The sequence below is a fragment of the Convolutriloba macropyga genome, chromosome 1 (genome assembly GCF_964194025.1).
Source record: "Convolutriloba macropyga chromosome 1, txConMacr16.3, whole genome shotgun sequence".
NCBI classification, from domain to species: domain Eukaryota; kingdom Metazoa; phylum Xenacoelomorpha; order Acoela; family Convolutidae; genus Convolutriloba; species Convolutriloba macropyga.
The window spans coordinates 17,794,069-17,938,247 of NC_134468.1; the positions used below are offsets into that span (position 1 = coordinate 17,794,069).

The following is a 144,179-nucleotide window of genomic DNA, read 5'->3' on the forward strand; positions in this document are numbered from 1 at the left end:
ACTCATACACAAAGACTTACCACTTTGTTCAAATAGAATTGTATTTTTCTCTAAAATTCTGTAGTATTATTTTAAAAAATTTGGTTAAGATAAATTATATTGTTGAAGAAAAAATTAATTTGTCAAATATGAAATAATAATGATAAATAAAGCAAACAAAATTGAGCTTTACGTTCATCGTCAGATTAGAACTGTTTCGCAAATTATTAAAAGATACAAAGAATATTGTTTACATTTATCTGAGATCACAATTTAAACAGTTCTAGAAACTATCTTAAAAATTTAATCAATTTTTTGCTCAATATGGAATACTAAGCCTTTTTATAACTTCGCTTTAACATCTATTATCAATTTGTTTAAAAACGTTCCTATTTCCGATGTATCGTTTTTGGCCTTGTTGTTGTGTTTCTGGGTTAATTCCGAGTTAGCCCTCAGGCAAGTAGCCCTCTTTCTTTTGGGGGTTTTGCACATTTGGTTTTGTCATGCACAAAATTTTTTGTTGCCCTATTTCTCTCCCAAGCCAAAATTATGATTTGAACTAAAGTTTCAGGTTGAGTTCTTGCCTTCTATATTCGTTGCGTGTGTTTTGTCCCGGTTTCAACTTGCTGATGTATATAGCTTCGATGGTCATGAGTTCGTCAACTGTGCAAGAGGCGTCTAGAGCCTTGTCATTCGTGAAGCCACCACAGCCAACAAGATATTGACCCAAATGTGAATCCTTTTAATGTTTTGATATCTTTGAGTTAATTTGCCGGCTTTTCTGCCCAAGATTGAGCGATCCGCATTCATTACAGTTTATCTCATTTACCACGTGGGATTTCAGGCTTCTATCGAAAAATGATTTTAGTTTGGGGAGGCACGATCTTAATTTTTGCTTTATGAATACCACTTGCAATTCACAAAGTTTCTTCACTTTGCTTGCAAAGTTTTTTGTATGGTTACCTCTGCTTTGTAGAAAAATTATTTGTTCATCATGAGATGTAGTCTGGTTTTTTTATGCTTTTTGGTGTTGTTGTCAATTGATCTTTATAGCCAATTATTATCTTTTCTAAGGTCTGGTTCACTATTTTCGGGACCATTAATATGAATCCTGATTTTTGGTACAGCATGTCTTGTTCTTTTCAAGCGTCTGATCCAAAGCCAACAATCTGCCTGAAGAGATAGACTTTTCCCAGCCTTTGGGACTCAAAAGACGTATTCTGTCATTCATGTGGGACCGTCTGATGTTGAACTTCAACGAAAGAGTAGTTGTGTACATGGACTTTTTTCTGTGATTGCTCCGATTGCAGAAAATAGTGGAATCAAGACCAAAACTTCTATGGGAGAAATCCCCTCGGCTTGATGCCGAAAAGTCACAACAACAACAATTAGATGTTGCGTTATAAACCCTGTTAACCGTCAACTGAATCAGAATTTTCTTGTGCTGAAGTGGTGCACATCTGAGAAAATTCAGTATTATTCCTGTGTCAGTTTGTTGTTGATACCAATGACAGGTAATATTATGTTTGTTGCTCACGTTTACGATGATATCAAGAAAAGCCAAGTGCAAGCGTTTAATTTTTCCAAGGTAATTTAAAGGTTTTTGTGTAATATGCTTGCATTTAGTTAGCTTCAAAGCTCTAGATGGGCAGCTATGCTAATATTATGACTCTTATAAGAACAAAAATGAGCTTTCCGGGTGTTAGTAGCGCCATAATATGCATCAGTGGCTCTTACGAATTATTGAAAAAACTTCTTCCGATATCAATGATGCCCGAATTAAAGGATATTTGATGTTGAACAAACTGCTTAATGGATGTTTTAGTTTTCCTATATCGGATGTGTTGCGCTTGAACTTGTCTGCGGGATACAGCATAAAAAGAGAAGCTTTCGATACCGATGAAATTCGCAGATCCAACCTGAAAACCACTGAGTCTAATTTTTTCATTCGTGCATCTAAATATGCAATTTTATAGATGACAATTTTAAACCAACAAAATATAGATGACAATTTTAAACCCTTTTTTTTACTTGTTAATTGATTTTTGAATAAATAGGTTTTGATCGATGCTGCTTTATTATCTAACCCTGTGAAACTGAAAAGGAAATGTTTTCGAGTTCCCAATTAAGCGTTTGAAGAGTAAAATTGGCACACTTTAATCATTTTTTGGGCTTTTTTCTATAATTTGTTTATTTTTCGATATCTAAGCAAACAGTTGTGTAACAAATCAGTGTATAAGGTAACGTATTTTTTATAGCTTGTGAATATTATGCCGTTTATGACATGAAGTTTTTTTTTCAAATATAACTGTGCACATACTAATCCGATTTTGGTTGTGGTTCTGTTTTAAAAAATTTTTGTTTTTATTGGTTTTGATTATTGAATGTTTTCATCTAATAAAGCGTTTGAAGAGTAACATTGGCACAAATTTATCATTTCTGGCTGTTTTAGTTGTTTGTTCCTCATTGTATAACGTAACGTTTTTTTGATAACTTGTGAATTTTATGCCGTTTTTGACATGAGGTTTTTTTCAAATATAACTGCACATACCAATCCGATTTTGGCTGTTTGTCTGTTTTTTGAGTTTTTTTGTTTTTATTGTTTTTGATTATTATAAAATGTGTTTATGTGCACGGTCAGAGGTTTGGATTTCGTGTTTTTAATAAGTGATTGTTTTGGTGACTGAGTATTTTCGATTCAGTGGAAACTTATAATTGAAGTTTTAACAAATTTTTGACAGCTTTTTTTCCGATTGTTTTAATGTTTCGAGTCTTCGAACTGTTTTCATTTTGTTTGTAGACAAAATATTGGTTATTTAATAGTTCTGAGAATGGAATGTTAGAGAATGAGAAGTCTGTGTTTTTTCACATCATTTTTGTCGATTTCTTTTCAACTGTCAAAATGTACGAATGTTTATATTTGTTCGTCTTTTTCACATCTGTTTTTTAATAGCCGCACAGCGATTGCTGGGGCTATTATTGGCCTTCTCTTGGTTTTTTTTTTCGTCGTCATGATTTTTGTTACGACCATATGACGTCACAGCCACTTTTTGTTCATTCGTTCATGCAATTTCAACTGAATTGCATGTGTGACGTCATTTTTCGCTCTTAGTGGAACGAGTTTTTTTGTTCATGCGCGTGATTAAATTTTTGGTCACACTTGACTTACCTCACTCTCATAAATGACTTCCTCACTTTGAAATTGACTTTTATTTACTTTAAATCAAAGAGATAAGGTCAAATGGGTGTGTGTCACTCTAAATGAAGGTTATTTGAGATCAGTTAATAGAGGCAGCAATAATTTATACAGATTTTTAATCAAAATATAACAGATCAGCCTTCAATGAAAAGACGATTTTTTTGGTCTGCATTTTTTACTGTTTTTTTAGACTGCCGATCTACGAATCTATTGCGGCTATTTTCGGGCAATCTGCCAGCTATGTTTCGTTATTCTAAAATGCTTCGTTATTTTTTTAAAAAATTGGTGTGCCTTTCTTAGATTTTTTCATGTTTTGTTTGCAACTGATTTCATTTAATGTAATGCGGCACTGACAAAATTCACTTGCAAGAATTTTGACTGACATATTTTTCTGCAAACCTTTGGGACTGGAGTACACAGTAACAGACAATTTTGGTTTTTGAATTTTGTTCTGTTCTGTCTCCTTTTTTTCGAATCTATTTACTTTTTGCCATTTTTTTTACCGCGTTCATAGGGAAGTAAAATGACGGCAAATGCTCTAAGTATTTTATGTAACTAGTTGAATATTGTTTGCATAAATGTTTTCACTGAGAAAAATTAAGGAAAATTGATGTAAATTGATAGAAAGAACTTTGCAACATTTTTTTTGCCAATTTCATACCATTTTTCATTTTTCCTGGAGAGCCTAAAATAACTTGTCTTCGGCTCTGCGAGAATTTGATGTTTTCAATTTGCTGGATTTTTTTTATTGAGAAATTATTAAATTTATGTAATAGGGATTGAATTTTTCTATTTTTTCTCTGTTCAGTTGGTTTGATGGGATATTTTTTTGACTTTTGTTCTGTTTTATACGTCGTCTTATTAGGTCCCAATTAATTTAAATGTTAATTATCTTGGCAGAGGCTACTCTGCGAGTCGTTTCCAGAATTCTTCTGGTTATGTTTTCGTCAAGATTTTTGTTACGACCATATGACGTCACAATCAGTTTAAATCGGCGTCTTGTTCATTCTTTCATACAATTTCAACTGAATTGCGTGCGTGAAGTCATATTAGTGACAAGAGTTTTTTTTCTTTCGCGTGAATAAGTTTTTGGTAACATGTGACTCACTCTCAAGATTGACTTCAGCTCTCTGAAATTGACTTTTCTCTGCTATAATTCAAAGAGATACCTTCAATTGTGTGTGTGTTCCACTCAAATTGATGCTTATTTGAGGGCAGCTAATAGAAGCAGCAATATGTTATGCAAGTTCTTAATTGAAATATTACATCACAGCATTTAATAAAAAATAAGTTATTTTTGCTCTGTTTCTTTTACTATCATTTAGAGACTGAAAATCTACCAGCTATGCGGCTATTTTCTGGTAATCTGCCAGCTATATTCTTCTTTTCGTTGATAAATTATGAAATTACAAACTGCTTTAAGCTGACGTATATCTAACCCTGTGAAACTGATAAGGAAATGTTTTTGAGTTCCCAATTAAGCGTTTGAAGAGTTAAATTTGCACACATTCATCGTTTTTTTGGGCTTGTTATTATTTGTTCATTTTTGGATATCTGAGCAAACAGTTGTTGAACAAATCAGCGTAAAAGGTAACGTATTTTTGATAACTTGTGAATTTTATGCCGTTTTCGACATGACCGTTTTTTTTCAAATATAACTTGACATACTAATCCGATTTTGGTTGTGGTTCTGTTTTTAAAAAGTTTTGTTTTTATTGGTTTTGATTATTGAATGTTTTCATCTAATAAAGCGTTTGAAGATTAAAATTGGCACAAAATTATCATTTCTGGCTGTTTTAGTTGTTTGTTCCTCATTGTATAACGTAACGTTTTTTTGATAACTTGTGAATTTTATGCCGTTTTTGACATGAGGTTTTTTTCAAATATAACTGCACATACCAATCCGATTTTGGCTGTTTGTCTGTTTTTTGAGTTTTTTTGTTTTTATTGGTTTTGATTATTATAAAATGTGTTTATGTGCACGGTCAGAGGTTTGGATTTCGTGTTTTTAATAAGTGATTGTTTTGGTGACTGAGTATTTTCGATTCAGTGGAAACTTATAATTGAAGTTTTAACAAATTTTTCACAGCTTTTTTTCCGATTGTTTTAATGTTTCGAGTCTTCGAACTGTTTTCATTTTGTTTGTAGACAAAATATTGGTTATTTAATAGTTCTGAGAATGGAATGTTAGAGAATGAGAAGTCTGTGTTTTTCCACGTCCATTTTCGATTTCTTTGCAACTGTCAAAATGTACGAGTCTTTATATTTGTTCGTCTTTTTTATGTCTGTTTTCTCGGCATTCTAAATTACTTCATTTTTTTAAAAAAAAAATGGTTTGCCTTTCTTAGATTTTTTCATTTTTTGTTTGCAACTGATTTCATTCAATATAATGCGGCACTGACAAAATTCGCTTGCAAGAGTTTTGACTGACATTTTTTTTTCTGCATTTTGGGACTGGAGTACACAGTAACAGATGATTTTGGTCTTTGAATTTTGTTCTGTTCTGTCTTTTTTTTCGAATCGATTAACTTTTTGGCAATTGTTTTTTTACCGTGTTCATAGGGGAAAAAATGACGGCAATTGCTCAAAGTATTCTATGTAACTAGTTGAATATTGTTTGCATAAATGTTTTCATTGAGAAAAATTAAGGAAAATTGATGTAAATTGATAGAAAGAATTTTGCAACAATTTTTTGCCAATTTCATGCCATTTTTCATTTTTCCTGGAGAGCCTAAAATAACTTGTCTTCGGCTCTGCGAGAATTTGATGTTTTCAATTGCTTGATTTTTTTTATTGTGAAATTATTAAATTTATGTAAAAAGGATTGACTTTTTCTATTTTTTCTCAGTTCAGTTGGTTTGGTGGGATATTTTTTGTTTTTTGTTCTGCTTTATTCGTCGTCTTATTAGGTTCCCCTTAATTTGAATGGTAATTATCTTCGGTAATTATCGTGGCAGAGACTACTCTGCGAGTCGTTTCCGGAATTCTTCTGGTTATGTTTTCGTCAAGATTTTTGTTACGACCATATGACGTCACAATCAGTTTAAATCGGCGTCTTGTTCATTCTTTCATACAATTTCAACTGAATTGCGTGCGTGAAGTCATTTTAGTGACAAGAGTTTTTTTTCTTTCGCGTGAATAAGTTTTTGGTAACATGTGACTCACTCTCAAGATTGACTTCAGCTCTCTGAAATTGACTTTTCTCTGCTATAATTCAAAGAGATACCTTCAATTGTGTGTGTGTGTTCCACTCAAATTGAAGCTTATTTGAGAGCAGCTAATAGAAGCAGCAATAAGTTATGCAAGTTCTTAGTTGAAATCTTACATCACAGCATTTAATAAAAATAAGTTTTTTTGGTCTGTTTCTTTTACTATCTTTTAGAGACTGAAAATCTACCAATCAGTTGCGGTTATTTTCTGGTAATCTGCCACCTATTATCTTCTTTTCGTTGATAAATTATGAAATTACAAACTGCTATAAGCTGACGTATAGCTGGAACAGCCAATATTCATCCAGTTTTGGGTAGAGGAGCAAGGTTTTTAATTCACTTTTTTACTTTGACGTGCAGTAAAGTAATACAGGGAATTGACTAGCGCTGCTTTACTGAATTTTACTGAGCAGTTTTGCCGCATTTACTTCTAGTTCGCCGGCATTTGTGCTAGAACAACCTATATGATTATAGCAAGAACTATGAAAATCAAATTTTTTTACCTTTTGCGAAGATAAAATTAATTATTTCAGTGGGTTAGATGTTACTCGTAGACCGTAAAGAATGGATCTTGATATAACGCTCGACAGGAAAGGAAAGGTAACATATCGGTTGGAGAATCGCGAATCGTCGGAAATGTCTAAGTCATCAGGCTGTACTAACCAGTACCTCAATTCAATACCCTCAAATGTAAATCCTACAATGCTTAATTTGTGGGGCTTGAAAGCTTCATCGTTTCAAAATAAAACTCATATGCCGAATCGTGATGCTAGTCACCCATCGAAAACAAAAACCACTTTTGCCGAAAAATCTCCAAAAGCAGCAGGTGAGAAGACAAATCACAAAAGCAAGTTGGCTCAGACTGTAGTTAAGGAGGCACGAGATACGGGCACACAATACGATCAAGTAAATGAAGAAAAATTCAATCACGGTAAGTTAGAAGCAGAAACCTCAAAAGATAATTCCAAAAAAAGCGAAATTCACAAAAATTCCGACCGTAAGCAAGTTTCATCGCCGAAGAATTTAATTAGCTTTGCGTCATCTGGACGATTAAGCAAAGAATCAACGCCTCGTTCAGATAAAAGTCGAAATATGCAAAGCTGGGCTTCCAAACGAGTGAATTCGCCCGTGACTTACAAAAATCCTGCCGAAAACGATTGGGTTGTGAGGACATCTGTGATTTCAAACGGAAGAAACGTGCATCGCGTAACTACTGACCATAGTCCAGTTGTAATGAAACGGGAACATTTTTCGGACAAAACATTAGAAATGTGTAAAAGTGATCCATACTTGGCATCGCTGTTGTTTTCAAAGCAACAGACCTCAGAAAAATCACTAAACGGTAATTCGAATGCTCCCTTCGAACCAAAAAATTTGGCTGATTTCACAAAAAATACGGATCCAACTGATGAAATGAAACCACAGATTTCCTCTGCATGTGATAATCATCGTGAGAAGAAAAGCGAAAGTGACCAAATAAGAATTAGTGAAAGGGAGTTAAAAGTCGATTGTTTGACAGAGGAACTGACTGATAGTCATCAAGCTCATATATTAGTCAAGAGTAACAAGCAGCTGCCAGATATTGCAACAGAATCGCTGCCCACCATTTCGGACGCAGTTACTAAAGAAGGTTCTACTCAAATTGTTATCACTGGTGAAAGAGACCTGTTGTTGACTTCTAGTAACTCTGGGAAATTGTTTCACCCAATTGATTTAGGGTATGGAGACAGGCGTAGTTTTAACAGTGAAATGGAAAATTTTGAAAATTGTGAGTCACGAATAAGTCCATTGACATTTCGACCCATTGGGCAACAGATTCGAAGTCCAATCTACAACAGTTGCGATGAAAATGAAGAAGCGAATGAAGTTGAAAACCAAATGCAGACTTTCAGAGGAAGTGAAAATATGGCGTCTTCGAGGAAAGCAACTGTACTTTTGGAGGACATTGAGAAACCTCAAAGCGTACCGCAAGTGTCTGCATTGCGATCAAGAACCACCCAACGCAGAACAGGAAAAACTCCGCGGACACCTTCGACGTCGAGGCGTGTAACTTTCAGGGATGAAAAATCATCAAGTGATAGCAATTTGTCTGATAGTTGTTATGGTATACCTAAGCCGATGCCAGTTTATCTGAGAAAAGGCAGCAACTTGAATCAGAAAGTAAAGAATGAGAGTGAACAGAAGCAATCAGCCAAGAAGTGTCGAAGTGTTAACGGAGAGCAGTCAAAACGTAATCACCACGGCAGTACTAGAAAGAAAGCGGGCAAAGCGGAATCAAGCGACGATGAGTTTGAAAGATTTTGGAAGGTGAGCATGGAAGAGTGGAAGTTATTGTCACCATACCAGAAGTATCTCAAATATAAGACTATGACTCAAAATAAACCAGCTGAAACAACCGATAAGTCAAAGAGAAGCAAATTTCTGGATTCGGATAGTGATACGTTTCTAGAGAAAGAGAACTTGTCGCAGCTTAGAAAGAAAAATGAAAGCAAACCCTCAGATACTGACAACTCTGATGTCAAGACAACTTCTAAAGCGAAAGAAGTTTGTGACTCGGAAACGGATTTTAAGTTTGGAGGCGGTGGCAAGATGAAGTATTATGCAGAATTGAACGATTTAGCTGAAGATTTTTTGTTTTCGAAGCCAGTGACGACTTCTCTGACTCATAGTTTGCAAAATACGGGTCAACTGACGGATACTGTTGATACTCCGGTAGCATTGAACAGCACCTCGGCTTCTTGGGATTTGAAAAGCTTCCGAGGTGAAACGTCATTCAGAACGGAATCCGGAGGGATTGTTAATAACGTTACCGATGATTATCTGGATGATACTAAGCGGGAGTTTGTGAGTGAGGAAAATGGTAAAGCTATGCACGAGTCATTGCTTTTAGAAACGTATAGAAGCAAAGAAACTGAGCGAAAGCTGGATCATAATGATTTGCATGCGGAAGACGATGATGATGCAGAGAGCATTGTTTCCGTGTCGACATTCATGCCTGAGACGCTAAGGTCAATTTCAGAGGCCTTTTCACGAATTGAGGGATCAACGTCAAAGCTATCTCTGAATGATACGCATGATAGCATTGCAGAATTTCTTTTCACTTCCAGGAGAGAACTTTCTAGAATTGACAACGATGAAAAAGTTAAAAGCGATGAAAAAGACCCTCAAATGAACGAGAAAAGTGACTGTGAGAATATTGAAGTCGAATCGGGAAGTGCTGATAGTCTGATAGATAAATTATACGATGAACCGGATCGAAAGATTTCGGCTGTGCGACCAATTGGCCAGAAAAACCAGTATATTATGAAAAGTTCTGTCGATGATTTTCTCACGTTTAAAGAATTCGTGAACCCTTATCAGGACAGTGTTCTATCGGCAGCTGAAGAGAAACGGAAAGCTAAAGGACTACCAATCGGTTTCGAAGAATTAGATCAAATTGTTGCCGACAAATTTGGTGGAGAAACTGTGCGTGATATGTGCAAAGATGGAAGCGAAACATCTCGGGGCATGGTTCTTGAAAGTGTCAATGCCGAAGAATCATGCCTTAACGAGGCAGTGCAATTAGCGTCCAGCATTCCAACCAATTTTGCAAAAATCAGGGCCTACAAGCATACACGCACCAGTTTAAAGGTAAGCAATACCATTTTTTAAAATAGTTTCTGTTCATCGCTAAACACCCGATCATGACTGCCAGGTTTTTCATCTGTTCTGTGAAGAGATTACAAAGCTCAAAGAGCTTTTTACCGAATCGTTCCGATAAAAGAAAACTTGAAGTCAATTATGTTCAGTTTAACAAAACGTTCCTCATTAGCTTACACTGTTCGTCACTAAATGCTCAGTTCAAATCGTTAAGGCAGACAGTATTTTCTGTTGACCCCCATCATGTAGACGTTCGAAAATGCATGATTTTCATAAAATCTGTCTTACACAAAAAACTAAGGCTTTACCTTTTCTTTGAGCTTAGTTAACCTACAATCGGCGAGCCTAATTTCTAAGTAGATTAGTCAACTGCATCTGATCATTCCCCGTAGGCCGTGGGCATTCCAATTAAAGCCCGGAAGGCATTAAGTCGCCGAGCAGTTATCTTAGAGTTTTACTAGTTACTAGTTGCTCGAATCACCGAAGCTGCTGATCTTACAAAGCATAGAATCATGATGTGAGGGTTAGTTGTTTGTCGGTTTAGACCCCCTCACCCCAAAACCCCAGTGCGCGCCCTTTCTTTTCCCCTTCTAGTTCAGTTAAGCTTTACTAGCAGCCTCTCTAAACACATCTAGCTATTGATGGAAGTCAACGGCTCGCCAGTCTTTTGAGAGGAATTCGCCCGACGTTTGTCTGATAGCTTTATCACGCAGTTGCTCAATCAGAAAATACAATGCATTTTTCTCTATTGCAGCCAAACGATAGTTTTTGATTACCCGCGAATGAAGTGTCGAGTGTGTCTCTTCTGAAAAACTTATCTGACTGCTTAATTGCTCTCAAACAAAGTTTGTATCAATTGTATTAGTCCTGTTGGTCTTTTTTTCTGACTTTGTCTCTTGGAGTGTTGCGTTATCTCAATTATTCTCTTAATCAGCTAAACTTTGAATTTTTAATCAAGCTTAACTAATTGACTAAAAAAAACTTTAAAAAAACTTAATAACGTCAGTTGATGTCCCGTTGTGAATTTCTCACTACTACAAGGCGAACAGACGGAGGCAACCTCCGATATAATCAGTTGAATGTGTGCGTAGTCTGTTATGTTCAACATTTTATACTTCAATTTTCACTCCTAGCATTAGTATCTCGTGTACGGTCGTGGAAGAGCTTTACTAATTTTTCATTTTTTTTGCAAAGGTTAGGCTGTTTTTTCATTCAAAACGAATACAATACAAAACCAAGTTTTCCTCTGTTAGAGTCATTTTTGAATATTACTGGCGTTGAAAATATTGCTAAGATTTTAGGGATCTTTTCCGTTTGTGCCCCCCAGTACGTTATGGTCCCCCAATTACAGAGCACGTGTCATTTCAAGATAAATCATTTTGTAAAAATATTGCACGTGCTTCTGGGGGGTGCAATTAATTTGGAGGGGGGGGGGGCTTAACAAGGGTTTAAGCCCCACGTGCTTCTGGGGGGGGGGGGTTAAACGAAAAATTTACAACTTTAGATTTTGAAAGAAAAGTGAGGCAATGATAGTGTATACTTGCAATATTTATTTGACGAGTTAAAAGTGGGTAGGCGAATATCTCATCACGGTTTTTTGTAAAAAAAAAGGTATCATTTCCTTTTGTGCCTCCAGCTTAGTGGGTGCATATTTGCACCCCCCAGACGCTCGTGCCATATTTTTACTTAATGATTTACTATGTAATGACACGTGCTCTGAAACTGGGGGCCGCATTACGTACTGAGGAGGGGGGCACAAACTGAACAGATCCAAAAATGGTGTCATTTCCGTTTGTGCCCCCTGGACGTTTTGCACCTCCAGGAAGTTATGCACCCCCACTTTTAGAGCACGTGACATTGCATGGTAAATCATTGTAAAAAATATGGCGTCTGCGGGTGTACACATAATATGCACCCAATAAGATTGGTGGAGGGGCACAAACGGAGTAAGTCCAAAAAAGCGTTTCTGATGATATTATGCTGTGCCTTTTATAAATGAAATAGATTTTTCCGTTTGTACCCCGCAGCTTAGTGGATGCATATTATTTGCACCCCCAAAAGCACGTGTCATAATGATTTACTATGTACTCTCACTTGGGGTCTTTCCCATTATAGCCTCCTCAACTTAGTGGTCACATAACCTATAGCTCCTCGGATCTTTTCCGTGTGTGCCCCAGCTTAATGGGTGCATATTATTTGTACCCCCCCCCCCCCCCCCCCCAGAGACACGTGCCATATATGATGATTTACTATGTAATGGCACGTGCTCTGTAACGGGGGAGCATAACGTACTGGGGTGCACAAACGGAAAAGACCCCCCTTCAATCATGGTAATTATACCATTATGGGGGGGGGGGCTATAATGGAAAAGACCCGTCACGTGCTCTATTACTGGGGTGCAAAACGTCCTGGGGGGCACAAACGGGAAAGATACCATTTTTATACAAAATTCCGGGATAACATATTCGCCTACCCGCGGCACAAACGGGAAAGATACCATTTTTATACAAAATTCCGGGATAACATATTCGCCCCCCCCCCCAGCTTAGTGATCATGAATTTTTTATGACCCCCAGGCGCAGGTGTTATTTTCTTGCATAGTAACGTGCTATATAATGACATATAGTTTGTAACTGGGGTCATAAAAACACGGGGGGGGGGGGGGCGAAACAGAATAGATCCAAAATATCTTTGCCTCACTTTTCTTTCAAAATCTAAAATCTTAGTAACAATGTTTTTGACGCCAGGGTCAGCATAACGTACTGGGGGAGGGAAGATAACTAACGTAAAAAATCGAATGAAATTTTTGATTGTGAAAGCTAGTAAAGATGTGTTTGCTTGGTCATTCTTGATGAGTAGAAATATCGGCTTGTGGAAAATGTTGGCGTTTGCAAACAATATTAGTATTTTGGGTTTTCTATATACCGTAAACGGTAAATATACCATCACCCTATTACCGTAAATATACCATAATGGGGGTTGCAGTGGGAGAGATGGGGGCTATGATTTCTCGGCTTATCTTGTAAGATCAAAATTATAATAAATCATATCACCAGTAAGGCTGCACTCAACCCACTTGTTATCAGATGTCACCCTTTAAAGCTACAGTAAATGGCACGTGCAAATTAAATACAATGCACGCGCGGCATTGAATGAGCGGCATTGATTGAAGTAGCCATGTAACTAAGGGGTCTAATGTGAACTTTTCTGATGCAGAGGGAAGAGGACAAAAGAAATGAGACAACCAATACAACTAATGAATTAAAAGTAGGGCAAAACCGGAATCTGCAGACAAATCAACCACAGCTAAACCCACGAGGGAGTCGGCCTGGCTCCAAGTCGCCTTTGGCTGTGCAACATCGATCAGGTTCACCTCGGAGTAGACCATCCTATCGTCGCTCTCGTTCACCAAAACAGAAAGTTTCTCGTCCAAATGTATCTCCTAGACAAGGTTCAAATGGCAACGCAGCGGATCCACAGAGGTCTCCACGGCTACAACCACCTGACTTTCAAGGACCTGGAAGCGACTCCGAAGCAATCGAAAGCAGACCTCGACAGACTTCGGCAGCTGCTCAATTGCCAGGAAATTCAGACGGGAATAAGGCACCCATTAACCAGAGAACGACTTCCAACTCTCAAGCCAATTCTCAGGGTCAATATGTCAACCCAAATCCACAGAGTAGAATACCGGCACACTCACCTCTAGGTGTTGCATCTGCACCGAGGATAGTAAATGTGAAAGAAGCACTACAAAAAGGGCATCATGGACCTCCTAAGGTACCACAAAAGGGAACTTCACAAACACGAGAAAATAAACATATTGCCGATAACCCAAATCTTTTGCAGTCTCAAAACATTAATTTGGCAGGGGTGGCGATCAAAAGCAGATCCAACTCACCTCATTTGGTGAGGCCAAGTAGCGGGAATCGAGTCCGAAATGCCCCCACCCAAACAAGAAACCCAAGCCCGGTAAGCGCCGCGCGAGTGCGCCATTCACAGCATTCACCTTCAAATTTGGCGAGTCCGCGACAAAATGCTGCGCAAAGGCAGTCAAGATCGCCTTCTCCTAGTAATCTCAATGCATCACCGAGACACCGAAATCCAAAAGAAGAGCGCTTTTCGAAATATTTGACGGAACTTCACGCTTCCTTGATTCAAAGATCAGTCTTGTCAACACCTAGTTTGAGTGATGCAGGAGTACGACAAAAATGTGGAAGCCTTTTGGCTTCACCGATGAATAGAAACAACGCTGAACCAAATATGTGGCTGGCGATTCCACCAGAAATGTGGCTCTATATATTTAGCCTTCTAGCTCCAGCTGACAGATGTACTCTAGGACTGGCATGTCGAAGTCTGTACAATTTATCATGTGATTTTACGTTGTGGGGAACAATTATCGTGAAAGGAAAAACGTTGAACCCTCATCATTTGAAATCAATTCAAGTTAGGGAGCCGAAGTCGCTGTCTCTTCTCCAATGTGACTTCAAAGGTGTGAATGACGAGCATCTTCGGACATTTTTCAGAGAAATAAGCGACAGCCTGCAGGAACTAAACATTGCAGGGTGTACGTCTAAAGACTGTAATGCCAACACAATCTTGGTTCACGCTGGTACACGGTGCTCAAATTTAGTTAGTTTGGATACCAGTTGGTCTAACTTAGGTCCTCATACGTTAGTTGCATTCGGCGAACACGTAAGGCAGCTGGAAAGTTTATCACTAAATGGATGCGCCTCGATCACAGACGATTGCGTCACTCAAGTCCTAGAGAAACACGGTCAAACAATGAAGAAGCTGACTGTATTCGGATGCTATAAATTAGATCGCTCTCTGCTAAAGCTGCCGTCCTTGGCGCCTAACATGCAAGTGCTACACTTGGGAAACATCCCTTACGTAACAGATGACACTTTACGACAAATTGCAATGGCGCTGAAAGATCTGAGAGAAATTGACATTCGCAGTAGTCGCAATATCACAGACGAAGCCATTTATTCGTTGTCCTTTTATTGTCGAAGGCTAACTTCTCTTAACATGAGTAACTGCACGCAACTATCAGACTATTCGATGGCAAATCTAGGTGGTTATTGCATGAATTTGTCAAATTTGGAAGTCGATGGATGTTCCAGAATATCGGATGAAGGTGTTCAGAAGCTGCTCATTGAGACCAGAGTTATAATGCGTAAGTTGGGACTGTCGGCTACAAATGTGACAAGCGAGGCATGTAATGTTATACGTGATCATTGTCCAGTTTTGGAGGAGCTAAAACTATCGTCATGTCAGGCCAAAATATCGATTGAGTCTTTGAAAGCGTTGATATCGAAAGTGAAGAGTTTGCGTAGTTTAGACTTGTACGGGTTTGACAAAACTAGAGTGAGCAAGAATTTAGTGGGTGTGAATAAAAATCTGCAAATACACGTGTAAATATGTATTAATGTAAATTTAAAGCGCTAATCAAAATTAAAACTCAGCAATATGACGTTTTTTCAGCAGGCAGGCTTACCAAAATTATCTTGAGAGAACGGAAAAAGCGTTTGTCGTTAATTGCTCTCAAACGATATTTGTAGCAATTATATCAGTCCTGTGGTCTTTTTTAACGCTATTCCGGTTTTACGTCTGAACCGTTTAACTTCCTGTCCTCAAAAACGGGATAAACAGGTAACGCCCAGAGAGAGTTAAATGGCAGAGCTCTTTTAGAGCCTTACTAGTCTTTAATTATGTGACTCACGGAATTTGTTCGAGGAGACTATTTAATGTTGTGAAAGGTGGCTCTTAATCTTAAATTTGCCCCCCCTCAGTCACCCCACCGCCAAATAATCCCCCGCTCAGCCCACCACCAACACTCACCTTGTCCAACCTCCTCCATCCAGTCTTTTGAGAGCAAATCTCAAAATCTTACGTTAGTCGGATGTTTAAAGGCAGTAGATCTATTGGTTACTGGAAGTTTTTCTTGCACTCGAATATTCGAGCGGACCAAATGCAAAATAGCCCAGCAGCCTCAATACTTTTTTTATTCTGTAATCAGTACGTTTTTATTTCCAAATTATCAAGATTAAAATTTGTCGGAACTTTTGAAAATTTTCAAGCTGACTTCTTTTAATGCGGTATAAATACGCGAGGGCAATTTAAAAAAAATACATAGTTCCTAAAAGTTAACTGTTTACAGAATTTGATTAGCGGGCATAATTTAAAATGAGGAGTTGAGATTTTTAATTTTTACTCTCAGAAGCTCGTACCAATTATATTAGTTCTGTTGGGTTTTAATTCAATTTTTGTACTACTGAAATTTTGTCTGCTAATTTTGTCCGACCATTCAACTTTTTCACTCGAAAAGAGGCAAACACCAATCAGCGAAGTTGAAGAACAGGACGCCTGCAATTTTGTTAGAAGGCACGTTGAGACTCCTGAAAGATGCGCTGTACAAAGCAGTTGACACCAGCACTGGTTTCCGAAAACGAAAGCTCAAATCCTAGATCTCAGCTGAACCTCTTTGTTTGATACAAACAAACGACCCGTTCGTCCAAGTGGGAGGATCCCGCAGGAAATTTGAGCACACATCAAAAAATTCAAACGGGCTCTTCACCTCAAACTGTGCAGCGAGCTGCAGAAAATTGTAATCATGTCAAAGTTTAAACGTGACATGACTTTTTTTGATAGCAAAACGGAACACAAGGGCGAGGCGTTTTTTGTTAGCGATAAGCAGCGAGAGGCTTGCAGATGAACATTCTGCAAATATGGAGAGAACAATTTCTGTGACTTCTTGACACTGAAGATTTGCAACTCTTCAGGGTTATTTGATAAAATGAAGAAGCCCCGGTCGACGGGAAAGAAGCAACCGTCTGACTTAATAGCAAAGGATACACCACCGTTTGCTATAACTATCAAGGCATGTCACTTTACTGTATAGCTTACAAAGTTCTTGAAAGCCTCTCAGAAAGGTCCCAAAGACCCTAGAAATGACATTACGCTTTTTAAGACTAGCAGGATTCAGGCCAGGAAAATCTTTCGCTGATCAATTTTTCTTCGTCCAGCTGCTTAACGAAAGGCATCAGGAATACAGACAAAGTTTAGTTTTTGGTAGTTTGTGACTTCAGTGCAGCTCCTGATAGCTTGAGTCGAAAATCCTTGTGAATAGCAACTGGCCAGCGAATACCGACACAGATCGGCAGGATCTCAGAGGCATTTTACGAACTATGATTCAAGTTAAAGGAAAATAACCGGCTCCTTTCAGAGTAAACGCAGGTGTCTCACAATAAATTTAAAGTTATAACCACAACAAAAACGTTCGGTTAAATATTTACATTTTCAAAATCGCCTCGTAAATATATGAATAGTTTGGTCTTTATACTTCAGTAGAACAAATTTCTAAAGCCTCTTACTTGTCTATCTATTGGAACACGTTCATGCAGTTTGACCATTTTGCTGCTTAGTTTTTCCTTAAATTTATTTTTAGTTTTCTCTTTTCGGATTTCAATTGGCAAATTATTCCACTTCCTAGAAAAATTTCTAATCAGTGACCTGTCTCTCCATTTGGAATGGCACTTATTCTTTGGAAAGTACTGGAGAGTTCTGGAGTTTTTGGTCAATTCGTACTTTTCAAAAATCCTGAATGAGGAGTTTTTGGTTTCTCAACTGCTCTCTTTATATTGTGAGAGGAGGTCAAAAAATTTAAGAAGACAAACGTTTTTAATGAAAAGCTCTGCTGGTAAAATTTTGTCTTTCAATAATAGATCTCTTGCACTGTCAAACTTTTTGCGCAGGTGGCAAACCTTTATTCCCCAATTTATTTGTCTATTAACTCTTTGTTGTGACATAACCGACAACGATTGAAAAAAATGGCACTGAAATTGAGATGGGACAAAACAAGTGATTTAAAAAGCCCGATTCTTGCTTTTAATGGTAGAAAATGTCTTACTAAGTAAATTGATCTAATAGCATTTGCCATTTTTGTTAACGTTTTGTTTAGCCGAATGTCAAAATTTATATTGTTATCAATCATTATACCTAAATAACGACAACTTGTTTTTGGCTCTATGAAAATTCCATTATAATGAAATTGTTCAATTTTTGATTCACCATTTTTTGAAAAAACCACAATTTCTGTTTTCTCTTGGTTTTAAGTTAGCATATTTTGCCTCATATAACTGTCAGTATTTTCAAATACACTGTTAATTTTGTATAAAAGATTTTCATCGGATTTGGAATGACAAATAATGCATGTGTAATCTGCAAACTGAAAAACGTCCTCTTTCATTTTTTCTGGGAAATCGTTGATATACATTATAAAAATTAAAGGTCCGAGAACTGTTCCCTGAGGTACTCCGTGATTGATTGTCACCCAGTTCGAATATTCAATTCCTTTCTTTACGCATTGTTTTCTGTTAGATAAAAACGATTCTAGCATTGCAATTGATTCCGTACTAAATCCATATTTTGCAATTTTTTCGAGAAATATTTTGTGAGATATTGAGTACCATGTGCTCACCTATTATTATCTGCATAGCTATGGACCAAGTACTGGCCTCTTGATGGATACGACGTATGGGAAATTGACGTCGACACTGGCAACAACAGAGCAAACATCTCATTTGTGGACGACATAGCTTTACTAAATGAAAATTGTAGAGAAAATCATCTATGGTAAACAGAACATCCCAGAAAAGAACAAGCCTATGGTTTGAATTGCGATATCGATGCGATGCTTCGCGGTAACAAAGATATAAAGCACGTTTCAGCCTTCTATTACATTGTTAGCATACAGACATCAAATTGAAGTGAAACGGATGATGTGAATAACAGGATATGCAAAGCGTTTGATGCACTGATGCTTCTCTGGAAAAGTCGAGATTGTACGAACTCGATCGAGCTCAGAGTCTACAGAGCCGGTGTGTGCTTGCGAAACGTGGTCAATTGAAATGAAAGACTACTTCTGTGAACATTGGCCGCCAACAGTTTGTAATCGTAGAAAGAGCAGCTGGTGTCTAGCTGGCAAGTAACAGTCAATTGTGATGCATTGCAGCAAAGATCGGCAGGGTCTCAGAGGCATTTTACGAACTATGATTCAAGTTAAAGGAAAATAACCGGCTCCTTTCAGAGTAAACGCAGGTGTCTCACAATTTTTTTTAATCTTCAAAAATGTAAATTTAAAGTTATAACCACAACAAAAACGTTTGGTTAAATATTTACATTTTCAAAATCGCCTCGTAAATATATGAATAGTTTGGTCTTTATACTTTAGTAGAACAAATTTCTAAAGCCTCTTACTTGTCTATCTATTAGAACACGTTCATGCAGTTTGACCATTTCGCTGCTTTGTTTTTCCTTAAATTTGTTTTTAGTTTTCTCTTTTCGGATTTCAATTGGCAAATTATTCCACTGACCTGTCACTCCATTCGGAATGGCACTTATTCTTTGGAAAGTACTGGAGTGTTCTGGAGTTTTTGGTCAATTCGTAGTTTTCAAAAATCCTGAACGAGGAGTTTTTGGTTTCTCAACTGCTCTCTTTATATTGTGAGAGGAGGTCAAAAAATTTAAGAAAACAAACGTTTTTAATGAAAAGCTCTGCTGGTAAAATTTTGTCTTTCAATGATAGATCTCTTGCACTGTCAAACTTTTTTCGCAGGTGGCAAACCTTTATTCTTCAATTTATTTGTCTATTAACTCTTTGTTGTGACATAACGGACAACGATTGAAGAAAATGGCACTGAAATTGAGATGGGACAAAACAAGTGATTTAAAAAGCCCGATTCTTGCTTTTAATGGTAGAAAATGTCTTACTAAGTAAATTGATCTAATAGCATTTGCCATTTTTGTTAACGTTTTGTTTAGCCGAATGTCAAAATTTATATTATCAATCATTATACCTAAATAACGACAACTTGTTTTTGGCTCTATGAAAATTCCATTATAATGAAATTGTTCAATTTTTGATTCACCATTTTTTGAAAAAACCACAATTTCTGTTTTCTCCTGGTTTTAAGTTAGCATATTTTGCCTCATATAACTGTCAGTATTTTCAAATACACTGTTAATTTCGTATAAAAGATTTTCATCGGATTTGGAATGACAAATAATGCATGTGTCATCTGCAAACTGTAAAACGTCCTCTCTTTTTTTCATTTTTTCTGGGAAATCGTTGATATACATTATAAAAATTAAAGGTCCGAGAACTGTTCCTTGAGGTACTCCGTGATTGATTGTCACCCAGTTCGAATATTCAATTCCTTTCTTTACGCATTGTTTTCTGTTAGATAAAAACGATTCTAGCATTGCAATTGATTCCGTACTAAATCCATATTTTGCAATTTTTTCGAGAAATATTTTGGTAGATATTGAGTACCATGTGCTCACCTATTATTATCTGCATAGCTATGGACCAAGTACTGGCCTCTTGATGGATACGACGTATGGGAAATTGACGTCGACACTGGCAACAACAGAGCAAACATCTCATTTGTGGACGACATAGCTTTACTAAATGAAAATTGTAGAGAAAATCATCTATGGTAAACAGAACATCCCAGAAAAGAACAAGCCTATGGTTTGAATTGCGATATCGATGCGATGCTTCGCGGTAACAAAGATATAAAGCACGTTTCAGCCTTCTATTACATTGTTAGCATACAGACATCAAATTGAAGTGAAACGGATGATGTGAATAACAGGATATGCAAAGCGTTTGATGCACTGATGCTTCTCTGGAAAAGTCGAGATTTACGAACTCGATCGAGCTCAGAGTCTACAGAGCCGGTATGTGCTTGCGAAACGTGGTCAATTGAAATGAAAGACTACTTCTGTGAACATTGGCCGCCAGCAGTTTGTAATCGTAGAAAGAGCAGCTGGTGTCTAGCTGGCAAGTGACAGTCAATTGTGATGCATTGCAGCAGATGAAGCAAAAGCTTAGTTTTGAGCGAAGCTTGCACAGAAACAGACAGATAAACGCGTAAATCGCAGAGGGCATTAAGTTGTTGAGCCGTTCTCCGAAAGCTTCAAATCTATTTTCAAATCACTGCAGAAGCTGAGAAGACAAAATCATGGTGTGCGTTTTTTTTTTTTCTGAATTTAGAAGTTAGGACGCCGTCGCTCCAAATTTTTCAGAGATTCTAGTACACAATTTGTGATAAATTGTATTGTTTTTGGAGTATTGTGTTAACCGTTTTTCTTCAAATGTATAATTGTTTAATAGCTGCGAAGCGATAGCGGCTATTATTGGGGACATCGTGTTTTTTACAATTCAAAGAATTTGAATTGTATTGGGGCGCTGTCTTTTTTTAAGATCTGTTCACACATTTTCATGATTTTTGAAGTCAAATTGGAGTAGTGATTTTGGTCACGCCGAAACAGGAAGTGGAGCGAAAAAGCGAGTGGTTTTGCGGCGTGAAATTTTTTCGCTCTAAATTTAAAGTAGAGTGAGAAAACGGTGTTTGAACAAAAATTCGCTTTCTCGCTAGTGGTTTTTTGTTCACATGCGGCAATTTCACTTTGATTTTTACGGTTTTTTCGATTTTTTGGATCGGATTTTTTTCTAAATGGTTTTCCCAATCCATTAATAGTCCGTTCTTGGTCTAGTTTTCTGTTTAGTCAATGAAAATTCTTTGATTTGTACGTCAGGACTTGTCCTGCTATGTTTTTTTAATTCGTCGTCTCCAGCGATGATTCTTTCGACCATTGACTTTTTCAATTTCAGCGATTTCTACTGCGTTGCAGTTAGAATTTGTGCTTGACGTCATTTGTTCTGCTTTTAAGTCAATTGCGTGACTTACCCCACTAAAAATGACTTCTGAACTCACTTAATGAACTTTAAATTTTATGAACATATACTAGTTAGAGTTCAATAGTGTGCATCTAAGTAGTGCCAAACGTATAGGCCCTATATGCCCTAATTCTTGAGTATTAGAGTCTTGAGTTTTTGATTCCGAATTTTAATTTTTGAAAAGCTCTGTTTATGTGTCTCATAAAAATAACAGCCCGAATATAACCCCAAAAGTCTAGTGGTCTATTAAAGGACTGGTGGTCAATCTGTCTATCTTATTTCTTTAGTTGTTTCAACTCCATGGAAGGTCACAGGCGTCTATCGCGGCTATGTTTTTAAATTTGACCCCTGTAGATCAAATTTTTTCTTTTGTCTCCGTTTAACTTTTATATGTCTACCTTTTATCTTTTGAAGAGCTTCTGTCGGAAAGTTCAGGACAAAATTTGCTAGCTCAAGCCAAGTTTTTGTTTTTTGTTGTTTTTTGTTTTTGTGAAAAAAATGTCTGGAAACCACGTGATGAATAAGGTTTTGAGAAAAATAGCATTGTCAAATTATTATTAGACGTCGTCAGCTTCCCGAGCGGCGATTAATTAGGTGGCTCTGCTTTTTATTTAATTGGTTTTCCTTACAATAATTGGCCAATGGGTTTTACACGAGTCACGCTTTTCTGTCTTAGATCTCTTACTGTTTCAATTGAATTTAGTTTTGAATCTATCCAAAATTATTCGAGGCAGTGCAGCGAATGCACCGTTAATGTTGAAAGAGCGAAATCAAAAAATCGAAGTATACCGATAGAACCCGGTCATTTAGTAATAATAGTGCATTTGATTTCAGAAGACCGTCATATCCAGATATTCTTATTTGGTCTTTTGCTTTTTAACCAAAAAATCCAATTAACATGATACAGTAAAATCTTGTTGAAACAAAGGTCATTGTAACGTTGCCCTAATTTGAGTCAAACTATTTCGAAAGGTAATTTTTGAAACCTACGCTAGACTTGTTATAATATTTCGTTGTGCTAAAAATTTCGGGCAGTTTTCTTTTTTCTACTCTATCAGAGCGAAAATGCTCTCTCGCGTTTGCATCTATGTTACTCACGAAATAAAGCTTTTTGTTCAGCCAATGAAACAGCAAACTTGACTGGCCAATGAAATGGCAAACTTGACTGGCAAATGTTGTCAGAAATCGTTAATTTGTAGAGGTTTTTGCACTAATTTAATCTCTATGATGATAATTAACTAGGTTGTTAGAACAATGAAATTCTCTATTCTTTAAAGCATCATGACTTTTGCCGGTTTGAATTTGATTCCTCTTCAGTTAAAAAATTCCTGACCTAATTTTACAAACGATTTGACGCAAAATGCCGTGAGTGCACTTGTTGAATAAGTGTTATCAATTTATAGAACGTTGAATGATTTGCTACAACTCGAGTTAAAATAATAAATTTGACTGTTGGGTGATGTCTGATTTGGGGAGTAGCAAAACTCTCTCAAATAGTGGCTCGAAGTCATCAGTGGCTGATATTCAGCCCACACCTGACTGGTATCTGAAACTGTCAAAGCCCATAGCGCTGTTTGAAGGGGATGGTGATGGCAAACAGCGCAATGCTTCACACATGGTCTTCTTCGATCACGTGATAAACCAGGTTGGTCACAAACGAAATCTCAGCAATTTTTAAATCTTTCGATTCCACTTGCATCGCAAGCGAGGATTTTCAAAAAAGCTGTTTGAGGGACAATTTTACTTTTAAATTGAATTTGCGAAGAGGATTTCAGAACTGCAAAACAATACATGTGCTACTAGAGCAACTTTTGTTTGCGAGGAACTTTTAAGCGTCACCTTTTGCCCCAGACTTCGGTACATTAGCCGCACGTGATTAGGATTAATGTCCGAACTTTAATCACTGAAATGTATGTAAACTTCCAGGTTTACCCCTTTTACGAAAGTTAATTTAGTAAGGTGATGGTCAGAATTTAGTGGTCTCTGGGTATTTTGCGTTTTCGACTCTGAAAGATATTCTACCGGAATAGTTTTAAATTAATAGCAGTTTTTGAGGTAGTTTAATTCGGAAAATATGACAAAGTTAACATATGAGTGCAGATCAGCTAGGAAGTTTCTGTCCCTGATTAAAAAACCATTCAATACAAAAATTTTTTGAACACGCGTTTGTAATTGTGAGTTCTCATCGCTGGTGTGCAAACTCATTTTACATAGTAAGATTGCCTAGTTGATTATGTCCAACGTTTTCTTATGATCAGATTTTAATTCTCTGAGCAATTCATTTAAGCAAATTTAAGATAAGCACAATATGGTCTAGTTTCAAGAGAAAGGAACGTACATTGTGAATGAACATGCAATTTTTAAGTTGACAGACGACAATTTTCTATCTGACAGACAATTAATTTGTGAAACTTGGAAAGAAATAATGGCGCATATAAACAATCGTTTTTTGCTCATCTATTTTTTTGTTTTTAGCTTGTTTAATTGCTCTCGAACGAAATTTGAAGGAATTATTGTAAATGTGTTTGCTTGTTTTTATGCAAAACTGTTCCGTGACTGTTTTTTTCTAGAACTTTCTTTCGATTTCACTCACGAGTGACTTCTTCACGCTTGACTTGATTTTGAATCCCTCGCTAGTCAGAAGTTCTTCAACTTTAAAGTTTTTCTAACCTCGCCAGTCGTGCGAGAGCAATTCGTCCGTTTTTTTTTGTAGAAATAGTTTTTTTCGAGCCTGCGTCAATATAAACCCTCTGGAATTGAGATTACATTGATAATGCGCTTCGCGTTTAAATTTGCATTATATGTCAAAATTTTACTTAATTGTTGGATTATGTTTTTACTGTTTTATTTCGACAGGATCTTGTCTGATCTTGTCGACAGGAATGCTAAATTATGTTCCGCACTTGATTTTCTACTTCACTGTTGTTATTTAGTTTTCAAATTTCAAAAGTTCTGAAGATGCCTTTTTGTTGCTGTTTTTTTTTCACATTGATATTTTTTACAATAATGACCAAAATTTGGTCTGATAACAATTTACAGGTTTATCCTTTTTCTTGTTTTAAGATTTTTTTTTTGTTTAACTGTTGGTTTCATTTAACATAATGCAGCTCTGAGATTTTGTAGGAAATACTATCATGATGTTTTCACTGATGTTTAAAACGAAACTGAAATGACTCTTTTCGAAATTTCTTGAGGATTGGTTTTGTGTAATATGCGATTTTTTGCCTTACATTTTTAATCGGTTTCCTTTGTTTTTTCGTCATAAATTAAAATTTTGCAATTGTTTGAACGCATTTTAACTAACATATCTCCAAAAAGAGAGGACATTTTATAGTTTAAATGCTGTTCCGTCGAAAAGTTAGACCTAAATTTCAGTTCCCATTTTTTTATAAAATGATTCATTTCAAGCTTTAAAATTGTAATCTGCCTTATGCAATGTGTTTTTGGGTCACAGAGTCAGTTCACGGGTTTTGAAGTGGGTTATGTTGCAACTATTAGCCCGGTCTGTTTTTTTCAGCTGATCAATTTTTGTTCATTTTAAAAATTTTTGCTTTCTTCGGCGTTGCTAAATATGTCTCTAATATTACAAAAGTTTTCTGTGTGATGGTATCACAGTAAATTTCCGCTGTAAAAATGTGGTATCAAGAATTAAATCTATGTGTGCTTTTTTTGGTCCTGAATGACATCGTATTTGTTTTTTGGTTGTTTACTTCAATGATGCCAATGCTGAATTTTTTCCTCGTTAAATCAAGCTATAAATTTCTATTTATTTTAAATAGTTCTTCAATGCAATGGTAGACAATAGTTGTTATCGAAAAAATAAATGTTTTGCTCTGCAAATACGGGGTGTTTTTGGAAGGTATGACGATTCGAGTTGCTTCCGGATATAATTCTACATTTTCGTCATAGTCAAGATTTTTGTTGCAACTATATGACGTGACGGTCATTTGAAATCTGCTTTTTGTTCATCCAACCACGTGGTTTTGACAGAATTGCGTGCATGTCATTTGTCACCCTTAGTAGGGCGAGTTTTTTTTACAATCCAAAGGATTTGGATTGTATTCGTGTGCTGGTTTATTTTCCAACATTTGTTCACGCTTTTTTCGGCTTTTCACGTCAGTGAGAAGTCAAATTGGAGTGGTGATTTTAGTCACGCTGAAGTACTAGAGAGCGAAAATTAGAGTATGTTTAAGGCTTGATTTTTTTCAAACTACCAAAATGGAGTGAGAAATTTGTGTTAGAACAAATTTTCTGTTTTCGAGAGGGAGTTTTTTTCACGTGCGTCAATTTTCAGTTTCTTTTCTTTGAGGGCTTTTAATATGATACATACGTGTTCTAATTGTGCCTAGCTAAAATTGCTATAATTCACCAAGGGGAAGCTGAACTTTTTTTGACCTGAACACTTTGTTAAAAACATTTGTTTTCGCCCACTTTCAAAAGTTTTTTCTGTTGGCTTATCACTTAGTATCGTCACTGAAAGGCCTCATTGGTTGATAATGAGGCACAAAAGAAGCTAATTAATGGTCCGAGTTAAGAGCTTATTAGTTGTCATGAATTTGACACAACTTCTCAAAAATTACTAGTTGTTCTAATTTTTATAATTTTTTGTAGTCATTGTTTATTCTCATTAATAGCAGGCCTCATAGATTGCTAATAGGGAATAAATTAGTCGATTAAATAGTTTCTGTTCAAAGCTGATGTCTTTTATGACTTTGACATCAATTGTCTTCGAGAACTAGAATTTTTGCGTTTTGCGAGTTTCTGTTAACTTTATTATCTTATATCTTTGTCCCAATATTGACCGTTTTCATTGGTTTCTGAAAAAAGTTTTTGGTTTTTTTTTCAAAATCCTTTCATTTCATAGCTATTGCTGTCTTTGACTCATAAGCTGCCCGTTTTTAAAAAAAAACTATTAGTGAATTTTTGAGTTTTGCAAGAATTTAATGAAATTATTGCTGTCTTATCACTTAACCTTATTAATGACAGTTTTCATTGGTTGATAATGAGAAACAAGGAAATTTAATTAGTGGCATGAGTTCTCAGAAATCGTTTTTTCATTTTGATCATGTCTTTAAAAATAGATTTGATTTTCTTAGTCTTGCTTGGCTTTTTGTTCTTGTGATAAAATTGCTTAATCTCAATGGTGTCAAACTAATTGCTCTCATTTGACATCTAACACGGCTTTTTTTCAGGTCAAAGCTAAACCAATTCTTTGGATTGTAATTCAGGACTTGTCGTGCTATGTTTGTTAATTTGCGTGATTGTGTTTCGGTCACACGTGACTTAGCTCACTCTCAAAAATGATTCTCCTCTTCATAAAAATGACTTTTCATTACTTTAATTCAATAAGAGGAGGTCACTTAGGTGAGCGTCTCTCTCTAATGGAAGATTATTTGAGATCAGATAATAGAAGCAGCAACAAGTTATACAGATTCTTAATCAAAGTATAGCATCAGCAATTATTAAAATGAAAGGAAGCTTCATTTTTTTGTTGTTTTTTTTTCTATCTTTGAGACTGTGGATCTACAAAGCTATCGCGGACTATTTTCTGGCGATCTTTCAGCTATTTTTTTCTTATGTATGAACAGTGTTACAATCTTGTCAACCTGTTTGCTTTCAGCTGTTTGTGGTGAGGTCACATGGCCTCACTGGGGTGACGGTCTTCTCGGGCACCCCCTCAACTGCTGGTGGAAATGGGCTGCACTACCCACAGAGCCACTTCAAAATATCCTCTCCTTACTTTGGAGAGATACGCTCCATCACACAATCGCCAGATGGTTAGATCAGCTTTCCTGTGTTAACAGCCGCGGCTTTGAAAGTTGAAGGAAAAAATTTATAGTGTACCAAAACTGACGGATACATTGCGAGAATCGATGTTGTAAACTAAAGAGTTACCATTCGGGTTGTGGCATAGGTGCATGAATACCACAAGAGCTATCGGAGAGAAGTAATCGGATCAGGCAATAATACCTGATTGTTTGCTCTTTTTTATGGAGACCATTGGAGTTCTTCTGGTTTAATGAGAAACAGGTTTTTTTTCAAAAAAAAAACTGGCAAAATTTATACTTATCTTTGATCTATGATATCGAAAAGTTTAAAATTGATTTTTACATGTTTTCAAAGGTACACAAGATTGGTTTTTTTTAAAGAGTGCATAAACTTTGCGTTCTCATTTTTTAATTTAAAAAATTTTGAAAACCTTGAAACGTTGGCGGTCATGTTGAATCTTGTTCATGATTCTTGTACGGTTTTTATTGGATCATATTGTGCGGCAATAATCAAGCTCTCCGCCCAGTGTTAGTTTTTCAGGTAATCAATTTTTTTTTCGGGTAATCAAAAAATCAAATATTTTGGATCTCCGAGATAAACACTTTTTAGTGCTTCGGAAAAATACGCGAACTGATGGTTTGTATACTTGTTCTGTAATAAAGAAAGCTTAGCGGTTTTACGTCACTGGAAAGCTGGCTTTTTTATCTTGAAATTTAAGTTACTCTGGGCCTACTGCTAGTATTTGTGATTTGTTTTCATTAGCTAGAAACTTAGCCTGGTTCTTCGAGAGAAATTTTAAGAAACTTATTATTTTGTCAAATGAATTATTTCGAAAAGCCGCTAAAATTTATCCCGGGAGAATTGCGATCCTGCTATTTGTATTGTGCTTTATGGATATTGAGATTTTGTTTTAACTTGAGACGACGATTGATCTTTAGTTGTTTTTAGGTACACTTATAATATATCTGAGAAATTATCAGATCTCATTGAACTGTATTTAGTTGAATATATTTGTATCTTGCTCAACAAATTTTAACTTTTATTGTTTGAAATGCTTTTAGTAGCCGCTTTCAGCCTCTCAACGGCTCTTACGTTTGACTCGTACTTACCTCACTCGCTGTTTCAACTGAAAGGATTTTAAATTCTTTCACTCATTGAATTACGCAATGTATTGAATACGGTCCATGTCAAAAGAGTAAAATCAAAATAAACAGGATAAACCTATAAAACACGGGCATCAAGTCCTTGTTCATTAGGCCAACAAATTTTAAACAAATAAAGTGGTTGCTGGCTAGCATTAGTATTAAGCTTAATAGCTTTCATTTTAGAAACTGAATTAAGTATAATTTTAGAATCTAACTGAATTCGCAAATCAAATCAGAACGTTTTCGACACTTTAGTCAATTGAGAATTTTAGTCAATTTTGTCTGTCGTTTTTTTTCTTTTTCTATTTCCGTCCCGACGTGCTTAGAGCGTGTCAATGGCGCCTATTTTCCGGTAACTTGCCAGCAATGTTCTTATGTTGAAATTTCTGTTCTTACATTTGTTTTATATTTTGTTCGCAATAATGTAAGAATTGCTGGTGATCAAATACATTTGTGGTTAGAATCCCCCCTTTTTGCGCATAGTATAATGAGTTATTGATTTAAGCCTTGCAATAATTAACTTTACTGCAAAAAATAGAGAAAGAAACCAATTTGCCTAAGTAGTTGTCTATGAGAACCGAACAAAGATGAGACAATATTATCGAACAGGAGAAAAAGGCAATTTTTTCCTTCGCTGTTGATTTTTTAATCAAAATTCTGAAATGGAGAAAATTTATATTGAAGGTTCTAGCGGTTAAAAACCGAAATAATTTTTTTCAAAAGAATTTTTCTCGAATATCAAAATAAATTAATTTTGAGTAGCAACCACTAAAGTATCAGCTGAGTAAAGATATTTTGTTGCGACATATTTATAATCAAGAAAAATGAAGTTAAAAAAATCCGTATTTTGTTTTTCTTTGTTAAATAATAAAGTTCGTAGCATCCCTAGGCAGCATTTGTTTAATTGATCTTCTGCATAATTTCTCATTTAAAAGAACTAGAGTAAATTAATTTCGCATTTTCCATTTTGACAATATATTTATTTTGGTCATTTGTGAGCTGGTGAATTACTCCTTGCTGACGTAATTTACTCATTGTTGATGGAGCTTTCCTGAACCAATTTAATGATGTCAGTGTTGAAATAAATAACCGATGTAATTGTTGTCCAAAAACAATTGTTAAAATTTTCGGGCCTGAGAGCATCGTGGAGAAAAAACTAGGGGAGTGTCTTAAGAGATTGAGTCAGAATGCGTTGAGCCAGCTGTAATGACGCAAAAGACAAATCAAAGAAGTTAATGTTCTGAGAGCTAGTATAGCGGGAAAAAGTGTCCTAAGTGTTGCACTATTTTAAATTTTAAAAGTGTTGCACTATTTTAAATTTTGCGTGATAGTTTATAAAAGATTCAAGTTTACAAAAGATTCAATTCGCTGAGGATCGAGACGGAATCAGTAAAAAACGGAATCAGTAATTATGTTACCGCACAATTAATTTATGCTGAGCACGAGTGTGTTGTTGAAAAAAACGGTTTTTTATTTTGTTCAACAACAGAATTTGATGCGTATTTGATACCTGAAAATGTCTAAACAGTGAAAAATTTTGAAAGTTTTAAATTTCATTTCCTCGAAAAATGAAAATGTATTTGGTGTTCAGTTCAATTTTTCGAGGGCTTTTCATTGATATCATTCCAATATGTTTCTGCAAATGATACAGATTGGCTAACGTTAACTTAAACGCATTAACGGAAAAAACATGGTAGGATGAAGTGGTATCCCCCAAATGAACTCAGGATTTGAAAAAATAAGTCTTTACCCATTTATCTGAGCTTTTTGCATTGATTGATTGGTTTTATTCGTTTTTTTAAAGTCAAATTAATAAGCCAACATTTTTGGAAGAAACGGATGTTTATAAGGATGTAATTTCCTCATAACTTATTCTGTATGAGAACTTGTAATAGTGTTTACATTTTTCAATTTATTCTTGCTTCTCCAATTTTTTAAAATCGCCAAAGATGCTCCAATTGATTTCAACCTCAATAAGAGGTCTATTTTAGTGGATGAAATTGAAATGAACTATTCCTTCACCCCGACAGTTGAAAACTTAAATTGGTCCGAAAAATGATTCAACATTCGGTTTAGAGCAATTTAAAATACTTGATTTTTGCTCCGCAAAACAGTTCAAACCAAAGTTTTGTTTTAAACAACCGACGCTCTTCACTTTTGAAAAAGCAGAGTAACCGTTAGATGACTAAGATAGGAAAGCGAAAGATCAAGTAAGCCTCTAGTAAATTTTGCATCGAAAGTCACGCATGTTTGGTTGTATTTGCTGTCGTTTTGTTGTATCCTGAGAGGATCTGCTTAATTTTGATCTATATACACAAACTCAATATCATGGATTGACCACAAGTTAATGCTCGTTCTCTATAATTAGTTCAAAAGTTGTTATTTTTATAGCGGTTAACTAAGCCGAGCTATATTTTGAAACTGTGAGCTGACCGGAGCTATATTGCGGTGTTCGAAGTTTTTACAATCCAAGAATTGGATTGTGTTGGTGCTGTTTTTTGTAAGATGTTTTTATCCTCAGTGGGCATTAAGTTTCATTAAAGGCCAATATCTGGCTTTAGTAGTCCTACAAGCGCTTATCGTGGTGCAGCTGGTAGGAGGGTCATAATATAAGGTTAAAAGGTTGTTTTCGGAGTTTTCGAGCCCAAAATGGTGCAATTTTTCAGATTTTTGGCCAGTTTTTGCATGATCAGTCTTAAATATTCGTTTTTCGAGGTCTTACTTAAATCGTCGTCGAGTTTTTTGTTTGATTAGTCTTAAATTTACGTTTCTGAAAATTGATAAGGGTATCTTGCATGACATAATTATTTTTTATGACCATTTTTAAGCTATATGTTTTGAAACTGATCAAATTTGGCCTTCAGGGTGAAAGCTTCAAGAGTTTTATTAATGATTGTTTTTAATTGCTCTTGAACGAAGTTCATAGCAATTATTGTAAAGGTGTTGGTCTTCTTTATGCATTTTTTTCGCTTACCATTTTGCGCTTTTCTTCTAGAACATTCTTTGACTTCTCAAGTGACTTTTTCACGATTTCGTTCTTCATTTTTGAGTGATCTCTATTGCTCTCACTCCGAAGTAAAGCTTGTTGCTGATATAAAGTCGGTTACAGCATAGCAAAAAACAGGGTCTCATGCACGAGTGGTCAGTGCATCTGGTCATGGATAGGGAGGTCAGTGGTTCGAATCCCGGAGGGGTCAAATATTTTTCTACCCGCCTGTGGTTCGAGAGCAATTCTTCCAGCATTATTCGGTTTATGTTTGTTTAGTTGGTTTGATTAATTTAGTTTCAACTTTTGAGACTGTTTGTGTTTTTGGCTGGCATTGTTCAACTGATCTGTTTGTCAGATACAGTAGTTTTAAATTTTTCATCCATTTCTTTGGATTGTCTATCAGGCCTTGTCCCTCTATATTGCGGTGCTCATGGTTTTTTACTATTCAAAGAATTTGAATTGTATTGCGGCGCTGTCTTTTTTAAAGATCTGTTCACTACAGATGCTTTTTGAAGTCAGATTAGAGTAGTGATTTTGGTCACGCCGAAACCGGAAGTGGAGAAAAAGCGAGTGGTTTTGCGGCGTGAATTTTTTTCGCTCTTATTTTAAAGTAGAGTGAGAAAACGGTGTTTGAACAAAAATTCGCTTTCTCTCTAGTGGTTGTTTGTTCACATGCGGCAATTTCACTTTGATTTTTACTGTTTTTTCGATTTTTTTTTTGGATCGGATGTTTTTCTAAATAGTTTCCCAATCCATTCATAGTTCATTCTAGGCCTAGTTTTTTTTTGTTTTAACCAAATTTCCATTTCTCGCTAGTGGTTTTTTGTTCGCATACGGTATTTTGACATTGATTTTATTTTTTAAAAAAAAATTTTTGAGCGATTTTTAGAAGTTCACTCATAGACCATTCTAGGTCTAATTTTTTGTCTAGTCAATTAAAATTCTTTGAATTTCACGTCAGGACTTGTCCTGCTATGTTTCTTGTTTTGACGTCTGGTGTAAAAAAGAGGCTATTATTCAATATGATGAGATTGAGTATGCAATTGAAATATAATGTGTTATGATACAGGTAAATGCCTTACCATTGTGCGGACTGCCCACTCAAATCAAGTGGAATTTTTACTTGAGAAGGGAGATCATTTCGAGTATGCCTTCTACCAGACGTGTAAAGCCAAGAACTCTAAAATGTGGAGTTTCTACTGGGTTGGAAACACTCAGCTCCTTATCATAACCAACATATCCATTGAATTCTACAATGTCAACATTTCTAAAAAGGTAATGTATAGTTTTACAGTTTAATGTTTAACTTTTTAATGCTCTCTGTTTGCGGAAAAAAATATTAAATGTCCAGCTGTAAGTGAACCGTTGTTTTGCCTCCATCTGTCTGATTTCGAATGGTCTAAGCTTCAATATATCCACTTGAGGTTAAATAAGCCCGCTTTTTTCTAGATAAAAGCTCGAACTTCTTGCAATGAGCGCTATTTTAGAGGGGGCGTTCTAAATTTCCAGGCCATAGTTTATTTTGATCTCGTTTATGTTAGCTTCTATTCGGCATCCCCCGCCCCGCCCACTCACCCCTTCTGCCACCAGTGCCGTTTCCTATTTTAATTCGAGCTTTGTTTTGGGGCACTTAAAATGTATGTAAGAAAATAGTGGGATCTTATAAGCGCACTTAACAGGCGACGGAAACAGAACAGATTCTACTGTTTTATTGCAGAGTTGTAAGCTGGTGAAGTCCATGGCAATGTGTGTCTCCATGGCCATATTTCACGTGTTGCCCACGTCTTCTTCAGTTCCCTGGTCATCCTCGTCTGTGAGAGGATCCAGCTCGAAGCTGTCTCAACTTGGATCCCCATCAACTTCCTCCTCTTCTGAATTCCAGGCGCTGCTAGTGATAGCCACCACTGATCAGAAATATGTGCTGAACCCATTCATATTTAAAGCAGGTACGTAATTCTTTTGTTTTTATAGAACTGTTTCCATCCTTAACTAAAAATACTGATCTCGTGGTACTGCAATAAAAAAATAATGGCAGCAGAATGCATACTGTAGAGCTGGACAAATAATAATAATAAATTGTTCTCGAGTAGGATGTACACTTGTTTGCAACACATATGGTATAAATTATGTACCATAATAACAAATCTACTCGACAGGTCATCAATAGGTCCAAGAGGTCCTAGTTTAGCGATGACCAGTACCATTTCTATGAACAATGGTGTGAATGCGTTGCGTATTATGGTAAGAGAACATAGGGGGAAACCTCAAAACCTTATTCTGAATTTTATGAGATCTATCGAGTTTTTGTTAATAAAAAAAGCAAAAAGTTCAAATTTGTCTACGAAAAAATTGTCCCTGAAACTAGATAAGAATTGCCTAAGTTCTCTTGCACTCATATGTTGCACTTCTAAAACAAAATTAAATAAATTTTAAAATGAAGCTAAGCATTTTTCGTATTCTTACTCCTAGTCTTTTAGCGCTTAGGTCGCTGATTTTGTTTGCAGTTTTAAGTTGCTTTGATTGGACTCTTTCTGCTTGAAGTGTATCAATTTCTTTTCTAGTGATTACATTTTTGAGACAATTAATTTGGCATTCTGCTCTCAACATTTCAGCTAATTTTTTCAGCAGTTCAAAAAGGTGCATGACTCTAATCGAGTAAATTTGATTTGATTCTCGTTCCAGGCAAGTGGAGGTTGATTTAGGTTTTTTAAAAATAATTTTTGTGATTTGTTTTATTTTTTACTCAAGTGGCAGAATTAGGGTTTTGCTTCTTGTTCCATAGACTAGTACGCCATAGCTCACAACAGGCTGGACTTACACTTTGTATGTTAATAACAGTTGTTTAACAGTTAAAATCGATCTGAGCCGGTTAAAAAGTCCTGAGAATTTGTTCAGTTTTGAGCAAAGTTATTTAATATGAATCTAATAGAAATTCAGATTGTCATCCAATTTTATACCTAAGTATTTCAGTGATGATTTCGGTGTTAGGTTCATTTCTTTTTTCTTTATTTGTTGCAGTGAACTTCCCCTTCTGTCTTTCATGTTCATAAAACAATTTTTTTCGTAGTTTATAGTCAGTTTTTTTATGAGGTAATCACGAACCAGGTCAAAAGATTGGCGGAAAACTTCAGTTGTTGGTTCGCCTTTTGTTTAACAACAGTATCGTCAGCGTAAAATGTCAAGCAGTTCTGACTACACTAATCATGTGTCGTTTATATACACAAGAAGAAGAAGTGGTCCAAGTACTGATCCTTGTGGTACCCCATAATCAACTTCTGCGAAATTGGCGTATACATCTCCTGAATTTACACATTGCTGCTTTTTGCTTAGATAAGATTTCAAAAAATTTTGCGTTTGACCCCTCAATCCCAAGTTGTTTAGTTTGTCCAAAAGAATACTATGTTTAACTGTATCGAACGCTTTTTTGATATGGATTAACACAGCTTTAGTTTCTGCAATACCATCCTCCCAATCCTGCCTGACGCTCTCAATAAAAGATACCAAGGCTTCAACAGTGCACTTTTTTGGCCTAAACCCAAATTGATTTTTGTTTAGTAGCTTGAATTTTTCCAGTTCTTTTCTGAACCAATTTCTCGATCAAATTTCCTATTGTTGACAGCAAACTGATTGGTCTGAAATTTTCATCAACTTTAGGATCTCCCTTTTTATACAGCGGGATAATTACGGCTTTCTTTAAGCAGTTCGGGAAAGCGCTGCTTTCAAAACATTTGTTGACCAAATAGGTAAGAGTCGGGACAATAGCAAGCTGTTTTTTCTTGAGGATAAAATTGTTGAGTCGATCATAGTCTGAGCTGTATTTTTTTTCAGGTTTTTGATTGCCACGGATAGCTCTTTTTTTCTGATTTTGTGTAGAAGCATGCTATTGACGCTTTTTTTGTGTTTTTTTCTTCTGGACCCAGTTTATAAGCTAATGTTTTTCCAATGTTGGTGGAACAAACATAATTTTTTCGTTATACTTAAAGTTATAATTTCGAGATAGATCAGTAAATGAAAATAACAGCTATGTGACATCTTATGAGAGCAATTTGTTGTACTTCAAATGCATTATATAACTTATCTCTTGGCAGCCAGCTGCTTTGTTCAATTATAGCGTTGTGTAAGTTAGGGTTTGGATTCAGGCTCTTCAAGTGGGAGCGTGACAAAGTTGCCTAAATTTGAAGTTGATATGCCAATGTCGCCCACAAACCCCGGCCAGAAGATGGAGCTGAGCCAGTCTGACATGCATCTCCTAAATCTATACGACGAGACATACATCTCAGTGATAAGGAAGCAGCCCGTGTTGCCCTATGCGAATAAAATGTCGTCAGAATTGGTGCTGTACAGAGTCTCTAGAGAGGCGCCAGCCAAAAAGACTTACGTGTTAAGGTACGGTATTCTGAGTGACCGAGTAAACATTTTTCGCAGTGATTACTAGTATTTTTCTCGCCTTCTTTCTGTGAAGACTGTTCCTTCGTATAGAGTTTTGGAACACACCGAAGTATAATGTTTAATTGCCCTCGTAGACAAGCAATTATTGTAAACGTGTGTCTTTTTTATGCAAAATGTTCGCTTGACCGTTTGGACTTTTCGAGTGACTTTTACGCCCTTGACTTTTTGCGTTTTGCGTGATCTGAAATTCCCTCTCAATCGCAATTTCAAGCAGCTGAACTCAATTGGCGGCAATTTTATACTAAAAGTCAAATGAAAAGTGCGCCGAAACTGGTGCCATTTTTCACTTTTAATCTTAATAGTGGTATATGTTAACCTGTGGTTATTTGAAGCCCACTATTGAACTTCTTAGTCCCATTTAGGCTCCCTCCACCGACTGAAGCAGGCTGCAATTGATTAGAGCTCCCACTAGTCGTTTAAGAGCAATTCTTCCGACGTTTAGTCTGTTATGTTTCATCTTTAAAATTGCATAGTAAGCAATCAATAATCTCGGGATGTTTTTCCCGCAAAAGGCTTATCGAAATAATGATGGCGTTATATTGAATTCCGTTTAATATTGTTTAGGATGCTTTTATACAAGTTTGGATTTAGTTTGTGTGAATTTTAGGTTGGCTGGCTGTGGGAAATATGTGGTGAACGTTGTGGACAACCTGATCGTTGTTCACCACCAGGAGGAGAAAGTGTCGCTCATATTTGATATTAAAATCACAGGTGGTGCTGACTCATCAGACGGATACACACACTACCTCAATCCTCTCCTCACTCCACCCGGAGCTGTGGCTAAACCCGATACTGTATTCCGCCCGCACTCGGGAGAAAGTTACGTGAGTGGTTTCTGTTGACTTGTGATTGTGTGAAAATAAAAAATAAAAAGGTTAGAGTGATTTTGATTTCCAGAGTACCTGTCACGATAAACTGTCAAGTTTTAGATTTTATTCAGATCCATGGAGATAACACAGCAGACAAGCTATCAGGCATCAACGATGGTAGCTATTAAGCATCAACTATTTGTTCCAACCTCACTTAGTTGGGGGAACAACTATAAGCTAAACTGTTTGGTTTTCTGCGGTAGATCAATATATTTATCGTAGAGTTGTATGTGTGTTGTATCATTTGAAAGACCCTCAAGCATAAAATATGTAGTTTTTTTCGATATTTGTCTTTTTGCAATTATCGTGGTTAACAATTTTGGTTATCTTTGGCTGGTTTTTAATTGCTCTCAATTAAGAAGCAATTATTGTGTCTTCAAACGTTTGTCTTTTTTATGCAGATTTTTTGCTTCAACGTTTTTGCGCTTTTCTTCTAGAATAATCTTTGACTTCACTCGTGACTTTATTGCACCTCTTGATTTTGAGTGATTTCAGTCTCAATGCGAAATAAAGTTTGTTATTCAATTAAAACCGATTATTAGAGAAACGATGACAAGTCCCTGATAGCCGAGTGGTTAATCTCTTTCGAGGTGAAGGAAGTGGACTGAGAAGGTCGGGGATCGAACTCTACCTTCGTCTGATGATTTTAAAACCATAAAGAAGAATTTACACCTCGCCCGTCATTCGAGTGCAATTTTTTCGGCATTAGTCGGTTTATGTTTTATATTTTTGTTCGTTTCATTGAAACTTTTTGCTCCATCGTAAATGCGCTCAATGAAATTAATGAGTTCGTTTTTGTACGATAAGAGGCTTGTAAAATCTTTTGCCTGGATATTTTTGCAATATTTTAGCCTTGCAAAATTTTAGGCTTGTAAAATCTTTTGCCTGGATATTTTTGCAATATTTTGCAATAGTTTTCCTTTTTTCATAGAATCCAGCGACAAATTAGTTTTTTTACTTCTTGTAATAGTACTTACGTTCTCTTTGGAGGGATAGTTTAACCTCTGCTATCTGGCAAAAACTATTTGGAACAGCAGTTTTGAGAGTGTTTTGCTAATTCAAGTCGTTTTACCGCAACTTTGTTTTCAGCGCCATTTTTAATCTATTTTAGATTGCTTTGTTAATTTTTGATGAAACAATTACGTTTTTCAGAAGTATGAATTGGTAGGAGGTTATTATTGATCTCATTGCGGCTGTCTACAATCAAAAAGATTTTTATTATCTGTTCATATTCTTCGACTGTTTGATGTCAATGAGATTCAATTTGAGATTTTAATCGCTCTAGAACAGTAAATTGAAGCGATAAATAAGTGGTTTGTAGTAAATTTTGATCTTTTATTTTTGCTCTTTTGTTTTTGTCGACTTGTAACTTAATCGCATTAATGATACAATGACCACTTCATTGAAGAATGGTTGAATTTTTCATCTAAAGTTTTGGATTTGAATACAGTTCATTAATGAAAAGTCGTATATTTAAGTGTTGTCATAATTAATTGCTACGAAGCGATAGTGGCTATTATTGGGGACATCGTGTTTTTTTTTCAATTCGTCGTCTCCATCGATGATTCTTGCGACCATTGAATTTTTGAATTTCAGTGACTTCTTTTGTTTTGCAGTTAATATTTGTGTGCGTGACGTCATTTGTTGTTCTTTTAGGTCAATTGCGTGACTTACCTCACTCAAATAAATGGCTTCTGAACTCACTTGATGAACTTTAAATTTTTTGAACATTTACTAGTTGAAGATCAATAGTATTTATCTAAGTAGTGCCTAACGTATATGCTCTAACTCTTTAGTATTAGAGTCTTTGAGTTTCTGATTAATTGCTCTCAAACAAAGTTTGTAACAATTACATTAGTCATGTCGGTCTTTTTTAATGCGATTTTTTGTTTGAGTGATTTTTCGCCTTACTATTCGACTTTTTGTCCTCAAAAAGGGGATAAACAGGTAGCTCCCAGTGGTCGTTAAGCGCTCATAGAGCGTTTCAGCTCACTAGTCTCCAAGTATGCGATTCACAGAAACTGTTTTGGAAACTTAAACTTATGGTGTGACGGGCGGTATTTACAGGTTGAATACCCACTTGCCCACCAGCTGTCGCACCCACCCTACCAGCCCTCCGGTGCACCCCCAGGTGGCTAGCTATTGACGAAGCTAACCGCTCGCCGGTCATTTGCGAGCAATTCGCCCGACGTTAGTCTGTTGTGTTTTCGGATATTAACTTTGAAAAAGCTCTCTTAGGTCTTTTTCCTTATAGAGCTTATGTGTCATAAAAATGACAGTCCGAATCGAACCCAAAAAGTCTAGTGGTCTATTAAAAGACTGGTGGTCAATCTGTCTATCTTATATCTTAGTTGTTTCAATTGCATGGAAGGCAACAAGTGTCTATAGTCGCGGCTATTTTCCGGCAATCTGCGGGCTATGTTTGTTTTGTCATATTCTGCTTTAATTAATTGCTCTTGAATGAAGTTCATAGCCATTATTGTAAGCGTGTTGGTCTCTTTTTATGCAAATTTTTTGCTTGACCATTTTGCGCTTTTCTTCAAGAACATTCTTTGACTTCTCAAAAGACTTTTTTTCACGCTTTCGTTCTTCATTTTTGAGTGATCTCCATAGCTCTCACTTCGAGTTAAAGCTTATTGCTAATATAAGTTGGTTGCAGCATATAGAAAAGAAGTGTATTATGTCACAGTTGGCAGTGCATTTGTTTAGGGATCGGGAGGTCAATGGTTCGAATTTCGGCATGGTCAATAAATTTTCTACCCGCCCGTCGTTCAAAAGCAATTCTTCCCACATTCGTCGGTTTGTTTGTTAGTTTTTTGTTGTCTGAATAAGACAGATTGAAATCTCAAAAATAACAGTCATCAGAGGACCTATGATTTGGGCTTCCAATTTCATTTGGTGTTTTGACTTTACACTGTTATTTCGCTGAGAGCGCTTTTTTAAAACTTATGTTATGATTTGTTGAATCTTGCCTTCATCTGTTGGTATTCATATGGATTTTTTCTCATTTTTGTGATGTAATTAGTGGAAAATGATTAGCTCTTTTTATAGCTGCGAAGCTGTAAGCTGAGCGTAGCTATATTGCGGTGCTCTTGGTTTTTTTTTTGTTTCGTCGTCTGACGCTCTTTTTTCGTTTTACATTTGTTCACACAGCAAAGCTGAAAAAGTCAAATTTTCTGAATGACTTCTTCCTCTCACTAGCGGCATTTGCGCACGTGACGTCATTTCTCACTCTCTTTAGCAAAAGTTTTTTTGCGTGATTAGATTTTGATCATACGTGACTTACCTCACTCAATAAAATGACTTTTGCACTTTAAAACTTAAGTTTAATTTGAATTTGTTTAAGGTGAAAGGAACTCATATGTGTAATAACGGGCCCTAATAAGAGGCTTCTGCGGACTGAATTTTAACAAACTTTATTAATTTATCGCTGAATGTTTTTTTACCTAGTTTTTTGAGCGGCGTCGATTTTTTTTCGATTTAGATCTGTATCTGTTTCTATCTCTATTATATGGCACGCAGGTCTATTCTTTCGCAGCTATTCCGGCAATCTGCCGGCTATGTTGATATATGGTTACGTGTTCTATTATATTTGAGGCCAACATTTTTGAAATATTTTTGAGGTTTGCTAATTGTCCATTTTGGTTGTTTTTGTTACTTTGTTTCGTCATATCTGGTGTGTAATTTTGTTGCAAATATTTTGAAGTTTATCAACAGGATATGATTTTTTAATTTTCAACAACGCTAGTTTTTGAGGGGGAAATTTTTCTGTTTTTACTGCTTTTTTGGGGCATGTTGGGTCAAATGGTTTGTTGACTGTCAAAAGCGGTTTTTGCCGTAAAAGTGTTGGCTGTCATGTCCTTATTTCCTTAATTTCAATATTTTGTTTTTGATTCAGGGCCTACGAAGCCATTCCTTGCTTCATTTATCGTCTTCCTCTTTTTATGGTACAATGTGATCACGACAAATTAAATTGCCATTTTTTGGTGATTTAGCACTCAGAAGCTTATTTTGCCTGCGTGAGATAAATTGCTACCGTATTCACAGGACATTCTTAGGTAAATTGTGCCTTTCTTTTAGCCTGCTTGATAGACTTTTAGTAAAAACGAATTCTGAACCCACGTTTCATATCTAATTCCACTGTGAATGTAAATTTTTGTGGACATGTTATGTAGTCTAATTATTGACAAGTCTTATCTGGTTACTCGCGAAATAATTGTCGCTGTTAAGGTAATTAATCGTTCTCTAACGAAGTTTGTAGCAATTATATTAGTCCTGTCGGTCTTCTATGTGATTTTTTGCTTGACCAGTTTTTCGTCTGACGCATTCATCCTCAAAATGGGATAAACAGGTAGCGACCAGCGGGAATTAAGTGCTCTTAGAGCCTATCATCTCACTAGTCTTCAAATATGCGATTCTTAGAATCTGTTTTGGAGACTTATACTTATGGTGCGAAGGGCGGTTCATAGAGATTGCCCCCCCCCCCCCTGTTGCCCATCAGCCCCTGGTGCACCCCCCGATGCGCTCACTTACACCCCTTCAATTAAGCTAAAGCTAGCTTCACTAAACCGTGCCCAGCTACTGACGAAGCCAATCGCCAGGTGGTCATTTGAGAGCCATTCTCCCGACGTTAGTCGGTTATGTTTTAGTTTTTATCTAAAGGTTTCTTTGACAATCATAATTCTTGTTAGTCAAAGGTAGTGAATTTTTGAGGTTTTTGTAATTGCTGGCTTTTTTTAAAAAAAATAACAGACCTGAACGGCTCTCGAGAGTAGAAGAGATTTTTGTCGATTTCAATACTTTTGTACCCATTTGTTTAATTGCTCTTGAACGAAGTTCATAACAATTATTGTAAACGTGTCTTTTTTATGCAAAATTTTTGCTTGACAATTTTGACTTTTCGAGTGATTTTTACGCCCTTGACTTTTTGAGTTTCGCGTGATCTAAAATTCTCTCTCAATCACAATTTCAAGCAGCTGAACTCAATTGGCGGCAATTTACTACTAAAAGTCAAATGAAAAGTGCGCCGAAACTGGTGCCATTTTTTTTACTTTAAATCTTAATAAAGGTATATGTTAACCTCTGATGTGGTTATTTGAAGCGCACTATTGAACTTCTTAGTCCCATTTAGGCTCAAAGAGATAAAAAGTTCTTTCATTTAGGTTTTCAAAGAGGTAAAAGTTCTTTCAGTTTTTCTAATTTTGTTTGTTTTCGCGTATGTAGAATCAATTCGTTTTTGTGGGTTGAATTGGATAGCATCGGTATTTAGAATCTCGTTTTTTAGGTGTTTACTTGATAAAATTGGGTTTTCCTGTTTAAAAATTGTGTTGCCTTGATTTCTTTTCTTTAACCAGGTGTTTGTTTTGCCTAGTTCAGTTTTTCCACGCTAGTGAATAAAAACAACCTCACTGGCATACAGCCGTCCTTATTGAAGAATCCTTACTTGGGAATTTTTTTAACTGTTCAATTGCTCTCGAACATAGTTTGGAGGCATATTAAAAACATATTTTTCATGCAAAATTTTTTCTTGACTGATTTTAGCGCTTTTGTTGTAGAACAGTATTTAACTTCTCAAGCTAATATAAACGCGGTTGCGAGCAATTAAGGGTTGGGTTTTTGCACCCATAAAAGTTTATAACTACGCCTCTCTATTAAATTGCCTCCGCCTGTCGTTCGAGAGCAATCCATCCAACGGTAGTCGGTTATATAGCTATCTCTATTTCACTTGCAGACAATTAAGCCAAGAATGTGGATGATTGGGATCAACACATTATGTGTAAATGCACATAAACGATCCTCCTTATCAAGTTCTGCTAAAAGTTGGGTTCAATTTTTTCAAAGTTTTACTCGCGGTTTTCGACATTGTCAGGTTGCTTAGATTTTGCGGATAAAAAATGAATTTGCTCGCACTTAATAAAAACTATATGACAGTGTTAAATTATAAAGTTTTTGTCTTCAGTTTGAAAGGATGCTGCAAATGATTAGCAAAACGTTCACCAATAGTTTGACTTTCTCAATAATTATATACATTATCCATTTAAACATTGATTTTTCAACCACAACACCCTTAGGAAGGCGATTTTGGTCGGGATATATCAAATTTTTGTGCCGATGACTTTTTGCCCTCAATTTCAATTGCTATTAATGGCCTCCAATATCTGCGGAGCAGGCTGTTATAGTTGCACTTTTTTACAATTCAACGAATTTGAACTTTTGTGGACGCTGTCGTTCTAATTGCTCTCGAACGAAGTGTGTACCAATTATATTAGCTCTGCGGTCTTTTTGTACAGTTATCCCTTGACTGATATTTCGTCGGACCCTTTTTGTTTCCTCAAAAACGGGATAAACAGGTAAAGCGCGAATGATATTGAATGGCCGAGCAGCTTTCTTAGAGTCCTACACCCTACTAGTCTTGAAGTTTGCGATTCACCGGAACTGTTTTCAGAAGACAATTTAGTGGAGTGAAGGGTGGTTCTTAATCTTTAAGTTAGATCACCTCAGTCATTCCACCCCCCTCAGTGCCCACCCCCCCCCCCAACCAACACTCCCCCTGACCCTACTCCACCTGTCAATTTAAACCCCTCCAGCTGTCCCAAGCCTACCCTCTCCGCCAATCGCTTGACCCACCCCCAAAATGATAGCATCCCTAAGCCCCAGTTGGTTACAATCAAAGCTAACCACTTGCCTATCGCGTGAGAGCATTTCGCCCGATATTAGTCGAACTAATATTAGTCGACATTAGACATTTTAAAGATCTGTTCACACAATTTTATGATTTCTGAAGTGAAAATAGGGTGATTTTGGTTTCACTGAAGCAGAAAGTGGAGCAAAAAAGGGGTTTTTCTTCATAAAATTTTTACTCTCTAATTTTAAAGATTGAGAAAGTGCTTCAACCAAATTTTGCTTTCTAGCTAGTCGTTTTTGTTCTTATGCGGCAATTTGACATTGATTTTTAAACTTTTTTAGCGGATTTTTTTCCAATCAATTCATAGTCCATTATAAGTTAATTGTTTTATAGTCAGTGGAAATTTTTAGAATTGTGTGTCGTTCTTTTGTCGATCAAAAAGTTCTTTCGCTTTACCTTAGTTCCCAGCCTGTTCAGCATTTGCGTGAAATATTTTTGACTTCTCTAGGCTAGTTTTTTTCTCCCATTCTGCTGAAATTTATTTTAAACAGCAGTCGCTCGCCAAAGCTATCTAGAATCAACAGTTAGTACAGATAAATGAGATCACAAAGAGAAACGGGTTAAGCACATAAAGCTCAACTTGCCCGCTACTTGAAGTTTTTTCAAGTCCTAATAACCATTTCTAATGCATATTCGTATTGATACTGGCCCCTCTATCCTCTCATTAAAGAATATCTCTAAATGCAAAATGAAATCGATAGAATCAGACTTTTTGTGCAACAATCAGTTTTCTGATTTTTCTGTTCTTTCAATTGCAACCGTGCTTATGGGAATCAATGGTGGCTAGTTTTCGAAAATCTGCCGGGTATGTTACACATGCCAGTTTAGATAAAAACAGCTTTTGTAGACGCAAAACTTTTATGTTTACTATGCTACTGTGGAGTCAGAATAGATCTGAGTGTTGATTTGTCTGATGATATAAAGTATATTTTTCTGCAAGAAAAAATCACAAGTGTGAATTGATAGGTATTTTTTAGGACGTAATGCCCTATAAGGACTGGATTGTCTTTCGACCGGACTTGATTATCAATACGCACATTGGTGCCATGTGGCGTTTGACTCTTGACCTGAACAAAATGGTTCCGAAGTTCACCTCAAATGCGGCTCTTTTGAGGTAATGTTTGATGTGTCACGCTATTATCACTCCTAGTACTAATTGGAATACACACCTGCTGGGTTGAAAAAGCCAGATCTCTGCAGTATCAAACTGTACAATGCCTGGCAAGATTTCTTTATACAGTGCCAGATTTCAAACTTCTATGTTTATTTTTAAGCAAGGTTATTTGACTCGTGCTTAAGTCACTTGGAAATTCTTTCTTGCATCTGGAACCCCTGCGCGGTTCTAAATTTTCGTAGAAACTTGATCACAGTTAGGTAACCTATAGATATTGATAGGAAGTGCTCTTGAGATGATGAACGCTGCTGTAAATTGGCATGAGGGCAAAACATTACAACTCATTACAATTTTGTTTGTCAACATCACAATGTTAACCAACATTGCCTTGTGGGAAACCACGTCGAACTATACACGCCTTCGCGGCTCAACTCTTAATTTGGTGAAAGCTAATCGGAGTGATTAAATGTGTTCAGGTTTCTGCAGCTGCGGTGGAACAGTCGACAGTTGCAGCTGGATTTGTTCAAAAAGTTTTTTCTGGAGAAGTCAGTAACACTCAAAGAGACAGCCAGTTTGTTTGACATTCTAAACGAGGCATACAGGTAAAAAAGGAAGATCGGCGTATGCTAATCAAGGTGGTTTTTCCTTCTTGTGATTTATTTAAATATTCGAGGTTTTAACAGATAATGTTTTTGGAGAAATTGCGCTCCAAGAATTGTAAAATGTAACATTCTTGCTGTTTAAACGCATACTGATAAGTGAAAATATACGAAATTCATGATTTCTGCATCAGATATCCCTTCCCCGGCAGTCTATTCCTCCACTACGTTAATAATGAGAGTATTTGAGCTCAAAATTGTTCAATTAGGATAAGAAGAAAACGAAAGGCTCTCCAGGAATGCTGTACATTAGTAAAAAACTAATAAGATTAGCTATTAGCTTTTAATAATTTACAGAGTTGTATTCTATTCATATTCAAAGGCCATTTTCTATAATACTTTTTAAAGTATTAAGAGCTAATAGTTTGAGTTTCTAATTGTTTTTATTTTGTAAAACGTATAAAATGTATACATTTTATGCTCTCAAATGTATAAAACTTAAAAATGTAAAAAAAAACTTAGAAATGTGATTAGAATACAATGATCCGATCATTTTTGTCGCCAACAAATTTATTCGCAGTGACAAATATTGCATTAAGACACTGCAGAACAATAGAAACTAATTCAGATCGAATAAAAATATCAATGTGTTATGGAAATACATAATTTTTTTCCTGTCTCATTTTATCATTCAAAAACGTTTAATTGCTCTCGAACGAAATTTGAAGCAAGTATTGTAAACGCGTTGGTCTTTTCTATGAAAAAATTTTTGTTTGAACAATTTTGCGATTTTGTTCTAGAACAATCTGTGACTTCTCAGATTTCTTTTTCACGCTTCACTTCATCATTTTGAGTTATTTCATTTGCTCACATTCTGAAATGATGTTAGCTGTTGAGCAATTACGCGGATCTTGCTTGGTAGTTTAGATGTCCGACTGCTATCCGAGAGGTCGCGAGGTGCAACCCCTCTCAGGTGCAGGTTTTTACACCCGAAAGAATTCTAAGCTACACCCTTAAATTGAATTGGCCCCCGCCTTTGATTAGAGAGCAGTTCATCCGACTTTAATCGGTTATGTTTTCATACATTTCCATATAATTTCAAAATTTGGAACTGAACAATGATGACCAGATCTTTATTGCGGTTCTCTAGACTTTTCACGGGCTCAGATAGGACTATTTCTTTATACGCTGCTTGCTATATGTATCTTGCATTGCTTTTACTTGAATGCAGAATGTGGTTTTTACTCAATTACAATAGTAGAATATCCAATAGTTATTTTAAGCAGCAATGTGTTTGATTATAGCTGCGAAGCTGTTAGACGAGCGGAGCTTAATTGCGGTGCTCTTAGTTTTTTACGACTCGAAGAGGAGTATTGGTTTTCTTAAGTTTTTTTTTACCGGAAGTACTATTCGTTCAAGCGGTGTTTTGATCTAAAAGCGAAAGAGTAAAATTGCCGTGTGAACTAATTTTTTCTGAGCTAGAGTTTTTTGATCGTGCGCTTCGATTAGTGAAGGACTTTTTGACTTTGGAAAATGGTTTTGAGAGCGGAGCATAGAGCGTTTTTCGTCCATTCGGCTGATTTTTTTACTTGTAGTTTCTTTTTTGTTTGCAGAAATAATTTTTGATCGATGCTGCATTAATACACAACGTTCTGAAATCGACACCTTAAAGTTTCGCAGAGGCTAATAGTTCTTTTCAAGTGTAAATGGGCAAATATTTCAACTTTATAGTTAATTTTATATTTTTCCTTACTTTCTTCATTTTTTGATCTGTGATAGGATTTTTTTTTTCTTAAAAATCAGTGTATATGGCAACGTGTGTTTGGCAATTCGTCCATTGAATAACTTTTGAACATGAGGTCTATTTTGTTTTGTAAAATTGTACACATACTAATCCGTTTTTTTGCGATTTTTGTCCAATTTTTCTGTTTTCTGTTTGTTTTTGGTTTTAATTCGAAGAAATATTCTCTTTTTGCTCAGTCATTGGTTTAATTTTGTGTTATTAAAAACTGATTTACTTTTTGACGTTTACTAATTGAATTTCATTGAAAATTTGCTTTTTTCAGTTACAATTTTCATACATTTAATTAATTTTAATGTTTTGACTTTTTTAAAGGTTTTTCTCAAATCTTTGTAGTCTTTTTGATTTTTTATTTGGACAGAACAATAACTGCGTGATGTTTTTAAGCCATGATCGCTAAATAAATATGTGTACTTATTTTTTGATCGACGTGGAGTGTGTCTGAAACAGGATGTAAAAGTCAATACTTCATGTGAAAGCTAAGTGTTTAGGTCAGACGGCTGAACAGATCGAAGAAGAGCAAGAAAAGAGATTGGTTTTTTTTAAATATTATTTTTTGAGAGAGAGCGAGAAAAGTAGGTGTGAAAAAATTATCGCTAAGCGAGTGAAGTTTTTGATTACGTGCGGAGTTTTGGTTTAACTTCAATTTGTTTCTTTTAAAATTTTTTCTCACAATTTTCTAAACTAGTTATTATTTGTTTTGAAGCAGTTTTGACCATCTGAAACAAACATTACACTTTAAGATTCTATTTTCAGCTATTTTTAAATTTTTGCCTTATCTTTATTTTTTCTAGCATTTTGTTTGAGCTTTCTTTTCTGATTGCAGTTGCGGATTTGGTTGATTGAAATCAGCTGTTGTAGCAGCTTTGGTGGTCTTTCGGACTAATAATTTAATTCAAATGTTTTTGTTGAAGAAAATTGGCTAAATTCGAGGAAATTTTTGACGAGTTTTGGATGTTTTCCATAGGTGGTGGTCTACTTCAGGTTTATAGGTGACACTTCACGTTTACTTCAGGTTTATAGGTGACACTTCAAGTCTAGACATGGCCTTTTTGAACAAAAATCAAGTTGCTACTTCAGGTTTATAGGTGACACTTCAAGTCTAGACATAGCCTTTTTGAGCAAAAATCAATTATGCAAATTTCATTTTTCAGGTTTTTTGGATCTTGGCAATTTCGCGTAGTTGTTTTGATACTTCTCTCCTGTGTGTTGAATGAGTGACCGATTTAGCAGAAGCTATAAAAAGTTTTTGCGGAATAATTTTAGGCAAGAATCTTGGAATGTAAGCAGGACACTTTTCACTTAAATAAATTAAACAATTTTCTTATTCAGGTTTTTGTCTTTTATTTAGTTGTCTGATGAATGAGAGAACATAATTTTTCTCAAATTAATGGTTCGGAAATTGCATTTAAAATTTCTAGAGATCTTTTAGAGAATAGTACTTGCGTTTTTGTCCGTCATCTCCTTTCCCTTTCCTAGAGTTTCTCTTTGACAACAGATTTAAAATGTTGTGTCAATTCTTAATTTTTTCTGAAGACTACCTGTTTTACAGGGTCTTACACCAATTGTTTTTTGGAGTCTCAACTAAAATCAACTTTTATCAGATGGTGTATCAGTTTCTGTCAGTTAGTTTTCTCTTGATATTTTTTATGTTGCTCGAAAATGCTTCACGTACTTATATAGAATATACATTAATACAGTGAGGATGGTGACTTTTCTACTTCGGGTCGTTTGCAGAATTCTTCCTGCTATGCATTTGTTCCGGTTTTTACATTTGTTCACACACTAAAGCTGAAAAAATCAAATTGTCCGAGTGACTTCTTCCTCTCACTAACAGCGTTTGCGCGCGTGACGTCATTTCTCACGCTCACCAGAAAAAGTTTTTATTGCATTTGCGTGATTTCATTTTGATCATACGTGATTTGCCTCACTCAATGTAATGACTTTTGCACTTTAAGACGTTAAGTTTAATTTGAATTAATTTAAGGCCAAAGGAACTCATATGTGCAGTAAAGGTCCCTAATAAAAGGACTCTGCAGAATGAATTCCAACAAGCTTTACTAATTTGTCGCTGAATGTTTTTTACCTAGCTTTTTGAGCGGCGTCGATTTTTTTTTCAATTTAGATCTGTATCTTCCTAGCTCTATTATGTGGCACACAAGTCTGTTCTTTCGCAGCTATTCCGGCAATCTGCGGGCTATGTTTCAGTTAGAAGACATTTGCTTTAAAACATCTTGATTATTTCGTGAGATTTTGCTATTTTTCTCAACTACTTTCCTTGGTTCAATTCGAAGTGTTAATGCGTATTTAAACATTTTTTTGTGGTGACGAAGTTCAAGAAAATCTAGCCATAAAAATCTGCTCTTATACAATGATAAAAGCTACGTTTTTAATTTGTTTCGTTATTTTCTTTGTTTCGGTGACCGGACAATAGATCGAAAACCATAAAATTGGGACAGTAGATTCTCTATTCTTATTGGCTAAAGTTAAGTTTTATTTGTTAGCTGACGTGAATTTACCGCATTTGGCTATGCCTCGCGAGCCATGGCCTTGCTTTTGCGGCCCCTGGGACTTGATATGAATCTATCACAACCGAACAAATATCACGACCGAACATGTTATGCGCTGGATTATAAGTGAGCGCTTAAATCTGATTGGCCAACACGCAATTTGAATAGTTTAATTTTCGATCTATTGTCGCAATTTTTGCTTTCGATCTGTTGTCTATCGGTCTATTATCCTAGCACCCTTTGTTTCGTTTCAAAGGATGTTCCACGATGCAGACCCTACAAATAGGTTCAGTTCATCTTCCTCATCTCAGAGCAGCAGTGGAAGTGGAAGTGGAGGTCTTCTTGTCAACAGTCTTGGCATAAGAGCTTTCACTTTTCACGACAACTCTGTCATCAAACAACTTGACATGCTCACCATATTTGAGGTATTATTACACGAAAACATTCAAAACGCTCTATCTATCTCTCTCAAGATGCAAGAGTTGTGCAGACCGATTGGAACTTGCCGATGCGCCTTACCAAATATTTATTTAGACGTAGAATTGCTTTCTTTTTGAGTAATACCCTACTTTTTGTTTCAATGGCTGAAATCAGTTTGCAGTTTTGAGGATCTGAAAATTGAATCAATTGCTACTACGTTAACTGTGTTTATTAATTTGTCTCCAAAGAAATTTGTAGCAATTATTTGAGTCCTGTTGGTTTGTTTTCGGTGCAATTTTTATTTGATTGTTTTTCGTCTGACTGATTTTTTTCCTTTTCCCCGATTGACCTTTTCACGCTTTGCATTTGGCGTTAAAGCGTTCTCTTATTGATGTTTTTATGCAGGTTAACTAATTGAAGTGCCTGTAGTTTACTGCTAAAAGTCAATTGAAAAATGGTCCGTCTTAGGGGGCTATGATTTATTCTGTGACCCGTTGTGGGAAAGAAAGTGTAAAATTGGATTAAGCACACACCAGTACTTGAAAATTGCAAGAAATTTGGATCCCGTTGTATATGGTCTTCGCCTGAAAAATTTTATCCAGTGAAATGCCTGAAAAATTTTATTCAGTGCATTCTGCTTAACGTGCGTTTTAACTAAATAACTCAGGATTATTTTGGTAACTTGGGGCTTTTGCTGACGCATTGCTCGCTAACATTCACAGACCCTTAGTTTTTCCCACGTCAATATAGGCTACAGTCAAACACCGGTTGAAGCAGATTTCAATGAAGTCAAGCCTTCTTTATGGTACGAGAGAAATTCGTCCGATGTTAATTGGTTATTAATAGCCGCCCTCATCTTCTCAACCGGATATTATAGGGCTCCTATTTTTACAATTCAAAGAATTTGAATTGTATTGGGGCGCTGTCTTTTTACGACTCGAAGAGGAGTATTGGAGAAGTCCTTCTTTTAATCAATTTTTGGAGTGAATTTTGAAGCGGGAAATGAAACGCGGGAAAAAATTTGGAGTGATTTGGTGCTGAACAAAAGTGAAGAGCGGAGCGAAAAAAGAGTGGTTTTTGTTCACACCGCTGTTTTTGAGAGAATGAGAAATTGATTTTGTTCGTTGAGAACGAGCAAAATTTTCTTTGTTCACGTGCGGCTTTTAAAAGCAGTTTTTTTGCAACTTTTGATGGTTATTCGGTTTGATTATGATATTTCATTAGTTTTAGGTTTGTTTTGATAGGAATTGAAGGTTTCAAGTAGTTAATTTGATTTTTAATGCTAAATTGGGAGTTTTTGATCAGTTTTGCTGATTTTTAGACGAAATTTAATTTTTCTCCTTTTTTTGTATTAATGCTTTAACTGGGATTTGAAAAGAAGCTTGTTACTTAAGGAATATTCGGCTACTAATTGATTAAAGTTTTATTGGTGTAAATCATTCTTTTCTTCGGAAAATTGACAGAAAAATTGAGAAATTTTAAATCATTTTTCTTATTTTTTGCAGTTTTTCTTTTTTTTAATCTTACACAAGTGTCTTAGCCACCCTATTATAATTTGCCCATTGTTTTGTGCGAGTTTTTCATTGCTCTAATTGCAAAGGAACCTTATTCGGCTTTATGTTTCCTTGTACTAATAAAAAAACTCTTTTAGTTTTTATAGTTTTTTGTTGAATTTGTTTTTTAATGACGTTTCTATTCCTTGATTTCTGATGGCATTTGTGGAGGTTTCAGGTTCATAATAGTTGTTCTAGTTGTTTAGTAATAAGTATGGGTAATTTTGGATATGAATCATTTTTTTGTTGAGAAATATGACAAAAAATTGGAACTATTTTTCTTAATTTTTTTCCGTGCAATTTTTCGGGTTTTTTGTTTTTTGAGACAAGTTTCTTAGGCTATTATTATTTGTCTATTGTTTTGCGAGCATCTGGATGCCCTATTGGCTGAAAAGAATTTTTATTTGGATTTATATGCTTTTGTAATATTAAGAAATTTACTAACTTTTCAGTTTTTTATTGCAAGTTGTTTTTAAGAGCTGTTTTTCATAATTTGACCTCAAGTATTTTTAAAACATTCACTCAAGTGATTATAGTAAATACTAGTTGTTTTGATGAAGTAATTTTGGCGGAGATAGTTATTTGGGGATCTCAAGTTATGACAAAATTTTATCAGATTTTTTATTATATTTTAACGGATTTGATTTTTTGTTTTTACTTTTTTGTTTTATATTTTGGTTTCGAGAAAATCATAAATAAGTGGAGGCAAGTTTTTCTGATGAGTAGTTGTATGGCGGTTAAATAGATTTTCACTTCGAGTCGTTTCCGGAATTCTTCGGGCTATGTTTTTTTTTAAATATCTGTTCACACATATTCATGATTTTTGAAGTCAAATTGGAGCAGTGATTTTGGTCACGCCGAAACAGGAAATGGAGCGAAAAAGCGAGTGGTTTTGCGGCGTGAAATTTTATCGCTCTAATTTTAAAGTAGAGTGAGAATACGGTGTTTGAACAAAAATTCGCTTTATCGGTAGTGGTTTTTTGTTCACATGCGGCAATTTCACTTTGATTTTTACTGTTTTTCAATTTTTTGGATAAGATTTTTTTCTAAATGGTTTTTCCAATCCATTCATAGTCCGTTCTAGGTCTAGTTTTTCTGTTTAGTCAATGAAAATTCTTTGAATTGTACGTCAGGACTTGTCCTGCTATGTTTTTTTACTTCGTCGAACTTTTTTTTCGCTTTACCCATTTTGCCGCTTTTTCGACATTTTGCGTGGAATCTTTTTGACTTCTCTAGGCTAGTTTTACTCTTCTCTCATTCTGCTGAAAGTCCTTTTAAACAGCAGCTGCTCAGCAAAGCAATTCATAATGAAGAGAGTCAGTATAAAAAATCAAATTCAGAAATAGAAACGGGATAAACCCATAAAGCCGATTTTTCGATGCCGGTACTTGATCTTTGTTCTCATAAGTTTTAGCTACTATCTATAATGCTTATTGGTATTGATACTAGACCCTGTAGACTCTCACTGAGAGACAGGAGTATATTCAATTAAGAAATGACATCAAAATAAATCGCACTTAAAATGTTTTTATACAAAAATCAATTTTTGTTGATATTTTCTTTTCTTTCAATCCCAATAGAGTTATGGGAATCAACGGCGGCTATTTTCCGGCAACCTGCCGGGTATGTTTTCTACTATAAATAATTCTATGGTATCATGGCGTGCAAATTTATTTATACTATGATACAATTTGCATCAAAGGATTGAAACAGATTTCAACAATGCATAACTGAGAGTGCGTGCTTTGTTCTCTTATTAGTGCTATTCTGGTTCGGATTTCCTGATAAGTTGTCTTTATCATGCTTGGCTGACCTCAATCGCGGATGAAATTTGCCGGCCGTTATAGCGCTTCTATTTTTTTAATAGCCTCCCTCATCTCAGCCGGCTGTTATAGCGCTCTTAATTTTTTTTTTACTTCGTCGAACTTTTTTTCGCTTTACATTTTGCCGCTTTTTCAGCATTTTGCGTGAAATCTTTTTGACTTCTCTAGGCCAGTTTCTCTCTTCTCTCATTCTGATAAAAGTGAATTTGAACATCAGTTGCTCAGCAAAGCAATTCAAATTGAACGGAGTCAGTATAAAAAATTGAAGTCAGAAATAGAAACGGGATAAACCCATGAAGCCCAATTTTAGATGCCCGCTATCTGAACATCGTTCCTATAAGTCTTAGTTACCACCTCTTGTGCTTATTGGTTTTGATAGTAGCCCTTGTAGCCTCTCTCTAAGAAACATAAGTATGTTCAACTACGAAATGCCATCAAAATAAATCGGACTTAATAATGTTTTTGTACAAAATTTTTTTTTTCGATATCTTCCATTCTTTCAATCCCAATCATGCTTATTGGAATCAACGGCGGCTATTTTCCGGCAATCTGCTGGGTATGTTTTAAATCTCAGATGAAGTTTGTAGCAATTATATTAGTCCTGTCGGTCTTTTTAATGCAATTTTTCGCTTGACCGATTTTTCGTCTGACCCATTTGACTTTTCCTCCTCAAAAACGAGATAAACAGGTAGCGCCTAGAGGTCATTAGGTACTCTTAGAGCCTTTCAGCTCACTAGTCTGCAAGTAAGCGATTCACAAAAATTGTTTTGGAGACTTATACTTATGGTGTGAAGGGCGATTGTTAGAGGATGCCCCCCCCCCACATCAGCCCCTTCGCTCACTTCGCCCCCATCCCCAACCCTGCACATCGTTCAGGCCGTAAGGGCCCCGTGCAGCCAAAGCCGCTGTCTAACTGTTGCCCCCACCCCCCATCAGCCCCCTCCCCCCAGTGCACCCACGCTGCGTTCAGATAGCGCCCCTTCAATTAAGCTAAAGCTAGCCTCACTATACCGTGGCTAGCTACTGACGAAACCAACCGGTTGTTTGATAGCACTTCGCCCGACGTTAGTGGGTTATGTTTTTAGTAAACCCATGTTTTTAGTGATTTTAGTAAATACTAGTTGTTTTGATGAAGTAATTTTGGCGGAGATAGTTATTTGGGGATCTCAAGTTATGACAAAATTTTATCCGATTTTTTTTATCATATTTTAACGGATTTGATTTTTTGTTTTTAATTTATTGTTTTATGTTTTGGTTTCGAGAAAATCATAAATAAGTGGAGGCAAGTTTTTCTGATGAGTAGTTGTATGGCGGTTAAATAGATTTTCACTTCGAGTCGTTTCCGGAATTCTTCCGGCTTTGTTTTTTTTAAGATCTGTTCACACATTTTCATGATTTTTGAAGTCAAAGTGGAGTAGTGATTTTGGTCACGCCGAAACAGGAAACGGAGCGAAAAAGCGAGTGGATTTGCGGCGTGAATTGTTTTTGCTCTAATTTTAAAGTAGAGTGCGAAAATGGTGTTTGAACAAAAATTCGCTTTCTCGCTAGTGGTTTTTTGTTCACATGCGGCAATTTCACTTTGATTTTTACTGTTTTTTCGATTTTTTGGATCGGATTTTTTTCTAAATGGTTTTCCCAATCCATTCACAGCTCATTGTAGGCCTAGTTTTTTTGTTTGAATTAAATTTTCATTTCTCGTTAGTGGTTTTTTTGTTCACATGCGGCATTTTGACATTGATTTTCTTTTTATTTCTTATTTTGTTCTGATTTTTGTCAAAATGGTTTTCTCAATCCACTCATAGTCCATTCTAGGTCTATTTTTTCTGTTTAGTCAATGAAAATTCTTTGAACTTGCCGATGCGCCTTACCAAATATTTATTTAGACGTAGAATTGCTTTCTTTTTGAGTAATACCCTACTTTTTGTTTCAATGGCTGAAATCAGTTTGCAGTTTTGAGGATCTGAAAATTGAATCAATTGCTACTACGTTAACTGTGTTTATTAATTTGTCTCCAAAGAAATTTGTAGCAATTATTTGAGTCCTGTTGGTTTGTTTTCGGTGCAATTTTTATTTGATTGTTTTTCGTCTGACTGATTTTTTTCCTTTTCCCCGATTGACCTTTTCACGCTTTGCATTTGGCGTTAAAGCGTTCTCTTATTGATGTTTTTATGCAGGTTAACTAATTGAAGTGCCTGTAGTTTACTGCTAAAAGTCAATTGAAAAATGGTCCGTCTTAGGGGGCTATGATTTATTCTGTGACCCGTTGTGGGAAAGAAAGTGTAAAATTGGATTAAGCACACACCAGTACTTGAAAATTGCAAGAAATTTGGATCCCGTTGTATATGGTCTTCGCCTGAAAAATTTTATCCAGTGAAATGCCTGAAAAATTTTATTCAGTGCATTCTGCTTAACGTGCGTTTTAACTAAATAACTCAGGATTATTTTGGTAACTTGGGGCTTTTGCTGACGCATTGCTCGCTAACATTCACAGACCCTTAGTTTTTCCCACGTCAATATAGGCTACAGTCAAACACCGGTTGAAGCAGATTTCAATGAAGTCAAGCCTTCTTTATGGTACGAGAGAAATTCGTCCGATGTTAATTGGTTATTAATAGCCGCCCTCATCTTCTCAACCGGATATTATAGGGCTCCTATTTTTACAATTCAAAGAATTTGAATTGTATTGGGGCGCTGTCTTTTTACGACTCGAAGAGGAGTATTGGAGAAGTCCTTCTTTTAATCAATTTTTGGAGTGAATTTTGAAGCGGGAAATGAAACGCGGGAAAAAATTTGGAGTGATTTGGTGCTGAACAAAAGTGAAGAGCGGAGCGAAAAAAGAGTGGTTTTTGTTCACACCGCTGTTTTTGAGAGAATGAGAAATTGATTTTGTTCGTTGAGAACGAGCAAAATTTTCTTTGTTCACGTGCGGCTTTTAAAAGCAGTTTTTTTGCAACTTTTGATGGTTATTCGGTTTGATTATGATATTTCATTAGTTTTAGGTTTGTTTTGATAGGAATTGAAGGTTTCAAGTAGTTAATTTGATTTTTAATGCTAAATTGGGAGTTTTTGATCAGTTTTGCTGATTTTTAGACGAAATTTAATTTTTCTCCTTTTTTTGTATTAATGCTTTAACTGGGATTTGAAAAGAAGCTTGTTACTTAAGGAATATTCGGCTACTAATTGATTAAAGTTTTATTGGTGTAAATCATTCTTTTCTTCGGAAAATTGACAGAAAAATTGAGAAATTTTAAATCATTTTTCTTATTTTTTGCAGTTTTTCTTTTTTTTAATCTTACACAAGTGTCTTAGCCACCCTATTATAATTTGCCCATTGTTTTGTGCGAGTTTTTCATTGCTCTAATTGCAAAGGAACCTTATTCGGCTTTATGTTTCCTTGTACTAATAAAAAAACTCTTTTAGTTTTTATAGTTTTTTGTTGAATTTGTTTTTTAATGACGTTTCTATTCCTTGATTTCTGATGGCATTTGTGGAGGTTTCAGGTTCATAATAGTTGTTCTAGTTGTTTAGTAATAAGTATGGGTAATTTTGGATATGAATCATTTTTTTGTTGAGAAATATGACAAAAAATTGGAACTATTTTTCTTAATTTTTTTCCGTGCAATTTTTCGGGTTTTTTGTTTTTTGAGACAAGTTTCTTAGGCTATTATTATTTGTCTATTGTTTTGCGAGCATCTGGATGCCCTATTGGCTGAAAAGAATTTTTATTTGGATTTATATGCTTTTGTAATATTAAGAAATTTACTAACTTTTCAGTTTTTTATTGCAAGTTGTTTTTAAGAGCTGTTTTTCATAATTTGATCTCAAGTATTTTTAAAACATTCACTCAAGTGATTATAGTAAATACTAGTTGTTTTGATGAAGTAATTTTGGCGGAGATAGTTATTTGGGGATCTCAAGTTATGACAAAATTTTATCAGATTTTTTATCATATTTTAACAGATTTGATTGTATTGTTTTTACTTTTTTGTTTTATATTTTGGTTTCGAGAAAATCATAAATAAGTGGAGGCAAGTTTTTCTGATGAGTAGTTGTATGGCGGTTAAATAGATTTTCACTTCGAGTCGTTTCCGGAATTCTTCGGGCTATGTTTTTTTTTAAATATCTGTTCACACATATTCATGATTTTTGAAGTCAAATTGGAGCAGTGATTTTGGTCACGCCGAAACAGGAAATGGAGCGAAAAAGCGAGTGGTTTTGCGGCGTGAAATTTTATCGCTCTAATTTTAAAGTAGAGTGAGAATACGGTGTTTGAACAAAAATTCGCTTTATCGGTAGTGGTTTTTTGTTCACATGCGGCAATTTCACTTTGATTTTTACTGTTTTTCAATTTTTTGGATAAGATTTTTTTCTAAATGGTTTTTCCAATCCATTCATAGTCCGTTCTAGGTCTAGTTTTTCTGTTTAGTCAATGAAAATTCTTTGAATTGTACGTCAGGACTTGTCCTGCTATGTTTTTTTACTTCGTCGAACTTTTTTTTCGCTTTACCCATTTTGCAGCTTTTTCGACATTTTGCGTGGAATCTTTTTGACTTCTCTAGGCTAGTTTTACTCTTCTCTCATTCTGCTGAAAGTCCTTTTAAACAGCAGCTGCTCAGCAAAGCAATTCATAATGAAGAGAGTCAGTATAAAAAATCAAATTCAGAAATAGAAACGGGATAAACCCATAAAGCCGATTTTTCGATGCCGGTACTTGATCTTTGTTCTCATAAGTTTTAGCTACTATCTATAATGCTTATTGGTATTGATACTAGACCCTGTAGACTCTCACTGAGAGACAGGAGTATATTCAATTAAGAAATGACATCAAAATAAATCGCACTTAAAATGTTTTTATACAAAAATCAATTTTTGTTGATATTTTCTTTTCTTTCAATCCCAATAGAGTTATGGGAATCAACGGCGGCTATTTTCCGGCAACCTGCCGGGTATGTTTTCTACTATAAATAATTCTATGGTATCATGGCGTGCAAATTTATTTATACTATGATACAATTTGCATCAAAGGATTGAAACAGATTTCAACAATGCATAACTGAGAGTGCGTGCTTTGTTCTCTTATTAGTGCTATTCTGGTTCGGATTTCCTGATAAGTTGTCTTTATCATGCTTGGCTGACCTCAATCGCGGATGAAATTTGCCGGCCGTTATAGCGCTTCTATTTTTTTAATAGCCGCCCTCATCTCAGCCGGCTGTTATAGCGCTCTTAATTTTTTTTTTACTTCGTCGAACTTTTTTTCGCTTTACATTTTGCCGCTTTTTCAGCATTTTGCGTGAAATCTTTTTGACTTCTCTAGGCCAGTTTCTCTCTTCTCTCATTCTGATAAAAGTGAATTTGAACATCAGTTGCTCAGCAAAGCAATTCAAATTGAACGGAGTCAGTATAAAAAATTGAAGTCAGAAATAGAAACGGGATAAACCCATGAAGCCCAATTTTAGATGCCCGCTATCTGAACATCGTTCCTATAAGTCTTAGTTACCACCTCTTGTGCTTATTGGTTTTGATAGTAGCCCTTGTAGCCTCTCTCTAAGAAACATAAGTATGTTCAACTACGAAATGCCATCAAAATAAATCGGACTTAATAATGTTTTTGTACAAAATTTTTTTTTTCGATATCTTCCATTCTTTCAATCCCAATCATGCTTATTGGAATCAACGGCGGCTATTTTCCGGCAATCTGCTGGGTATGTTTTAAATCTCAGATGAAGTTTGTAGCAATTATATTAGTCCTGTCGGTCTTTTTAATGCAATTTTTCGCTTGACCGATTTTTCGTCTGACCCATTTGACTTTTCCTCCTCAAAAACGAGATAAACAGGTAGCGCCTAGAGGTCATTAGGTACTCTTAGAGCCTTTCAGCTCACTAGTCTGCAAGTAAGCGATTCACAAAAATTGTTTTGGAGACTTATACTTATGGTGTGAAGGGCGATTGTTAGAGGATGCCCCCCCCCCCCCCCACATCAGCCCCTTCGCTCACTTCGCCCCCATCCCCAACCCTGCACATCGTTCAGGCCGTAAGGGCCCCGTGCAGCCAAAGCCGCTGTCTAACTGTTGCCCCCACCCCCCATCAGCCCCCTCCCCCCAGTGCACCCACGCTGCGTTCAGATAGCGCCCCTTCAATTAAGCTAAAGCTAGCCTCACTATACCGTGGCTAGCTACTGACGAAACCAACCGGTTGTTTGATAGCACTTCGCCCGACGTTAGTGGGTTATGTTTTTAGTAAACCCATGTTTTTAGTGATTTTAGTAAATACTAGTTGTTTTGATGAAGTAATTTTGGCGGAGATAGTTATTTGGGGATCTCAAGTTATGACAAAATTTTATCCGATTTTTTTATCATATTTTAACGGATTTGATTTTTTGTTTTTAATTTATTGTTTTATGTTTTGGTTTCGAGAAAATCATAAATAAGTGGAGGCAAGTTTTTCTGATGAGTAGTTGTATGGCGGTTAAATAGATTTTCACTTCGAGTCGTTTCCGGAATTCTTCCGGCTTTGTTTTTTTTAAGATCTGTTCACACATTTTCATGATTTTTGAAGTCAAAGTGGAGTAGTGATTTTGGTCACGCCGAAACAGGAAACGGAGCGAAAAAGCGAGTGGATTTGCGGCGTGAATTGTTTTTGCTCTAATTTTAAAGTAGAGTGCGAAAATGGTGTTTGAACAAAAATTCGCTTTCTCGCTAGTGGTTTTTTGTTCACATGCGGCAATTTCACTTTGATTTTTACTGTTTTTTCGATTTTTTGGATCGGATTTTTTTCTAAATGGTTTTCCCAATCCATTCACAGCTCATTGTAGGCCTAGTTTTTTTGTTTGAATTAAATTTTCATTTCTCGTTAGTGGTTTTTTTGTTCACATGCGGCATTTTGACATTGATTTTCTTTTTATTTCTTATTTTGTTCTGATTTTTGTCAAAATGGTTTTCTCAATCCACTCATAGTCCATTCTAGGTCTATTTTTTCTGTTTAGTCAATGAAAATTCTTTGAATTGTACGTCAGGACTTGTCCTGCTATGTTTTTTACTTCGTCGAACTTTTTTTTCGCTTTACCCATTTTGCCGCTTTTTCGACATTTTGCGTTGAATCTTTTTGACTTCTCTAGGCTAGTTTTACTCTTCTGTCATTCTGCTGAAGGTCCTTTTAAACAGCAGCTGCTCAGCAAAGCAATTCATAATGAAGAGAGTCAGTATAAAAAATCAAATTCAGAAATAGAAACGGGATAAACCCATAAAGCCGATTTTTCGATGCCCGGTACTTGATCTTTGTTCTCATAAGTTTTAGCTACTATCTATAATGCTTATTGGTATTGATACTAGACCCTGTAGACTCTCACTGAGAGACAGGAGTATATTCAATTACGAAATGACATCAAAATAAATCGCACTTAAAATGTTTTTATACAAAAATCAATTTTTGTTGATATTTTCTTTTCTTTCAATCCCAATAGATTTATGGGAATCAACGGCGGCTATTTTCCGCCAATCTGCCGGGTATGTTTTCTACTATAAATAATTCTATGGTATCATGGCGTGCAATTTTATTTATACTATTATACAATTTGCATCAAAGGATTGAAACAGATTTCAACAATGCATAACTGAAAGTGCGTGCTTTGTTCTCTTATTAGTGCTATTCTGATTCGGATTGCCTGATAAGTTGTCTTTATCATGCTTGGCTGACCTGAATCGCGGATGAAATTCGCCGGCCATTATAGCGCTCCTATTTTTTTTAATAGCCGCCCTCATCTCAGCCGGCTATTATAGCGCTCCTAATTTTTTTTTTTACTTCGTCAAACTTTTTTTCGCTTTACATTTTGCCGCTTTTTCAGCAATTTGCGTGAAATCTTTTTGACGTCTCTAGGCCAGTTTCTCTCTTCTCTCATTCTGATAAAAGTGAATTTGAACATCAGTTGCTCAGCAAAGCAATTCAAAATGAACGGAGTCGGTATAAAAAATTGAAGTCAGAAATAGAATTGGGATAAACCGATAAAGCCCAATTTTAGATGCCCGCTATTTGAACGTCGTTCCTATAGGTTTTAGTTACCACCTCTTATGCTTATTGGTATTGATAGTAGCCCCTGTAGCCTCTCTCTAAGAAACATAAGTATGTTCAACTACGAAATGCCATCAAAATAAATCGGACTTAATAATGTTTTTGTACAAAATTTTTTTTTTCGATATCTTCCATTCTTTCAATCCCAATCATGTTTTTTGAATTCAACGGCGGCTATTTTCCGGCAATCTTCTGGGTATGTTTTAAATTGATCTCAGATTAAGTTTGTAGCAATTATATTAGTCCTGTCGGTCTTTTTAATGCAATTTTTCGCTTGACCGATTTTTCGTCTGACCCATTTGACTTTTCCTCCTCGAAAACGAGATAAACAGGTAGCTCCTAGAGGTCATTAAGTACTCTTAGAGCCTTTCAGCTCACTAGTCTGCAAGTAAGCGATTCAAAAAAATTGTTTTGGAGACTTATACTTATGGTCTGAAGGGCGATTGTTAGAGGATGCCCCCCCACATCAACCCCTTCGCTCACTTCGCCCCCATCCCCAACCCTGCACATCGTTCAGGCCGTAAGGGCCCCGTGCAGCCAAAGCCGCTCTCTAACCGTTGCCCCCAGCCCCCTCCCCCCAGTGCACCCACGCTGCGTTCAGATAGGGCCCCTTCAATTAAGCTAAAGCTAGCCTCACTATACCGTGGCTAGCTACTGACGAAGCCAACCGGTTGTTTGATAGCACTTGTTTGTTAGTGGGTTATCTTTATCATTCAAAGAATTTGAATTATACTGGTGTGCTGTTTTTTTCTAATGTTCACACTTTTTTTGGACCTTTTTATGTTAATAAGTAGTTAAATTGGAGCATTGATTCGAATCACGCTAGAGCAGAGAAAGGAGAGAAATGCTTTTAATTTTAAGTGGTGAATTGGTTTTCAATTGCTTTGGAAGTGAAGTGAGAAATTGGTTGTAAACAGATTTTAGGTTTTTGAGCGCCATTTTTTGTCGCGTCCTGCAATTTTTCTTCTGTTTTGCGGTTTTTCTTCTCATTTTAAGCACGAAGTTTTAAAAGGTGATACTCGTGTTCTAATAAAGCATAGTTGCAGTTGTTTAAACTCCTCAAAAGGCAACTAATGGTTTTAAAAAAACTAAAGCTCTTCATTCTCATGAAATGTTAGTGATTTTCTTTGGGTTTTTCTGAGTTTGTAGTTCTTTGTGATAGTAGGCGTCAGCCTCTTAGCGGCTACTTTTTAGACGGTCTCATTTTTAAAAATTTGATTTACCTTTTGATCACGTTTTAGTTTTAAATAAGTCATGAGTTAGAACCCTTTTTGTAACTTAAGTAGTAATAGGGTGAGCAAGGCTGCGGGGGGGGGGGTTGTAGTAATAGGGTGAGCAAGGCTCCGGGGTGGGGGGGGGGGGGGGGGGGGGGGTTGACCCCTTGACACCGTTCCTTACGACCCCTCGCTCAGCAACCAAGACCCACCCCCTTCACGCACACTCCATGACGATCGGTTTTGAAGTTAAATAATAAAGGTGTACAGAGAAAGTTTCCCCCTCCAGCTTTTATAACCCCTACCGTTTTGCCATCACACCTTTTTCTTGCCCCTTTCTAAAGAAGTTATGGAACTCCGCTTAAGCTCCACATCGGTAACTCTATCTTGATCATAGCAACAAAGCGGGCTTTTCTAATCTGTACCCCGTTTCTACGAGGTACAGATTAAGGTAACAGAACTAAGCAAAACTATCAAAAAGATTGTTTCGTAATCAGTTTTGTATTTTCCCTCTTAAAACTTGCCATTGAATTACTAGGCGGGACTATAGAAAACATCCCTTCCGCAGTGGCTGTGCCGTAACTACATGAAATTATAATAATTGAGTTCGCTTTGAACAATTAAAATCGCAAAAAATTAACATTGATAGGTGGTATATACATAGTCAAGACTGGACTAGCCGGAAAGCCTGCTGAAGGCTTGTTAAGGCAGCCCAAGAGCATTTAATTCAAACGTTCTTAGCATGATAAATAATCACTATAATGAAAATTAACATGAAAATTGAACTAAATATGAAACATCCTGAGGGTGAAAATGACCAGAATTAACTTAAAGAAAACTAAAAAAGTAAATTAAACTAAAAAATTTTGTTTTTAAATGATCAAGGACAGCCTCAAACCCGTGAGAGACCTCTCAGCTTAAATGAGGATGAGTAGTCTCAGTACAGTTCTTGAATGATAAGAGTGACTTTCTAGTGCTCAATAAAGGCCCTACAACAGTAGTTAGTTCAACAACTTGAGCACCGAATGGCATCCCGCACAAGCAAGAAGCTGTCCAAGAGTGCTACATATGTGTAATTCAAACAACGATGCGATTTTTAATTTATCCAGCTTATCCGAAATGCTGCTACGATACCCTTTACGGAGAGCAATTCTAAAAAGCCGTTTTTGGCTTTTGTGAATTATATCGAGATTAGTTTTCTGCGTTCAACCAAATATAAGAATCCCATATTGAGACTCCGGTTGTACATACGTTTTTTAATAATTTATAAGCTGATAAGTTGTCATTACATCATGCAACTTATAAACAATTGCGCAGAATTTATTCATCTTTTTCCGTAAATACTCAATGTGTTGTCTGAAAGAAAGTTTGTTATCCAACTAAATTCCTAAATATTAGCAAGAATCCACACCTATTGGTATGTCATGAATCATTTTAGTAAGATGTCGTCTTTAGCCGTGACAAATCTAAGCAATTTAGATTTGTGGCTTTTACAGTTACTTTGTCGTTTTTCATCCGTTGATCGACTCTATCGATATCATTTTGAAGCTCCTCGACTTTTACAAGTCGGTTTGTTACTATTGCTGTATCATTAGCAAATAGTGTTACCGAAGAATTGAAAACAGCGTGCGGCAGATGTTTGATATGTATCAAACACAGTAGTGGACTTAAAACTGAGCTCTGAGGAAACGCACATTTGACTAGACGTTTTGTACTCAGTGTTATCAATATGTATATGCTGATACCTCTGACAGGTAGTTTTTGAGAAGGCAATAGTTGCAACCCTGACTTCCGTAGTAGCGAAGTTTTTCTAGTAAGACAAAATGATCAGCACTATCGAATGCTTTCTGCAGATCAAGTAAAAGCATAAGAGGATCTTTTTCCAAGTTTCTCATTTTTTCTCTTCAATAAACCTAAAATTGGCATCCATAGTGTCCATTTTAAACCTATAACAAAATTGATTAGCATTGAGCAACTCAAAATTTTCAATTATTATAAAATTCTGTTGTAAATAATACGTTGAAACACATCCGCTAATGATGGGAGTAATGAAATCGATCAGTAATTTCCATAGTCATTGACATCACCATATTTATGGAAGGGGTTTACTTTTGCAATTTGAAATTAGGCCGGAAAATTCGAGTTTTAACACACTTTTTGAATACAATTGTTATTGTTTCACTTATGAGGGGTTAACAAAACTAACATTTTGGAGGATATACCATGGTGACCAGACCTGTTTTTACTTCAAGTTTTTAAATACTTTTTCTACCTCATTGTTGCCTTTCAATGGGTCATTTTTTCTAGTTTTTCGATTTTGGAATGAATTAATTCTGTGTCAATGATTGTAAAAAACTTATATCCTTTGCGACATTTGAGTCAATATCATCCGGCAGAATCAATTTTGTTTTTGATCTGATTTATTACTGATGTTAGTGTGATAATTCTTTGGGTCTGCATTTTTTAACTTACTTCCCCAGTGAGCTCGATATGCTTTAAGAGATAGCGCTTTACATAAATTACGCTAAGGTACCATAAAGCTAAGAATACTTTATGATTTTCAAAATGTCATAGACGTCAAATAAAACGATGTTTTCTAATAACGCCTCACTGTGTCTTTAGGTTTTTAATTGTCTAAGGTTAATTGTCTAAATTTTCCAAGTTCGGATTCAGTTTTCTAGCGGCGTCTGCGTCAGTTTTGTTTCATTTTTCTAACGCTTTTCTTGTGACATCCGTCTTAATAGCTGTAGGCTGATAGCATATCTATATTGCAGTAATCTTGGTTTTTTTATATTTTGTCGTCTTACGCTTGTCTGTCGTATCACATTTCGGCACACCACAAACCTCAAACCAATTCTGTTCATCTTTGTTTGACGCTCTCCGAATGTTTTTATTCTGTTTGTGACATCATCTAATACATTTGTTAGCAGTGAGTTTTAACTGAATTGCATGTTGAGTTTAAATGAACGCAAAAATGAACGCCTATAAAGTAAAATTTCCGACAAAGTATCGACGAAGTATTCTGGACCATATGCTGGCCATTCAAGTGCCTCCCGCTCCATATCTTATTTAATTTCTGAACGGAAACATTCTTGTGTAATTTCTGTAAATTTCCAAATATACTCCAGCGGTTGACTCGTTTCGGCACCTAGCTAGCAGTTTTGAATAATCTGATCGTTTTAAACGGCAAAACTTCAGTAAATTGCCGCTTGTTCGAACTCACATTAAAAGAATGTTACAATTCTTCTGAAAACCCGAACAATTACGTTGCTGCAGATTTGCACTCTAGTTTTAGCAGTTGAAACAATGTTCTTCCAAAAGGAGAAGGACTTTTTGAGCATGTTAACGCTCCATTTCGATCGAAGACTTTTGTTCCTATTCCAACTCTTAGATGACATTTCCTGACAATACTTTATAGTTTTTGACAGTGTGTCTGCTAGTTGCTAGTTAGCGTGCAGCAGATCTTTGATATAAACAAAAACAGTAGACTTAAAACTGAGCTCTGAGGAAACCCACATTTGACTAGACGTTTTGTAATCGTAGTGTCATCAATATTTATATACTGATACCTCTCTGACAGGTAATTTTGTGGCAGGCAAAATTTACAACCCCGAATTCCACAGTTGCAAAGATTTTCTAGTAAGATAAAATGATCAGCACTATCGAATGATTTAATAATTCTGTAGTAAATAGTACGTTCAAACACTTTTGCTAAGGATTGTACTAATAAAATCGTTCTGTAATTTTTATGGTCATTGAAATTATCATGTTTGCCGAGGGGGTTTACTGTTGCATTTTGAAATTCGGCCGGGAGAGTCCCAGTTTTAATACACCTATTGAATACAGTAGTTAGTGTTTCACTTATGAGGGGATAATAAAGGTTTAACTTTTGGAGGATATTTGTGACCAGAACTGTTTTTACTTTGAAATTTTTTAATTACGTTTTTTACCTCATTGAATTTGATTTCAGAGAAAAACAAGGAATGTGGTTGCCTTTCAATAATATTTTTTTCTACTTTTTCGATATTGGAATTCAATTCTGTGCCAATGTTTGTAAAAAAGCTTATATCATTTGCGACATTTGATTCAAAATCATCCAGCGAACTCAGTTTTGTTTTTGATCCGATTATATTAATGATGGTAGTTTGATAATGCTTTTGGTCTGCATTTTCGAACTTATTTCACCAGTGAGCTCGATATGCTTTACGAGATATTGCATTACATAATTTACGCTATTGTACCATAAAGCTAAGAGTACCGTATATTTTTCAGAATGTCACAGAAGTCAAATGAAACGATGTTTTCTAATAACGCCTCACTATGCCTTTAGGTTTATAATTGTCTATTAGCAAGTTCGAATACAGGTTTCTATCGGCATCTGCGATAGTTTTATTTTAATTTTCTAACACTTTTTTCTTGTATCTTATCCGTCTGAATAGCTGTAACCTGAGAGCGTAGCTATATTGTGGCGATCTTCGTATTTTTGTCGTCACACGTTTGTTTTTCGTATCACCTTTCGGCACACCACAAACCTCAAGAAACCAATTCTGTTCATCTTTGTTTGACGCTCTCCAACTGTTTTTTGTCTGTGACACCATTTATTACATTCGTTTGCAGTGAGTTTTAACTGAATTGCTTGTTATGTTCTTAAATCAAAAATGACTTGTCTAACTCTGTAAATGAACACAAAAAGGGTACTCCTATATGGTAACCTTTCCGACAAAGTATCGCGACTAAAATATAATGAGCACTATTTTTTAACAATAAATTTTTGTCTGATTATTTTTTACGTATCGCATCGCTTTTTTTCGAAATGGAGATTTGAAAAGCGCCCAAGTATGATTCATATCTGGACCATGTACTGGCCATTGCAGTGCCTCCCGCTCCATCTCTTCTTTAGTTTCTGGGCGGAAACATTCTTTTGTATTTTCTTCAAATTTCCAAATATACTCAATTGGTTGACTTTTTTCGGCATCTAGCTAGCAGTTTTGAATAATCTGATCGTTTTAAACGGCAAAACGTCAGTAAGTGACCGCTTGTCGGAAGTCACATTAAAAAATTGTTACATTTCTTCGCGAAACTCGAACAATTACTTCGCTGCAAATTTGCGCTCTAGTTTTAGCAGTAGAAACAATGTTCTTCCAAAAGGAGAAGGACTTTTTGTGCATTTTAACAATCCATTTCGATCGAAGACTCTTTTGTTCCTATTCCAACTTTTCGGTGGCATTTCCTGACAAATCTCTTTAATTTTTGACAGTATGACTGCTAGTTGCTAATTAGCGTGCGACAGATCTTTGATTTATATCAAAAACAGTAGTGGACTTAAAACTGAGCTCTGAGAATATCCACGTTTGACTGGACGTTTTGTACTCATAGTGTTATCAGTATGTATATACTGATACCTCTCTGACAGGTAATTTTTGCGCAGGCAAAATTTGCAATCCCGAATTCCGAAGTTTTTCTAGTAAGATAAAATGATCAGCACTATCTAATGCTTTCTGTAGATCAAGTAAAACCATAGGAGGACCTTTTTCCAAACTTTTCATTTTTCTCATCTCTTCAACAAACCTATAGTATCCATTTGGACCTATGTCAAAACTGATTAGCCTTGAGCAACTCAAAAAAATCAAAATTTTAAATAATTCTGTGGTAATTAATACGTTCAATTACTTCCGATATTGATGGGAGTAATGAAATTGTTCTGTAATTTCCATAGTCATTGACATGTCCATCTTTTTGGAGGGTATTTACTTTGGCAATTCGATATTCGGCCGGGAAACTTCCAGTTTTAGCACAGTTATTGAATACAATATTTAGTGTTTCAACATTTTGGAGGATATTCAATCGTGACCGGAACTGTTTTTACTTTGCAGGTTTTTAGTTAGGTTTTATGCCTCATTGTATTCGATTTCAGAAAAAAACACTGACTGTGGTCGCCTTTTAATGGGTATTTTTCTACTTTTTCAATTTGGTAATTCAATTCTTTGCCAATGCATGTAGAAAACTTATCATTTGCGACATTTGAGTTAAAATCATTCGGCAAAATCAGTTTTGTTTTTGATCGGATTATATTACTGATGGTAATGCGATAATGCTTTGGGTCTGCATTTTCCAACTTATTTCTCCAGTGAGCTCGATATGCTTTACGAGATATTGCATTACATATTTTACGCTATTGTACCATAAAGCTAAGAGTACTGTAAAATTTACAGAATGTCACAGAAGTCAAATGAAAAGATATTTTCTAATAACGCCTCACTATGCCTTTAGGTTTATAATTGTCTAATAGCAGGTTCGAATACGGGTTTCTAGCGGCATCTGTGTCAGTTTTGTTTTAATTTTCTAACACTTTTTTCTTGTTTCTTATTCGTCTTAATAGCTGTAAGCTGAGAGCGTAGCTGTATTGCAATGATAATGGTATTTTTTTTAAATTTTTGTCGTCACAGGTTTGTTTTTCGTATCACCTTTCGGCACACCACAAACCTCAAGAAAACCATTCTGTTCATCTTTGTTTGACGCTCTCCAACTGTTTTTTTGTCTGACACCATTTATGATGTTGGTTAGCAGTGAGTTTTAACTGAATTGCTTGTTATGTTCTTAAATCAAAAATGACTTGCCTCACTCTGTAAATAAACACAAAAAGGGTACTCCTATATAGTAACCTTTCCGACAAAGTATCGCGACTAAAATATAATGAGCACTATTTTTTAACAATAAATTTTTGTCTGATTATTTTTTACGTATCGCATCGCTTTTTTTCGAAATGGAGATTTGAAAAGCGCCCAAGTATGATTCATATCTGGACCATATGCTGGCCATTCCAGTGCCTCCCGCTCCATCTCTCCATTAATTTCTGAACGAAAACATTCTTTTTCGTCGTCAAATTTTCAAATATACTCCAGCGGTTGACTTGTTTCGGCATCTAGCGAGAAGTTTTGAATTATCTGATCGTTTTAAACGGCAAAACTTCAGTAATTGACCGCTTGTCGGAACGTACGTTAAAAAATCTTTTACATTTCTTCGGAAAACTCGAACAGTTACGTCGCTGCAGATTTGCACTCTAGTTTTTGCAGTAGAAACAATGTTCTTCCGAAAGGAAAAGGACTTTCTGAGCATGTTAACGCTCCATTTGAGCTCTGAGAAAACCCACGTTTGACTGTAAGTTTTGTACACATAGTGTTATCAATATGTATATACTGATACCTCTCTGACAGGTTATTTTTGCGCAGGCAAAATTTGCAACCCCGAATTCCTTAGTTCCGAAGTTTTTCTTGTAAGATAAAATGGTCAGCACTATCGATTGCTTTCTGCAGATCAAGTTAAACCATAAGAGGATCTCTCTCCAAATTTCTCAATTTTCTCATCGCTTCAACAAACCTATTGTATCCATTTTAGTCCTTTAATGAAACTGATTAGCATTGAGCAACTCAAAAATCTCAAAATTTTAAATAATTTTGTGGTAAATAATACGTTCAATTGTTTCCGCTAATGATGGGAGTTATGAAATCGGTCTTTAATTTCCATAGTCATTGGCATTACGATGTTTGTGGAGGGTATATACTTTGGCATTTTGAAATTCGGCCGGGAAAGTTCCAGTTTTTGCACAGTTTTTGAATACATTAGTTAGCGTTTTAACATTTTGGAGGATATCCCATAGTGACCAAAACTGTTTTTACTTTGCAAGTTTTTAGTTACGTTTTCTACCTCATTGTATTTGATTTCAGAAAAAAACACGGACTGTGGTTGCCTTTAATGGGTATTTATCTACTTTTTTGATTTCGGAATTCAATTCTTTGCCAATGTTTGTAGAAAACTTATATATTTTGCGACATTTGAGTCAAAATCATTCGGCGAAATGAATTTTGTTTTTGATCCGATTATATTACTGATGGTAGTGTGATAATGCTTTGAGTCTTCATTTTCCAACTAATTTTTCTATTGAGCTCGACATGCTTTACGAGATAGCGCATTACATGAATTACGCTATGGTACCATAAAGCTCAGAATACCTTATGATTTTCAAAATGTCACAAAAGTCAAATGAAACGATGTTTTCTAATAGCGCCTCACTATGCCTTTAGGTTTTTAATTTTCAAGTAGCAATTTCGGATACAGGTTTCTAACGGCATCTGCGTCGGTTTCGTTTCAATTATCTAACACTTTTTTCTTGTATCTTATCCGTCTTAATAGCTGTAAGCTGAGAGCGTAGCTATATTGCGGTGATCTTGGTTTTTTTTGTTTTTTGTTGTCTTACGTTTGTTTGTCGTATCACATTTCGGCACACCACAAACCTCAAGAACCAATCTTTGTTAACGCTCTCCAACTTTTTTTTTGTTTGTGACATCATTTATTACATTCATTTTAACGGAATTGCTTGTTAAGTCTTTAAATCAAAAATAACATGCCTTACTCTGTAAATGAACACAAAAAGGGTACCCCTGTAAAGTAACTTTTCCGACAAAGTATCGCGACTAAAATGTAATGAGCAGTATTTTTTTAAACAATAAATTTACGTCTATATGGATTTTACGTATCGCATCGCTTTTTTTTCGTAATCGAGTTTTGAAAATCGTCCAAGTTGGATTCTTATCTGGACCATATCCTGGCCATTCCAATGCCTACCGCTCCATCTCTTATTTACTTTCTGAGCGGAAACATTCTTCTGTATTTTCTTCAAATTTCCAAATATACTCCAGCGGTTGACTTGTTTCGGCATCTAGCGAGAAGTTTTGAATTATCTGATCGTTTTAAACGGCAAAACTTCAGGAAATAACCGCTTGTCCGAATTCACATTAACAAAAATTGTTACATTTCTTCGGAAAACTCGAACAATTACGTCGCTGCAGATTTGCACTCTAGTTTTTGCAGTAGAAACAATGTTCTTCCAAAAGGAGAAGGACTTTCTGAGCATGTTAACGCTCCATTTCGATCGAAGACTCTTTAGTTCCTATTACAACTTTTGAATGACATTTCCTGACAATAGTTTATAGTTTTGTACAGTTTGTCTGCTAGTTTGCTCTAGAGATTTGTTCGTTGCAGCAGAAACATATGAGTCACTGTTATGCGTATCCGTGATACTTTTGTTAGTTTTTACACGTTTTTTACTCGCTTATTTTAAAACAGTTTTGAGGATCTTCAGCCCATTTTTCGGCCTAGAAGCTCGTTTTTGGTTACGTTTGTAAGCATGTTGTCCACTGGATGTTAATATTAATCTGAAGCTTTGTTGTTTTAAGGTATAGAATGCGTTTATATGATCCTGCTTACAAACATAAACCTTTTTGTTTATCTTTCTGTGATGCAAGCTTTTAAAAATTGCAAGGCGCGGGTGTTTAGCTATAAGCAATATAGGTGTTGAATTGAAAAAGTTTAGAGATTTTGCTTTTGCTTTTAGGACTTGTTAGACCAGCCAGTTGGTTCTTCAGACAAGAGTCGCTTCATTGTGGCAGTCATCATTGAATACATTAGATCACTGGAAAAGCTCTCCTTCCGTAAGTTCATCCCTATAGTTCCATTCAACGTAATGCTTTCCATAACTATATCATGTTATTGGAAACTTAAAATTGTGTTTATTGGAGAACCACATCTAGTACCCGCTGTTATGAAAAATACATTTTAACGGGGTGGTAGTTGTATAACTTATTGGTAGGATATGAAGGCAGTAGCCGAACAAAATTGTTCTGTACATTTTTTGAATTCTACAGAAAGGCAAAACAAGCCTCTCGGTCTTCAAATTCTACAGAAAGGCAAAACAAGCCTCTCGGTCTGTCAGCCTCTCAACGGCTATTATTTAGGCGCTCTCTTTTTTTACAATTCAAAGAATTTGAATTGTATTGGGGCGCTGTCTTTTTTTAAGATCTATCTGTTCACACATTTTCATGATTTTTGAAGTCAAATTGGAGTAGTGATTTTGGTCACGCCGGATTTTTTGGGATCAATTTTTTTTTCTAAATGGTTTTCTCAATCCATTTATAGTTCATTCTAGGCCTAGTGTTTTTTGAACCCAATTTCTCTTTCTCGCTAATGGTGTTTTGTTCACATGCGGCATTGTGACATCGATTTTCTGGTTATTTTTATTTTTCCTATCTGATTTTTTTTGGAAATGGTTTTCCCAATTCACTCATGGTCCGTTCTAGGTCTAGGTTTTGTTTAAGTCAATGAAAATTCTTTTAATTGTACGTCAGGACTGGTCCTGCTGTGTTTTTTTACAATTCAAAGAATTTGAATTGTATTGGGGCGCTGTCTTTTTTTAAAGATCTGTTCACACATTTTCATGATTTTTGAAGTCAAATTGGAGCAGTGATTTTGGTCACGCCGAAACAGGAAATGGAGCGAAAAAGCGAGTGGTTTTGCGGCGTGAAATTTTATCGCTCTAATTTTAAAGTAGAGTGAGAATACGGTGTTTGAACAAAAATTCGCTTTATCGGTAGTGGTTTTTTGTTCACATGCGGCAATTTCACTTTGATTTTTACTGTTTTTTCGATTTTTTAGATCAGATTTTTTTCTAAATGGTTTTTCCAATCCATTCATAGTCCGTTCTAGGTCTAGTTTTCTGTTTAGTCAATGAAAATTCTTTGAATTGTACGTCAAGACTTGTCCTGCTATGTTTTTTAATTCGCCTTACCTTTTGATCAAATTTTTCGTTATATATAAGTCACGATTTTCTCCTTTGACTTCTGACTTACTTCACTCACTGTTTCAACTGATTTGATTTTAGATTCTTTCACGCATTCAATTACGCAATGTGTTGAATGCTGTCAGAGTCAAAAGATCAAAGTCAAAAGATACGGGATAAAACGATAAAGCCCGGTCATTAAGTCATTTAGAATTAGCTTATCAAAGTTCATTAGAGTGCTTGCTAGCGGACATTGATATTGAGTTTATTAGCTTTCAGTTTAGAGGCTGAATTGAGTATAATTTTAGAATCCAACTGAAATTGCAAGCCAGATTAGAAGTTTTTGACACTGAAACAAAACACATTTTCCGGCAATCTGCGGGCTATGTTTATTTTGGTGCTCAATTCTAACTCGAATCCAGGCAGCACTGTTTCGTTCAGTGTTGCTTCGGAAACGTGCTTTAAAAAGCGAAATAAAGTTGATAGGTAAAGAGTTTCAGGAGATGTAAGTCCTCTTTGTAGGTGTAGACTACAGGATAGAGAATGCACTTGTGAGTCATTTGGTGGTGACAGAGCAGTACTACCAATTGCATCAACTGCTACAGTTCCTGGTCATTACAGACACTCAATACATGGCATGCAAACTGCTAAGTCTGCATGAGAGCTACCCTGCTGCTATCCAGTTAGCTATTGACATGTTCCATAGACTGGGAGAGAAATCAAACGCAGGTTAGTCTTCTATACTGCCTTCTCAAATTCATGCTCCTCGTTGGGTTTATCGTTTCTCGTAGATTGGCGATAAAGGGCTGAATCACATGATGAAAACAAGTGCCGAGTCTGTAATGGTTAAAAACACTTTATATCCTAAGCCTGAGAAGAAGAATCATAATACACAATACTGACTGTAAGCAAGAAGTAAATACAATTGATACTCGGACGAGACAGGGAGCGGGGGCCCTAAAACCCTCGTTAAGCCTGGTCTATATACTCTTGAAAATTTTTTATCTAAATGAGTCATGCAACAATGCAGTCATGTGATGATAAAGCTGAACAACAAAATGCCAAAAATTATTGAAAACTAAGTGGTAGTACCAAACATGTGCAAGATTTGAATTAAATTAGCACGGCTGGTAGTTCACTAGACGTCTTAGGAAGCTGACATTGACCTGAGATGAGTACAAGCGCATTAAACTTAAGTAAAACATTTTAAAGAATTGGAACATTCTAGCGCTTTTTGCGATTCCGGCAGCGCCCTCTTGCATCCGAGTTTGCTATTTGTCGACAACATGGTGAATGCATAAAATAGAATACTTATTTTAGATTACCCCGCTACAAAACTAACAGTTGTGCTTACGATGTAATAAAAGTGTTTACGATGTAACAGTTGCAACATGCGATCTGTTTTCTTTGTAATAGGCAAGTGTTTGTTTGTTTATCAGAGATTTTTGGCTTACTTCTCTCCCGAAAAGAGGTGATCACTGCAATCAAGTTTGCCAGGATTAAACGATTGGTGGATGACTTGAACAAACCAGAGCAGTTCCTGGAGGTTGCACGCAGTACTGGAGATCGCAACCTCTTCTACTCAACGTACAAATTTTTCCAAGAGTTCAACTTCCCACAGTCTAATCAGAGATCGCCTCTTTCGGAACCCATCTGTGAAAAATACACGAAACATTTCGAGGAGCTGTTTGGACGTAGCAGTTTGGAGCAGCACCGAGAGACCGTATATGTTAATATTGCCAATCAACTCAATGTCATTTAGATGGTAGCTGATCCAATGGCGAAGAATAGGAGTCGTAATTTCTGAACACGAATTGTTCATTTTGAGCTAAATATTTCATTCTTCTTTTTTAAACCAAAAACGAAGTCTGATTTTCACGTATTAGAAATGCAGTTGGTCTATTAATTGGTGCTATTTTTAGCAGGTAGATTGTATTTAATCCTCTAGAAATTTTTTCAAGTTATGGATGCAAAGTTCTTTTGTCACGTACGAACGCTTATCTCGGGCTAGAATCCTATCTATAATTGCACAATTATCATGCGCGAGAGTTTTAGAGATTTTCCCACTGGCTCTTTGGTAGTATTCATTTGCGAGGTAGCTTGCGACATTTCAATCATTCTATGCCAAAAGCCGCGATTCGTCTGTAATACGTTACGCTTGCTCGGAGAGTGGTTTAATTGACCTGAAAATCGGTCTCGTTATTACGAAGAGTGATTAAAATTTGTATATTACCAAAATATCATTGTTTCTTTTTTGTGTATTTCAGATTTGATCAATGGAAGAATTGTCCCAGCAATTAGGTGACGTCAAACTGTCTTCTAGTAATCCGACATGTGTAAACAACAACAGGCCTCAAGCAAACAAGCGATCTCAGCACAGACGAATTCAGGGACCAGGTTGGTCCAATGGTCAAGTCAAAAAACCGCACAACAGGAACAGTAATAACTCAGATGGGCCAGCATTTCAACCTACTTTTAAACAGCCAACAGTTGAGAGAGATGCTGCCAAAAAATCAAACATCATTAACGATCCATCATGCCCCGTGAAAATGTTTCACGAGGAAAAGCTAGCACCTGTCAGGGGACCAAATACAGAATCTTTTACTCCCAGTCACGAGCCGGCGCAGATAAGAGTTGTATGTGCGCCTTTTCACCTTAAAACTTACGACAAATTTCATACACCTCGTGATGTAGTCGTGGTTCAGAATCTTTTTGAGATGGAGAATTTTAGTATTTATGAGAACCTGAAAAATGAAATAGCGGCAAATGTTCCGGACGATGTTTGGGTTCCATGGCACGGGGACAGTCATTTAATTGCAAACGACAAACTCAATTGGAAGAAATACTGCCCTACATTTAACATGGTTTTGGAAAAGCTGTGCGAGTATTTTAAAATGGAGGCAAAGGCGACTAGATTGAACTGGTACAGAGACAATTCAGAATGGAAACCCTATCATCATGACGCGGCTGCTGTTAATGCAGACAAAGCACAAACCCAGAATATCACAGTTGCCGCTTCATTTGGAGCTGAACGAGAGGTCACTTTCACATGGCTCTTTTTAGTACTTCGATTTTCTTGTTAATTATCTTGTTAATAGCCGCTGTCATCTCAGCCGGCTATTATAGAGCTCCTATTTTTACAATCCGAACATTTTGGATTGTATTGGTGTGCTGTCTTTAAAGATCTAGTCACACTTTTTAGTGGCCGCCGTCATCCTCTTTACGGCTATTATTTAGGCGCTCTCCTTTTTTCTAGCTCGATTTACCTTTTGATCACGTTTTTCGTTTTACATAAGTCGCGATTTTCACGTTTGATTTCTGACTTACCTCACTTACTGTTTCAACTGAATGGATTTTAAATTCTTTTACGCATTCAATTGCGCAATGTGGTGAACACTGTCGAAGACAAAAACCAAATTCAAAATAGACGGGATAAAGCCCGGTCATTACGTCATTTAAATTCGGTTATCAAAGCTCATTATAGTGTTTGCTAGCTGACATTGGTGTTAAGCCTATTAGCTTTCAGTTTGGAAGCTGAATTTAGTATAGTTTTAGAATCCAACTGAAACTGCGGGCCAAATTAGAACACTTTATGAGACTGAAAAAAAACAGAAAAATGGTCGATTTATCTCTTCTTTCTTTTTCTGTTTCAATCCCTATGGGCATCAAGAGCGTCAACGGCGGCTATTTTTCGTCAATCTGCCGGCAATGTTTCGGTTTTTTCACGTCAATTTGAATTCAAAATCAGAGTGGTGTTTTTAGTCACGCTCAAGTAGTAAATTGAGCAAAGATTCTAATAGGTCTGAGGCGTGATTTTTTTCAAACTATCTTCAAAGCGGAGTGATAATTTGGTATTTGAAAAAATTTTCAGTTTTTCAAAGGTAGTTTTTTTAACGTGCCTCAATTTGAATTGTTTTTAGTATTTCTCCTTTTGAGTTCTATTAAAATGATATATATGATTTCTAATTGCGCCTATTTACAATTGCTTGGAATCATACGTGGGTAGATATGGGTTTTTATGTCTCTGACACTATTTGTTAACATAAAATGTCAGTGAAAAATTTGAATTTTGCCCCATTTTTCAAATATTACTCAATTCCTATCACTGAGTATCCTTAATGACCGGTTTTATTTGTTGCTAATCAGGCGTAAATGAACCTAATTAATTTTGTGAGTCCATAACCGGTAGTTTTGAGTGTTTTTTAAACAATTTTCGTGTATTTGTTGAATTGTTTGTCCTATACTTTAATCGCATTGGGGACAGGTCTCAAAGGTTCCTAATAGGGAATGAATTGATGGCTGTAATTTTGTCATTTCAAAGCTATTGATTTTTTCATCAATAGCTAATGGTTGTTCATAATGTCGATTTTTTGAGATCTGCATGTTTTTGTTAATTTGTCATTTAATTTCCTTGATGGCAGGTCTCATGTTTTTTTACTTAGTCAAACAAGTTTGTTTTGCCGTTTTTTCGACATTTTTGTGCAAAGTGTTCAAATTCTGGTGGCCAGTTTCATTCTTGGCTCAATCTGCTCAGAGTGTGTTTCATCAGCTGCTGCTCGGCAAAGCAATCTAAAATGAACGGAGTCATAGAAAACGAAATCGAGAATAGAAATGGTATAAAGCCCAGTTTTGGATGCCTGCTACTTAAACTTTGTTGTTATACGTCTTAGTTAAAATCTCTAATGCTTGTCGGTATTCATGCCAGCCCTTGCATCCTCTAATTGAGGAACAGAGTAGTGCTTAACTACGAAATGAAATAAAAGATATTGCACTGTTTTTCTGTTTCAAAAATCAATCTTCATTTTCCTTTGTTTTTTCAATGCCAATGATTGTTTATTGGAATCAATGGAGCTATTTTCGGCAATATGCCGGGTATATTTCGCTATTCAATTCGTAATATTTTACAAACCTATTATTAGTTGACCTTGACCTACACATAGATGTTATTTTTATGCGGTCTCTCATCAGGGGATTTTGCGTCAGATCGATTTAACTTTTCGAGTGACCTCAATCTTGACTTTTGCGTAATATAAATTGCTCTTATCAAGTTTTCTAAGCATAACTGATCTCAGTTGGCAGCACATTTTGACTAAAATTGTTTAGAAATGACCTCCAATTATTTGTTTCATTTTTTGCTATTAAAGAAATTCAGTTGTCTATAGTGATCTCTAAACAGCTTTCAAAGCCCGCTTCCACAAGTTATAGTCCTCCCCTGCTTGAATGAGTTGCCGTCCAATATTCTGCTCTCCATTCCCCGGCTGTCGTTTAAGAGCAATTTCTGTGGTCTTATTTTTCTAATCTTCAACTTCAAAGTTAAGCTGCGCGTAATTTTATTTTAGGAACCAGTTTTTTTTTATTGCATTGGGTCTTTTTTTAAGATCTGTGTAAATTTATTGAAGTAAATTTCGGGAGAGGATTTTGATCACGCTGAAACAGGAGTTGAAGTGAACATAGGATTGGTTTTCCGGCGTTAATCTTTAATTGCTGTTGAACGAAATTTGAATGAATTAATGGAAAACGTGTAGTTGGGCTTTTGTTTTGGGTCATTTGATTTGCTTCCTTTTTAGTTTACTTTTTCTTTGACAGAGATACCGTTTATTTTCGAATTGTCTAAGGTTATTTTGTATCTTGGCTTCATTTGTAGTTTATGGTCTCTTTTCGGCCGTTAGAACTGCTAGGTCTTGGAAAACAAATTTTTCTAATTCTATACGTTTTGTTTGCTTTTGTTGTCATAGTTATTGGATTTTGTCTGTTTTAGTTTGATATTGCTGTAAAAGTGTTAATTGTCAGGTCATTAGTTAATTCCACTGTTTGGATTGTAATGTCCTGCTATGTTTTAATAATAAAAAAAAATTGTTTCACTTTACCTCATTTTGCCACTTTGTCGACGTTTTTTAAATGAAAATAGTTTGACTCCTCTTGGCTAGTTTCATTATTTGCTCATTCTGCTCTGAGTGCGTTTTTACAGCAGTTGCTCAATAAAGCAATTTAAATTGAATGGAGTCATGAAAAACGAAATCCAGAATAGAAGCGGGATAAAGCCCAGTTTTGGATGCCTGCTACTTCAGCCCCTATAACAGCCCCTGTATCCTCTCATTGAGGAACAGTGTTATTTCTAACTACGAAATGGAATAAAACATATCGCTTTTTAAAATTGTTTTTTTTTTCAAAATCATTCTCCATTTTTTCTTTGTTTTTTTTTGAATGCCAATGGGAGCTATGGGAATCAATGGAGGCTATTTTCCGGCATTATACCGGGTATTTTGAGATATTGATCAAGTCATAATGTTTTAGGAGCCTACTCTTAGTTGGTCTTGACCTAAACATATATGTTATTTTAATACTGCCTCTCTTTTTAGAGGATTTTTTGTCAGATCGATTTAACTTTTCGAGCAATTTCATTTCACGCTTGACTTTTGCGTAATATAAATTGCTTTACTGATATTTTTAAGCATGGTTGAGCTCAGCTGGCTGCACATTTTGTGCCTAAAATTGATCAGAAATGCCCCCAATTTCCGTTGTGTTGCAATTGAATGGATTCAGTTGTCTATAGTGAGCTCTAAACAGCTTTTAAAGCCCCCCTCCCAAAAGTTATAGTCCTCCCCTCCTTGAATGATCTGCTCGCCATTCCCCATCTGTCGTTTGTGAGCAACTTCTCTGGCATTATTTTTCTTATTTTAACACTTCAAAGTTGTAAGCTACGCGTAGCCATATTTTAGTACCCGTGTTTTTTTTTAATTGCGTTGGGGCTCTTTGTAAGATCTGTGTAATATTGTTGAAGTAAAATTCGAGTGATGATTTTGATCACGCAGAAACTGGAAGTAGAGTGAGATTGGTTTTCCGGGATTGGTTTTCCGGCTCTAGTTTTTAACTTGCTCTCGAACGAATTTAAAGAAATTGAAAACAACGCGTTTTTTCTGCAAACCTTTTGCTTGACCGTTTTTGCGCTTTTGTTCCGGAAAATTATTGCTTTGACTTCTCAATTAGCTTTTAATTTTTGCGCCATGTAAATTGTGCTCATTCTGAAATAAAGCTAAAATGTTGCTAAAATGAGAGGGATTGTAAGCTAGGAAGTAGCAAGGCCATAGCTTAGTGAGTGAGGTGGAAGATTTCCACCAGGGAGTTCGAGGGCTTGAACACCTTTCATATTTGTTTTTTTATAAAAATTTCTAAGCTACACTCTTAAATGAAATTGACCCGCTTGAAAGCATTGCAGCCCACGTTATTAGTTTTAAAGTAGATTATTGAGGAAACGGCGCTTGGGCAAAAATTCGTTTTCTCAATAATGGTAATGGTTTTTACGTGCATCAATTGGACTTCTTTTTAAATTGGTCTCAAAGTTTGTAGCAATTATATTAGTCCTGCGGTCTTTTTTCAATGCGATTTTTTGCTTCATAGAATTTTTGTCTGATGCTTTCAACTTTTCGTCCTCGAAAAGTGAAACCCCGTCCTCATTTCCTCCGCGATAGCGAGGCTATTATTGGTCTCATCTTGTTTATTATTAACGTTTTCCATTTCGCTGCCATTTGATCACGTGCGCGTTAGTAAAAAAGTGACGTTCTTGGTGACTTCTACCACTCAGCAGTTGAACTTGTGTGAGTAATCTGTTACTGCTTTCTGTATAGGTTTTTAGGTCAATGATGTGATAGGTTTCTTACGTATATCACTTATCTCACTCTATAAACTGACTTTTGCACTCTTATTAAAACAAATTTCAGAATTGAACTTGGAAGTGAATCGAGGTCGCCCAAGCTTGGTAATTAGAATGCTTTATTACTTGAAGGACATCAATGTATGAAATTTAACTCAATTAGAAAAATGATAAATTGGAATCAGTCATATTTTAAAACGCAGTTTCCTTGGTCTTGGAGATTTTGTTAAACTATGGGGTCTCAGTGGCCTATTGCACGGCTATTGTCCGCGCCAATCTGTCGGCTATGTCTTTTGCTTATTTTGTGGACCAGAACTTGTCCTGCTGTGATTTTTAGTCCTCTGAGATTTTTTTGTTTCATATTTACAAAGAACACCCGAAGGTCTCAAATTTTGTTTAATGACTGCTTTCTCTCGGTAACGGTATTTTTGCTCCTTTAAATAAAATAAAATAAAGTTTTCAAAATTTTTTTGGTCATTTATGTATTTTGTGTGAGCATGTTTTGATCATAATTGACTTACCTCACTCAACAAAATCACTTGCAAGGTTCAGTTAAAATTATTTCAGAGTTCGACTTGTTGTCATCATTTGCGTATTGAAGGCCGCTAGTGATAATGTTTCTGTGAAGTAATTTCAACGGTAAATATTAATATTGTGCTACGAGTTTTTCATGGTTTTGTAAGCGTCTATAACTTAATTAACTCATTTCTGTTTCTCTCTAATTTACGATACGGTTGTCTAATTTGCAGCATATTCGACCTCTTCTGGCTGTTTTGCTTAGCTCATAACAACGATAGGTTCAAAACTGTAAACTATTCGAAATGTAAGCAGTTTAAGAGCCCTTTTAGGATTTGTGTTCAATTTAACATTGTTTGCCAGTAACACTGCTCAGTAGCAGTCGTAATACTGAGTTGATTTATATGCATTGCATTCTTAAAATATCAATTCCCCTGATAATTAGATTTTGACGTTTTATTATTTTGACGTTTTTCGGAAATTTTCATCATGCAGAGATATTATTAAATTACTTATATTGGGATTAGTTTGGGAAAGAAATTGCAGCAAAAATGTGCTTTTGCAGCAAAAGAGAGGTTTGCCCCGAATGTTTTATTGCCTACTCTAGTATAGATTTATCTTTGATGGGTCTTTTTTAGGTTGCGTTCGAGCATGCAAAGACGAAAACTACAATATCAATTCCTCTGGTCAATGGCTCAGTATACAGTTTTGGAAAAGATGTCAACATTCTCTGGAGACATGGGATACCTCAGCTGCCTCCAAATGCTCTAGCTGATGAAAGGGGACGGTTCTCTGTGATTGTATGGGGGTGGACTCACTTGGGTGAACTGAGTGGCAATTTTCTGTGAAACATCAAATGAGCCCAGCCCCTTGAAGAACTGATTTTTTGTGGTTTTGATTTAGCAGGCAATTGTGTGTTGTATTGAGTAGTTAGATTCTCCTCTAGCTGTGTATAAACTGTAGCTTAAACTCTTGTTTTTGATTTCGAGTTTTGAACTATACTGAGAGAATAATAAAATAAAATTTTGAACTCTCTAGATTCTCTGCAGCCAATGAACGTCAACGTAGCAGCTTTAATGTAGTGAAGATTTCTCAAATTCGCTTTTTACCCTTTCGGGTTTTTAATAGCCGCCCTCATCTTCTCAGCCGGCTATTATAGCGCTCCTATTTTTTAATAGCCGCACAGCGATAGCTGGGGCTATTATTGGCCTTCTCTTGGTTTTTTTTTATTTCGTCGTTTTTCATGGTTTTTAAGCGTCGATAACTTAATTAACTCATTTCTGTTTCTCTCTAATTTACGATACGGTTGTCTAATTTGCAGCATATTCGACCTCTTCTGGCTGTTTTGCTTAGCTCATAACAACGATAGGTTCAAAGCCGTAAACTATTCAAAATGCAAGCAGTTTAAGAGCCCTTTTAGGATTTGTGTTCAATTTAACATTGTTTGCCAGTAACACTGCTCAGTAGCAGTCGTAATACTGAGTTGATTTATATGCATTGCATTCTTAAAATATCAATTCCCTAATAATTAGGTTTTGACGTTTTATTATTTTGATGTTTTTCGGAAATTTTCATCATGCAGAGATATTATTAAATTACTTATATTGGGATTAGTTTGGGAAAGAAATTGCAGCAAAAATGGGCTTTTGCAGCAAAAGAGAGGTTTGCCCCGAATGTTTTATTGCCTACTCTAGTATAGATTTATCTTTGATGGGTCTTTTTTAGGTTGCGTTCGAGCATGCAAAGACGAAAACTACAATATCAATTCCTCTGGTCAATGGCTCAGTATACAGTTTTGGAAAAGATGTCAACATTCTCTGGAGACATGGGATACCTCAGCTGCCTCCAAATGCTCTAGCTGATGAAAGGGGACGGTTCTCTGTGATTGTATGGGGGTGGACTCACTTGGGTGAACTGAGTGGCAATTTTCTGTGAAACATCAAATGAGCCCAGCCCCTTGAAGAACTGATTTTTTGTGGTTTTGATTTAGCAGGCAATTGTGTGTTGTATTGAGTAGTTAGATTCTCCTCTAGCTGTGTATAAACTGTAGCTTAAACTCTTGTTTTTGATTTCGAGTTTTGAACTATACTGAGAGAATAATAAAATAAAATTTTGAACTCTCTAGATTCTCTGCAGCCAATGAACGTCAACGTAGCAGCTTTAATGTAGTGAAGATTTCTCAAATTCGCTTTTTACCCTTTCGGGTTTTTAATAGCCGCCCTCATCTTCTCAGCCGGCTATTATAGCGCTCCTATTTTTTAATAGCCGCACAGCGATAGCTGGGGCTATTATTGGCCTTCTCTTGGTTTTTTTTTATTTCGTCGTCATGATTTTTGTTACGAACATATGACAGCCACTTTTTGTTCATTCGTTCATGCAATTTCAACTGAATGGCATGTGTGACGTCATTTTTCGCTCTTAGTGGAGCGAGTTGTTTTGTTCATGCGCGTGATTAAATTTTTGGTCACACTTGACTTACCTCACTCTCAAAAATGACTTCATTTTGAAATTGACTTTATTTACTTTAATTCAAAGAGATAAGGTCAAATGGATGTATGTCACTCTAAATGAAGGTTATTTGAGACCAGCTAACAGAGGCAGCAATAACTTATACAGATTTTTAATAAAAATATAACGGATCAGGCTTCAATGAAAAGAGGAATTTTTTTGGTCTGTCTTTTTTACTGTTTTTTTAAAATGACGATCTACGAATCTATTGCAGCTTTTTTCTGGCAATCTGCCAGCTATGTTTTTACAATTCAAAGAATTTGAATTGTATTGGGGCGCTGTCTTTTTTTTAAGATCTGTTCACATTTTCATGATTTTTGAAGTCAAAGTGGAGTAGTTATTTTGGTCACGCCGAAACAGGAAGTGGAGCGAAAAAGCGAGTGGTTATGCGGCGTGAAAATTTTTTGCTCTAAATTTAAAGTAGTGCGAGAAAATGGTGTTTGAACAGAACTTCGCTTTCTCGTTAGTGGTTTTTTGTTCACATGCGGCAATTTCACTTTGATTGTTGCTGTTTTTTTTCTATTTTTGGAGCGGATTTTTTTCTAAATGGTTTTTTCAGTCCATTCATAGTGCGTTCTAGGTCTAGTTTTCTGTTTAGTCAAGGAAAATTCTTTGAATTGTACGTCAAGACTTGTCCTGCTTTGTTTTTTTACTTCGTAGAACTCTTTTTTCGCTTTGCCCATTTTGCCGCTTTTTCGACGTTTTGCGTGAAATCTTTTTGAGTTCTCTAGGCTAGTTTCACTCTTCTGTCATTCTGCTCAAAGTATTTTAAACACCAGCTGCTCAGCAAAGCAATTCGAAATGAAGAGAGTCAGTATAAAAAATCAAAGTCAGAAATAGAAACGGGATAAACCCATAAAGCCCATTTTTAGATGCCCGGTACTTGAACTTTGTTCTCATAGATTTTAGTTACTATCTATGATGCTTATTGGTTTTGATACTAGACCCTGTAGCCTCTCACTGAGGGACAGGAGTATGTTCAATTAAGAAATGACATCAAAATAAATCGCACTTAAAAATGTTTTTATACTCTTTTCAATCCCAATAGAGTTATGGGAATCAACGGCGGCTATTTTCCTGCAATCTGCCGGGTATGTTTTTTTATTGTGACCTCTTTGACAGATTTTTAAGTTTGTTTTTTTCTTTTTTGTTCACGATGGTTTTTTTATGTTATCGTCTTTATTAATTGCTCTTGAACGAAGTTCATAGCAATTATTGTAAACGTATGTGTGTCTTTTTTATACAAAATTTTTGCTTTAGAGTTCTCAGTTTTCGAGTGACTTTTACGCCCTTGACTTTTTGCGTTTCGCGTGATCTAAAATTCTCTCAATCACAATTTCAAGCAGCTGGCGGCAATTTATTACTAAAAGTCAAATGAAAAGTGCGGCGAAACTGATGCCATTTTTACTTTAAATCTTAATAGTGGTATATGTCAACCTCTAATGTGGTTGTTTGAAGCCGACTATTGAAATTCTTAGTCCCATTTAGGCTCCCCCCACCCCACTGAAGCAGGCTGCAATTCATTAGAGGTCCCACTAGTTCGAGAGCAATTCTTCCGACGTTTAGTCGGTTATGTTTGTTTTAATTTAGAGTGGCATTATCGATGGGCTAACAAAAAATGAATCCAATGGTCTAATTATTTAGGAGCTGCAGTTTTTTTAAATGTTTTCCTCCATTGTCGAAATGATTAGTATTATGAAGTGAATAGTTTTTTCATTAAGTTATTGGCTCTGCATTATGTCTGGATTTGCTTAGAGTTGTTTAATTTTTTTTCTGCCTTCATTTTTTGTTAGACATTTTATTACGTACCTAGAAGTCAAACGGTAACTTCTTGTTGACTTCTACCACTCAAGAGCTGAATTTCGTTGGTTACTGTATTGGTTGGTTAGTAAAATGACTCATGCCCTAACTTATTAAATTGAGAATGTAAACTAATTGAAATTGATCAGAAGTCATCCAATGGTTAAAATTATAAGCTATTATTGCTGAAAAATGAGACATTAGTTTTGGAAATTTGATGTCAATTTCGCTTATTTTTGTCTCGGTGGTCAAGGTCTTCGGTGGTTTCTGTCAGTCAATTTGCTGGCTGTTTTAATTTAAGATTTTGGCGTGGTAACAGTTTGCCTGCCGTTTTAGGTGCCTGAGAACTGTTATCTAGCTGCTGCTAAAAGGCGCCATCTACAAAATCAAGTGTCCATTATTCTGGCGTCAGATGCAAAATGTTGCCTCATTTTTTTCTACTACATAAAATTTTTTCTGTTTCAAATATTCTGTTTTCGGAAACGTTCACATATTAATTTCCATTGATTTTTGGATCATACTGAAAAGTCGAAAAACTAGAAAATTGTTTTCTTGTAACTGACCGTTTATGTTCTCGCGTAGCTTTTTTGCTAGATTGTATTCCGCTACAATTGTTGGCTGAGTCCCTTGGTGTTTCAATTCTTTATGAAAACAACGATTATGGATTTTTGTGACCCTGGGTGTGGTTTCTTCATTTTTTGTAGTTTTTGAAATTGTAAATCTACAAAATTGCTGCTCTTGTCTGCAGTTTATCTAGCTTGTTCTTCTGTGAAACTTTGCCCGAAACTCCAGTATGTACTCTACATCAAATAACTTTGGGTGTGAATAGTTCCGTTAGCTTGATAAGTTTTCTGTTGATTTCCTTGATTGCTTTTTCTAAAACTTGTTTTTCGTTCACTTTTCGAAAATTAATTTAAAATAGAAGGCTAGCTAACGACAATGATTCGGCATTACTTTTACTTATAATAATAATATAATAAATTGTTATATTACTATTATAAGTAAAAGTAATGCCGAATGATGTAAGTTCTCACTTTGATGTAAGCATACTTCGATTACTCAATAGATTCAGGTCTCAAGTGATCTCGATTGGAGTTGGAGAAGGTTTGGAAGTGAATCGATAGGAAATGATTGGAGCATCAGTTAATAATTATGCTGCTTAAGCGTCTTTTTTGTGGAATACATGTTTTTCGGAATCTTAAATATATCAAAACTTGAGTATATAGTTGACTTTCTGAATTTGATACTACACACAATTGCTGGCATTTTTACTCATTTTTATAACATTCTGTTTTAATTTTGTTTTAAGCAGAATTTTTTTTTTTAGTTTGTTTCGGCTTTTGATTTTTATAAGTAGAAGTTTTGTATAGCAGTTTTGTACAACCATTATTTATTTAAAAATCAAATACTTTTAATGTCAAAACGACCATAAGCTTGCAAGTAATAAACTAGATACAATAATTTTTGAGCTGATTAGGAAGCGAATTGGATCTATCACTCGTGAGCTTCGATTTGAAATTTTCTGTTATTTAATTAATATATAAAAAAGATCCAATTTTTTTTATAAAAAAGACCGACCGATTACAATCTGAATTGTTTTTGGATTGTAAGTCCAAGATTGGGCCAAAACTAGCTCTGCTAATTCTGTTTGTCTATTAAGAACAATTAATTTTTTGAATGTTTTAGATATAGATATTTTATTTCAAAAATCAGAACTAAATGCTGCATTTTTGATAATCAACGAGTAAAGTTAGCAAGAAACGGCAAAAATTTAATTCCAGAATACTCTCAATGGAAGTGTAAATAGAATTAGCTCTCTTTGTAGTTTACAAAGATTGTGATAGCTGTTTTTGGATGTGTATTTCCTGCAAATTTAATCAAAGTGGAGTAACGAAACTTATTTCGTGCTGTTTTTGATGAAAAAGTCTGATTTTCGAAATTTTTCAGCTAGAATTTTTGACAAAAAAATTAAATAAAAATAGCCGACATTTTTTTGTCTTTAAAACTAAAATCAACGACACTTTCTTTTAAAAAAATTAACAAATTTTAGCAAACTTAGCGAAATCAGTCTAAAATTCCGGAAAAAGTGAATAAAATCAACGGAATTCACTCTATTTTCTCAAAAGTTTAAACCTCGATAACTCCGTAAAAACGAAAATAAAAAAATCTTTTCAATTCCATATTCTACGCTGGACAAGCTTTTTAATGATACCAGTATCAACTCTCTACGATGAATATATCGATCGGCCAAAATTTTCTGAACAAATAAAACCCATTTGAGTATATAGTTCCTCCCCCCTCAAGTATATGTAAGGTATAAGTGACCGTGGTCTTAAGTAATTCTTTAAGTAAAAATGTAACGAACGCAAAAAGTAACTAACTCTATAAATCTAATTGTTAGAAAGACTATGTAGCATAATCACACCTAATTGTTCCGACCCCACTTGTGGGGGGAGGAACTATATACTCAAATGGGTTTTTTTGTTCAGTCAGTTTTGGCCGATCGATATATTCATCGTAGAGAAATGTGAGTGGTATCATTAAAAACCTCATCCAGCGTAGAATCCGAAATTAAAAAGGTTTTTTTGAATTTCGCGTTTTTCGAAGAGTTATCTAGGTTTAAAGTTTTGTGTGGACTCGCGATATTTGCATGATTTTGTTCACTTTTAGCGAAATTTTGGTTCAAATTAAGGCCTTTCTTCAAAAAAAACATTATTTCAAAATTACATTTCATGCTGTAAATTGAAGCAGTTTTGTGTTACCAATAAACCGATAAAAAGGCTAGTTCTGGTCTCTTGAGGTAGTTTACTATCAGAAAAATGTCGAATTCAATTTGAGAGCTGTTTTTTTAGAAAAATTTCCTATTTATTATTGTTTTTTTAATCACTTAGAGACTAGTCACTTTTCATACCGAGGTTTTGTAAACGTCAAACCTTATTTATTGTCAACTGATACCCAATGAACAAGTTTTTTTTTCAAGGAATCACTCACGTTTTTTTTTTGTCTTCGAAGCTGTGTTTTCGAAAATTTTAATGAAATTTTGATTTTCTTTTGAGATTTCGCCTAATTTTTGGAGTCCTATGGCATAGACTCGCTAACTAAAAGTGCAGTCGACTTCATACTGTGCATTAGGTAAACCTATATATAGTGCTTTGGGTGGACAGTTAATGGCTGCTAAGACTTTAAAAATCAATTTTTCGAATTTCTTTTTGAACTTTTAATCGAGATTAAACTTATTTGCATGAACAGGAGGTCAGTCTCAGCACATTGTGACAGGACCACCTTCTTTTTAAATGCAAACCAAAGTAATCTAGTAGGTGGTTTTATCTGATAACTATTAGTTTAAGTTCTTCGATAACACGAGTTTTCATAATTTCAAAAAAAATTTGGATTTTTTTTTGTAATTTTGATTTCTTTTGAAATTTTTTCCCATTATCTTAAAATTGATGGTTTCCATTGGCTTATAAAGGACGGCCAATGGATCAGAGATAAATGTTTCAGAGCAAAGATTATGGTTTAATTGGCATCGACACTTTCTTCTGGAAAATTTTGCTAAATATTTGTTGGTTTTTGTCTGTAATTGTCGTTGTCTTCATAATCATAGGACTTATTGTGATGTCTTATTGATAATATATTGATGACAAACTTCCCACTCGTCCCATCGAGGCATAAGGTAGCGTATTTTTGGATTTCCTTGAAAGCTCTTGAATTTAGTGGCTGTTAAGACTTCAAAAATAATTTTTTGTAATTTTCTTTGGACATTAACCAAACTTTTTTCGTGAACTGTAAGTCAATCCCAAAAATAAAATAACCTCTTTTTTGCAATTGCATCTAAAACGCACCCGGTTAGCGGTTTTATCTTCTAACTATTGGTTTTATGACTTCGATGCCACGAGTTCTCGTAATTTTAAAAAATTTTGGATATCTTTTTTTGTATTTTTGATTACCTTTCATTTTTCATCACTGTATTCTAATGTTGATAATTCCCAGTGGCTTAAATTCCCAGTGAAAATTTTCAATTGATCATAGATCAAGTTCACAGAGAAAGGTTTATGATTCAAATGTTTTTGACACTTTGTTACACTGTTCTACTGAATTTTTTGGGTTTTGCCTGCTTTTTCTGTTGTTTTCATAATCAAAAGACTGGGAATAATGACTTCCGCTGAGAGCTATTGAATTGAGTGGCTGTGAACACTTTTTTAAAAAAAAATTCGAAATTTTTTTGAACGCTTAACTATATTAAACCTGTTTCCATGATATTTAAGTAATTCTCAGTAATGAAATTACCTCATTCCTTTTTATTGCATACAAAATTAATTTGGTAAGCGGTTTTAACTACTAACTATTGATTTTATGACCTCCCTGCCACGAGTTTTCTAAATTTCAAAAAATTTTCTGACTTTTGTAATTTTGGTTCCTTTTGACATGTTATCTCATTATCCCATTATTAATATTTGCCATTGGCTTAGAGAAGACGTCCATGCGATCATAGATAAAGTTTTCAGAAAAACACTCATGGTTTCAATGGCTTCGGAACTTTCTTCTTTTACTTCTCTAATGAATTTCTTGTTTTTTGCATGTATTTGTTGATTTCATAAGCATAAGACTTATTGTGATGTCCCGTTGATTACTTATGATTGACAAACATCATTTCTTTCTGATTGAGGTATAACTTAGCGTACTTTTTCACTTCCGTTGAAAGCCATTGAATTTAATGGCGTTGATATTACTGGTTTTCTCTAAAATTTCGTGGTTTTATTATGTTTTTTTATACTTTCGAAGTCATGTTGTAAAGAAAAGAACAACGCCATGGCTATTAAAAAGTTTATGAAAAAAGAAAATTTTTTAACCAAAACTTCTCTTTTATGGAGTTTGACACTTTTCTCGCTCAATTTTTTCTGAAATTTTCTGAAATTCTTCATGTAGTCGTGAAATGCTGACTGGTCTCATCGGCTTCTAAGTAAGGATTAAATGAAAGATGTTACTCAATGCAGTCATTTTTTAGCGAATAGTGTTAAAATTTATGATATTGTTCGTTTTCAAATACTTTTTATACTTTTCAGTTTTTGTTCTTTTCGTCAACTTATAATTTATTCTCATCATTGAGATGTTCTATCCAATTCATTGTAATTCAAAAACCATTTTTCCATTTATATCATGTCGTAACTGATGTTTTGTTTGTTTGACAATATGCGTTTTCGTATAAGTTTTGCGAGTGGCCAATATTTGTTTCTTTTTTTTCTTCTTTTAGCACATTCGCTAAAAAAATTTTTTTGCATGTTTTGTCGTTTGTTTTTTTTATCGTAGTCTTTCTAATGGCAGATCTTCTGAGCGTTGTAATGAGGCGTGGTGTTATGTATTTCAATTAGTAGTTAGGTTGTGTAACGATTTTTTTAAACTTAAACATCTATTTTTAATTATCTCATCATTAGGTTGACAATTATGTCAAAAATGTAGATGAGCTCGGGTCGGAACATCATGTGCGAACGCACATTAACGAGCATCCTTGTTAGTGTCAGTGGCAATTAGGACTCGAAATGAAAAAATAACTACTGAACATGAGATAAAATTAATCGATTAAATATAAAGTATCATAGAACAACGTTGTAATTCCAAACAAAGATGTGATAACCGGTATCATGTGGTTTTTGTATTAGGTTACAATTCGAATACAAGGTGTCCATGTTTCCATTTATTTCATCGTTTTTCTTTTTGTAGCTAATTTTTCCATTCCTATTACTATACCTTTTTTTCGTCAATCCAGTCGAAATAGGTTACTTTGTTTCTCCGTCATTGTATTTCTGCTTCTCAATCTTGGAAATTTATCAATTTTAACCAAGTTTAGACGTCTAACTACATGTTTCACTGAGAAAATCATTCCAGGGACAAGGAAAATATCACTTAGTAATTTTTCTACGTAATTTGAATACTTGTTGCATCCGATTGACAGGTATATTTGGTTTGACTGCGTTCGACTCTCTGTAATACTTGAATTAGTTGTCACTAAATTGAACTTCGGGCAAATTTACTGCTAGGAAAAAAGTCAGTCGGCATTACTTCTTTTTTGTCTCACCAATTCTTCTAGTTTTTTTGAAATGCATGAAATATGCTCCCTTGTGCTTAATTAGTAGTCCAAATCAAACGCTTTTCTAAACATTGGTCTCTGCTTCAATTTGTTGACATAGGCGCTCAGTTTAGGATAAGGCGCCATCCAATCAGAGCGCTTAAATTGTAGGCCAATCAGAAAAAATCCCACAATCACATCAAGAGCTGTGAACGAGTCCCCGTAGAAGAAGTCGCGGTCCCCCAAGATTGAGCTGAGATACGGCTCTGCTATCTTTATCCATGCCTCCTTATTCATGGCCATAATGTCGGGATCTGTCAGGGGCTTGGGATTGTCCTTGGGAAAGACTCGTTGGATGGGGGATGACAGGGCTGTCAGATTGTCAAGGGTTCCTGAGGACAACAAAAACTACGTTTAACTCAGTTTGAAATACTCATGTGGAAGTTTTCAAATTTGAAAATGCCAAATCTTTTCAGTGCTCAATGCCAGATTTTCCTATATTCAGAGCCAGAATTTAAAACTGTGAGCATTTGAAAATTTGCAACGTGGGTGATTCAAGCAAGGTTACGCGACTCTGCTGAGGTCGCTTTGAAATTCTGATTCACATCTCAAGCTGCGCTATTGTTCGCAAAATTATCAGATTTCCGCTGACTTCAGAGCCACAACCCTATACATACAATGTACGTCAAGTCAGCTTCTAAAGACCAAAGAAGACCCTTTGTTTAAAAGGGTCTTCTTTGGTCTTTAAATTATCCGAGGTCCACTTTTTAATCGCTGTGCGCTAAGGCCCTTGGGGTGCAATACCTCGATTCACGTGAATAATTGATAAAGTCTGCTGTAGCAAATAGAAACGATAAGTTTTTGGTCATACTGCAGTTATTATCATTTAGTAGTTCCTGAAGATCCATGTTTTAAGGATACTTGTAGCCAGACAATTTAATTTGTCCGATGACTTTTTCATGTAAAATAATAGCAATCTAGAAAAAGATTATCAGAAGGAATGACAAGAGAAAAGCTATTTGGAAAGCTATTAAAAGTTGAAAAATACCTTTGATCAAAATACTTGTAAATTGTTTTTTTAATCACCTACCGGGAGTATAGACACTGAACTGGTAGAGCATAGCTCTAAATTTAGCATCATCAGCTGGTGCCAGTAGGGAGTCTTCATCAAAGAGATCCAACAAATACAAACACATGGCACAACCCTCGAACATGACAATGTCACCGTGTGTCATCACCGGTACCTTCCCATTCGGGTTCAGTTCCAACAGAATAGCTGGTCGGTCGGCGGAACGGAACTGCTCTTGTGGAATAGTGACCACATCCAAATCGGGTATCCTGTCTCCATAAAGCTCCTTCAACTCGTAATACAGAATTAGGGGCCTGGTTGAACGAGTTTGGGGTACATGGTATAACTTTGGAGTTGGCATCGTCTCTTGTTAGACGTTAGAAGTTAGAGTTTGACAACAGTGTTTAGTAATCTGCTTTGATGATAAATGAGTTCAGTCAACAAGTTTTAGTTGCAAACTTCTGAGAGAATATTATTAAAGCTTTGACCTTGCCAAAGTTTAAGATAACAAGTGATTTATATTACACTTTGAATAATACCGCTCATTCATCTTGAACTTTGTTGTGTTAAGTACTGATTGAGGTTGATGACATAAAGTTGGAGCCAGAAAATACAGCAATTATTGTTTGGACAGAATTATAAGAGCAACATTTTCTGAATGAATTGGCCCCTTTCTTGAAAAAAGCACGTGGACCGTTTAAAACCGACTGCTCACTTATCTGCAAGATTAATTCCTCTGCGAAAGTAATCAAGAATGATTGTGATCTAACCTGAACTTCTGCACAATGATGATGTAAATTTAGCAGCAAAATTGATTTGAGATAAAATAAGAGTGATTCCATATACTGTAGATAAATCCCGAAAATAAGAATATTTTTAAAATTACATTTTTCAGGTTTAGGGGGAAAGTTGCTATCGGTTATCACAGATTTGAGTCGTGAATGAATACTAGTCAAGTTGAAACTTCCAGAATAGACTGGTCACATTCCAAATGGCCTGGAAGTATGTTCTTCTGTTTTTCACTTTTAAGTAAGTTATCGAATGTTTTTCACGAAAATGCACTGTCAAGGCAAAACCATGGAGTCATCAGCACAGAGCAGAGAGTTTTGAAAGATAAAAAATCAACACTCTATAAGAAACTAAACAATAATTGTTAAGTCCAAGTGTGCAGCAAATATTTTCTTTCTGAATCCGGATTTCAAGAATTTGCATAAATATGAACTCACAATATTTTTGTCTGATTGATGGAAGAACACATGAGCTAATATAGAGAACCATAAAATTTATTTATCAATGCATTCCTAAATCTTAACTTTTGTTACAGGAGAGGGACTTTTTCAGTTCGCAGATTACACCATAGTATTTTTTGAACTTTATAATGTATTGCATTGCACAAGAGAAAAAGAATGTCATTTTCAAAGTCAGTGGATGTGAGACTCCGGAGACCACTTTCCATGGCCGTGCCTTTCATGAACTGTCGCATGTTATTCGGATGCCGCTGATCGTTTATTGTGGCAAAGCGCACCCCCAGCCCGCAGGGACAACTCAAGAAAGACTATCTCAGAATTTTCCCGTTTACTTTTCCCCGTGTCCTCCTTTTCAAAATTCGACTTGCTTGCGTATCGATCGGCTTGTTTTGACCGCCACTGTTTGAGACCAACGGATGTACTTCAGGTGAACGTGAAGTGAGCAGAAGTAAAAGCAAGCCGACAGCTTGAACCAACCGATAGAATCATGACTGCGCATATTATTTTTATTCCAGTGCACCAAATACAATTTTATCTGTATTACTTTTAAACAAAAATATGGTCGCTTTTAAGAGATCTAGAGACTTCGAGTCGCAGCGGAACGCTGTTCATGGCCATGACTCTCATCCGCTGTGGATTTAATCTGGAACCGGTTATGTTTTTCATGTGTATTTCGAAGTAAACATTTGGAGCTAACATTCAAATTGACTAGATCCTAGTCATTTTTGAGTTGAGAGTCCAGTCTTCCTACTTTTTTTTGTTTCCGTTATTTTTGGACCTCTCTTTAGAGGTTAGAAATTTAATTTTGCTGAAGCAAGAAAAGGATGAAATTAGCAAGTGATTTTCCTGCAGATTTTTTTCGCGTCTTCTAAATTTGAACTTGCTTGCCAAATTTTTTGGTGTTCAACTGCTCGTTTTGTTGTTTACATGTTGATTTTTTCAATTTTTTGCTGCAATTGTTTGATTGTTTTTGTTAACATGTGTTAGTATTGTTTTAATTTTCTGCAGGGTAGATCAAGGGCTGGGGATCTTTGGGAGATCAACTTTCCAGGCATACCATTTTTTAAGTGTGAAAGTAATTTAATGCAAAGATTTTTCCAAAACGCTTGAGGGAAGATTTTCGTGCAAATTCCCAATTAAATTTTTTGGCTTAAATTTGATTCTTTTTTGCCCAAATAGTACCGCTAGGCTGTATTTTTTATTAAACTGCTGTGTTGAGCTACAATTTCATTTGATCATTTGAACGTTTTCATTAATATTTATTTACTGCTAAAGTAAAAGTTTGGATTTTTAATATTGTTTTAAACTTTTGTGTTGATTTCAGCTGATGTTTTTCAAAATCTGAAAGAAATAGACAATATTTTATTGATTTTCTAGTTTTCATTCCGAATTTTCCTTATTTACATTTCTTGCTGTAGAGAATTTTTTAAAGTTTTTTTTGCTTTTTTATATCGTCGTGTTCCGCCGTTTTCATTTGGTTAAGTTTTGGCATAGCTGTTGACTAGACCCTGTTAGAATGATCCAGCAGTTCCGACAATATATCCATATTTAATAGGGTTCAATTCATACAAATATACTTGTTTTGCATATCTAATTTTGCTGATTTTCCGCAGCTTCAACTGAATCATCATTTTAGTTAATTTCGTACTCTCATTTTTCAACAGCAGAATTTCCTTTAACAACAAAAGTTTTATAATAACGTTTTTTGCCTTCCCTATCCTCAGTTTTTTTTTACCGAAAACTTTATTTGTTTACGTTTTGAACTACCTTTTGACTAGATCCTTTTAAAATAATCCAGTAATTGCGATAATATATCTAAATGCGATTCATTTCATACCTATTTTTTATCTCGATTCATAAATTTGCTGCTTCTCTGCAGCCTCGAGTGATTTATGATTTTTTAAAATTTCGTTGTTTAAATAATGTTGGCTGTACTCTGTATTAAACTGCTATGTACTTTTTCATATAGGCTTTTTATTAAGCTAATATTTCATTTGATCATTTGACCGTTGTCACCAATAGTTTTCACTACTAAATTAAAATTCTTGACTTTTTATATATATTTTCAAAATTTGTTGATTTTGGATAATTTTCTTTCCAAACGTGAAAAAATAGACATTTTTGAATAATTTTGCAGTTCAGAATTTAGTTTATTTTTTTGCTGTAGAGGAATTATTATTTAAATAGGTTTTTTTATTGCGTTCCCTATCCTCGTTTTTTGCCAGAACTTTCATTTGGTTCCGTGTTGACTTAAATTTTGACTAGATCCTGTTGAAATGATCCAGCAATTCCGACAAAATATCCATAATAATTACGATTCCATTAGATCAAATTTTCTAATTTTGAATCTCTAATTTTGCTGATTTTCCGAAGTTTGAACTGATTCATGATTTTACTTAATTTCGCACTCTTATTTTTCAATTGCAGAAATTTCTATAAAAATATTGCATGGTTTTCTATAGAGGCTGATTCTTTGATTCGAAATAGTGGTTGAACAGGCTGCTGAATTTTATCAGATTTCCGAATTTTGTGTCCAGAATTGTATCCGTCACCTTTCCGAAGTGGTCATTTGCTGGTTATCTGGCACAAATCCTTTTGCGAACTATAAGTTTTTTGTAGTTATTCATCAATTTTAATGTTTTTGAGGGCCGTGAAAAACAGTTACAAATTGCACATCAACTTATGCGTTTTTCGTAAAATTGTAGTTTTTTTGGAAATTATGCTAAGAGAAAGTTAACATCAGGAATACTAAATTCATGGCGAACAATTTTTTGTATTGAGACATTATACTAGTGGAAAAAAAGTTAACATCAGGAATACTAAATTCATGGCGAACAATTTTTTGTATTGAGACATTATACTAGTGGAAAAGAAAGCGGACAGCTGTTGTAGCGATAAACTTCCCTCAAAAACATCATTTTTGAAATATTGGAACTCATGTTAACCCTTTTCATCAGTAGACTACGAGTTTTTTTAAGTCATTATTGATAAACGAAATGCTAAAACCTAAAAATCTTCTTATACCACTTCAGGAACTTTTTGATATTTTACTCAAAAAGCTTTTTGAGTTGTTAGTTAGGGCAGCTCAAGGTTTAAAATAACTTAGTTCCAATGGCTCGCTCTTGATCTATATTTATCCAGTCATTTTCGTAGTTTATTCGGTTCGAATAGTAAGAAACCGAATATGGTTCACTGTAACACACTTTGGTTTAGATATGACTTTTTTGCACTAAGTCATTTTTAAGATACCGTACAATTAATTATTTTCTAGGCAGCATTGTTATTTTCTGTTCACTAGAAGTTTTAGTCAAAGATGTTTAAAATTTAGAACAGCTATTTTTTGTTGCTGTCAACTTCTTTAAAAGTTTGATCGGTTGTGCTAGCAGGAGCATCAAATGAAAACTGAAGATGAAGCAAACCATTCCGTTTTTCATTAAAGCTTACTGTATTTTTTTATATCTGCAGTTCAGCCAACAACAGATTTGATTGAAACATTAGTGAGAGGCTAATTAAGAAAACATCAAGAATTAAAATGTTTTTAAACAATTTGGATTAGACAAATTAGGCATTCTATTCTTCATCAAAACAAAGAAGCTCAGTTATGTGCGTTTGTACATAATGTTCTGATCCCGCTCAACCACGTATCTGACTTCATGGGACTCCTAATGAAGTAATGGAAACTTTCAAAAAATCAGACCTCCTTTAAAAAATAAGTGTTTTAGCTATTTAGAAAATCGCTTTAGCTCTAACCACCATACAAACGAAACAATAACTTATTAGACGGGCGATGAAAACTGCAATTAGGGAGCGTAAGAGACAAGGCGAACAACAAACTCAAATAAAAACAAGAATTACTTAAGACCAAAACTCAATCGCTATCCATATTTTGAATTATACCCATATTTTGATTTTTTTGGATATTTTTTTTCAAAAAGTGAAAAAATAGACATTTTTGAATAATTTTCCGGTCCAGAATTTACTTTTTTAAAACTTTTTTGCTGCAGAGGAATTATTATTTAAATAGGATTTTTTTTGCGTTCCCTATCCTCGTTTTTTGCCAGAAGTTTCATTTGGTTCCGTGTTGACTTAAATTTTGACTAGATCCTGTTGAAATGATCCAGCAATTCCGACAAAATATCCATAATAATTACGATTCCATTAGATCAAATTTTCTCATTTTGAATCTCTAATTTTGCTGATTTTCCGAAGTTTGAGCTGATTCATGATTTTACTTAATTTCGCACTCTTATTTTTCAATTGCAGAAATTTCTATAAAAACATTGCATGATTCTTTGATTCGAAATAGTGGTTGAACAGGCTGCTGAATTTTATCAGATTTCCGAAGTTTTGTCCAGAATTGTATCCGTCACCTTTCCGAAGTGGTCATTTGCTGGTTATCTGGCTCAAATCCTTTTGCGAACTATAAGTTTTTTGTAGTTATTGATCAATTTTAATGTTTTTGGGGGCCGTGAAAAACTGATGAATTGCACATCAAGTTTTGCGTTTTTCGCAGCTTACAAACAATGGTCCCATAAATAATCATTTCTAAAAAAGTGTTCTATACTTTTAAAAACTCTACAATATAATTGTTTTTTATATCAGATCTCAAGCGACCTTTTAAAACTCATTTTAGCCCGTTTACAACAATAGTATCAATTTCGAGCTAACAGGAGCCTCAAAAATTGAAGTTTATGTGGAAATTATGCTAAGAGAAAGGTAACATCGGGAATACTAAATTCATGGCAAAAAATTTTTCATTTTGAGACATTTTACTAGTGGAAAAGAAAGCGGAAAGTTGTCGTAGCGATAAAACTGACCTCAAAAACCTCATTTTTGTAAATATTGGAACTCATGTTAACCCTTTTTACCAATAGACTACGAGTTCTTTTATTCACTATTGATAAACGAAATGCTAAAACCTAAAAATCTTCTTACAACACCCCAGAAACTTGATATTTTACTCAAAAGACTTTTTGAATTGTTCGTTAGGGCAACTCAAGGTTTAAGAAAACTTAGTTACAATGGCTCGCTCTTGATCTATATTTATCCAGTCATTTTCGTAGTTTACTCGGTTCGAATAGTAACAAACCGAATTTGGTTCACTGTGGCATACTTTGGTTTAGAAATGCCTTTTTTCGCACTTTAAGTCCTTTTTAAGATACCGTAAAATTAATTATTTTCTAGGCAGCATTGTTAATTTCTGTTCACTAGAAGTTTGAGTCAAAGATGTCTAAAATTTAGAACAGCTTTTTTTTGTTGCTGTCAAGTTCTTTAAAAGTTTGCTCGGTTGTGCTAACAGGAGCATCAGATGAAAACTAAAGATAAAGCGAACGAGTCTGTTTATCATAACCGCTCACTGCACTTTTTTAATCTGCAGCTCAGCCAACAACAGATTTGATTGAGACTTTAATTAGAGGATAATTAATAAAACATCAAGAATTAAATTTTTTAAAACAATTTTGAAGACACCAATTATGCTTTCTAGTTTTCATCAAAACAAAGTGGCTCAGTGATATGCGTTCGCAAATACCGTTCCGACCCCACACAATCCCATTTTTGACTTAATCGGCCACCAAATGAAGTAATAGAAATTGTCAAAAATCACGCCTCTTTTCAAAAATAAGTACTTTAGCTATTTAAAAGATTGCTTTAGCTTTAACTATCATACAAACGAAACTATAACTCATTAAACGGCCGGTGAAAACTGCATTTAGGGAGCGTAAAAGACATGACAAACAACAAATTCAAATAAAAATAAGACCTACTTAAGACCAAAACTCAATATCTATCCATATTTTAAAAAAAAAAACATTATGAAAAAGTCGAAATAGTATGAGATAAAAAGTAAACTAAACCCAATTACTTGCTTTTCACCAGAAAAGATAGGGAACTCATCTTTTTTGAGAATAATTAACAATTGGACAGAAAACAAAAAGGGCAAAGTTAGATAATACGTTTACTCTTTTAGAAAACAATTAAGTTAAGTCAGGAAAGCAATTAGCTATCTTCCTAAATCATTCACTGGTTTCAAGTGTACGATCAAACAAATGTATTTAGACTTTTCGTTACCCATAATCTTATACGACAAGAAAAAGAACAAATACAGACAAAAATCAAGAAGCCATTAAACTTTTGCGAGGAAAAACTGGTGAAGCCTATAAGATCACAATATATTCACTTAAACCAATGAAAATAATCAATTGCGGGTTATTTTGAAGCCAATAGAGTGATCTACGACTATTCACTATTGTGTCATTAATATGATGACCGGACAAGACTGCCAGAGATTGAAAATGTAATAAAAATGAATAGAAAAATTATGGAAACTCTTAGTTTCAACGCCAAAAACCAATAACTGATCAGTAAAACGGCAAATAAAACTATCTTATAATTCAGTTGGTGAAAGATGCGTTTTCTGTCTTTGATCTGATCACGCTAAAAAGTTGCAGAAATATTGTTTGTATTGACAAATCTTGAAAACATTTTTTTTAAAAACACGTAATTTTAAACCTTAAGACATTACAACTGTAAGCTTTCAACTGGAAACGATAAATAGTTTAAAATCTAACTGCTTTGGATGCCGAATGATCATGTCATTGTTGAGGTTTAGTCAAAAGCTTGCACATTAACAATGAATGCAGACAGAGTTCAAATTTTCGCGAACAATTTTGTGCGAACCGTGTTGGAGACAACTAACGTATAATTTTTGGTGAAACTGTTATGTATACTCAAAGGCCTCTGTTGCCAGTTAACTTGCAAAAATCAACTTGCTTTAAAATCAAACTACAATTATTCTCGGGAATAATTGTAGTTTGATTTTAAATCATTCTTGTCTGTAACTAAAATAAGAAAAACAAAAAAGGCAAACGCAGTTCAAAAAATATATTCCAGTCCGAATCACCCCCTTCCAGTCCGAATGGTTTTTAAACTGTAGAATTCCAAAACTGGTCTTGCTCTTGCTGCTTTTTTAAAAACTAAAAACATACCAAATGTTATCGAAATAGCTTATTGACCTGAATTTTATATATCAAAAATTAAGAAGATTCGATAACTATTGTTTTCTTTTAACCAAAAAGACATTAATTATCATCTGAATGTATTAGACGGTTTTTTTAGTAGCTCCCTAGATACCCAAGTAGAGAATTGATTAATTAGACCCAGTCTTAATACTACGAAAAGTATATCAAACTTTGGCAAATCTTAAGAATTCATTAAAATTTTTTGAAAATAATTTTTCGGAGCCTACAAGGTCTCATGCGACTTTTTTTGAGCACACAGGGGACTTCTAATAATTGAAACTTGAAATTAAAAAATTACATTTTTGGAATTGGGATGAAAGAATTGCTAAACACTTTTCAAAAAAACCGACACAAATCACAACCCGAATTCTCTTTCGTTGCAGAACTCAACAATGAAACCCATACTGTTATTGTTTTCGCTGCGCGGCTTTTGGAAACGCAATTTTTCTAAAAATTTTGTTAGTATATATATATATATATATATATATATATATATATAAATACATACATACATAAATATATATATATATATATATATATATATATATATATATATATATATATATATATATATATATATGTATATATATATATATATATATATATATAAACTATGCGTTTTTATATCGGTTTACATTAGCGCAAGACCGCGAACGTTTTCAGAAGACATTCCATTCTCAGGAATCGGAGGCACAATTAGCTACCATCTGAGCAAATGAAGATTGTCTCAGAAGTTTTCATGTCTTCATCATGGTCTCTACTATCTTTAAACGTAAAACTAATTAGGCTATCGTTAAATTTTTTTTTCATATTTTAGCAAAAACTGATCAAAATTTTAGCAAAAATTACGAAAAATTTGAACAAAACAACAGAAGTTAGGCTAACGTTCGCAAATCTATAAAGTCAGTAATTCCTTCGTAAAAGTGAATTTCAAAAAAGATTTCAAGTTGAAGTTTTACGCTTGACAAGCTTTCTAATGATACCACTCACAATCTACTAATAGCCCTCGGGAATTTTTTATCCAAGCAACAATGGGCAACCATGTTTTTTTACAGGCAACCGTTATTGTTTTTTAACACGAGCTGTCAACAACTTTTCTCCTCTAAATTCGACTTCAATTTGATAATCCAAATTCCGTGGGTACTTTTACCATGTATTAACCAGTCTAACGGTCAGCAGCTGGTCACCATATTGAGAGAAGGAGAACAAAAACTCATACAGAAAAGGAAAAAGACGGTTAGATACATCTCTAGTTAGATACATCTCTGTCGGAGTAGCCCATTTTGAGATCAGCCCATTTTAAGATCAAAGTGAACACCCTGAACTTCTGGTTGCGGGAGAAATGGATACCTTATCTTACCAGCCAAGAATTTTTCCTAAATGCGACAATGAATAAACTTGCTACTGTGTTCCGACCCTCTTGAGGGGGGAGGAACTATATACTCAAATGGGTTTTTTTTTTTTTGTTCAGTGAATTTTCGCCGATCGATACATTCATCGTAGAGAGTTGAGAGTGGTATCATTAGAAAGCTCGTCCAGCGTAGAATATGGAATTAAAAAGATTTTTTTAATTTTCGTTTTCTACAGGGAGTTATCGAGGTTTAAAGTTTTGTGAAAATAGTGTGAATTCCGTTGATTTTTATTCACATTTTACGGAATTTTCGCTAATTTTTGACCAAAATTTCGCCAATTTTGCTAAAATTTGTCAACATTTTTTAAAAACTTGTTGTTGATTTTATTTTTAAATATAAGAAATCTTCTCGGCTTTTCTTATTTTGAATTTCTTCTGAGAACTTCAGAGAAGTAGAGTGAATTCCCGTTGTTTTTATTCACATTTTCCGGAATTTTTGCCTAAATTTTCGTCAATTTTGCTAAAATTTGTTATAATTTTTAAGAATAGTGTCGTTGATTTTATTTTTGAAGACGAACAAGCATTGTTCATTGTTTTGATTTAATTTTTTAGGTCAAAAAATGTGGATAAATATTTCAAAATTTAGCCTTTTTCAACAAAAACAGCACGAAATAAGCTACTTTAGTCCGTTTTGATTAAGTTTGCCGACAGTACACCTCCAAACAACACTCATACAATTTTTGTAGACTCAGAGGGGGGCTATTTCTACTTCAGAGTACGCTGAGAGTGCTCTGTAGTTAAAACTTTGCCTTTTTTTGCTAACTTTACTCGTTGATTATCAAAAATGCAGAACTTATTTTGAGTTTTCAACTAACAAATTATCTATATCTGCAACATTCGAAAATCAAATGTTCCTAACGGACAATAAGCAATAGCAGGGCTTGTTTTGGGCCATTCTTGGACTGCTACCACCCAAAGAAATCGGGTTGTAATCAGTCGGTCTTTTTTTTTTAAAAAAAAGGACCCTTTCTTTAAAAATAAAAAACAGAACATATCGAATCAATGCTCAGGAGTGATAGGTCCAACCAGTTTGCTTACTAAAAAGCTCCAAGCTAATCCATTTAAATTTTAACTTGAAAGTTTATGGTCGTTTCTTTTAAAAATAATTGATTTTTCAATAAATAATGGCTTAATTAAGTTTTCCTCTATTTTTTTCTTAATTTGTTCAACTTCCAGCTTAGTGTCTGCAAAAAAAGAATGCTTCTTCTTTCTACTGATTTAACATTTCTTCTCGGTTGCAGTTTTAAGCCTGAAGTTATTGTTTTCTGGCTTTGATACTACAAGATTTCAGATTTTTGTTTGTTTCGATATTTGCCAGTTTTTCACGTTTCCGAATTTTGTCACATTATCACATTATTGACAGTTCTCTTGTCACATTATTAGCGTTAAAATAAAGCACAATTGAACATATTGAAATCCTGAATGATATACATAATCGTTTTAACGGCCTCGACGCCTCTTTCTTGAAGAAATCAATTGAATTTTTTAATTTTGTTTTTAACTGTCATTTATACTTTGTCGTTTCGGTCGTATGAAATTTCCTGCATAGTGATAACTTTCATTGGCTTTTCGTGGAAGAATAGAAGAACCGATATTCTGATATTAGTAAATAGCTGATGGCTTTCATGACTTTGAAAACAATCGTTTTCCAAAATTAAAAAAAAAAACTTTTTAACTTCGCAATTTTGTTCTTTTTATGTTTCTTTTTGTTAGCTAATCTCGTTATTTCATTACAGGTCAAATATGACATTATGGGTGTCAAGGGAATAAAAGGGATTGGTGTCCCAAAATCTTTTTTTTTTAATGAATTTGTTATGACCTTAGTGGCTTCGACACCGGTTTTTCACAAAAATGTAAATTAGTTTGATTTTTTGTCTTATTTGACGTTCTTTTTGTAGATGCGAGAAATATTCTGGGTAACTGCAGGTCTCGAGGGCTTCCTTTTTTTGAATAAACGACCCTATTCAAATAGTTCTGTTTGTAATTAATGCCTTTTATGACATTGAATGTAATTTTTCTTCGAAAAAAAAATTGAAATTATTTCATACTTTAGCACTTCGCTTTTTTGTCTACTTGTTACCTAGTCTTACTAATGAATGGACACGTACTACTTTATAGCTGTTTGATGAAGGCGCAATCGAATATATTTTGAGGGACAAAATATGGCTCGAGGGTTTTGGCAGCGTTTTCTGGCAAGTTTCAATTGAAATTTTGTTTGTTTTTTTTTGTTGTTCATTTTAGCCGCTTTAAAAAATGAAGAAGGACAGGTCCTAATGCCCTTCTCTAGAAACAGTGGTAATTGTAAATTTGTGGTAATGTTAATTGATTCCTAATGGTATTTATTACTTTGAAGTTAACTGTTTCAAAAAAATAAGTTATATTTTTCACTTTAATGTTTTTGTTCTTTTTTGTATAATTGTTACCAAACCTTTTTATGGACTGGTCGCATATGGTTTCTGGTGATTTATTAGTTATTTTTGTTTAGTTTTAGGTTTATCTGACGGTATGTTGACTTTGTTATTAAATTTAGTTTTTAAGAGGGAAAAAAATTTTTTGATGTAAATAATGTTTGTTGCTGTTGTTGTTGTTTGTTTTTGACGTTCATCTTGACTCGCTTTCTTAATATTGACATATTACATCAAGCTAATGCATCAATTTTTAACTCCACTGAGTTATTTGCTTTGGAGGCTATCTTATCGTTCATACAGAATTTTTTGAAAAAGACTTTTCGCAAAAAATAATTTTTGGGTTTTTCTATCTGTTCCTCATTTGCTAGACAATTATGCCAAAATTGTGGATGGGCGGGGTCGGAACTTTATGTGCCATCGCACATTACCGAGCCGCCTTGTTAGTTTTTACTTCCTTCCACAGCTGTGATCTCTGTTAAGACATTTTTTGTGTTCTTTCTGATAAGCTCCTGTGGTCATGAATTAGGTTAATTGAAATAGGAGTCATGTACTGTATTTTTACTTTAAATATTCACACAGTGCAAATAAAATTCTACCCAATTTCGGTCATTCAGTTGGAAATGCTTCAAGAGCTGTCTAGTGGACTCTTGTTTGAATTGCAAAAAGGTAACCATAAATAATTTTTTACTTTTATTTTCCCAACGTGCCCTTACTGGAAAAACTCAAGGGAAATATTGTTCTCAAAGCTCACAGTGTACAGTGTATAATTTATTTGATAACATAAACAGCTTTGAACGTTTGGATGAAAAGCTTGAAATAAGTCTGCTAAATGAAGCTGATAAAAATTGTAATAGATTTTAACATGGTAACATAATAAAGTGGGACTTAAAGTTGATATTTTGCATAAATATCAAACATCCCCCCCCCCAGCTATGTTAGCATAACCGCTTTTGTCCCAGGTGAGTATGACGCGTAGCAGTATTCCTTTCACTCCAATCTCCTGAATTGATTATTACCACCTGCACTGGAGTGAACTGTAGCCATTTTTCCAATTTTCATCAATGTCTAACCATAGTCTACTTTTGTCTCGTTCTGTATTCCCCATTTCCGGAGAGAGTTACTAATTTTTATTATCGTTTTTCCTTTTTACTACAAAAATTCATCCATGGCTCGTTCACGACCTGAGCCAATATCTTAATAAACTGCTTACATGTTCAATTTTTACTTCGCGCTTTGGTGAACGTTCAGCCCCGTTTAATTTGGTTCTAAAAACAGTGAGGAGGGGGTCTTTTAAAATTACCCACAGACCCCAGAGACTCTAATTCATGATGGCATAAGCGGTTCAGACCATATTCAGAATTCACACTCTATGCTTCCTTTTGCCAGCTACTTCACCCTTTCAAGCTTATCTTCTGGGCTAGAGGGTTATTAGCCGACATAAAAGTTCAGCAGACAAAATAACTCGTCCACATTTTGACTGTTCACGCTCAATTAGTGCTAAAGCTTTCAATCATCGCTTATTTTTGCGGGGGGTTTGCGCTGAATTTTTTCAGGGCTTATTCAGTGGTTCTCCCCGCAAAATTTTGAACGAAATCCTCAATTTGGAAAAGTATTTTTAAGCATCTTTGAGCAAACTAATGCCCATTTCTAAACTCAAAATGATTTCTATAGCATTGAAGTAAGTGGAAATTTCTATCAGAATTGAAATATACAATTGTCAATTATTACGTAATAATCTAATGGAACAAGGAAGCAATTTTTGAGAGCTACCGTCCGAGAAGTAGAGTAAGTGTTGTAGATACAATAAAATCTGAATTGATTCAATTCAATTCAAAGAAGGTAGTTATCGGCTGAAAAGTATTTCGGCAAATCGAGCGAGCGCAGTTACCTGTATATAGTAGTGCTTTAAATAAATACGTCAAATCCTTCACAACATGTAAACACTAAAAATTTTTACACCCCTTGAGTTTTCTAATAAACGGCCACTTTGAAATCACAATAGAGATCGAGGATTGTTTACTTGTGCCCAAATTACCCGGCATGACCCACCACCCAATTACGCTGCCCCGTGTGAACAAGACGTCCCTGATAGCAGAGGGTTTCCAATTCATCCACGAGATCAACCCTTACGTGCTGATTGTGCCCTGGCTTATACTGACCCTTGTTGCTGTTCTCATTGTTGTCTGCGGACAGAGGTACGTCTCTTATGAATGATTAAAATCTCCATAAATTGCGTCATCACGGCCCCAATTTTGCTGTTCGAACAGATCATAATAATAAAAAGTCGCATATTTAAAATTTTACATTCTCGAATTCATATGAAGTCTGTCAATTAAATGAATGAGCGGAAGCAACATTGGTAATGACGAGTAATTTGACGAAATATATATTTTATTTGCACAGTTAGACAAAGGAATCAATGAACGTTATTCCAGATCAATAATAACGCAGCTTCGAACAATCCGAAAATGATAAAACGTTGACAAAATTAGTCATAAAAAGACAAAATTGGTTCTAAAATAATCAAATTTCAAAATTTGCAAGAATATTAAATTAACTCTTTAGTTAGACATCTCATTATGGATTCTTAGTTAATCGCAAAATTCTCATCGGTTCAAATCTGGAACAGATCAATTTGTCAAAAGTGTTCAAACTACTGTTTTTTTCGTAAAAAGAAAGCATCAGCAGACACTGACAAGATTGAATAGACAAATGCTCAAATTGAACAAGGAGTCTCGGTAATGTGCGTTTTGCACATAATGTTCCGACCCCGCCCATCCATGTTTTGATTTAATTGTCTAACAGATGAGGAAGAGATAGAAAACTCATCATACATCGTTCAACAAACAACTAAGTGAAAAAAATAGTGCTGGGTTAGGGGCCGCGAGACATGCCATTAAATTGAGTACTGGACAAGATCAAATAACTGCAATCAATAGTTGAGATCAAAACTCGATGTATAAAAAACACTCAATTCCAAAACAAAAATAGAATCAGATAAAACCTGAATTTAACAAACCTGAACTTCATCAGATAAGATATGAGACTCGGTAACAGGTCGACAAAGACGAGCAAAAAGGGCAAAATTTTTTTAAAAAAACGCTTCCAATTACGCTGCTACAATTACAAATTGGTTAAAATTAGTACGTATCTATTGGGCTCACTAAAAAATTAATTTTCTGCTCATAGGAAGCAGATGAGACCTGTCCTTTTCCATAATATGTCAGGCGACTACAAAAAGAGCGTCCAAAACGAAAAAATCAGCTAAAATTAACACAAAAGCAGTGTTGTAAAGTTTAAAACCACAATATATTCATGAAGAACATTAAATACCTTAAATTGCGATTTTATGTAACGCAAATTGGGCCAAACCATCAGTGTGATAATGTGGAACCGAAATAAAAAAAAACAGCAATGGGAAAATATCCAAAAATCTGGGTTTTATGAAAAAGCGAAGTGCCAAAGCCAAAAAACTAACTGTTAAATCTCAAAGGATTGTGAATATTTGATCTGGGTTACTAGAAAGAGGATGCCACTTGTCGCTACAGAGACTAAGCTAAAACCTTGATAGAAATAATTCAATAATGACAAAGCTCGATAATTCACTGATTCTTAAAATAGCGAAGAAACCTTAGTTGTATTTAAAACCACTATAAGAGTTTGAATTGTTCCAGTTGTAAGAAATTTTGCTTTGTATATACTGAGATTAAACTACATGTGGACAGAAATAATTTTTTAAAAAATGGCAAATTTCGAATTTTGACTCACAATTATCTAAAAAAAATATAAGCAAGGTTGTAACAGTCGTTAGAAAACAACTGAAAGCTTTCTTTGTATAGTTTGGCCCTTTTTTCATAAAGAATACCATTAGATCTTTAAATGGTAACACCAAATCATGAAGCGCCAAAAACAATGACAAATAAAAGCAAAACAAAAAAATTCAATTGAAAATTTCGAAATCTCATTGTCAGAGCCTTTAAAATATTTAGCTATTCTCTGATGACATAATTTATTTATTTGGCCCCATTTTATGTGTATAGAACATGTAATTAATTGCGCCTTGATTTGAAATAACTCTCGTCGGTAATTAACACACACACACACACAAAAACGAAAAAGTTAAATACATTTTTGAAAAGGCCGCGCCCAAAAGTAATAAGAATAGTTGTTGATTTTAAGAATCCAAGATGAAACCAAAAATCGCCCTGAGTTTGCCGTGGGTCCAACAAAACAATTAATTATTCCATATGTTTTTAGACTAGATTAATTAGGAAAAGAATTGTTTCAATAAACCAAAAGTAAATGGTGCATTCCGTATAAATATTGGTTTAATTTAAAAAATTGGGCAAAATTTTAATTGCAGAAGACTCCTAAAGGAGCAAAAATACAACTTGTTTTTTTGAGTTTTCAAAGGTTCTGACAGCAATTTCGAGGCCTATGTATCTGGTATATATAAACAAAGAGTGTAAAAAGAAGAACTTGGAGCCATTTTTCATTAAAAATTTCTCAAACTAATTCTCTTTTCTTGTGAGAAAATAGCAAAAATATCAGCCAAAGAACTTGGAGAAAATGAATTGGCAAGCTTCTTTTACCATCAGAAGTAAAACTATCTGCATTTTTTAAAATGATTTTGTTAATGTGTTCGCAAAACTGACGAAAATTTGGTCAAAAACACGTAAAATTTGGTCTAAAATACGTGATTAAGAAACAACGAAATTTTGTCTACTATTCACAAAACTTGAAACCTCGGTAACTACCTGTAGAAAACGAAAATGAAAAGAAGTTTTAATCCCGCTATTTGCGCTGGACCGGCTTTTTTGATACTGGTCTCAACTCTCTACGATGAATATATCGGTCGGCCAAAAATAACTAAACAAAAAACCAATTTGATTATATAGTTCCTTCCCCCACAAGTGTGTCAAAACAATTGAAAATGGCTTATGTTGCATTTGTAATTCTGGTCCTTGTTGAATACGACAAAATTTTTTAGCGACTCCAAAAAACCACAAAGATTTCTGATAAAGGTCATTCAAAATGGCGTTATTTTGTGCCCAACTGAAATAATAATAAGTTAGTTATGAGCTGCTACAATTATAAATTGGTTAGAACTAGTACCTATTTTTGGGCTCATTAAAAGGGTTAATTGTTTGCTCATAGGAAGCAGTTGAGACCTGTCCTTTTCCATTAAAAAAACGAAAAAATTAAATTTGTTTTTAAAAAGGCCGCGCCCAAATGTAATCCAAAAAGTTATTGATTATAAGAGTCCAAGATGAGTCCGAACTTTGCCTTGAGTTTGCCGTGGGCCCAAAAAAACATATAATTTTTCCATATGCTTGCAGACTAATTTAATTAGAAAAAGAATTGTTTCAATAAAACAAAAATAAATGATGAATTCCGTATAAAAATTGCGTTAATTTATCAAAAATTGATGACAATTTTCATTCCAGAAGACTCCTATAGGGAGCAAAAATACAACATGCTTTTTTGAGTTTTCAAAGCTTCTGACTACACTTTTGAGGCCTATATATCTGGTATATTTAAACAAAGTGAATAAAAACGAGAACTTGGAGCCACTTTTCATAAAAATTCTCAAACCAATCTTCTTCTCTTCTGAGAAAAAAGCGAAGATTCAGCCGAAAAGACTTGAAGACATTTGAATCGGCAAGCCTTCTCTATCCTAAGAAGTGAAACAATTTGCTTTTCTTAAAACAATTTTCGTAAATTGTTTGCAAAAATGACGAAAATTTGGTCAAAAATTTGTAAAATTTTGTCTAAAATAGGTGAAAAAAAACAACGGAATTTCCTCTACTATTCCCAAAACTTGGAAAAACGTTTAAAAGCCGCTGTTTGCACTGGACAGGCTTCTTTTGATACCGGTCTCAACTCTCTATGATGAATATATCGGTCGGCCAAAATCAACTGAACAAAAAACCATTTTGATTATATAGTTCCTTCCCCCACAAGTGAGTCAAAACAATTAAAAATTGACTTATGGTGCATTTATAGTTCTGTCTTTTATTAAATACAACGAAATTTTTAGAGACTTTCCAAAAGATTTCTGTTAAAGGTCATTCAAAATGGCGATATTTTGTGCCCAACTGGATTAATAATAAGTTAGTTATCAGCTTCTACAATTGCAAATTGGTTAAAACTAGTACGTATCTTTTGGGCTCACTAAAAGGGTTAAATTTCTGCTCATAGGAAGCAGTTGATACCTATCTTTTCCCATCATATGTTTGGCGACTACAAAAAGATCATCAAAAACGAAAAAATCAGCTAAAATTAACAGAAAAGCAGTGTTGCAACCGTTAAAACCACAAAATATTCCTTAAGAACATTAAATGCCTTAAATTATGTTTTCATGTAACGCAAATTGAACCAAACCATTAGTGTGATATTGTGGCATCGAATTAAAAAAACCAAAAAAATTCAAATTCATGAAAACCATTAGCTATCAACGCAATTCTTTGAAGGACTTCTATTTTACCCTTATGCAAAGCCATTGAGACACATAATTATCCACAATACGTCATATGACTATAAAGAGAACAAATACGGTCAAAAGTCAAACATTCGATACACTTGCGCGAAGAAACAAAGTCGCAACCTATTAAACAGTCAATTTCCCAATGAAAAAGTTAAATATAAACAATTCCGCCTACTGCCAGATCCACTGATGTCATTTATGATTTTCCTTTTAGTTGGTTATCGAAGAAGACAGAACAAGATAACCTCAATAACTGGAAAAACGCAAAATTTTTTCAAAACTTTGATAGATCGTCACATCAATTCCAATCAACCAATATTTGAAAAGTAAAACAGAAAAAAGACTACTTTCTAATGCGCTAGAAAGAGACTTAGGCTTCTCTCGTTTTTGAGACAACATTGAAAGGTAGCAGAAAAATATTGAAATTGGCAAACCTAAGAAGAAAATATTATTTTGAAAACAAGTAATTTAAAAACCATCAGTCATAACAGTCATAAGTGTTCGACTAAAAATTAATAACTGGTTAAACATGTTGCTGCTTGAGAGGCAAATTTAACATATCATCGATCAGACTAAGTCAAAAGACTACAAAACTTGAACGAAAACAGGTAGAATTCACAGCTTCACAAACAATTTTAAGCAAACGGTGTTGAAAAATCCAAAGCTTTCGGTTTAAGTTATCACGTATGTTCATTAGATTGTTCGCACGTAGATTTGGATTGTCAGTGATTGAGTTTTGATTTAAAATCATTCTGGTCTGTAACTGACTATCAAAAATAAATTGTTATTTTTAGACACTTTTTGAGACATAAAATCGAAAAACGATTGTGCATAAAATGAAAGCATTGGAAAAATTCTTTGTTAGCTTCCTAGGTACCGAAATAAATATTTTAAAAATTAGATTAAGTCATAAAACTACAAAAAGAACATCAATTTCTGGCAAAAGTCAAGAATTTCTCAATATTTTACGAAAACAATTTGTTGGAGCAATAAAAACCATGAGCTTTACTCAGAACTGAAAAAATTTGTTCCCTGGACGTCACATGGACATATATGAAAAAGTTTAAAGTTGTTTTTTGAAAAAAAAAAATGAGAATTGTCTGTGATTGGGATGAAGAAATGCAAAACAAATATAAGAGAGACAAACACAAAATCAATCCGAAACCATTTTTATTGTTGTACATAGTAATTTAATCAGGTGTAGTAATATTCCTATACGATGTTTTTATTTTAAACAAAATTTATTTTTTTTTTTAAAAATCAAAGTTTTTCATTGTAATTAATTTGATCAGTTGCTCAGTTGCTCTATTTAACTTATTTCCGGATAATCGTCTTCACTTACCTAGTAAGACAGACAAGTGAAACATAGGCCATTCGCTCAGAGGATTCAAAGAAACAATTGTGTTAAGTGCACTTGCAGCACAAGATAGGTTAACAGTAAATCTAACAGTAATTTGGATCGCAAATAAAGTACACAATATTGTTTGTGTACGACATGGCGCAGTCAGCAACCCAAAGGGGGACACCACTAGCAAAAGAAAACATTGCATTGGCTAATTTACTTGAACCCAAGCCCGAGAATGTGCAACTTCCTATAGAACCGATTTACGAAAATACACTCACTGGTTTTTCTGCTCAATCACAACAAGAAGAGAACCTCTAGCCAGAAATGCACAGTTGAAAATGAACTGATAGATCGGTGTCGAAAACAAATAGAGATAGTAGTCATGTGTGGTGATAAACCATGGATACAAGCTGTTCGCAAAACTGTCTCTATTTTGTACCTCAGTCTGGGCGCCGAAGGGAGACGAATTAAATGCAGTAGAAAATGGCACCTCAAGGTGAATGCATTAACGACTTTGGAAATCTGGAAAATCGTGGAGGACACATTTGTTCGCCCACGCAAAATCTTTTTTGACAGGTAGATGCTTCTGACCACCAAGCAACCAAAAAGAGAAACCATAGAACACTTCCTCGGCAAATTGAAGGAACTGTCAGAAAATTGCGAGCTTAGAAATCAAGAACATACTCTAATAAAAGATCTCTTCATCGCCAACATGCAGGATCCCGAAATTCAGATAGAATTACTAAGAAAAACTGTCGAACCCGCTCATGCATTACATTTAGCCATCAACATGGAACCTGGACAGCGGAATCAGTTACAAAATTCAGGCAATCAACCTTTTTTGCATGTGAACGCAATAACACCAAAACGTTCATTTCGTCGCCCGAATCAACGGCAAAATTTTCCAGTCTCAACTCGATAAACAAATCAATTGTGTTGAAACTGCGGTATTTCCTGGTCAGCAGCTCACAAGGATAAATGTATTGCAGAAAGCAAAACGTGCAATAACTGTGGACTACAAAAACATATCTCTCGTGTATGCAGAAAACCAAAACCTACTTCTTCCAAATCCTCAAGACCTAACGTAAGCTCAATTGAGAAAGATACAACTGATAACTCTGTTAATGCTATTCAATATACAAGTTATAACCCAGAACGTGGATCAGATTATGACAGTTCAGATGACAACATGGTAGCTAGCATAGCGTGTACTACCGTACATATTGAACCCAAAAGCACGATCCTGCAGATCGGAAATACAAAGTAGGACTCCTCTTCGCTTCCGGAAATGTATGCAACATCTTAAAAGAATCACTTGCCACTGAAGATATTAATAAATCTACTCTTGAAAGATGGTTAACGACGGTTCCTTCTCAAAAACTCAAATATTTCGCGAATGAACCCATGCCCATCATTTGAATGACGCAGACATTGGTGCATAGCAATGGTTGGAGAATTGAAGATGATGAATTCGTGGAAGTTAAAGATGGATTAAGGCCACTGATTGGTAGAGACCTGTTCGAGGCCCTTGGGATAATAATTACTCAAACTCTGTGTTCTGACGAAGGTAGTATGGTCAACACTATCACTACTCAATGTTCATACCAAACACGCATAGCAAAACATTTTCCTCAACTCATCTCACGTATCCGTAGATGAAAAGTACATATCGCTATGTCCAAATTTCATAAGAACTTTCAACAAAAACAAATAAACATCAAAAAGGTAAAAGAGTACTCATCAAATTACAATAAAGAGTTAATAAAGAAAATATAAAACTACTTTAAGAACGAAACAAAAAAAACTGAAAAATTTTTCAGATCAGTCTTGCATTTCCCCAATTGTTATTACAGTCAAAAGAGATCAAACAATAAAGTTATCTTTTGACTGAAAAAATTATAACTGATCTATACACAAAACTGATCTTTGCAACTCACACTAGCACACACCAAATTAATTTTCCACTCGCATCGCATACTATTCATTTTCCACTACAAATTGAGGCTCAAATACAACAATTTGAGACGCAAAATACAAAAAGAGCGCCACTCGATTACCAAAATCAACCCAAATTTCCAAATTTAATGAATTAAACGACTCTAACTTGTCAATCACCAAAACTTTTCAAATTCTTTCCCTAATTAGCACTAAAAATTCAAATGCTTTAAATACCCCACGTGCTCAATCGACAAACAAACAAAAGTCGCTTTTTACCCATTTTCCAGCTCAAAGTCAGTCGGTTTTTACCTCAATTAGTTTAATTCATACCTCATCAAAAATGAGCAAACATGTGTCAACGGCACTTGGGATATCAATTGCTCAAACTCTGTGTTCTGACGAATGTAGTAGGGTCAATAATATTGCTACTCAATGTTAACTCAAAACACGCATAGGAAACTACTTTCTTTAACTCATCTCACGTTTCGGTAGATCAAAAGTATATATCGTTATGTCTAAACTTCATAAAAACTTTCAAAGCAAACATCAAAAGGGTAAAAGAGTACTCATCAAATTACAAGAAAGAGTTAATACTGAAAACAGAAAACTACTTTAAGAACGAAATAAAGAAAAACTCAAAAAGTATTCAGATCAATCTTGCATTTCCCCAATTGTTTTTACAGTCAAAAGAGATCAATAAATAAAGTTATCTGTAGACTCCAAAAATTGTAACTAATCTAAACACAAAAACAAGAACCAAATACCTGATATTGAAACGCTCATTGACTCATCACAAATTATTACCGATTATAAGACAGAACCAGCTGAAAAAATTTTTTTTGCTACCATAGATCTTAAATATGCCTATAGTCAACTAAATCTTAATCCTGACAACTCCAAACACTGTACAATATCGTCAGTGGTGATATGACAGGCACATATTGGTTCAAAACGGGTACTTACTGATATGCCTGCCGAATTTCAAAAAACTATTGACTCTACGCTAAAGGGCCTCAAAAATTGTAAAAAATTCTCTTGTAAAAAATTGCCTTAAGAAATTAGACGTAGATCTTCGCATAAATTTACCCAAAATTCACTTTGCAAAACAAGAAATTTCGTGGTTAGGCTATAATATTACCCCAACAGGAATATCGCCATTTGAATTTAAAACTTCTGCAATTCTTTCACTCCAACCCCCTTATACACTTAAAACATTACGTTTTTCCCTTGGCTCTGTCTATTATATTAGTTAATTTATATCTAACTCATCCCAACTTTGTCATCCTTTAAGACCTCTCCTTCGTAAATCAATTAAGTAGTCTGGACCGACGAACACACTGTACATTTTCATGCTATTAGAACACGAATTGCAAATCACACAAACAATTTTCGCAACAATGCACAACTCGAAACACGTATCAATTGTGATGCTATTCGTTCCTGTTTCGGAGCAGCATTAGAACAGTTGATTTTTAACGGCTGGAAGCCAATTTCATTTGCCCCAGATTCTCGAATAGTAACGAAAGACGTTACAGCATTAACGAGTTAGAATTACTTGGATTGGCTTTGTTTATAGAATATTTTAGAAGCCATCTTTATGGAAAAGAATTTTGAATTTTAACTGATCATCGAGCCCTGCTTTCAACCTTAAAAGAACATAGTTCTAACAAATCTTATAGAAGCCGTTTGTCACGATGGGTAAATAATTTATTACTTTATCATTTTAAAAAAGAACTTTTACCAGAAACAAAGAAGGGTCTCGCAGACTATATATCTCGTAATGCTTATCAAGCAGAAAAAAGTATTTCAAGATCTGATGAAAAGTTTTTGGTTGCCGCTTTATCTAGATTACAAACAGATGCAAAATTAATTCAACAAGCAAAACATATTTCTGCTGTTCAACTTAATACATTTTATTTAGACAATAAACCCGACCAACAAATACACACTATTAAACAACTTAATCAAGTATTAAATACAGACTCTAAAACATCTGTACCTTTAATCCAAACATTTTGTCACTCGCTACGCAAAGTTCTACTTCAACATGAACTCCAATACACAACCATAATTTCCTTAGTGATAACGCAGTGCAAGAACATTTTCCTCAAAAAAATTCTTCACATGCCACGCGAAATTATAATTCAAATTTCACCTCCTTTAATTATACCAATTTAGATAGTCAACATGCAGCGAGAGTACGCATAACTCAAAATCAGTTAAAACCTGCCCAGGAACATAGTAATCTAAAATCATTTCTCACTAATCACACTATTTTTGATAGTGATCATGAATCGCGAGTACGCTTTACTCAGAATCAATTAACACTCGCTTCGCAAAACTCTATTTTGCCACTACAATCACAAAATACAGATACCACAAACACCTCAATTGCAACTCACACTAGCACACACCAAATTAATTTTCCACTCGCATCGCATAGTGCGAATACTATTTATTTTCCACTACAAATTGAGGCTCAAATACAACAATTTGAGACGCAAAATACAAAAAGAGCGCCACTCGATTACCAAAATCAACCCAAATTTCCAAATTTAATGAATTAAACGACTCTAACTTGTCAATCACCAAAACTTTTCAAATTCCTTCCCTAATTAGCACTAAAAATTCAAATACTTTAAATACCCCACGTGCTCAATCGACAAACAAACAAAAGTCGCTTTTTACCCATTTTCCAGCTCAAAGTCAGTCGGTTTTTACCTCAATCAATTTAATTCATACCTCATCAAAAATGAGCAAACATGTGTCCTCGGCACATGGGATATCAATTACTCAAACTCTGTGTTCTGACGAATGTAGTAGGGTCAACAATATCGCTACTCAATGTTCATTCAAAACACGCATAGCAAACTACTTTCTTTAACTCATCTCACGTTTCGGTAGATCAAAAGTATATATCGTTATGTCTAAATTTCATAAAAACTTTCAAACCAAACATCAAAAGGTTAAAAGAGTACTCATCAAATTACAAGAAAGAGTTAATACTGAAAACAGAAAACTACTTTAAGAACGAAATAAAGAAAAACTCAAAAAGTATCCAGATCAATCTTGCATTTCCCCAATTGTTTTTACAGTCAAAAGAGATCAAACAATAAAGTTATCTTTAGACTCCAAAAATTGTAACTAATCTAAACACAAAAACAAGTATTAAGTTCTTAATATTGAAACACTCATTGACTCCATATCACAAATTATTATCGATTATAGAACAGAACCGGCTGAAATAAAATTTTCGTTGCTACCATAGATCTTAAATATGCCTATAGTCAACAAAATCTCCATCTTGACAACTCCAAACACTGTAATTTCAATATGGTCAGTGGTGATATGACAGGCACATATCGGTTCAAAACTGGTACTTACTGATATGCCTACCGAATTTCAAAAAACTATTGACTATACGCTGAGGCGCCTCAAAAACACCTTCTGTTTCCTTGATAATATTCTCATTGTAATTAAAGGCTCAGAAGAAGATCATTTTAATCTTGTAACAATTCGCCTAAAGAAATTAGACGTAGATCTTCGCATATTTTTATCCAAGTTTCACTTTGCAAAACAAGAAATATCGTAGTTAGGCTATAATTTTACCCAAACAGGAATATCGCCACTTGAATTTGAAACTTTTGCAATTCATTCACTCCAATCCCCTAATACACTTGACAAATTACGTTCTTCCTTGGCTCTGTCTATTAAATTAGTTAATTTATATCTAACTCATCCCAACTTTGTCATCCTTTAAGACCTCTCCTTCGTAAATCAATTAAGTATTCTGGACCGACGAACACATTGTTCATTTTTATGCTATTAAAACAGGAATTGCAATTCACACAAAAAAGTTTCACGACAATGCTCAACTCGAAACACGTATCAAATGTGATGCTTCTCGCTCCGGTTTCGGAGCAGCATTAGAACAGTTGACTGTTAACGGCTGGAAGCCAATTTCATTTGCCCCCAGATTCTTGAATAGTAACGAAAAACGTTACAGCATTAGGGAGCAAGAATTACTTGGAGTGGCATCGTTTATAGAATATTTTGAAAGCCATTTTATGGAAAATAATTTTGAATTTTAACTGATCACCGAGCTCTGTTTTCAATCTTAAAAGAAAATAGATCTAACAAATCATATAAAAGCCGTTTGTCACGATGGGTATATAGTTTTTTTACCTTGTCATTTTGAAAAAGAACTTTTTCCAGGAGCAAAGATGGGCCACGTAAACTATATATCTCGTAATGCTTATCAAGCAGCAAAAAGTATTTCAAGATCTAACGAAAAGTTTTTGGTTGCCACTTTATCTAGAATACAAACAGATGCAAAATTAAATCAACAAGTAAAACATATTTCTGCTGTTCAACTTAAAACGTTTTATTTAGACAATACACCCGACCAGCAAATACACACTATTAAACAACTTAATCAAGTATTAAAAAACGATTCTAAAATATCTGTACCTTTAACCCAAAACATTTTGTCACTCGCTACGAAAAGTTCTACATCAAAAAAAAACTCCAATACACAATCATAATTTCCTCAGTGATAACGCAGTGCAAGAACATTTTCCTCAAAAAAATTCATCACTTGCCACGCGAAATTATAATTCAAACTTCACCTCCTTCAACTTTACCAATTTAGATAGTCAACATGCAACGAGAGTTCGCTTAACTCAAAATGAGTTAACACCTGCCCGGCAACATAGTAATCTAAAATCATTCCTCACTAATCACACTATTTTTGATAGTGATCATGAATCGCGAGTACGCTTTACTCAGAATCAATTAACACTCGCTTCGCAAATTTTTATTTTGTAACTACAATCACATAATACACATACCACAAACACCTCCTTTGCAATTCACACCAGCACACACCAAGTTCATTTTCCACTCGCATTGCATAGTGCGAATGCTATTCATTCTCCACTGCAAATTGAGGCTCAAATACAACAATTTGAGACGCAAAATACCGAAAAGGCGCAACTCGATTACCAAAATCAACTCAAATTTAATGAATTAAACTACTCTAACTTCTCAATCACAAAACCTTTTCAATTTCCTTCCCTAATTAGCACTAAAAATTCAAATACTTTAAATACCCCACGTGCTCAAAGTCTGTCGGTTTTTACCTCAATTCATTTAATTCATACCTCATCAAAAATGAACCAACAAGTGTCTGCAAAGAAAGTAAAATCCTCATTTCAGAGAAACAACACTAGAATTTCGCCCGGCGTATCGTCCACAGATAATGCAGCACAACACAAGCCCCTCCAATCACCACCACATTCTAAACTTAGTACAAGTGTCACTGACAGCCCTCAGGTTATGTCCTTTGATAGTGTGATTGGTAAAGCGTTCAATAAGAAATTGACTGCTTCACTCACGAGAAAACATGCAGTGCTCAAAGAAGTCCGGGAATGCATTGTTCGGTCCAATAAAAACAGGCTCAAACAACTAAACCGTACCTGCACCGCTATTGGCGGGATATAAACGTCCGTAGTGGCTTTGTATGTGTGGACGAAAAGATGGCCATACCAAAAGCTTTGAAAGACACGTTAATAAAAAAAACTCCATGCAAGTCACCCCGGGTAGCTGTGGAATGCTATGTATGGTCAAACACTGCTGGTGGCCATACATGAAGAGGGATCGAGTGGTTCGCGCAATAGAATGCAAACATTGCACCGCAATTGGTTATAATTTGAAATCCGTCACTCCCGCGAAGCAATTTCAAGCACGTAAAGCATGTACAGTCACGAACCAAGAAATACAAATAGATTTTGCAGGCCCTATTAATAATGAAATTTATATTTTGTTAGATTTTATTTGTATTGATTTATATGTAATTTATATGTATTGATAGATTTTCTAAATATCCATCTGCTGAAATTTTTGAAAACGCAAACGCTTCAAATGCAATTAAAATTTTAGATAATTCTATACAATTTCACGGAGTTCCCCGGTCTGTAAGAATCGATCAAGCTCTTTGTCCGATAGTTAATAAAGTAAAAAATTTTTGCACAAAGAATACTATAACTTTAGTTCCTGCTCCAGCAAATGATCACCGGGCTATCGGTTTGCTAGAACGATTATTTAGTACCACTAAACAACGCCTTGAATGAAAAAAAGAAGCAAATAAAGAATTATATGCAAACATAAACATACTACGATTTCGCCTTTTGAATCTCACTTTGGAAGACGGGCCAAAATCCCGCTTAATAATTTTGTTGCAAAACCCCATTCTTCTGATTTAAGTTATGAAATTTTTTTAGATCATTATTTAGATTAAGAAACTATATCCCCAAATGAGCTGTTACCGGAAGACCATTGGGGCAACTACCGCAACGATGAAGAAATTGAGAGAAACATGTGTAAGGCAACTCAAGTAGCTCTCTCACGCGAATGACACACAGATGATGATGAATCTCGTCTTCGCTCGTCAAAGATATGTCGAGCAAGCCCACCTAAGGAGCCAGCAGTTCAACTGAACTTCGCCCGAAAACGCCACCCAAACAAGCGCTCCAAGAAGAATCTCTATGGTTTGTACGAGGTACTGGCTCCTGTGTCGGTGGTTCAAAAAACGGACCAACACACACCGATGATTCGCGGACCGGGAAAATTAGATGTCACCGGTTGCAATAGCGACATTGCGAAATTTGGTACGAGGGACGAGCGAAACAAAGCTGACGCAAAACGAAGCTCTCAGAATATATAAACAGAAGGGGACCACGTATTATCGAGAATTAAACAGAAGCTAAAATCCTTAGCCACACAAAGGTGATTACGACAATCCAGAAGACTGATCCTAAAATGAAACACCGAAAGAAGGACACAGCGAGTGAACTTTTGTCCAATCGCTCCAATATTGCTCGCGCAATGCGAGCAAGGATGCCAAAAGTGCCATCAAATTTCGCGCCAACGGAAATTACTACGCAAACAGCGTCAACTTCCGCTTCGCAAATCCCAGCTCCATAAAACTCAGAACCACTCATTGCACTGCCACCCACGAGCCAATCTGCAGAACTTATGCTACTCTCTACTTCTTCACCTATGGAGGCCTTACAGTAAGTATTATCACGATCGACAAAAAGGGCAGGGAAAAAGCCCAAAATTTTTTGGATTTGATAACGACGATTCATCGGGGAGTCAACCAATTCCTTCCAGCGACACCTGACACAGCCCCACAGAAAACGCCGAGTTGTTGACATTGAATCCGTACAACCTTCAGTTGTACAGACCGTAGTAAATACAGCAGTCCAAGTGCAACCCATCTAAAATCCTTATTTTTCGCCAATCATAGGAGAAGTTTCACCGACTGATCCTCGTATTCAACCTGCAGATCAGAGCGCTACAAATAATCTAGTTATCGACTAGGAAGGTATGTAATTTTAAACTCAAATTTTTTAAAACTGGATATGCTATTGTTTATGACTAGTTATGAAAACCAGTAAAATATATTTTTAATAAATATTTAACCGGTGAATAAGTAAAAATATATAACCAGTATTGTTTTTAAAATTTTCATTGTATGCAATTTTAATTCTGTTAGAAGGGGAGAAAGGTTGTACAGAATCATTTAGTCTGGCGCAATAAAATTCCTATACGATGTTCTTATTTATTGATTGTACTTAATCCTGAAGGACATGTGATACCAATCAAGTTAAGTTTATAGTTTACCCATTATTATTTCATGTGTTAGTCTGTTACCCTAATTCCCCCATCGGGAAAATATTGTTCATACGTGTTGTGAATTCTGCGAACCCATTTTGTAATTTGTTTCAATCTTTTCGTTTCGCATCTCGAGATCAGTTGCTCGATTTAACTTATTTCTTGATAATTGTATTCACTTACCTAGTAGGACAGATAGGCGATTCGCTAAGCGAATTCAAAGATAAAATTGTGTTAAGTGCACTCGCCGCAGAAGATAGCTTAATAAGATTTGTAACAGTGATTTCGATCGCGAATTAAGTACACAATTTTAATGTTTGTGTACGATATTCATTGAAAAATCAACCAAAGACCTTGCTATCGCTGCGTGGCTGCTAACAAACGCAAGTGCTACAAAATGCAAAAATTTATTTTGTAATGATTTTTTGAAAAACAGAAATCCTAATTGAAAAAATAAATGATCCTTTTTAAAAAGATCAAATTAAGTTAACGAAAGACGGCTAAAATGCTAGTTTCAGAACACATTCGTGGACCCGGAGGTAAAAATGCGCCTTAACTGAGTAAACGAAGATTGTATCATCAGTATTTGTATCTTAACTATCAGTAAGATTGGACAAAGTGATCCAAATAACTATATCTGATGCCGTTCTTCATGAAAAAAAAGAAAGCTAAATTTTCACAATTTTAGCCGCTATTTTGGGAAAAACTGTTGGTTCAGCAAATCATCAATTTTCTTATATTTTAAAACTTAAAGGCAATGAGACTATTGCTAACAATTTTATCAAATTTTGCGGCAAAAATTGATCAAAATTTAAGCAAAGTTTATGAAAAATGTGAACAACACAACGGAAGTTAGAATAAAGATCGCAAAATTTTAACCCTCCGGTACTCCTCCGGCTTGGAGTTTTATATGATAGTGCTCGAAGCCCCTTCCTGGACGGAATATTGATTAGTGCCCTAGTTGATAAGACAAGTTACAAAAAGACTAATTGACATCCCAGGTTCTGGTTCAAAATTGGCCATGATCAGATATTGGCTCGTTTTATGATCAGATTTTGCCTCGTTGAAAATTGCCATAATCACACTTTGTTCAAAATTGGCCTTGATTAGACGTTAGGCAGACTCAGAACATGTCTTTAACCATGTAATTTTGAACGCACAGCAACCCCCTCCCCGCGTTTTTGATGGTCTGATCATTAGTAATTTTAAACGAGGACCTCGAGCTGGGATGGTCTACTTAGTTTTTTCCATTCTCCCATCTTCCTCCATGTCGACTTTAAGTCTTTTCATATGATCGACCCCTCAACTTGGGTGAACATTGGCTGAACTTAACCCTATTTTGTCTCTGGATGTCTTGGGAACGATCACGTTTGATTTTTTTCAGGACGCCTAAGAAACGAAGTGAAGAACAGAAACAACCAATTGATATTTCAACAGCATGACAGTGTACAGATATTTTGACAGCTATGCTAATTTGGAGCTCACAGATATCAGATGATATCAGTTTACAATAATCAGCTTTATGAAGGTTTTCGCAGAATATTTTGTGCCGTGACTTAATTTTATTGCCTAATGTTAGGTTCTATGATCAAAACTTGAAACAATTAACTTCCGCTTCCTTGTCAATTGGGTTTTTTCGTAATAGCACTCATGAGGTTATTCAACGTATGTAGCAATTATTAGTTCAGGCGAGACCATTAAACTATTGTGAAAATGTTGATTTGACAATCAGGCTTGAGGTTTCTTTTTAATGATAGAAGCAGGGGGAGAATTCAAAGCAACAAAATTTCTTACTGAAATTTTGGTGCCCTTTTCCCCCATTGATGCAGTTTGCATATGACCTGCCATTTCAGACACTGAAAACTGTAAATGTGACGCTAATTTAAAATTAATTTCTTAAGTATTTGCAAAATTTGAATTGATTTGTTCAACGTTGCCAGAGAAAGTCATCTGTGCCTTTATTGATAATTTTTAGGCACTCTGTGATAAATTTTTAGGCTTAGGTATCACCGTATTCATTTTTGAGAATAGAGTTGGAAATTTTCAGACTGTGATCACAATTTTTTTGGAAGACTTGCTGCTTTTAGCGGGGAATCCGCAAAACCCCCCAGCCTGAAAACACCGCACGGACTACAAAAACCCACGTCTAAGTTCCCCATCTTTTGACTTAATTGGTTCAATAAATGCTTTTAATCCATTTGAGCTGAATAACGGCTGAAAATTGAAAGGCAGGAAAACGTAAAAAAAACAATCTTTATTCAAAATATCAGAGACGTTTTTTTACAATAATCTCTTGTCAGTAAACACACCGCTCCACATTTATATCGGCTAACACGCAACGTTGCATAAAATTGTGTCATTTTAAGACGCATAAAGTTACACTGGCGGCAAAAAAAGGCTAGACAAAATTTGTTAGCTTTTTGCAAGCCAATACTTGTCAATTCAGTTCATAAATGACGTAATTTGACCTTGATACGGCTTAAACCATTCAATGCGTTTTGTTATTCTAATAATTTCGTATCTAGTTCTACTTAGTCTAATTCGAGCTAATTTGGCTCAAAACCACTCACAAACATTTCGTTGCTCAAGGTAAATGACTTGGAATACGGATTTTGCTTCGTAATATTTAACCATTTTGGGGGCCTGAACCAGCGCTCCTTAGATTGAGAGTACGGTGCTACACCAACTGCCCTATAGGTGTTTTTTTTGCTACGCATATAATTTAAAAATATTCGCTTACACTTCTTGCTGCTTCAAATTGCATTTTCATCCTCCCGCCCGGAAATTGGTGACCCAAAAAGTTGAGTTAGTTTAAAACGGGTCGCCCATAATTACCGGATTTAATTCGTACTGACAGACACTAAAAATATAAAACGTTTCTCAAGTTTTTTTACTCTAGTTCACTATGCAATCAAGTTTGTTAGAGAAAATTTCAATGACTGACTTTAATTTTTTTTCAGGAAAATCAGAAACAACTAGAGATTCTAAAATATTCGTTTTACTTTTTGCTTGCAAATTGACAAGCGAATTGCTTTCACAACCAACCGGTTGAAATTTACAAGTCAGATATAATATATACATTCTTTTTTCCAGTACATTCAAAACCAAAATTAGAGCCTCCGTATTCTGCCAAACATAAAAAAACTTCTGAAGTAACCAATGTTTCTTTCGAATGGTAAAAGTTTCAATAGCTTGAACAGACTCTTTCAGCGTTTTTTTTAATCTTTGTTCTCTGTACTTCAAGAAGGAATTCGGTTTTCTCCTCACCGAAAAAAAGGAATTTTTTTCGGTGAGGAGAAAGGTTGTTTAATATGATGAGGTGCTCTTGTCTGCAATTTTGCACCAAAGGTTGCGCTCAGGTGAAAATAACTGTGGGAAGAGGAATTTCTCGACAAAAAATATTGTTAACTTTGAAACACTCACTTCAGTAATAATGAGTTCTGTAGAAAAAAAAACGGATTTTATGGAAAGATATCTTGAGTTTTCAAAATTTTTCTGTCATGCAGAATGCTGAGTCTCCAGTTTATTTGTTACTTTCTCCATTCTATTGACGAGTTTTTAAGAATTCGAAAAATTGCAATAATGCCTTGAAGTTTTAATTTGGTAATAGTACGGATCTGAACAGCAGTGATTGTGCTTCAGGTGGTTTTAGCGACGTTTAACTTATTATTCTAATGGCCATTGCTACTTTTCAGGGACTTTTTCAGTTGTTTTTGGGATTTGTTTTTAGAATTTTGAATCGATATCAGTTCTTAAATCTCTACAGTTTAGTTTGTTTTTGCTTTTATTTGTTATTGGTTTAAATTTTTGTCACCTAAATCATTATGTCTCAAGAATGAAAATAAACTGGTTTTGTCGGTAGTCATTGTCAGCCTGTTTTGTTTATTGGGTTGCTCATCCGATTTTCTAAAAATGCCAAGGATTCAGCAGTTTTTCATTTCGGCAGCGTTTTTGTCTTCAATGTAAAATCAAGTATCATCGGCAAGGTAAAAATTTTTCCAAGCAGTTTTTCTTTGTAGTGATTGATGTGGAGAAGAAAAATTACAGGTCCCCAAAGCGTTACTTGTGGGAACGTCATGGTTGATTATTGTACTTTACAAAAAACCGTCAAATAGTTTGGCAAGTTGTTTCCTGTACGCAAGAAATTATTCTAACGTTTTCATAGCGTTATCGGCAAATCTGTAATCACTTAGTTTTCGCAAGCAGTAGGAACGTTGCTGAAAAACTGAGTTGAATGCTTCAGAAAGACCGATAAAAAATGCAACTGATTGCTAAGCATCATGATTATACTGTAGGTTTTCAACTGAAAGTCAAGCAGCATCTGTGGTCGCTTTCTACCTTTGAAATTCAAATTGAGTATCATCGAGATTTTAAACTTTTTGCATGTATTCATTTACTTTTTGCATGTATTCAATAGCACACATTAAAGCAACATTGCAGGTATTATAGTCTTTGAGACTAGCCAACTAGCATGATCCAATTTTCGCAAATCTTTGCATCCTTTATTGAAAACAGAACTGTAAAGAAAATTTCATACAAAATATTGGAAAACTTCCGGCTTCGAACCCCTTTATTGTTAAATGAATCAATGGCTCTCTGAGTTTTTTAGCGTAATTGTTCTGAATTTAAATTTTTGTTTACATCAACTAAAAAACCTGTTTTTTGACTTTGTCTTTTCTCAAAATTTCACAGTTCCTTATCTGTTCTGTTGGAATGCCACGGTCAAATTACTTGGAGCTCCTTGCAAGCTTTTTTCTTCGAATTTCCTATTAAGCGAATTTTCTTGCAGTTTAAACATTATATATGCGCTTGCTCAGATTGATATCTAATTTTTTGATAACCTAGGATTTTCCTCTGTTGCGTTTTTTCGAGGAAGTTTCCATTTGAAGGATTTTCAAAGCGACAGATAAGATTTTGACAGATTTCTGTTTACATAGTATTTCCATCTTTGGATCGGTAAAATGAAATCCAATATTGAATTGACAAGTTTAGACAAAACTAAAACCCATAAAGTTTTCTCTATGAATTGTTATTTGAAAAGTGGCTCACGAACACCTGGGTTTTATTCGAAAAACTGAAAAAAGCAAAATCAGATGATCTATTTCGATTGGTGCGGAAAAGCTTGGACTTTTGTTTTTTACTGCACAGACCTCGGTAATTTGAAGTGCACCACAAGGTTTTTTTTATTAGACAAAGTGGGATCTCTCGATTATTTGAAAACACATCGGGAGACTTGATTCTGTTTTGGGAAAGTAATTTGAGTTGCAATAACCTAGACTCAAAATGTTTTAAATTGCTACAAAACAAAAAACAGCGAAATTTGGAAAAAATTGCCGTGAGTTGAATTCTTGAACTCTTCCAGACAATTGAAAAGCCCAAGTCATTTTTTTGGATTTTTTTCCAACTATACTGATTTATTTCATAGTTATCCCGCATCTGTTTTGAAAATTTATCGAAAAAAACATCACGATTATTTCTGTGCTTGGAATTTTGTGTAATTCATTGTTTTTTTGTGTGTTTCAATATCTCTACCTCTTTAACTTATATCTGTTCCCAACTAAGAAGGAATTTTTTGTTTAATGTAAACTGCAATAAGCCAATTTTTTAGAATTTGTCAGTCGATGCAAAAAATTGTGCGCATTCATTTTGTTTTAATGCTTTGGCGCCGCAAATAATTTGTGCCTGAATTTTTTCTACTTAATAGTAATAAATTGTTCCTAGTGCCGTTGTCATAAAACATTAGCAAGAAAATACATACATTGTACGAATACAATCGGTTACAATTTGTGACACTACAAGGTCGTCATTAAACCTATCTGGTTTGTTTTCAGGCGCCTCATGGAAGAGTTGTGCAATTTTAGTTGAAAGAATAATAAAAAAAGTGTTTAAAAATGAAAAGTTGTCCTTTCCAGTAGAGATTAACTAAAGAATTTGTGTTTGTAGCTATCAAAAATTTTGCTCTAATGAGCATGAAGGAGTCTGTCTAGCAGGTCCTGGTTACCAGTTATATAAAGATTCAAAAATTTATGAAAAAGTTCTTTTATGTTTGCCTCTTTTATTGTTCTAACATCTTCAATAAAAGAGTTGTGATAATTCAATGCAATTTTAAGCATCCCAAGAACTCATTCAATGCAATTCAATGCAATTTTAAGCATCCCAAGAACTCAGTAATTCATACAATGCAATGAATTACTATCGAATCTTATAGTATCGAGTCCTAGTCCCCTATTATGGTTGAAAAAACTTCACTTAGCGGTTGTTTTTTTATTAGTTTTACTAGCAGTTTGAGTGTTTCAAAAGCATGTAACTCTGATGCGTTGCTTATCAAATTGTGAACTCGTTTTTGCTCGATTGACTCGTACTTACGTTTCCAGAAAATTATTTTAAAAATTCTTTTAATTTACCAGTTGCTTGGTTTTAAAAAACTTTCGTTAGTAGATCCGTAGATCAAAATTCCGTATTGTACTATCGGTTTGACATAAATTTTACAGGTTTTAAGAAACTGTGTTCTTGTAAAAATAAGGCGTAATCGGTAAAAAAAAGGGAACAAAATTTTAAAAGCTTCTCTTTGACGTAGGTAATATGATCTTTGAATTGCAACTGGTGGTCTATTATTAATCCTCGATACCTAAAAGAGCTGGTTTGTTCAATTTACGCTTGGTTAATGGTTGTTTTGTGCTGTTTTAGATCGCGTCCTTTTCCAAACACCATGTGTTTTGTTTTTTTTTGTGTTAATTGTCAATTTGTTTTTATGAAACCAATTCGCAACGCTAGTGCGGCCTCGTGATTTTTTCCTACAGTCTCAATACTACGTTTATTACAAACAACTGTATCGTCAGCATAAAATATAGTTTGATTTCTATTGACTCTAGAGTTGGAATGTCGTTAAGGTAGATAATGAAAAGCAGTGGACCGAGAATTGATCCCTGCGGGACTCCACATTTAACGTTTTTCTTTTCAGATTCAACTTTTTCTATTTTAATATATTGGAGTCCGTCTTTCAGGTAGGATTCAAGCATTTTCAGAACCGTTCCTCGGAGTCCGTAGTGCTCACACTTTTTCAGCAGTAGCTCATGGTTCACTGTATCAAAAGCTTTTTTTTTAGATCAACAAAAGTGCATTTAGTTAAGTTTTTTTGATTTAAACCAGTTTGCTCTAATTACTTCAGTTAAGGATGCTATGGTGTCAACAGTACTTAATTTGCTTCGAAAAGCAAATTGATTTTTTGAAAATGTGTTGTTTTTGCTCAAAAACGTATAAATTCTTTCATATAAAAGTTTTTCAAATAGTTTGCCAATGGCCGGAAGAAGTGAGATTGGTCTGTAGTTTGTGGGTTTGCTACGATAACCGCTTTTGAAAAAACGCACAATTTTGGCTATTTTCAGGCACTGTGGAAATACGCCAAATTTCAGACACTCATTATAAAATGTTTCAAGTAGTGGACTAACTGCCCGAGATATTTTTTTGAGAAAAAAGGAATTTATGTTGTGGCAGTCTAAACTAAACATTGATGGACGCACTTGCAGTGAGTCAATGATTTCGGAACTTGTCATCGGGAAACAGAACATGGTATTTGTGTTAGTTTCGATTTCATACTTCTGCTCTGGATCAAACGCTTTTGCTAGCTCTACTCCAATGTTTGCGAAAAAAGTGTTAAAGGTTTCTATGTTTTCTACTATTTGTTCATTGTGGTGAGTCGTTAAAGTTTTGCTCGATTTTTCATTGAAGAGGTTGAAGAACTTCCTTCTGCTATTGGCTGCTTCTTTTTCGATCTTATTTTGGTAAAAAAATGTCTTGGTTTTTGTTTGATTAGATTTCTGACAAGTTTGCATTGAGTCTTGTAATCATTTTGCCAAACATTATTATCTGGGTTTTGTAAACACAATTTTCTTAGGAACTTTTTTTTCGCCGCAGCACTTTGCACCTGATTATCTATCCATGTTTTTTTGTACTCCTGTTTTAATTGAACTTATTATTGGTAGACTTTCGTATAGGGTATTAATCAAAATTTCATGCAGTTTTTCAAAAGCCATATCGGGGGACCTTTCACTACCATTACAAGTAATTATTTTTAATTTGTCCATCAAGATATTGTTGAGGTCTTCGACCAATTTACGATTCTCTAATTTGACCCATTTTCTTGTAAACTTTTCGTGCCTATTGGACGAGTTTTCCAGAGATTGTTCAAATGTTTGTGTTACTGTATGATGGTCTGAAATGCCGGAATCAGTAGTGTGGAAAGAAGACAGAGTGTTTGAAAAAAAACGCATCCAGTGTTGATTTAGTGCTCGAGGTTTCGCGTGTTGGTTCAATGCTTTCAACAATAGAGAGGTTATTTCCTGTCAGCAAAGTGACTATTTTTCGGAAGTTTGCAAAATTAACCAAAAAGTTAATGTTGAAGTCTCCGCATAGTATATGCTTATCTTCAGGATCAATTGGTAAGGTAACTATATAATTTTCTTGCCTTTGAAAATTCGCACTGTTTTGTTTTCTAGGTGGAATATAAATACAAGTAATAATCAAATAATGCTGCTTATCTGCTTTGATCTTTATTGTAAGAGCCTGCAGATCGTTGTGATCGCATTTTTTCACTTCAACAAAATCCAAGTCGTTCATTACAAAAATTCTTACTCCATCCCCTCTTTTCATTCTCTCACAGCTGCAAAGCTTTTGGTATTCATTCAATGAGAATTGTGACGTTTCGTAGTGGTTCTTAAGCCAAGTTTCTGTCAGGCAAAGTGCTACAGGTTTAGATTTTAACGTTTCTAAATGAATGTTTAGCAGATCAAAGTTTTTCTGAAGGGAACGTATGGTCTGTAGAGTTATAGTTTGCTTATTTAAAATCATCTGTTTGTGTAAGTTTGGGGAATGTAATAAAGAAATAACTAAATTAATTATATACTGCAACTGGCCTTGATTTTGGTTCGCTGTAGTTTAGCAAAAGAACATATCTTCAGCTTGCTGATTGGTCCCACTTTACCATTTTTATACGTTTTTTCTCCCCCTTCCTTTTTTAAAAAAAAATAGATTTACAGCTGGAAAAAAAGAAAGCAAGTGTTTATTCGCGGATATCGCAAATAGACACTGCAGTTATTCTCAAATACTTTGTCAGCTAGGTATCATTTCAGCCGCTGACGCTATTACTTAACAGAGTTAGCGCAGAAATGCTGTCTGAAATTTTCACGTGCATTTGCAGCAAAAAATTAGCACCAGCCACTATTGCAAGTTGTGTCAATATTTAGTTTTTCGTCTGATGTCTGCATCGGACTTTCTTTTCGATCTTGCAGAAGATTTTGCTTATTGAAAATCTAAATCGGAGTCCGTAGTGCTCACACTTTTTCAGCAGTACCTCATGGTTCACTGTATCAAAAGCTTTTTTTTAGATCAATGGAAGTGCATTTAGTTAAGTTTTTTATTTAAACCAGTTTGCTCTAATTACTTCAGTTAAGGATGCTATGGCGTCAACAGTGCTTAATTTGCTTCGAACTGATTTTTTGAAAATGTGTTGTTTTTGCTCAAAAACGTATAAATTGTTTTATATAAAAGTTTTTCAAATGGTTTGCCAATGGCTGGAAGAAGTGAGATTGGTCTGTAGTTTGTGGGTTTGCTACGCTCACCGCTTTTAAAAAAACGAACAATTTTGGCTATTTTCAGGCACTGTGGAAATACGCCAATTTTCAGACACCCATTATATAATGTTTCAAGTAGTGGACTAACTGCCCGAGATATTTTTTTGGGAAAAAAGTAGTTTATGTTGTGGCAGTCTAAACTAAACTTTGATGGAAGCACTTGCAGTGAGTCAATGATTTCGGAACTTGTTATTGGGAAAGAGAACATGGTATTTGTGTTAGTTTCGATTTCATACTTCTGCTTTGGATCATACGCTTTTGCTAGCTCTACTCCAATGTTTGCGAAAAAAGTGTTAAATGTTTCTATGTTTTCTACTATTTGTTTATTGTGGTGAGTCGTTAAAGTTTTGCTCGATGTTTCATTGAAGAGATTGAAGAATTTCCTTTTGCTTTTGGTTGCTTCTTTTTCGATCTTATTTTGGTAAAAAAATGTCTTGGTTTTTGTTTGATTAGATTTCTGACAAGTTTGCATTGAGTCTTGTAATCATTTTGCCAAACATTATTATCTGGGTTTTGTAAACACAATTTTCTTAGGAACTTTTTTTTCGCCGCAGCATTTTGCACCTGATTATCTATCCATGTTTTTTGTACTCCTGTTTTAGTTTTACTTATTATTGGTAGACTTTCGTCTAGGGTATTAATCAAAACTTCATACAGTTTTTCAAAAGCCATATCGGGGGACCTTTCATTACCATTACAAGTAATTATTTTTAATTTGTCCATCAAGATATTGTTGAGGTCTTCGACCAATTTACGATTCTCTAATTTGACCCATTTTCTTGTAATTTTTTCGTGCCTATTGGACGAGTTTTCCAGAGATTGTTCAAATGTTTGTGTTACTGTATGATGGTCTGAAATGCCGGAATCAGTAGTGTGGACAGAAGACAGAGTGTTTGAAAAAAAAACGCATCCAGTGTTGATTTAGTGCTCGAGGTTTCGCGTGTTGGTTCAATGCTTTCAACAATAGAGAGGTTATTTCCTGTCAGCAAAGTGACTATTTTTCGGAAGTTTGCAAAATTAACCAAAAAGTTAATGTTGAAGTCTCCGCATAGTATATGCTTATCTTCAGGATCAATTGGTAAGGTATCTATATAAAATTCTCGCCTTTGAAAATTCGCACTGTTTTGTTTTCTAGGTGGAATATAAATACAAGTAATAATCAAATAATGCTGCTTATCTGCTTTGACCTTATTGTAAGAGCCTGCAGATCGTTGTGATAGCATTTTTTCACTTCAACAAAATCCAAGTCGTTCATTACAAAAATTCCTACTCCATCCCCTCTTTTCATTCTCTCACAGCTGCAAAGTTTTTGGTATTCATTCAATGAGAATTGTGACGTTTCGTAGTGATTCTTAAGCCTTTGTCAGGCAAAGTGCTACAGGTTTAGATTTTAACGTTTCTAAATGAATGTTTAGCAGATCAAAGTTTTTATGAAGGGAACGTATGGTCTGTAGAGTGATAGTTTGCTTATTTAAAATCATCTGTTTGTGTAAGTTTGAGGAATGTAATAAAGAAATAACTAAACTAATTATTTACTGCAACTGGCCTTGATTTTGGTTTGCTGTAGTTTAGCAAATGAACATGTCTTCAGCTTGCTGATAGGTCCCAATTTACCATTTTTATACTTTTTCCCCTCCCCCTTCCTTGTTTTTTTAAAAAAAATATATTTACAGCTGGAAAAAAAAGAAAGCAAGTGTTTATTCGCGGATATCGCAAATAGACACTGCAGTTATTCTCAAATACTTTGTCAGCTAGGTATCATTTCAGCCGCTGACGCTATTACTTAACAGAGTTAGCGCAGAAATGCTGTCTGAAATTGTCACGTGCATTTGCAGCAAAAAATTACTACCAGCCACTATTGCAAATTGTTTCAATATTTAGTTTTTCGTCTGATGTCTGCATCTGACTTTCTTTTCGATCTTGCTTATTGAAACTCTAAATCATTTCACTAGATTAAAAAAATGTCAAATGACGGCCCAGAACAATCGGGACATGAATTTTGGAAATGTATTTATTTGCAAATTTAGCGTCGTGAATGTTTCACTATCAATAGGATCGAACAATCTCAACGACGTAAAAATTCTTTTAAAACAGAACCACCCATTTTTTTCTCCGTATTCTGGATACAAATCATCATTTAGGCTTTCGATTTAAACAAAATTCGATTTACGTTTTCTTTCGAGGCAATTGAAACAATGCATGAAACTTTTGAAATCGAGATAACAAATTGCATTCTGACATAAAAAAATTGTTGTGCGACGAAGCTTCTACTTTATGGAAGACCATCTTTCTGCTGCTTTTATTAGCTAGATAAAGCAACATTTCTGTAAGAGAATACTTCTATAATTGGTTTTCAGGTAAAACTATCACCTTTTAATAACAATCAAGATAGTGGATTTTTTCTGTTTCATGTCATTAACACAATTTGTCATGAAGTTCTTAATTTCAAAGACGTTTTTTCGAGCGAAAAAAATTTAAGTTTAGATTTAGCGTTGGGAGACATTTAACACGTCTACGCAGTTGAAATGCTTTTTACATTAACACATGTATCTGTAATTGTAATTCATACTACCGAAATTTTGGTATCAAAATATGCATGTCCTTTGGCAACCCATGGCCTATTGTTCTTTTTCTCTTCGGCGCAGCTTTTCCTAAAAACTGTTTGTATGTATACGCTAAAGCCAGGATCTAGGAGCCGGTTATAAAAGAAAGTGACATTAGTGAAAGTCAGCCATCTCTATCCAAATTAACAATCATAAACGCAGTATGCATACATTAGCATTTCCGCCTGGCTGCTGGAATTTGACCCTCTGTCTGATTTTTTTTGCAAATGAGACTCTGATAATCGCACACATTCTAACTTGAAGTATGGAAAATAATTAAAAACGTCATTAAAAACTATATAAAGAACACTTTAGGAAAGTTTTTTTGAAACACCCCAAAAAATATTCGGCATTGAAGATTTCTTCAAAAACGTTGGATTTGTTTTAATATGTTGTAATTCATAATATTTTAGTATTTCTGTCAATTGTTTTGATTTGAATTGAACGTGAATTTTCAGCACAGCAACCTTTTTAGTTTTCCATTTCAAGCTATTGCAGCTCGGAATTGAGCCGAACGTGCGCAGAGTCGCATGAGAAAAAGAACCGAATGCTTAAATTTGATTGGCCGAAAAATCTGATTGGTTTATATTAAAGATCAACAAATGTAGGAAAAGGCAACTTGATTAGCTGCGACCTTGGAACGATCTTCGTTACGCTAATTTGTAAGTACTTCTCACAAAAAAGATCAACCAATCAGAACGTCAGCACCAAGAATCTGCAACTTGGATAAACTTTTAATTTTTAATTACCTCTCTCCCTTATATTTTACAACTCTCGTGAGTAATGGAAAAAACAATAATTTTGCAGTCAACAACTTTTCTGTGAAATCAAACCCTCTTTGAGAGCTGAATCTCCCCTCTAATATGTACAAATTAGGTATTATTTCTACAAATTTACGACAATTATGTTGACCAAATAATGGTAGTCATTGGTTGCAAGATTTCATTCTATTAGCAATAACTTAGGAGTCATGGTGTTGTTCCCATGTGATTTTGAATCTTTTCCGTTTGTGCCCCCCTCCCCCGACGGTGTGCATAACGTACTGTTGGGGCGGGGGGGAACAAGCGGAAAGATCCAGGGTTTCATTTAGCAGTTGTTCACTTTATTTTTTCTTTTCAAACATGTAAATTAATAATATAACCGAAAGGTTAAAGTTTACATGCCTTCAGAATAATCAGGAATACTTATTGAAATAATCAAAATTATACGTTAATCTTCTGGTCATTAATTGATTTACCCATTAAGCTGTTCGTTCCACTATATATAAAATAAGACACGAACGATCCTAATGATCCTTTAATTCAAAAATATTTTTCAAACTATTACTGAATGAGAAAATAAAGCTTAACACAATTAATTAGTTTTTATTGGAGCAAGAAAAATCTAACTTTAAGGTACCGATGAATAAACTTTTAACTGTAGAAAAAAGACCCATTTTCCACTATTTTCGCCGCCAAGTGGCTTACAAAACAATGTCAAAATTTTAAATTAATGAAACTATTAGACCTAATCAGTTCTCAAGCTTGTTAACGGATTGTTAGCGCAATTACATTCTGAAAATCATCTTAATTTTTTATCAATTATTATTAAATAAGCACATTCCACTACCGTCGAGCATCTGGAGCGGGGTAAACTCCAAGAAGCCCCCTCACAACACTTGATTTCTCAAGTTTTACTGAATCACATAGTTAGAGACCATTAAGGCTCCAAGAAAACTGCTCAGCAACCTATTGCTCTCCAGGCTTTACCTGTGGATATCATAGGTTCGAAAGGCCAAATAGTAAGACGAAAAAGAACTATCACACGAAACACAGCAGTGTAAAAAAATGCTTAAAAAGACCAGCAGATGTAATAAAATTGCTAGACACTTTTGTGAGCACTTAATTAGTCCTTTAATCTCCAATAAATGTTTCGGCATTTATAGTTTACCTATTGCTTAAGTACTGCCAGTTTCTTTCTTTCTAAACAGTTTGTTTTCTCTAATGAACCAGCGTACATATAATCTTATGCAGATACTGGAAGATAAATACATGTGATGTGGTTGCAAAAATTAATGAAAGTTGCACTGTCTGCAAACTAAAATGACTTAAGATTATTGTTTTTCCTGTGATGGTTGGGTTTTGATTCGCTGAACCTTGAAGCAAAACCACGTCTGAAGAACGGTTTACTTTAAAAATTTTGTGAAATAATTGGTGAGCTCTTTTAGAGCGGTTATTTTTTATAGCCTCTAATAAATAGAAAGTCAAGTAAACTCACACTGGAAACGGAAGCTATCATTCATTTCTCCAATATTGAAGGAAAAGCGGTTAAGTATAAAAGTTATTTAATTTGCATTACAAAGTAAAACAGAAATTAAATACAAAAACTAAATTATCACAACACAATTTGCCAAACGAAACGATAAATAGTCACTTTAGAACACAAAACGGGTGTATATTTGTATAGATCGAGACAAAACACCAATAAATTGAATTTGACTGAGACGCTAAAATTTTGACAATGTACTTTCAAGTTGAAAAATTTAGTTTATAATGACCCAATACTATATTTTGACAAGGTATAATTGCTTTCAGTTTATTAAATTTAACTTCTTTCACAAGGACCACGGGTATACATCACAATATGGTAGTCTATCATTACAGTTCTGGGAACAAGAAGGTGGGGCAACGACTGGCTAGTTTATACTGGGAGGCTTTTCGTTTTTGCCGTTTTTCCTTTGTGTCTCCATTAGCAATAAATGCATATCCATCAGTTGCTTCCCCCCAGTTAAACTGTCTTACAACCCAAGTTGGAGTTACTGGTTCAAGATGGAGCTTTTTGAAAGGCGCCGACGTCCCGTTAGGTCTATCAATCAAGCCCCGCTTTCTCCCATTAGCTGTATCTTTGTTGTACTCGATTATCTTTGATACAATGTCATCAAGAGAGCTCTTCGCTTTAAGGCTTGAATCTGATTTGGTCTCGCCTGATTCTTGAGAGCTGATCTTTTCCAGTTCATCGGCTAAATCTGAGATATTAAACTCTGCACAGGGAGTTCTTCCAAACTTCAGGTATTTTGATCTGAGAGCTTTGTGCATGTTTTTAGTCTTCTTGATTGCCATCATTATAAATGGCTCTCTCACTTTCAATATCTGTGAATAGGTTGCTTTTGATGTAACACACAAGTTGTGTACTGACGTCAAATGACGATAGAGCTGATTTTTGACCTTGAATTCTCTGTCACAGCCTTCAACTACACACCTGAACTCACTATGTTCGGCCATGTGGTTCACCAGTCGCTCTTGTCTTGAGAACTGCCTTTTGCACTGTTTGCATTCGTATTTGAACTCTCGCACCGTTGCATCAGTTGCAGTCTTCTCGAATGCCGTTGGCTTCTTCAGGCCGCCAAACTTTTTCCAGTAGACCCAACATGACTCACACAATTTGCATACGTTGTTGGGACCCCAGAGGAACCAAGCTGTCGATTCTTTGCACGAGCAGCCTTCACATTGGAATTTCATCAGTTCAGCGTTGGCAGCATTTGTTGGTATTTTGTTGGGGTTATTGTAGGTCCCTGAAGATGGAATGTACACCTGTTTGAGTTTATTCTCAGCCTCTGTCGCCTTTATTCTCTTTTGGCGCATATATCTGTCTGTCGTTTTCCACATGTAGTAATACTCAATAATGGCAGGCATTGGCTTCCAAGGCAGAAACTGTTTTCTTATTTCTCCAAAATCCTTTCCGTACTTTTCGGATGCTTCCTCGAAAAGCGAAGCCTCACTGGCTGACCACTCTTCAGATTGATCTTGGATCAGCAGAGGTCCATTTTCCGGAACCAATTCCAAACACGCGTTGCCAATATTATATTCGCACTTGTTTAGCAGGTTGTGACCGTAAGCCACAGCTATATCTCGCGACGCACAGGCAGCGGAATTGACCAAACTCGTTTCTCTAACTTGAGTTGTGTGATGCAGCGCTCTGGAGAAAGTTCCAATCGAGCGTACAATTATCATATACTTGGACCATTCCTCCTCAGATACCCGACAATTTGGATCCCACATTGGTGTCTCGTAATCCTGACTGTCATATGATAACGGTCTCTCAACCCACGGTTCTACTTGGGCTTGGAATCGGAAGCCTACTCTCATTTCGCCTTGGTCTTTCAATAGTGTCTTGTTGACGGGGTCATAGACTAGGGAGTAAAAGAAGGCGTCGTCTTTGTCTATGTACATGTGCGGTGACTCCACCTCACTTATGAGGTTCACTGTGCATTTGCCTCGGATATACTGTGCAGGAACTTTTTCCACCTGTCTGGAGAGGAACAGTTCCCGATGGAACAGTGAATGTTTGTCTTCTGGGCTGAGGTTGTCGAGGACCGTTTTGTTGGGGTGTTTGTCATTGAATGACGGATCCGCGAGGTGAATAAGGGCATTTGGGATGTCGCGGCGTCTGTAGTAGCACTGGACTTTCACTTCCACCTGAAACACGAGCAGCTTTACATTGGGCAAAAATTTTTGCATATTTACTTTTTTAATATGAGATTGGGCAAAGTTCTAGACTACAAATGATCTACGGGCAGCTGCAAAATGGAAGGTTAAATCGAATTTGACTACAAAGTCTCAAATTAAAAAAAAACTTTAAAAATGGTCGTTCAGAACTTAACGGTGTTTCAGTGAATCTTATCATTGCTCTGATACAATTTGAATGAAATGCTTTAGTTTTGCACCCCGGCATATTTGACAAATCAAAAATCATTCCCGAAAACGATCAATTTATAAAAGGCAAAGAAGCTATGAGCTATAGCAATTGCTGTACACTTCAAGACACTTCAGAGAACTTGTACAGTAATATGGATTCTCATATTCTGAAAGTGAATTTGTTGCAAATGGTACTCAAAAATCCGCAAAATATCTTAAATGGCATCCAAACCTGTGATCCACTGTTGGCTCTATTTAACTCTTCTATCCTTCTGATCTGATAAGGGTAGCCTGCATGCACTTCAAAGTACACGTAATCTCCTACCCTGTACATGTTATTGAGAGAAGGGGCGGCCGCCATTGTCAAGCTCAACTAACAGCACAAATCTGAAAAAAAATCTCACTGCTGCTGCTTTACATCAAAAGATAGTTATTTGCTCATTAATAAACCAATTGTAACCAATCTAAGTCTATCCTGCATTTCATCTTGATAATGATTTCTTGTTAGAAATTACACTACTGAGGTAAGAGGTCATAAAAATCTATTCAACTACTTGTCAATGCAAAATAAATATTCAACAGAAGTCATGAAATCAGTTCAATGACAATTTCAACAGCTCAGACATCTAACTGTGAGTTAAAATCTAAAATATCAATGATGCAGAAAATTACAAAATATGCAAATAGAGTGGTGCGGAAAGACAAATTAAATATATTTAGCTAACCCCTTGCCCTGACCCAAAGCAAGCATTATCTCGACAATGATTTTAACAAACACGGCTATTCAGAAAATTGTCACAAATTTTTGTGCTAGTGTTTTTCTAGGTCAGAGAAGTTGATAACTCTTTAATAGCAAAACGAGTAGGCAGGCTTAAATAAATTGTAGCTTTAATCAAAGTAGGAATGACTCAGGGCATCAGACGACGACAATCGTAGACTTGGATTGCAAATTAAAAGCTGGGCTAGTAGCTCAACCCCCTTCGTGTTCAGCTTCGGAACCGCAGAGCCGATGTCATTGCACGCATTGAAAGGCCCGAATGGTTTGAATTCCGGGAACTTTGCAACTCCTGGCCAATTCTCCTCTGTTGGTGATCCCAGAAGTTTAAAAATTCGTCGTAATTGGTCATCTACATCATTTCCAGGGAAAAGAGGTCTCCCAGAGTTGGCCATTTCCGCAAAGATACAACCAGCAGACCAGACGTCAATTGAGGTGTTGTAGATTTTGGCACCGAAGAGGACATCTGGAGGTCTGTACCACAAAGTAACCACCTCCGAGCTGTAGCACCTGACTGGAATTCCGAAAGCACGAGCTAGTCCAAAATCTGCGAGCTTCAGTTCACCTGCTTTGTTGATCAATAAGTTTTGAGGTTTCAAATCTCTATGCAGCACATTATGCTCATGGCAGAATGCCAAGCCTGCAAACATACAAAAAGATTAACTACAATACAACATCAAAATGTCAAAAATTTACATGCAAAATTTTTACACTTTAATAAAGTACGTGGTTATTTCCTCTTAACAACAGCAATTGCAACGATAAACTTTAACAGGCAGATGCATAATATAATAACTTTCACAAAAAAAAATTATCCATACTTGTTTTTATACCTCGTAAAAGTTGCTTGAAGAAAGATTTCACAGTGTTCTGATCCATCAACTCTCCATTCAGACTGTCAAAATATTTCTTGAGATCCTGTTCACAGAACTCAAATACGAGAGTAAGTTTCTTGTCACTGTGTAGAACATCATGTAGTCGCACAATATTAACATGTCTCAGTTCCTGCAAAGCCGGACACAAATTGATTTAAAAAAAGCTAGTTGTTTCAAAGTCGTGATATTTATACACTTCCAATTTCGAAGCAGAGAAGTAGAACTCAGAATATGCTGACTTCTCCCAATTTAACGCCATATTTTCAACAAAAATGTCATCACTTCATTTACCGACCTTTAGAACTTACGAAATAATTGCAACTTTAGTCGTTCACCAAGCGAGCCTTTTCTCATACTAACGTTAAAGCCATTTCAGGAAGCTTAAATCCTATTTCTAAATGCTTCTGTTTGACTAGTGTCGGAATTATTATATGGATGTTGTTGACTTGCCCCCCCCCCCCCCCCCCCCCCCGAGTTAGTTGACGATCACACATTTTAGAGGGCGGGGGCCTCTCCTAGTTGACCTTTTTCAATACTGATTCATTCCTCTTCTTTTCTTTACTGATAAAATCATTAATAATCATTTGCCCTTCTCGCAGAGCCAATGCATTATTGAAGACTAGCAACTACGCCGGGGGGGGGGGACAACTGGTTAGAATACTCGTCGATTCAGAAAAGTTCTTAGAATATCAAAACTATCTCGTCGTGTTAAGCATTTAGTGATGGCAAAGAGCATATTTTCTTACTTTGAGGAGGCAAATTTCCCGCAGGGCACTACTTGGCACCCCTTCATCATCTTCGTCTAATCTCACCCTTTTCAGGGCAACAATAGCCTGTGTGTCTCTATTTCGGGCTTTGTACACTGTTCCGTAAGTACCCTCGCCAATTTTTTCCAGCCGCTCAAATTTGGCTGACATCTCGCATTACATAATGTATCTGAAATAAAACTTTTCGTTAGCAGTAGAGATTGCATAATAATAACAACAAGAGAATTTCGGGATAAGCACATTGGGGAGGACTGTTCACGTATCTATTTGAGTTTACAATTGTTTCTGTAGTTTTGACAGACATGGTAGCCACTATTTTCGGGTTGAAAGGGTTTCTCTCAGACAAAGATTGCGATATCATATATGCCACAAGAGGTTTTAAAATATGATTCAAAAGAGATTAATTAATATGACGAACTATTAAATAGCACATTTGCAAATGGAAAATTGCCATCGGAAAAATGGTAGAGAGCCCTTACTGATTCTATATATCCAATTATTTAATGTTTCATTGGAGACAATTCAACGAAGAAATCCGAGGATTCTATAGCAGCTCACCCACTTCAGAAGCTTTCACATTCCAATTTAGATTTTTTGTGCACTACAAAAAATCGACTAACGACGAAAGAATTCATCTCAAACGGTTGGCGTGGGGCTCTAATTCAATCGATCTATTTGGGTCAGACAGGTGAACATGTAGCCAATAGTATTTTATACCTTCAGAAGAAAGGTTTCAAACATCTCATAAAAAGCAATGGTAATATATGCCGGAGAATCCTTGAATCATGTCGGAGTCCAGATAAACTAATGCCTGCAGACAACCCATTTTAAATTTGAAAATCATTTTGGTAGTGTCAACCGACGATGCACGCAAAGATCGAAAACTGCTTTTCAATTAACTTTTAAATGGCAAACCAGCTTTCATCTCCAGACCAGCTTCTATAAAATAGCATTCATAAGATCCTGAATTTCAATCAGATCCTGATTCCAAAGGTAGTTTTTATCAATTGAATTATGATATTCAGTTTTAGGACTGCACGCAATAAGAGGCCGGAGCTGTGGACATTTTTTCTCAAAACGCAATTATAAAACAAGCGAGTTCTGCCTCGGGTAAAGATTTTAACATTTGTTGTAGCTGTCGCACAGAGTTGCAAGTCGAGGGTAATTTTGGCGGAATATTGGCGCTTATTGTCGTTTTTAACTGTTACCTTAGTTGCATCTGTATAAAAAAATAGATATTAGTAGTGTGACTGCCTATCCACAAATTTCTTCGACCTTTCTGCATCTACGCCATGGTGGGTGACATTCGGTCTCCGGGTTACGTGGGGCAGGAGGGGCATCGACAACATCCAGGAAAGGTACATGCAAGGCGGATTTTTCTGTGCAGTGTTGTCTTGTTGAGGTGCTGGTGAAATGTTAAATGCTAAACATATTAATAGGTGAAATGTCAGAGCCCAGTGAGGACCTTCAGTGGAAGGGTTTTAGAAACTTGGCGGTATGATTGATGAGGTATCACGTTTCAAGTCGTCAACAAACCGAGCTCTACTACTGGGTGACTCACAATTAAAGAGACAGGACTTTTCAAAGCCCATCACGCCTACAAGTTTATACCACTAGACGGACGATACGACACCATAGCCTTATTCATAGGAGGAAACGATCTGGTCAATGGCCACCTACAATAAATCGGTTCAATCAGTTGTTGATAATATTTGCCAATCAGCTAACAATTTTCGCTATATAACCGAAATCGTCTACGTATCCCCCCATGTTTCCCTCCAGATTTCAGCGAATTGTCAAGATAACAATTTTTTTTGCTCCGCAATAATTAAGCAAAAAAGTTCAGTTATCCACTGTATAGAATGTGGTTATTTCGCGCATTTGCAACAAAATATACCGTAATAGCTGATGAAGCAATCTTCGGAACCAGTAGCGTAATCAACAATGTTCTCCTGATATGTCAAGAATGTGTCAACCATAGGAGAGAAGACAGAGCTATAAGTCTGCTTGCAGTGGAAAAGATCTGAAAGACCTAAGAAAGGAAGCACAAAAAGTGAGATCTAATCAGTTCTAATAGATACAAAAAGTGAGATCAGAATTCAAAGTAAATAGTATCTAACTGAAACTAAAAATGCAGTAAAAATAACTGCATGCTAGTTTAGTTGCATCTGTATAATAAAAATAGATAGTAGTGTGACTGCCTATCCACAAATTTCTTCGACCTTTCTGCATCTACGCCATGGTGGGTGACATTCGGTCTCCGGGTTACGTGGGGCAGGAGGGGCATCGACAACATCCAGGAAAGGTACATGCAAGGCGGATTTTTCTGT

The 144,179-nt window shown here is 35.3% G+C and overlaps 7 protein-coding genes across 18 annotated transcripts in view; 4 read left to right on the forward strand and 3 right to left on the reverse strand.

Moving 5' to 3' along the window:
- The first annotated feature begins 6,810 nt into the window (after nt 1-6,810).
- LOC142335933 (uncharacterized) lies at nt 6,811-15,496 on the forward strand. The gene is made up of 2 exons (XM_075384338.1): nt 6,811-10,017; nt 13,243-15,496. The coding sequence occupies exons 1-2, from the start codon at nt 6,952-6,954 to the stop codon at nt 15,442-15,444; spliced, it is 5,268 nt and encodes a 1,755-aa protein (XP_075240453.1). The 5' UTR covers nt 6,811-6,951; the 3' UTR covers nt 15,445-15,496.
- Nucleotides 15,497-23,177: 7,681 nt separating this feature from the next.
- LOC142335940 (regulator of MON1-CCZ1 complex-like) lies at nt 23,178-75,361 on the forward strand. Its single transcript, XM_075384350.1, has 12 exons — nt 23,178-23,417; nt 27,393-27,549; nt 32,745-32,950; nt 33,393-33,621; nt 35,815-36,061; nt 36,732-36,948; nt 44,656-44,792; nt 45,269-45,394; nt 49,959-50,127; nt 72,167-72,263; nt 73,910-74,116; nt 74,827-75,361. The coding sequence occupies exons 1-12, from the start codon at nt 23,232-23,234 to the stop codon at nt 75,147-75,149; spliced, it is 2,301 nt and encodes a 766-aa protein (XP_075240465.1). The 5' UTR covers nt 23,178-23,231; the 3' UTR covers nt 75,150-75,361.
- Nucleotides 75,362-75,658: 297 nt separating this feature from the next.
- On the forward strand, nt 75,659-82,591 carry LOC142346281 (uncharacterized). 2 transcript variants are annotated; one of them, XM_075398797.1, is made up of 2 exons: nt 75,659-76,449; nt 82,193-82,591. In XM_075398797.1, exons 1-2 carry the CDS (start codon nt 75,664-75,666, stop codon nt 82,400-82,402), a joined length of 996 nt encoding a protein of 331 aa, XP_075254912.1. In that variant the 5' UTR covers nt 75,659-75,663; the 3' UTR covers nt 82,403-82,591. The 2 variants fall into 2 exon arrangements, with proteins under 2 accessions (XP_075254912.1, XP_075254919.1); XM_075398804.1 differs by having other exon boundaries at nt 75,659-76,425.
- A 9,247-nt stretch (nt 82,592-91,838) lies between these two features.
- LOC142346301 (uncharacterized) lies at nt 91,839-93,719 on the reverse strand. The gene is made up of 2 exons (XM_075398828.1): nt 93,017-93,719; nt 91,839-92,318 (listed from the first exon to the last, which is right to left on the reverse strand). The coding sequence occupies exons 1-2, from the start codon at nt 93,354-93,356 to the stop codon at nt 91,987-91,989; spliced, it is 672 nt and encodes a 223-aa protein (XP_075254943.1). The 5' UTR covers nt 93,357-93,719; the 3' UTR covers nt 91,839-91,986.
- Nucleotides 93,720-105,891: 12,172 nt separating this feature from the next.
- LOC142346309 (uncharacterized) lies at nt 105,892-124,389 on the forward strand. Of its 11 annotated transcripts, none has more exons than XM_075398855.1 (3): nt 105,892-106,559; nt 106,979-107,275; nt 123,912-124,389. In XM_075398855.1, the coding sequence occupies exons 2-3, from the start codon at nt 107,121-107,123 to the stop codon at nt 123,967-123,969; spliced, it is 213 nt and encodes a 70-aa protein (XP_075254970.1). In that variant the 5' UTR covers nt 105,892-106,559; nt 106,979-107,120; the 3' UTR covers nt 123,970-124,389. The 11 variants fall into 11 exon arrangements, with proteins under 11 accessions (XP_075254970.1, XP_075254964.1, XP_075254968.1 ...); XM_075398849.1 differs by having other exon boundaries at nt 105,892-106,544; XM_075398853.1 differs by having other exon boundaries at nt 105,892-106,504; nt 106,939-107,275.
- A 12,676-nt stretch (nt 124,390-137,065) lies between these two features.
- On the reverse strand, nt 137,066-139,925 carry LOC142335947 (metastasis-associated protein MTA3-like). Its single transcript, XM_075384363.1, has 2 exons — nt 139,665-139,925; nt 137,066-139,213 (listed from the first exon to the last, which is right to left on the reverse strand). The coding sequence occupies exons 1-2, from the start codon at nt 139,791-139,793 to the stop codon at nt 137,396-137,398; spliced, it is 1,947 nt and encodes a 648-aa protein (XP_075240478.1). The 5' UTR covers nt 139,794-139,925; the 3' UTR covers nt 137,066-137,395.
- A 32-nt stretch (nt 139,926-139,957) lies between these two features.
- Nucleotides 139,958-144,179, reverse strand: part of LOC142335955 (cyclin-dependent-like kinase 5) — a 52,580-nt gene continuing 48,358 nt past the window's right edge. Inside the window, exons 2-4 of the mRNA XM_075384375.1 lie at nt 141,829-142,020; nt 141,041-141,212; nt 139,958-140,847 (exon numbers count right to left, since the gene is read on the reverse strand). Coding sequence (XP_075240490.1) covers nt 140,321-140,847; nt 141,041-141,212; nt 141,829-141,999 — 870 coding nt within the window. The 5' untranslated portion in view covers nt 142,000-142,020 and the 3' untranslated portion in view covers nt 139,958-140,320. The remainder of the gene's footprint in view (nt 140,848-141,040; nt 141,213-141,828; nt 142,021-144,179) is intronic.

What these genes read in the sequence shown, in the direction of transcription:
- LOC142346281 (XM_075398797.1), top strand. Translation starts at nt 75,664, where the DNA reads ATGGAAGAATTGTCCCAGCAATTAGGTGACGTCAAACTGTCTTCTAGT. An exon ending in CTTTCACATGGCTCTTTTTA is followed by an intron (nt 76,450 to 82,192) that starts GTACTTCGATTT and finishes GGTCTTTTTTAG; the next exon opens with GTTGCGTTCGAGCATGCAAA.
- LOC142346309 (XM_075398841.1), top strand. Translation starts at nt 106,450, where the DNA reads ATGCTTCCTTTTGCCAGCTACTTCACCCTTTCAAGCTTATCTTCTGGG. An exon ending in CTTATCTTCTGGGCTAGAGG is followed by an intron (nt 106,505 to 107,082) that starts GTTATTAGCCGA and finishes AAATCACAATAG; the next exon opens with AGATCGAGGATTGTTTACTT. An exon ending in ATTGTTGTCTGCGGACAGAG is followed by an intron (nt 107,276 to 123,911) that starts GTACGTCTCTTA and finishes GATTTTTTTCAG; the next exon opens with GACGCCTAAGAAACGAAGTG.
- LOC142335933 (XM_075384338.1), top strand. Translation starts at nt 6,952, where the DNA reads ATGGATCTTGATATAACGCTCGACAGGAAAGGAAAGGTAACATATCGG. An exon ending in ATACACGCACCAGTTTAAAG is followed by an intron (nt 10,018 to 13,242) that starts GTAAGCAATACC and finishes TTTCTGATGCAG; the next exon opens with AGGGAAGAGGACAAAAGAAA.
- LOC142335940 (XM_075384350.1), top strand. Translation starts at nt 23,232, where the DNA reads ATGTCTGATTTGGGGAGTAGCAAAACTCTCTCAAATAGTGGCTCGAAG. An exon ending in CATCACACAATCGCCAGATG is followed by an intron (nt 27,550 to 32,744) that starts GTTAGATCAGCT and finishes GTTATGATACAG; the next exon opens with GTAAATGCCTTACCATTGTG. An exon ending in CCCATTCATATTTAAAGCAG is followed by an intron (nt 33,622 to 35,814) that starts GTACGTAATTCT and finishes GTTTGGATTCAG; the next exon opens with GCTCTTCAAGTGGGAGCGTG.
- LOC142335947 (XM_075384363.1), bottom strand. Translation starts at nt 139,793, where the DNA reads ATGGCGGCCGCCCCTTCTCTCAATAACATGTACAGGGTAGGAGATTAC. An exon ending in GAGCCAACAGTGGATCACAG is followed by an intron (nt 139,214 to 139,664) that starts GTTTGGATGCCA and finishes CTCGTGTTTCAG; the next exon opens with GTGGAAGTGAAAGTCCAGTG.
- LOC142346301 (XM_075398828.1), bottom strand. Translation starts at nt 93,356, where the DNA reads ATGCCAACTCCAAAGTTATACCATGTACCCCAAACTCGTTCAACCAGG. An exon ending in GTTCAGTGTCTATACTCCCG is followed by an intron (nt 92,319 to 93,016) that starts GTAGGTGATTAA and finishes TGTTGTCCTCAG; the next exon opens with GAACCCTTGACAATCTGACA.